This window comes from Martes martes (genome assembly GCF_963455335.1).
Source record: "Martes martes genome assembly, chromosome: 15".
NCBI lineage: Eukaryota > Metazoa > Chordata > Mammalia > Carnivora > Mustelidae > Martes > Martes martes.
Genome location: NC_137903.1, coordinates 9770322 through 9879215, shown reverse-complemented (window position 1 = coordinate 9879215; position 108894 = coordinate 9770322). Strand labels below are relative to the sequence as shown.

Genomic DNA, 108894 nt, shown 5'->3' with positions numbered 1-108894 from the left:
GACTCACTGCCTACCTGATGATGGTCTCTGAGAATGAGCTCACCGTCGTAGCAAGAGCTGTTTGACCCGAGGTTCTGTTGCAACCATCTTTGCATTAAGGGTACATTACAGAAAACTAGAAATGATACATTGTGACCATAAAAGGTAAGGAAATTTCCTTTTCAAAAAGTACAGCTTATTTCTCCCATACCTTGCCTCTGGTTTTCAAGGAAGACGGCAAAAAAGTTCAGAAGAGTGCAATACTATGAGAAAGAATGATTTAGGACTCTAAGGTTTGTAGGCTGCCCACGGTTCTTTTTGTTGATTACTGCTACTCCAAAATTAGTATTTGAATATTGGCACTTAGATTTAAAAACCAGTAAATATGGGAATCTGGGATTACATCATATTTAAAGTATTACTATACCTATTACTACATCTTGCTTTTTAAACAATGTTTAGGATTTAGATTAAATTATGAAAGGCTGGTAGTATTCACTACTTAGACTACACTTTCCCCTTCTCTGAAGTTCTCTGTCATGATACTATTGAAACCTAGACCATGACCTGTCACCGTTCTAATACTTAATGTACTAATGAATGCCCTAAAAATAAAAAGAAGCGAAAGCTTCACCGTGAAACTTTTTTTTTTTTTTACACTAAACTACCAGACGATAACACTTTGAAAAGATAGGGACCACTGAAAGAAGACAACTCTTTAAAATTCATGAGTAGTTCTTCAGGAAGATAATTCACAGGTGTCTTCCCATTTAATTTCAAGAATAGAGAAGACGAGAGAGGAACACCTCCATAGTTAACAGCAGAGGTTATTTTTACCATGTAAATAAAGTAAGACTTGAAACTACAAATCCAACTCCTGAGTAAGTTCAGTCTCTTCAAGACCCAAAATAATGATGAGGTTAATATAATTGCTAATGTTAGATAGTAATGAAATAGACGACATGGGCTAGCAAAGATAATCAAGTTGTAAAGGTAAATCAGACCCATTTTAATACCAAAGCTAGTCTTTTTTTACCTCTACATATTTTCGGTGTTTGTCCTGTATCTCCTGTTCCCAGGAGTCCGTACGGTGCAGAGCAGGTCCGGTGCTGCTCCCTTGAGCTGTGGACACCACCTCTCCACGCCTCCCAGGGCCCTGTGGCCGCAGCAGAGCCCAGGCGGCCTCCCTGTCCCAGCTGCTTCATGGGGCTTCTGCAGCTCCTCGTGTGTCTGGGCTTAGTTGCTAAAAATCATCTCATTGATGAAGCGGCAGTGTTTTGGCCCGAGAGCAGTTCTACTACAGTTCTTGTCCAGTAGCTGCTTTTTTTTATTGGACAGTAAGAAATAAGTTGTGGGAAGTACAGTATTCTGTGTCTACTGCTTCCAGATGATCACTTGTCACCCCATTCAGGTCTGAATTAAAGCTACGCTAATGACACAGCATTCCACTCAAGCTTCTGTAATACCGCGGAAAGGCACTGCAGTTCATACAAACCATGCTTATGTGAACGACAGCTGGTGCCTCTTCATATAAATTATCACTGACATACATGTCTTAACGCTCTATGAGAAAAGAGAAAGACCAACAGATCAGTTTTGCTACATTTTAATAGTAGGTACTTTAAGGAATTATTTTTTAGGTCTCGTCAGCAACATCAAACAGAAGGTACTGAGTACTCCACAGGGTACAGAGCGCTGCCAAGCACCTTAGAACATATACAGGACTTGGAGAAAATGTGGTTCTTGCCCCTTGAGGAGCTGACAACTAAGTCTAAGGGTTGAGTGAACAACAAGGTAATTTATTAAGGCAAATTCTTCATCCCCTTGAGCTATTGTGGACTGAATCATTTTTGGAATTAATCTAATTAATACAAGAGACAAGACTTAAATTTGGTTGAGAATTCTTTCAGGCTCCAAGTTTTTAACATCTTAAACAGAACTGACAGACAACCGGAAGTAAAGACCAGCTTCCTTGAAGTGCAAGGGCTAGGACACGTCACCGCGGCTGTTTTAAAAAGCGCACATTGAACTGTAGGACTCGGGTTATTACACTAGTTTAAAAACAGGCCAAGTACTGGCTCTGCGTTCCCCTCGTGCTAGTATCGGTCATTCAACATAGTGAATGTTAAACGTGAGGGTCTGTGTCTAACCCACAGAGAGCCCGCCCCCAATGTTAATGTCCTGTGTGTCAAACAGCCACCTCGGGTGTCCTCTGAAAGTTTTATTTATGGCCCATTAAGTCAAAAGTACTGTAAATAGTCAAAGGATAATAAGCTAATGACCTGCATATTTCCATATGGATGAAAGTCAATATATCTACATAGGAAATAAATGGCAATCCTGTCTACCTATATAAAAACAACTAGAGTAGCTCCAGATTTTGCATACTCACCACTCTAAGAAGAGGTATGCAGGCTTTAAGGGTTCACAATCAGTTGTCAGAAAAACAGCAGTTAGCCTGCAGCATCTCGTTAGCATCTGACTCAGTTTAGCTTACATGATTTAGAAGACGTTACAAAGCCATCTAGAAGTCTGTAATTATTCTGACATGGTCCCATCATTAACCCTAGAATCACTATCAGAAAGAATAATAATGTGACGTAGAAGAAAAGCTAATCAACGGACTACAAATGTGCTCTTTCAGAAAAACAATCTGGTCATCTGGAAAAATCACAGCTACAACCTGGGAACTCTCCCATCTGGGATACTGATCTGGCCAAGGCACACGATTTCTAACCAGGAAAACTATGAGATCAGGGTGAATTTAGGCCACCTCGGAGGAGCAGCCTGTCCTTTTCCAGACTGACCTCCCTGGGCAGAATAAGCGGTCCAATTCCTCCTCTCAGAACAGTTTCATACTCTCCTACTCCCATCAGCCCAAAGTTTGGCATTAACTCAAAAAACCAAAAAAGCATACTGGAGCAAAAGTGTACGGATGTGTAGACTCTAGCACATTCTTATTGCTGTATTAATTTTTGAAGACGAGCAGATCCTACCCACAGCAGTGTTGTTCCAGGAAGCAGGGCAGGAATAGTGGTAAGTTAGAAAAGAGACTATGAATTGCACAAATACTATAAAGGTAAAAACATGTTTCGAAACTACAATAAGCCCGTATCCAAAGGAGTTGTCTAGGTCAGTGGAGTGCTGGGCTGTGAATGCCACGGGCTCGCTCTGGCCTGCCGGCGCCCGTGCGGCCCGCCTCCTGCCCGGTGGAGGGGGATGCGCTACGCGGAGCTGGGCTGGTTGCTACTGCGTGGGAGAATTCACAGACGTTCCAGGTGACTCATGTCAGGATCATTCCTTGTGCAAAGTCTGATGTAGATGAAGATAAAGTGGTTTCTTGGTCAGTAACTGCAATTTCTTTCTTTTAAAGTCAGTGGGTTTCTTGTATCTGCAACCACAGTAGAAAAGCCACGGTTTAACATACTGGGATAACTGGCCTGCTCTACAGTCCCACACTACGAGAACGAGTCCGCATTAGACCGGTATGAAGCCGGCGTGCGCGTCACTTACAGTTCTATTACAATTGGCCCGGCTTTAATTTCATCCATCTCCATGAAAGCAAAGCACTTGGTGCTGGTGAACCTTTTTTTCGGCTTGTAGTGTTTGAATTCAAAGAAGATAGCCGCACCTATGGAATGAACACAAACCACATCAGCCCAGATGGCGTGTTTTCATTGTGCCCCTCACTTTCTCCCGTCAGTGGAAGCCTCCGAGCAAGCAGTCAGCACAATCTGACACAGTCACCCTTGTCAGCCTCTCTGATGAGACCACGGGAGCTGTCGCCTAAAACTCTCCTTCATCTGAACGCAGTGACACAACAAACACAGAGGATGCTTGCGAAGCACGAACGTTACCCACAGACGCTCGGCAAGCAGCAGAGCCCAGTAAGGGCTCGTCAGAACATCCGAGCTTAAAGCACTGCTTCTCCCTGAAACAAAAGCTCAAAAAGTCAACTTTCTGCGGGGTTTTGGAGTTCAAACATAAATCATATGCTGGTTCACTTTTTAACTAGTACCTGTTTCCCAAGACTTTTTATAGTATTCAAAGCACGGTTTTGTTTTTCCCAGAATTATAAATGTCCTGGGAGACAAAGGGCTGAAGAAGGGCCAGCTGGTTCCCATTCCACCCCTCCCCCAACGAGCGAGTGGCAAGGGGAAATTTAGATGTTTTTATCACCCCAAAGCCCAACAGAGATGCTCTCCCCACAGAAAGAAGCTTAGAACAGAACAAGCTGCCTCATCAACGTAGCCAAGAACAATTTCTTTTTTACAAGATTTTATTTGAGAGAAGGAGCGCACGTGTGCGTGTGAGCAGGGGGAAAGGCAAAGGGAGAGAGAGAATCTCAGTAGATTCCACGCTGAGCACGGGGCCACGCGGGGCTCAATCTCACGACCCTGAGATCATGACCTTGGCTGAAATCAAGAGTCAGACGCTGAATCGACGGAGCCACCCAGGTGCCCCAAAGCCATTCGTTTCTAAAGGCTGCACAGAAACTAGTTGGAAGGAAGTCAGGTCTCACTCTTTGCTGGCTACTTATTAGTTCTGCCTGAACCCGAGTGGGGCTGGATCTTGCTTGCATTTTAAGGACAACACACATCCAGTACTTTTTAAACCAATGACAAAACTCACAAGTGACAAGAGGTTTAACAACGTTCAGAACTGTGTGCGCTGTCCTGGCACTGGATCCAAATGGTGCACCACCTCCTGTCACAGGAGGAAAGAGACACCAACTGCTCAAGAGCGTGGGACGTGGCTGAGGGACAGACAGGCACACCTGGCCATCTACTCCCTGCCCCCACACGAGGGTTACAATTCTTAGTTACTGACAACTTTCAGTGCCCAAGGTATGACCCTCCATATCTGCCAAAGGGCAGCTTCTCCTCTCTCTCCCACAGAAATAACAGAAGCGGCTGGTTATTGAAAACCATCACAGATTCCTCAGAGAAGCCGATCCCATCTCTTCGCCTCCGCAGCTATGATGCCCACCTCCTTGGCATCGCAACCATGTCTCAGGTCTGAATAAATGTGGAATAAAGTCACATTTGAAAACAATACTAACGGTCAAACATAATACCATCATGTTAAGGAAAAAAAGTGTTTCATGATTCATCTGCATCATCAGTAGATCATCTATCTCGTGCGTCCCGGGTGCGCGCAGCTTTTCCTCCGTGGTATTTAGAAGAAACAACGGAATGTACAAGGAGACGAGTGTACGGAGATGAACAGAAACGCTTGTACACATTAACACAGCATCTTCATCGGCGTGTATCCGTGGAAACTACGGTAATACTGCACACCGTAAAGTCAAAGCTTGAGGAAACGAACAGATTCTAAATCTGGTTCTACTTCCGGCATCTCGTGAAGCCGCCAGAACACGGTGCGCTGCGACAGAGGAGTCAGCCCACAAAACGTCCTCCCACCGCCACACCTCCCCCGCCACAGCCTCCGCCCATATCAGAAACCTCTCCCAAAGCAGTGGACTTAAAACAAAAAACAACAAAAACCCAGTTTCGTTCACATTTTTATGCAGACAGCCTAATACTTCATACTGAAATTTCTTCAACATTATTTCTTAAGCTTATCCTCTCCGTATTCTAATAGCGATTCTCCAGCTTTGGTGTGTACGAGAACAGGTGTAAGCTCCCCCAGAGACTGCTGAGCCGAGCCAGTGGGTTTCCGAGTCAGGAGGTCTGCCGGGAGGTGGGGGCCCCGAGCACTGGCATCTAACGTGGTTCCAGGCGCTGCTGCTGCTCACACTCGCGGCCCCCACACCCACGGCAGCCCCACGAGACAAGTCCTCCAGGGGCGGAGCCGAGGCGGCAGCAGCACCAGATCTGAGAAGTAAAATGTCGCATATTTTAGAGAATGTGGCAATGGCTTCAAAGGCACTTGTAGATCTCGTACAAGCTTCCTGCAAAGCGTGAAAATGTCAAAAACCGCAAGAGAATCTCCGGTAACAGAGGGATCCTGAAGTCTTGTCCTAGAGCGCAGACACTCCCGCAGCGCACGCGGCACCGAAAAGCGTTTAGTCTCAGGAACCGGCGCACTTGGAAATGTAACTTCACCTTTTTAAAAATGTGTTTTGTCCTTTCCCAACCTCCTGCCAACTACATACAACTTATGGTATCTTTCTGCCCAATAAAATCAGCTGGAAAAACAACTACTTGTTCTTTCACCTGTCAGAGACTTAACCATCAGAGCCTCTGTCTCCCTCTACTCTTCGGTAAGAGGAAAACTTAGACATTCTGTTTTGTTGTCCAAGATGATGAAATTTTATAATCAAAGAACATTTTATTATATAACTGCTATTTATTATACAACTAGATCATACAATGCCTAATTCCCACATTTAAAAAAACCAATACTTCAATCACTAAACACTATGTGACACATACTTCTGCCCACCACGCTAGCTTGCGGGCACACAAACCCACGTTGAGAACTCCGGCCATCAGAAGCCAATGTTTATTTTACCACCACGAACCAACCTTTGGTTAATTTTTCAACATGCTTCTGGAGCTCAATGTCCACATTAAAATGAACGTATGTATCTTCTTTTCTTGAAGCCACAGGAGTATCTTGCACAGGAGTTAAATCTATGCCATTCAGATCTAGAGAGGGAAAAAAAAGAGTTTCAAACATACAGACTCAGAAACTGCAAACAAACCACAGAGGGTTATGTTTCCTTTTTTTTTTTTTTTTTTTAATTTTTTTATTTTAATAAACATATAATGTATTTTTATCCCCAGGGGTACAGGTCTGTGAATCGTCTGGTTTACACATTTCACAGCACTCATCATAGCACATACCCTCCCCAATGTCCATTTCCCCACCACCCTCTCCCGTCCCCCTTCCCCCCCGCAACCCTCAGTCTGTTTCTTGAGATTGAGTCTTTTATGGTTTGTCGAGGGTTATGTTTCCTAAAGAGGCCCGGCAAAAGCTGCAAGGAGAGTCTCAGATACAGACACCCGCTCTGGTGGGAGTAGGGACGTAGGGAGCTGCTGGTTTCTGGAGGTGTATGGAGGGAGCGGAGGACCGAGCCTGGAAGAGGCCTCAGGGCCAGGGGAGGAAGCCTTGCCGGGTACAGGTGCTAAAGAAAGCTTGAAGACAACAAAGTTTGATCCCTATTGTTAAGAAGGGAAAATAACTTTTGTCTTCCTTACACTGCTGTACTGCGGTATGCAACAAAAATCTGGAACACGAATGATACCCACAGTGGGGCCCCTACCCCTATTTTCCAACTTCGATCAAGCACACGACGTGTTAAGGCCTTTCATCAAACATGACAGAATCCTCCTGCTGTATTTCAGGGCGAGTCAGAACAGTGGCCATGAAAGCTGCCAGTGAAACCTTTCTCTAAATGAGTCATTCTTTAGACATGTTCCCTAAATTCTGACTGTCCCTGCTATAAAGTAACAGGATTTACAACAACCACGGGGTACACTAGGTATGGTGTACGGTTTTAATTTCCTGGAGCCAGGAATCTTCCAGTTTTAACAAATTCAATATGGACTCAGTTAATGACTAGCGTTTATGAATTACTCAACAGACTCCTACCTGTGAGAACTTACAACAATTTAGTATGTTTGATTATTTTAGTTCAGTGTTTGCAACGGTAACAGAGCACCTAGAACATCATCCTGCAGTACATTTTTACAGTGTATTGTACCACGTGAGATACGTAGTTTTACAAATGGTCTATCACATAGTGTAGGGTATCAAGACTTTCCAGGAGACCATGGACTTGGGAACCGATAACATCAGAGGTTCAAGCATTTCAGCATTAGTGCTGTGGGTCACGTGGTCTCCATGTTAAAATTCTTCTCTGTGTCTGAATTCATTTTTCTGTTATTTAGTACTAATGAACCCAGGGGTCTGAATTTACTTCTGCGATTGGTAAGTTTAATTTCAGCCCCTGTTTCTTTGGTTCGCCTCAAGGTGCAGATTAACTGTAGATGAAAACTGATGGTGCAGGATTTCTGAGTAATAGTACGGCAACCTTATCCTCAATTGCCCAGTATTTATTTTTAAAAGACCACTGAGTGCTTTACAAATAAAGTGCCATATAAAGGCTTGACACCAACAAAAGGATCCATCAGTGCGGATTCCGTCCTAAACCAAAGACTCGGAAAGTTATTTTCAAGGAATAAATGGTATGCCACACTGGGCAGGAGCAAACAAACAAATCCTGAAGACAACCATGCTTAGTAAGAAATACACCGCTTCTTTCACGCCCCCAGCATTAGGCTCAGGGTACGGCTGTTCATGGATGTGTCCTACTTCCCTGTCTCCACGGATGGTTCGCTGGAGGCCCGAGGCACGCGCACGCACCCCTGCAAGGCTCCCCTGGGGGCCTAAGACGCCGTGGCAGGAAGCAGAGGGCCCGAAGGGGAGGTGTGGGGGAACAGGAGAGCGTGGAGCTTGGCAAAGAAAACCACACACCCTGAGAAGGTGGAAGGAAGCATCTGCCGTTGAAGACAGTGTGTATGTCTAGTCCGCACCCTGGATCGGATTTTAAGGATATGGAAATTTACAAAAAAAACCCTCAAAAGCAAATGCGCATGTCAGTTATAAATAAGGAAGTATTTTTAGAAACACTCTCAGAAATACTCAGTGAAGGAACGAGGATGGCTGCCCGGGATTTTCCCTCACTGTAGGGCGAATGCAAATGAACGGTCACAGGTGCCAGGACCCACCCCCACACATGCCCCTGTCCCAAGTGCGAATCAACATTACACGGTTTGCCGGAAGGGGAAAGGCAGACAGAGTTATTTACCCTTTACGCTAACTGTGATATAGGGATCTATGCACTGTCCCGCATCCTTCAGACCGATTTTCTCAATTCGGATGGTGAGTGATGTCATTCCTGGCTCTGACGGCAGCCTGGGTAGTAAAGTGCCTGACAAGAGAACAGCAAAAAGTGAGCAAATCCCGGAACCACACAGAGAAGATATAGCCCTGCCCTTAAGGGACTTAGCAAGTCGCCAGACATTGTTTTAGTTTCCAAAACTCCCATTCAATGTGATCCTTTTGGACAAATATTTAATGAGATACAAAATACATCTGTACTTCCTAATTCATATTCAACACTAAAGCGTAAGTTGGTCAAATCTGTTGAAGATTCAGCTCACTCTGGGAAGCCCAGATACAAATTACCGCAAACTTAATTATACTCACGTCACACACATATTTCACACTTACTCATACTACATAAGATATATTTCCTATCTTTACATGAAGTGGTAGAAAAAGACAAAGAGCTTTTTAAACTTTTCTTATATTTTCCCAAAGTTTGAGAAGCTTAATAACAGAATCAATCAACAAATCCTTTTTCTTTTTAAGATTTTATTTGAGAGAGAGAGAGCGTGCACAAGCAGGGGGAGCAGCAGGCAGAGGGCAGGGAGCCTAACGTGGGGCTCGATCACAGGACCCTGGGATCATGACCTGAGCCAAAGGCAGACGCTTAAGCAACTGAGCCACCCAGGCGCCCCAATCTTTTAATTATTAATGGAAGAAATAACTACAATTTAATATCTGTATTTAATTAAATAATTTTATAATCTAATTTCCTACCCCTTTCTGCATCCTATTCTGTCTGATCTTTTCTCTCGGAAATTAATCCTGCTGACAATGGCATACAGATTTGTATTTGAAACCTCTCTTGCATATCAACCAAATTTTTTAAAAGTGAAAAATCACCCAGAAGAGCATTCCCTACCAAAAAAGATGACATCAAGAAATCATATTATCTACTGAGAACAGATGTGAACCAAAGCTGACTTTAATCTAATACACACACTGTATCTCAAATTAAAGTATCTAACATTTTTAAAGGACTTTGACATTTTTCATGTTTCTGTCCAACAATGTGTGACTCTACTTTTAATGATGAATTATTTGAAATACGTGAATCAACTTACTACCTTCAAAATAGAACATCTTGAATAGCTACAAACAGGTTTGAGGGGATTTTAGAGTGTGATAGAAATGTCCTCAAATTGGATCTGTCAGGACGCCTGGGTGGCTCAGTGGGTTAAGCAGCTGCCTTTGGCTCAGGTCATGATCCCGGCGTCCTGGGATCGAGTCCCACATCGGGCTCCTTTCTCGGCGGGGAGCCTGCTTCACCCTCTGCCTCTGCTTGCCACTCTGTCTGCCTGTGTGCTCGCTCACGCTCTCTCTCTCTCTCTCTAATAAATAAATAAAATCTTTAAAAAAAAAAATTGGATCTGTCAAACCGGCTGGATGTACAACAAACACTACAGATCAAAAGTCACTGAACTGTACACTTACAATGAGTGAATTTTATGATGGGAAAATTACTATAGAAATTCAAGAGTCTTGGGGCGCCTGGGTGGCTTAGTTGGTTAAGCATCTGCTTCTGGCTCAGGTCATGATCTCAGGGTCCTGAGATCCAGCCCCACATGGCTTCAGGGCTCCCTGCTCAGAGGGGAGCCTGCTTCTCCCTCTCCTCCCCATTGGTGGTCTCTTTCATTATCTCTGTCGCTCTCTCTCTCTCAAATAAATAAATAAAATCTTTAAAGAAAAAAAATTCAAGAGTCTTAACTGGTGATATTTGTTAAAGAAAACTTTTGGCTTATGAAAAGTTAGGAATTAGAAAATCAAAACGAAACACTCAAAGCAGTATTCAATACCATTTCGAAAGGATAATTATAACATTATTTTTTCACATGAAATTAGTCTTTGACATTTTGCCATATTTCAACACATTTTCAATATTCAATGGTTTTCTTAAAAATAAAAGGTCTCTTACTGCATCCACTGTCTCTTAAAAGATTTCAATTGTGAAATCTAACAAATATTTAGAAAGGCAAATAAAACAAGTGCACGGCCTAATGAAAACTGGAAAACCAGCATCCATGTAACCATCACTTAGGTCAAAAGATAAACATTACCCCAAGGGCTCCCCTCTATCACCATGCAGTTCTTCTTAATCCCGCTCCACTATCCTGGCTTCCAGAGTGATTGCTAAAAAGCACTGTATTAATAATGTTTTGCCTGCTTTTGAACTTGAGATTGATCTGACTTGTTGCTAGTAACTGTTAACTTGTCCATCCGTAGGACTGTGGTACTGGTGCACAGCACACGGGTTTCTCAACATGGCACAGGTGATGCATCCGTTCTTCCGCGGACAGGCATTGGGAGTTGTGTGAACCATGCTGCTGTAACATTCTGGTGCACATGTTCTCATGCATGTGTGCACACATTTGCAAAAGAGAGGGATCACCAAGTCCCATGGGGCACCACCCTCCTGCTTACCACGTGAAGACAATCTGTGTCCAAAGTGTCCACGCAGATACCCCCCTCAAGCACTGCTCCCCCTGTGCCCTGCCCCCCCGCACCCCCCATGATGCTTGGAGGGGTCAGACGCTTTTTAGCCAGTTTAGGTGCGGAGAAACATCGGTCCAGTTTTCATGTGTGTTTCTCCAATGACTGACTGAGGTTGAGCTTCTTTTCATTTTAGAATGAGCATTTGGATTTCCTCTTTTCTGAAGTATCTGTTCAATTATTTTGCATATCTTTTCTCGGAATGCTCATCTTTTTCTTATTTGTAGGAATTCTCTAATATTTTGATACAAGCTTTCATTGGATATGTGTCTGTAATTAGATTCTCAGGTGGCTTACCTTTAAAAAGAAACTTTATATTGAAGGATAACATATTAAAAAGTACAGAAATTATGTTCAAATTCTACATACAGCCTAATGAATTTTCTCAAAGTGAACACGTCTGTGTAACCACCAACAGATCCAGGAAAGACACTGCCAGCGTACTGGGAGCCCTCCCGTGTCTCCAGCAGACCCAAGTCATTTTCTTCCCGAAGAGATAACCTTTCAGAATTTCTACCACCGCAGATTAGTTTTACATGTTAAGCCCTTCTCTGTTGATGGTGTCTTCTGATTATGATAAATTCTCAGTGTTAATATTTCATATTTCTTAATCTCTAAATTCCTTTACAGTCACCACTTTCTGTGTACTATTCAAGTATCTTTTCCTACTCCAAGATCACGAAGGTGTTTTCTTATCTTATAGGAGACTTATCATTTTTCCATTTGCATTTAATTCTACAATTAATTTTTGTCTTTGGTGTGCAGTATGAGCCCAATCTCATTCTATCCAACATGGATACCCAACTGTCCCAGCACTACTTATTTATTTTTTTAAAAAAGATCGTTTTATTTATTTGAGAGAGAGAGAGAGAGAGAGCACAAGTGGGAAGGGCAGAAGGAGAGGAGAGAGAGAACCCCGTTGGGCAGGGAGCACAACACAGGGCTCGATCTCACGGCCCTGAGATGGGGGCCTGAGCTGAAACCAAGATTCAGATGCTTAATGGACTGTGCCAGCCAGGTGCCCCAGCACCATATATATAAAAGGCCATCATTTCTCCCACTGATATGCAGTGCACCCTGATCACAAATCAAGCATAGACTGTTAAGGGCTTCCCATTCCACCTCACAGGACTATTTCCTATCCTCGCACCACTACCACAGTGTCTTAATCACTACAGTTTTCTAAAAAGTCTTGACATTTGGTGAAACAAATTCTCCCCTCTTAACATTATTTTCCAAGAGTCAACTACTTTTGGCCGCTTACATTTCCATGTAAATTATAAAAACAGCTGTCAAGTTCTTTTAAAAAAAAATCTATTGGAATTGCAGTGAAGTTCAGATCAACTTTAGAAATAGTCACATCTTTACAAATTGCTTCTTCCAATCCATGAACTGAAATATACCTTTCCATTTATTAAAGACTTCTTAATTTCTGTTGATAGTTTTATTATTTTATTCACAAAGGTCTTAATACTTCTTTTGTTGAGATTTATTGCTAGGTATTTGATATTCTATGATACCATAATAAATGTTATAATATTTATTTTCTAAGCAACTGTTGCTTGTTTATAGATAAAAAAAATCTGTACTTAAGAATTGATTCTTTCAAGGAACCATGTATGCTAAACTCTTATTAATCCTAATTACTCATCTGTTGATTCTTTTATATGGACTATATATATATTCGTAACACCTGCAGATAAAGGGAGGGATTTTCTTCTCCTAATGTTTATCTTTTATTTTTCTTGTCCTAGTGTACTGGCTAGCACTTCCAGACAATGTTAATAAAAAGAGGTAATAGTAGGCACTCTTATTCTTGCCTTGTTCTTGATCTGAAAAGGAAAGCTTCAATTTTTACCAGTAAGTATGATTTTGTCTCTAAGTGTCCCTAGAGAACACCTGGAGACGTGTTCTATTCTCAGTCTGCTAGACTTTTTTTTTTTTTTTTTTTTTAAGATTTATTTATTTTTTACTTTAGGAGTAGGGGAGGGGCAGAGGGAGAGGATCTCCAGCAAACTCCCGACTGAGCATGAAGCTTGATGTGGGACTCCATCTCACAACCCTGAGATCAGGACCTGAGCTGAAATCAAGAGTCAGATGCTTACCTGACTGAGCCACCCAGGTGCCCCAGTCTGCTAGAATTTTTTTTTTAAATTTAAGAATAGATTTAGAATTTAGTTTAAAAAAATTTTTTTTAATTTATATGAGAGCGAGCAAGCATGAGCAGTGGGGAGGGGCAGAGGGATAGGGAGACAGGGAGCCCCATGTGGGGCTCGATCCCAGGACCCTGAGATCATGCCCTAAAGGCAGATGCTTAACCAACTGAGCCACCCAGGTGCCCCTAGAGTTTAATTTAAAACATTTTCTGCATCTATTGAGAGGACTGAGATTTTTCTCAATCTCTTAAGGTGAATCACCTTGATGTACTTTGTTTATTTAACAATATATTCCAAAAATCACTCATTAGTTCATGAAGATTTTCCTAATTGTGATCTGTAGTATTCTATGTATCATAGTTTTTAGGCTGTTTCTAATATTTTACTATTACAAATAATACCATAATAAATAACCTGATATATGCCAGTCTTTTTTTTTTTTTTTCCATTTTATTGGAGGTGTATCCTTAGAATAAATTCCTGGAAGTGAGATGGATTTCTGGGCCTAAGAATAAAATGCCTAATTTTGTTGTTAGATATTGAATTCCCTTCCAAAGGGAATGTACCTGTTTGTACTCCTGCCAGCAAGGAACGAGCATGTTCCCCGCAGCCTCAGCAACAGCTGTTTCAGTCTGTATGTCTCTCCTTATACACATCTTTTCATGTTTAAGGGCTATGTGTACATATTTGCCCGTGTGAGTTAACTGTCTATGTCCTTTGCCCAATTTTCTAATATGCCTGTGGCCTTTGTTGTCAGAGCTTAAAGATTTCTTATGTATTAAGGATGCTAGCTCCTTATTTGTCTTTTTCACTCTGATTACGGCTTTTTTTTGACAGTCAAAGGGGACTGCTGGGGCACCTGGGTGGCTCAGTTGGTTTAACATCTGACTTGATTTCGCCTCAGGTCACAATCTCAGCATCGTGAGATTAAGCCCCTTGTTGGACTCTGCACTGAGCGAGGACCCTGCTTAAGAGCCTCCCCCAACCCGGCAACCCCACCATGCAAGTGCGCTCTCCCAAAAAAAAAAGGCGGGGGGACTGCATATCTAACTTTCAAAGCCAATGGTAATTCTCCTTTTATGAAATATGTCTTTCCCAAGGGAATATGGAAACTGTTTCCACATTAAAGAGATAAATCACATTTTTTATTTCTAGTTTCAAAAATAAACATGTGTACACATATTTAAGCCTCTATAGAGATAAATCAACACACTCGTGTAATAATTTTGAAATGGCTAAACCTATATTTTTTTTTCAGAGATTATTTATTTATTTATTTGACAGAGAGAGAGAGAGAGATCACAAGCAGGCAGAGACCATGACCCGAGCTGAAGTCAGACACTTAACTGACTGAGTCACCCAGGTGCCCCCGCCAAGCCTACCTCTAGACAAATTAAATGTCATTTTGACTTAAGCCAATTATTAAACAAATTTGTTTGCCTTATGAGTTTTTAAATTTTTGAAAAGAAGAAAGTAGTTATTAAGAAAGCTAAGATTTTTTAAATCTTTTTTTCTTCAAGAAAGGTTGGATGAAAGTCATTTTAAATTTTAAATCGGAAAAAACCACTGAGTCACACATATCATATACAATACTGCATTCTTCATCAGCCTTACAGTGGTAGTGTTTACATAACTGTATGCATTTGTCAAAACGTATAAACTACACACTAAAAATCACTCATTTTATACATGTAAATGATATTTTCAGTTTAAAGAAGTCACAACAAACTTACAACTCAATAAATTATATAAGAACAAAGGTGACCCCTGTCTGGGGGGCTCAGTTGCTTAAGTATCTGCCTTTGGCTCTGGTCATGATCCCAGGGTCCTGGGATCAAGCCCGGTGTTGGGCTCCCTGCTCAGCGGCGGAGCCTGCTTCTCCCTCTCCCTCTGCTTGTGCTCTATCACTTGCTCTCTCTCTCTTGCTCTCAAATAAATAAAACCTTAAAAAAAAAAAAAAGAACAAAGGTGACAAATAAAAAGTCACAATTCTTAGAACCTTTTTGCCACCAAAATGCAGACACTGCCCAGGCATCACTGAAATTTTGAATTCCCTCAGGGTAGTAAGAAAAAGAAATGTTTTCCTGCTTTACAATTAAATGTCAAATGTCACCTTCCTATTTCGATGATGATTTCAGTTAAGTATAACTTTACAAGTTACTTTTTAAAAAAAGATTTTATTTATTTGAGAGACATCGAGAAAGAGTGAGAGAGCATGAGCTGAGGGGGATGGGTAGAGAGACAGGGAGAGGCAGACTCCCCGCTGAGCAGGGAGCCAGAGGAGAAGCTCGATCCCAGGACCCTGGAATCATGACCTGAGCTGAAGACAGACGCTTAACTGACTGGGCCACCCAGGCACCTCTACAAATTACTTAATAACACTCATATCCCAAACTAAATACAGTTACTTAAACTATATGTGCTCTTTCTTAATTTTGGAAAAAAGAAATTCAGTGAACACAAGGGTCCAGTAACCTTTCTGTATCTCTGAAATGAGACATCACAATGCTGTATCAGAATACAAAAATCTATTTCATTTGGGCTTAATCCTATATAGCAAATAGACTTATTGACGGTACAAGTTTCCCTTCAACTCATCAACCCAAACCCCACAAAGACCTTAATCTGTATCACAGTTTATATCATCTACTTTAAGGATCTTATCTGCTATCAAAGTACAGCAGTGAGCAAACCACCAAGTCAGACTGGAATTTATAGCACTGGAAGCTACATCAATTACAATACGCGGTTCGGAAAGGGAATGACAATTATTCAGTCAGTAAAAAAGCCAAGTAATTTCTCTCACCAGCTCAACCAACTTGAAATTTCCTACCTATATGACAAAAGTAAGAAAAATACATCACTCTTCAGAAAGCAAAGCAAATTGGAAATAATGCCCTTGCACCAAAGAAACATAGCCTGTAATTTCTCCAGTAACCCCAGAGCGGAAGTCCTGCTACCCCCACTGAAGGGAAGGGATGGTCAGAACAACAGGTGTCACGGAATGTTAAGCACGTGACCCCGACGGCGCTCGCAGCTTTAGCCGTAGAACTGTGTTTCATCTTCACGGGAACCTGACAAGTTAGGCACTGCTATTATCCCATGTTATAAAGAAAGAAACTGAGCTTCAGACTGGTTTACGAAATCAGAACAAAGCCCTTCAACAAGTCACTGTCAGAGCCTAGACTTCAGCCCAAGCACCTGTTGGTTCAAGTCTACACTGTTCCTGCTCCATAATGCCTCCTCCCCAGGGAGTATTAAAAATACCAGAATATTACTATACTTTTATTACCAACAAAGTTAACTGGATGACACACAATTTGTGTTTAGCTCTACTGTAAAGCTTCTAGGGTCTATTTCAAAATGCGTTATAATCTCGTAGCATATTGCTCTCAAACCTAAAGTGAATCAGTTTGCCAGAAATGAAAACTATGCATGTGTAAGAGTGACCCAGTGACTGGGAGAGGCAAGTGACTTATCCAGGGTGCCTGCCTAAGTCATCTGCAGAAAGGGAAGATCCTCATGGAGATCGTCTGCAAATAAAAATGACTTGCCATTTCTTTTCCTAAAACAAGATGGGAAAAAAGAGCATTTGCTCAGTACCCACTCCCCTTGGATCCAGTCTTAATGACCACATTTGATTAATTAAAGAAGTGCTTAGAAGAGTCTACAGAAAAGAGTTACTATAGCAGGCATGAGACTGTTATTTTCAGGTGGCAAGGCCACCCCTGGGCTAGAGTCTGGGAACTTGGATTTCTGGCATGTCCCCCACCATCCTCCAATAAGGATGGTCACTATCGGTAAACTGTGCAAACAATATGGTTTATGCTGGGTATGCACTTTCCTTCCGGGAGTCTGGAACTCTGGCCAGTGCTAAGCAGAGGGTGCGTATGTGATCAGCCCCTAAGAATGGTGCTGGGATGGAATTTCATTCTTTTTTTTTTTTTTTTTTCTGCAGATGGGATTAACAGACAGACAGACAGATACGTAGTTTCAGTCTGAGGCCTCAGAACCAGGAGAGTCCATGGCGTATGTTCCAGACAGAAGGCCAGGAGGCCTGAGACCCAGAAAGAGCTGATGTTTCAGTTTGAGTCCAACAGCAGAAGACGACCAGTATCCCAGCTCAAAGAGGGGAGGGGAGGCCTCTTTGCCCCGTCTAGGCCTTCTGCCGACTGGACGAAGCCCGTTACGTTAAGGACGGCAATCCGCTTCATTCAGTCTTCAATTCAAATGTGAAGTCTCTGGAAACACTTTCACAGACACACCCAGAGTGACATCTGGCCAGATGTCTGGGCACCCTGGGCCCTTGTCAAGCTGACATACACAATTAAACATCACCATGTCACCCCTTGTCTACTCAGCACGCATACACATCTCCTTGAACCACACTTAAGCTCTATATGAAGGCAATAAGGAGGCCATACTTGACGTGATACTACTGTCCTGTACACAACCCAGACCTCACTAACCCCTTTCCCAGAGGAGGAGGTTATGTTTTGTGAGCGATGTTTGTGCTTCTCCTTGACATCCTGTAACACAAGTACTAAAAGCCGTCATGGGTCGTGCAGGGACTAGATGGGTGCACTCTGCCATCGACCTTAATCACATGTCTGTTGTGATACAACAGACATCCAAACGGGTCCCCTCTAGTCACTGCGGAGTAGCTGTCTGCCTTCCCCAGGTGTACTCGGGATCAGCCACCTCGGCCAGCACGGTAACTCCCTTCTTCGCCTGTCCATTCAGAGGCAGGAGGAGTCCAAAGTGGCCATTTGAACCTCCAGTTCGGTGTCATCATGGCTGTGGGCACGGGGTCTCTAACAGCTTCCCTCAGACCCATTTTACATGTAGTACAACCTGCGTTGATTCCACTGGGAGAGACTCTCAGAAGCCTGCACCTCGCCGGGACAATGGGGAGATGGGCATTAAGGAGGGCACTTGTAAAGAGAAGTGGGTGTTATATGCAAATGATGAATCACTAAATCCTACCCCTGAAACTAACAATACACTCTTTGTTAAAAAACTCGAATTTAAATAAAATCTAAAAAAAGAAAAAAAAGAAAAGAAGCCCGCACCTGGTTTCCTCCAGACTCCGTTCACTTGCGCACCTTTTCCCTTTGTTGACTTTGTTCTTGTCTTTGCCCAGTGCAATAAATCATAGCTGTGAAATCATGGCTGTGAATACAACTATATGCTGAGTCCGTGAGTCCTCCTAGCAGATCACTGAACTTCGGGTGGCCTTGTGCACCCAACACAGACAGTAAGATGCCTTCAGACTATACATATAAAATAGTTCCAGCCAGTAACATGGCAATGAAAATTTGCTTAAGATTGGCAAGTACCAAAATAAGTTCTAAACCCCCTAAACTTGGATTAAGTTATGCCTGTTTTGCAATCAGTGATACTCACCGGGAACTCTAGCAGGAAAGGAATCAGGAGACCCTGCTCCGGCACCACCCTCTTCTTCATCATCTTCGAATTCCAAATTCTCCTCTTCACCAGGTGCTAAAATTTTTCTGTATGCAAAACAGCAGACAAAAGAGTGAGCTACAAAACTAACTACCGTAGAGAGGCATTATAGCTCTATTATAGATGAAGATTACATCCCAGGTAAGATATAGACACAAAATATGTTGACACAAAAATGTTGACCTATTGATATTAAAGATACCAATACTGATTTTAAAAATGCAGAAATATCTGAAAAATAGTTATAAAATAAGACAATAAAATAAGAAGACAAATATTGGTGCTTCTTTATTTTACCTTAAGGGGACAGGCTGAACATCAAATGGGAATTCCTTATTATACGTAAGAATATTCTTTAGGACTAGAATAAAAACAGAAAGACACATAAACTCTTCCATGAATCAAAATAAAAATTCTATTAGAAATGACTGATTTTTAGTCAATTTTACTATGCATGTTAATACTTAAAAAAATTCCCACTCTGATCATCATTCAGAACCATGATGCATTTGTCCACAGAAGGTCTTAGCAAAATGAAAATATCCATAGTATATTCCAGGCACCAGTACTTTGTCAGATCTCCAAGGAAAGTAAGTTCCAGAGTCTCAGAGCCCTCACAGAAAACAAACTCTAAAACAGTTGTATGTACAAGGTCCTAGGTGAGACACAGGGCAGCAGAAAAAGAGATCTCCTTCCTGGAATACCTCAATTACAAGACTGGTTCGAAGATAACCAATGTTGGTCAGGACATTTTGGTCTATGTCCTGATTAGATTTCCCTTCAACTCCATTAAACTGGCAAAACTGAACAAAACTGGTTACAATTTCCATATGCCATTTACGACAGTTTATTACAGACATACATATATCTACACACATACGTAGACAAATACACAAAGAGGGATTTACTCTCAGGAGAAGTCTTCAGATAACATGGAACCCATCACCTTCTGCATCACAGTATGGTCCATGATTACATGCTGGTAGGTAAACTTAAAGAGAGATGTTCTATAACTCTGCCTGTGTTTAGAGAGCTACAATGAATATGGATACCTCACAGAGTTACTAAAAGTATTAATTTATTTTATTTTTAAAAATTATTTATTTGACAAAGAGACAGTGAGAGAGGGAACACAAACAGGCGGAGAGGGGAGAAAGGAGGGAGAGGGAGAAGCAGGCTTCCTGCTGGCAGGGAGCCCGACACGGGGCTCAACCCCAGGACCCTGGGATCATGATCTGAGCCAAAGGCAGACTCTTAACGACTAAGCCACCCAGGTGCCCCTAAAAGCATGTAATTTAGTGCTTCATATGTGGGGTTACGGGTCTTCAGCAACTACGTGCAGTTACATGGAGGTGAAGTAATGGCATTAACTGAGCAATCCAGAAAGTTCCTATGATTTTGGACTCAACTTACTTAGACTCATTTTGGAGTGCTGTAGTTTAGAGATAAAATAGCTGTGGCATATATGTTACCCTCCCAAAGTAGGAAATCCCAGAGCACGTGCCATTTCGTGGTTTATCCCAACAAGAGTCAGAGGGGCACTCTTACTGAGTCCTTCAGTGAGAGAGAGGTCTGGGACTTGGGTCTAGCTTCTTGTTCATTCTTACTCCTTCTCTCCCTCCAGCTCTTATCCTCATCTTTCCTTTCTCGTTCTTCCGCTCAACAGATGTGCACCGAGTGCCCACACGGTTCCATGCACTGTTTTAGGTGCTAAAGATACGGCAGCGATTGGGACAGAGGGTTCTTGCTCTCATCTATGGATCTTAAGACCGCAGTCAGGAAAAGCAGACAGTAAATAAAGCAACAGATCAACAAGGCACTGTTAGACTGTGGTTGGCATCATGAAGGACAGGATCGGCGAGTGCGTAAGCGGAGCAGAGGGACTTCGGCTAAGGTGGCAGGGCAGGCCTTTCAAAATAACTGTTGGAACACTAGTGAGCCATAATCTGGAACGAGAGGAACTGTCCCTAAGTAGCCCTGGCGCAGGGCTTTCCAAGTAGTAAAAAACAGGCTAGAGGGAGCGCGCCCGAGTGCTCAGTGGGTCTAGTGTCTGCCTTCAGCTTGGGTCATGACTCCAGGGTCCTGGGGTTGAGCCCCTCATCAGGCTCTCTGCTCAGCAGGAAGCCCACTTCTTCCTCTCCATCTGCTGCTTTGCCTACTTGTGCTCTTTCTCAAATAAATAAAATTTTAAAAAAACAAAAAACAGGCTAAAGGGGCAGGCCCCTGGCTGGCTTAGTCAGTGGAGCACGCGACTCTTGCTCTCAGGGCTGTGACTTTGAGCCCCAGGTTACATGGAGGGATCACTTAAAAATAACATCTTTGGGGGCACCTGGGTGGCTCAGTGGGTTAAGCCTCTGCCTTCGGCTGGGGTCACGATCCAAGGGTCCTGGGATCAAGCCCCACATCAGGTTCTCTGCTCAGCAGGGAGCCTGCTTCCTCCTCTCTCTCTCCGCCCGCCTTTCTGCCTACCTGTGATCTCTGTCTGTCAAATAAATAAATAAAATCTTAAAAAAAAAAAAAAACAGAACATCTTTGTAACAACAACAAAGACTGAGGCAGGTACTAGTTTGGCTTGTTCAACGAATAAAACAGACTATATAACTCAAGTTTGATAAGCAAGAGAGAAGTCCCATAATCATGTCAGTTGTCATTATGTCATTTATATAACTACTCTGAATCTGTTTCCCCAGTTCTAAAACGGGAACACCACTTCCCCACTGTGGAAAGAAGTAAATTAATATATATGAAATTGCATGGGAAATTTAAAGTCCCATATAAGTATAAGCTCACATTATTATACGGTAATTTATTCTCTCCACAGCTTTCCCTAATCAGCTAACTAGAATCCTAGTATTTCAGGTCTAAGAAGTATTATTTTTAAAATTATAAAAACATCCTTTTTAAACCTGTGCATGATTGCTCAGTGTAAATAAACTATTAATTCAACTCAAATATCAATTAATCGCTTACACAGTATTGTGCTAGATCCTAAGAGTAGGGGAGTGGGTGACAAAGAGGCCTTGTAGCATTCATATCAGAAACGAAAGCATTGCAATGCTATTTTAATAATAAAAGGGGGAAAAGTCAAACTTTACAATAAGTATAAACAAATGAATTAAAAAAGTCAAACACTCTATCAGTTAATAAGAATACCTCATGTTTCTACTGTAATATGAGAATGGGACAGTATTTCTTTTCTTAGGTACCAATGCTATGATAGGAAAGGCTTGACCTCGAACAACAGCCTGTCATTAGTTTCTATTTACAATAATAGAGCATATCAGGTATTTAATTCATATCCTTTTGGAAGAAAATAACAGGTCCTTTCTCATTTTTTTCAATTATAGATTTCTATTCTCACCAACTATGGAATAACAGAGACTCTAACGTGCTTTTACGATAGGGTTCTACTTAAAACTTTATATAGCATTTTTCTTCCACCGATGCTAGTGCTGATATTTTAGGAAGATCTGGAGAAGAGAAACAGTTTATAATTTCCCGGAAGGTATTATATGAGCACAGAGTCCATCACGGTTTGGGGACCAAGGGGCTCACCCCGTGGCTGACTTCTGATGGTGCACCTCTGCAAGGAAAAACCCAGTACTCCCAACCCACTCTCACAGAGCATTACCTCCCACCCTCCTGAAGGCCACACTCTAAGAACAACACACAGTCAACAACGTGTGTTCTGCTTTTGTGGCTGATTTGTTTCATTTTTCTGGTGGACAAAATTAGTAAGTGCTTCCTAGCTGAAAGGTTGTTTTTTTAATCATGGGAGAAGATTCCCTGAAGACATTCAACACTGTTCAACATAAAAATTTGCCAAGATCATACGATATGCAAAGCACTGAGTTGGGCTCCGTGGGGAAAATACAAAGGTTACTGACAGTCTCATTTAGGAGCAAAATGAATTTAAGTGAGCATCACAACAGGGCACACTATGATAATGGACATAAAAAGTGCTCCTAAAAAGGCCAGGACGTAGAATTTAATTAGGGCTGGGAGAGCAGGGAAAGCTTCAGAGAAAGGTGGGATTTCTCTGGGGCCTTTAAGGATCAGTCAATGGAAGGAACTTTACAGAGTGGTGGTGGGGGAGGTATGTTTCAGTAAGAAGTAGTACATTACCAAGGATCAACATCAGAAAATGAAATAAATAGTACTTTCAAATTCTTAGTGGTAGTACTAGTTTCAGAAAGGATTATCAAGAGACTTTTTTTTAACCTTAAAGGAAAAGTACATTAACAGAATAAACCAAATCCCACATATTAATTTTCCTTTCCTTATAGTCTTAAAAGAGGCAGAAAGTAGTTTGACTTAACCTGAAATATACTCAAATACTGATTTGTAGAAAATGTTCAATTCTGATGAAATAACTCATACCAAGTGCCTCGCTTTGATAAATGCAAAATTACAGAGCATATCCTGAGATATAAGATACACATTTACATTTCTTTAAAAGGCAAGAGCAAATTAAAATCACCTAAAAAGATAACTAAGTACGAAGAAGGGACAGGTCCAAATTAAAGGCACTATATAAATTCAAAATATGACAAAATAAATCCCAGTATTATCTTTCCTTTCCATTCCCATCCTTAATTTTAAAAAAAACAGAAACAAGCAAACAAACAAAAAAGCAAGAAATATAAGACAAATGCAGATTTTAGTCCAATCTGCCACTCATACATGAGTCAGTAATCTCCCAAGAGCCTGAGCTGGAAATCCACGGTGTTTAGGACTGATGTCAATATTGCACCTATAGGTAGTACAACAGAAGATAGTGGCAGGAACACGGACTTTGGGGTGGCTTAGAACCCTGGTTAAAACCCAGTTCTGGCATTTACAAGCAGTAAGACCATGAATTTAGCAAACGACAGCTGGTGGACTTATTTGAGTGTTTGGTTCTGTTAATGGGTATGGTAACCAGTAATACAACGAAAGATCCTATAAGGCAATAGGAGAAATCTGTAACACTCTAAAGTTTTATTTGGAAACATCAAACAACAACAACAACAACAACAAAATAGAAAACAATGACTAAATAGAAAGCCAAAATTCTAGTTATTCTTATCATTCAAAAAAAATTGAACATTATAATCTTTAAAACCATTACACAACAGATATCGTCACTGCGGCTGATCTTTTTAAAAAGCCATCAATGTGCTTTTCTTAAAATAATCTTATATATAATGAGTCACAAAAGACCATATGTGATAGGATTCCATTTATACAAAATTTATACAAAAATATGAATTCCATTTATACAAGACAGAAAGTGGATTCACGGTTTCCTAGGGCTGGGAATTGAGGAGTGGGGGAAGCAGGTGTGTGCTAAAAACAGGGCCAGGGTTTCTTCTGGGGTGATGAAAATGTGGTGGAACACGGTGATATTCAGTACTTTTGCCTCTGCCCACTTTGCAAAGAAAACATTCATATGAATGATAAGAAAACATTCCTCTGAGAGAATATTCACGTGAACCAATAAGAAAATCTTATTTGGCACATCCTAACCACCAAAACATCTGAAGCAACTGTTTACTTCAAAAAAGCTTTCAAAAAGGGACAGGAAAATGGGGACAACAAGGAAATCCTTTGTAGAGCACCGCAAACAGCTGGACGGTAGTCTTCCAGGACATATAGTATAAATGGGCATCAGTACCTGTAACTTTACACTCTCCAGTGAACGCTACTGCAACTGTTTACCAAAGTAATTATAGTCTTTATTAAAGTGATTAAAACAAAGGCTAAAATATATGAATGAGGTAGAACCTGGGATCAATTTTTCATATTCTAGAATGGTAAACAGAATAATAATTACAATAAATATTATAGGGATTTTAAAAGCACAAAATATCACATAGGACTAGGTAGGAACAGAAATGAATAAACATCTATGCTAAATAATCTTAATATCTATAACGGATAAGTAGTTTTCTAAAGGAGTACCACAAAAACGATAAAACTTACTTGGTTCTAGCTTCTTCAGGTCCTCCAGTTTAAATTCTTCTTGAGACTGTGTGGACTGAATTTGAAATATGCATATTACATCTTTTTATTACAAAGATTTCATGATACCCTATGTCTTTTAAGTGGCAAGAACTAAATATTCAAAAAGTGCACAAAATGAAGGAATCCATTTCATGCTCTCAAAGTAGAAAATGGAAAGTCCCGGGATGCCTGGGTGGCTCAGTTGGGTAAGCTTTTGCCTTCGGCACAGGTCGTGATCCCAGGGACCTGGGATTGAGCCCCACATTGGGCTTCCTGCTCAGCAGGGGGCCTGCTTCTCCCTCTGCCTGCTATTCCCCCTGCTTGTGCTCTCTCTGACAAATAAATAAAATCTTCATAAAAAAAAAAAAAAAAAAGAAAATGAAAAGTCCCAAACTGGTTTTTGTTTTTATATTTTAGAACATTTGAGCTAAAAGTAACAAAAAATTGAAGTTATATCTTTTCTGCCTACAGTTTATTAAATATGAACTAAATTTTTTAACAGGAGTTTAACCCATGAATTCTTATTGCTAAACATCTCTTCTGAGACAATACTTTGTGTCAAAGTATTGAGACATTTTAACATTAATGCTTAAGGTTTATTAGAATAGTTCATAATGTATTTTTCTTACATTAGAAAGCAGGAAAAAAACCGTGTTTACCTGTAAAGCTGCACTTCGTAATTCCAAGCATGTTGCAATTTTGCCTATGGTTTTCTGTAGGAAAAAGAAAAACCATAAATACCGAATATACTGCAACTGTTAATTGTTAAAACCACGGAGTTAGTTTTTATTAGTAAGGGAGCTATAATTTTTTTCAAGTTAAATTTTATTTCTGTGTAGCATCTTGCAGATTTTAGAGAAGAGAAGCAGGAAGCAAAGGGCTAGGATAAGGGAGAGAACGTGAGTCTATATTCTCTCCTGACCTAAATGTACCATGACCAATTTTCAATCAAGTTTGCTTAGATTTATTTAAAGGGCAATGAAAAGGACTTCCAACATCTTCCCTCCCAAGCTTTGTCTTCTCTTCATCTCCATTAGGTCTGAAATTCATTAAAAGATTTAAAATTAAAAATATCTGAAAGCTAGCGAAATGGTATCATTTAATTTTGATATAAGTCCAATCTTGACTTGTCTACTTAATTATGTAGGTAATACTCAGCAAAATCAATACTTGTGATGAATGGTGGCAAGCTTTATAGTCAGATGTGTCTTAGATGAGCTGTAAGAGTATAAATGATAGCATATAGTCCTTGCTTTTAACAAGCTCAAGTTCTATTATGTGACATGAGACTCTACAAAATCACGGTCATATAAAGAAGAGATACTTGATTCTTTTTTTTTTTTTTTAAGATTTTATGTATTTATTTGACAGAGATCACAAGTAGGCAGAGGCAGGCAGAGAGAGAGGAGGAAGCAGGGCCCCCACTGAGCCGAGAGCCCGATATGGGGCTCGATCCCAGGAGTCTGGGATCATGACCCGAGCTGAAGGCAGGGGCTTTAGCCCACTGAGCCGCCCAGGTGCCCCGAAGAGATACTTGATTCTTATAAGCTTTAGCAAAGTGAACCATTACATATGTAATGGTTGATGAACCATTACATCTGAAGAAACAGTGCAAGACTCTGTGTTAGAACTCAAGCCCCGGTGACTGGGAGGATTTATAAAACGGAAGAGTTTGGAAAACTGTCACGGTTCAGTTACCTTAAGTCTCAAAGTGAAAGTAGAGGGATATAGGTTTGAAAAGTGAAGAGTGACTGAGGGAGTGATTGTGTGTGTGTGTGTGTGAGAGAGAGAGAGAGCGAGCACGCGCACGCTGGGGACAGCAGGGGTCTGAAGGGGACCTTCCATGACTAGCTGAGGAATCTGTTATTACTTTAGCAATAAATTGCACAGGAGTTTTTGAATAGAAGAATGACGATCAGATTTGACCATTCGGAAGACTATTAGGGCAACGATCTCCACAGGCCGGGGGAGAAAAGGGAAAAGACTACGGGCGAGAGCGGTCAGGCTACTGCAGCTGTCCAGGCACCCACGAATCAGAACAAGAACATGAATGACTAGAGTGGAAGTAAAGAGGAGGAGACCCACAGAAGACACATCTACAAGAGCAGGCAGCTGAATCGGGCCCATCGACATTTTTAAGTCCTTCCAGAAAAGGGCATTTCTTATGTTTTTATTAAGAATAAATCCAGACCATAAAAGTGAAGTATTTATGTACAATATTTTGCAATGCCTTCACCACAGAAACATTCTTGGGAAAAAATGACAAGTTTTTTTCTACATGGACTGATCACTTGCAAAAGTTTAGTAAATTGGATTTCCACTTGCTTTATCGGATAAATGAGGAGCGCAGAGGTGTAACAGGTACTGCCCTGGCCCCTGGTACTCAGGAGAGTGGGCACGATGCAATCATCTTATCGACAGTCAACAGCTGGTATAGCCGAATCCAACCTTTCCTGAGCAATACAGGACCCTTGGCCAAGGAACAAGTAACACTCTCCCAACTATTTCCACAATCTTTAAAAATTTTCTTTTAAGCCCAATATCACCATTTAGAAAATACCCAATTTTATTCTGAAATCTTACATTTAAAGATTACATTTAAATTTCGTAACTTCAAAAGGACTCACGATATCTCGTATTTATTTTCTCTCTCAAACAGCTAATGCACAGGAACCAGCAACAGTCTTTTCTACATCAAATCTAATATCTCACTGTTGTTTAAACACATCACTCAACTCTGACAAAACTAGGTGATTTAAATATGTATAAATAAAATTTGTTTTATTTGTATATATGTATAAAAACATAGATATACATATAATAATAGAGTAATGGCTAACAGCTATTGAGTACTCAAGTTCTCCTAAGTGATTTATAAGCATTAATTCATGTAATCCTCATTATAACCCTGAGTTAGAGACTATCATTTTATTGATGTGAAAACTGAAGAGAGGTTAAGCAACTTGCCCTAGACATCCCTGTCTTCTAGACATATAATAGTCATATGTACAATAAAGTGATATACTTGTGTTAATACCATTTGGCCATACTTTTTAGGTTCTTTTAAAAGTGCTTTTTAGGAAAGATTCTGTATTAAGTGAGATGTATCAATGAGTAGGTCTTTAGAAATATTAACTCCCTTTCTTCCATTTACTTTAAAATCCATTTGATTTGAGGCTGTTAACATTTAAGGTAAAATGCAGTTGAACAATTACGATTCCGCTAATAACCTATTTTGAATTTAAACATTTCTGCAAGTTAAGCAGCTCTTTTTTTTTTTTATATTTTTTTTTTTTAAAGATTTTATTTATTTATTTGACAGACAGAGATCACAAGTAGGCAGAGAGGCAGGCAGAGAGAGAGGAGAAAGCAGGCTCCCCGCTGAGCAGAGAGCCCGATGCGGGGCTCGATCCCAGGACCCTGGGATCATGACCTGAGCCGAAGGCAGTGGCTTTAACCCACTGAGCCACCCAGATGCCCCAGTTAAGCAGCTCTTTACACAGAATCTACTGAACCATGGCAAAATACCAACAGGCATTATTCATAACTACTTTAAGGGACCACACCCAACATCAGTATTAAAAAGGGAGCAAAGCACTATCATTTTCAGCTGCAGCAATGACTTTTAAAACATGCAGCATTTATTGATGTCAAAATCAAGTGCTTGCTACTGTAACCGTGTCACCTTTCTCAGAAACAAACGGTCAGGAAAAACGATTAAGCAGCACAAGATCACTTGTGTCCCCATAATAATAAGTACTATTAACTAATGTACATTAAGGCTAAGCACTGAAGGTAAATGAAGCTTAGTTTTAAAAGATTTAAATTATTAGCACTTCATTCAAATTAACTGCTCATGCCTAATATGGTATAGGAATGGAAAATGTCCTCGTTTTCAGAATATTGGCTATTTTGTCAATGGTGGGGAAATTAGTAAAAAGAGCAGCTAAGGAGAACATGGCATAAAAAACAGACAAAGAGCCATGTTAATTTTGCTTAAACATATTCAATTTACATATGGAAAAAGAAGTCTAAAAAATACACATAAAGTAGTGCAGTCTCAATCCAGAATTGATTTTTTTATTTAAACAGCCAGTCGTCTACCCTCCAGCCAGAGGGAGGCTGGGGTGGGAGGAAAAGGGGAAGGCGGGGGAGACGGTGGAAAGGGGGACCCTATAAAATAGGAAACAAGCCCTTAGTGCTGGAACTCTCATTACTACAAATTTGATTCAAAACAGGGAAAAACTTTCTAAGCATCATGAGACAGGATGTTCTATTCTGCCCAGAAACTTACATGAGAAAATCTACGACACCAAAGGAGGGAATTTAATGGAATGAAAGCTTTTGGCAGCTATTCTTTGGCCACTAAACTCAGTTGTTATAATGACAAAACTATTGAGGGTTGAAATGGAAGCTAAGTCAACGAATCAGGAGGGAGAATCAAACAAGAATCCTAAACTTTCTCATTTTCCACCAGAAATCTTTGAGAATATTATGAATAGCGAATCCACATGAAGATTTTTTAAAATCACTAATTAATAAAGTTTAGAGAGATCAGTAGTTCTGCTCTAGAGCTTAGATTTAAAATAAATACTAAGAGGGGCGCCTGGGTGGCTCAGTGGGTTAAAGCCTCTGCCTTCAGCTCGGGTCATGATCCCAGGGTCTTGGGATCGAGCCCCACGTCAGGCTCTCTGCTCAGCAGGGAGCCTGCTTCCTCCTCTCTCTCTCTCTGCCTGCTTCTCTGCCTACTTGTGATTTCTGACTGTCAAATAAATAAATAAAATCTTAAAAAAAAAAAAAAATAAAATAAAATAAATACTAAGATACATATACTATTTTCTCAAAAATTAATATTTCTTTGATCTTAATTTATATGGATACATATCAATAACCTAAGACCCAACAAAGCATTTATTCATCAACTATTTTTTAAAGCTTATTGTGAGCCAGACAGTAAAAAGTCTCATAAAGAAATATTGGCTGTTTTTTATTTTTTATTTTTTTTTTTCTTTATTTTTTTTTTTTATTTATTTGTCAGAGAGAGAGAGGAGCGAGAGTGAGCACAAGTAGACAGAGTGGCAGGCAGAGGCAGAGGGAGAAGCAGGCTCCCTGCCGAGCAAGGAGCCCGATGTGGGACTCGATCCCAGGACGCTGGGATCATGACCTGAGCCGAAGGCAGCTGCTTAACCAACTGAGCCACCCAGGCGTCCCTATTGGCTGTTTTTTAAAAAAATTTTTTGTAGTCCCACAAACTATGAATGGTTAGCCTAATTCTAAGATTTGTCACTGCTACAAAAACACTGAGAACAGCAAAAAGCATAAAAAATATAATTCAAAATAGAAAGCATAAAGAACAATTTTGCTTTGAATAATATAACGTATATTCTGCATTTTCCCCATTTTTGAGGAAAACGCAATCGAGTTTCTTCTTCTTTGGCCTTTGGCTGATGTGCCAGGTCTGGCATTCAATTAATTTTGCAGACCTAACAGTTGGTTTTGAAATCTCCTATAACATGTTCTTCAGAACATTGGACCCAATGAAGTGTTCTATAAGGGGAGGGGGGAGCCTCCAAAAGCAAACAAATTTAAGAAACACTCCATTACCAAAGTCTTTAAAAAAAAAAATTCAACATATACATTAGCATATTAAAAGCCCTGACAAGTCACAGACTCTCTGATCAAATAACATCTATTCATTTTTCAGAGGCAGTGTTCCCCCAAATCATATCTGGGAAATCTTTGTTTCCTAATCATTAACTTGGAGCCTCTAACTTTTTCCCTGTGTGACATTCAAAAATAAGGTCTATAGGTCAGTATGAGTTTTTTGGTCCATTGTGAATGTTTCATCTGCATTTTTAAAGAAAATTAAATTTGTAAATGCCTATAACTTGCCTTATGTTCCTAATGTAGTACAGAATGATTTGGGGGTCCTTCTCCAAGCTCAAGGAATAGGCAGGCACAAGCTCTTTCTATAGTCACAAGCAGGAGCCACAAATGCCCCCTAGGCAGGTATTATAAATAACAAATACCTCCAAAATCAGGCCTCCAGGAAAGGAAGAGGTACAGAAAACTTCAAAGGTATAAGTCATTAGAAGATATAGTGAAGATCAGGTAGGGTTATCTAATCCCTCATTTCATACGTAAGGAAATTAGGGCCAGGGGACAGAGCCCAGATTCACGACCAAGTCGTCCGACTCCAGATCTCAGGCTCTTCCCCTAGGTCATGCTGCCTCCCAGGCCTTATGGGATATAAGACCCGTGGGTCTGTGTAAACTGAAAACAAGGCAGCATCAGTTGCTGCTGAGGAAGTTATAAATTAAAGAATAAAGAGCATTATCGGACATCAGGTTGCTTCAGCCTTAGAAAGTTAAAGAAAATTAAGAAAAAGTTTATTTTTTCTTGTTAGTTTAATCATCGTATGACAAAGCTCATTTCTTGACAGCATTTAAAAAATTTTGCTTTGTTTCAGGTGAACTCACCTACTATTTGAGGTCACGTTGCTCAGAGGTCCTAGGGTGCTGGTGATAAAGCATGGAAGTAACACCAGGCAAACAGGTGATTCAAGTACTGGGTGGGGGGTCATGAAACTTAAAAAATTCCCTAAGCTTTCATCTGTTTCCATATTCATAATAGTTTGTCAGCTATTAATTTGCATACTCAAATATTTGAGATTGTTTCAAATTAATTTTGTGATATCAGCTGATCACTTTCTAATCAATTCCTAGAGTTCACATTTTTTTTTTAAAAGATTTTATTTATTTATTTGTCAGAGAGAGTGAGCACAGGCAGACAGAGAGGCAGGCAGAGGCAGAGGGAGAAGCAGGCTCCCTGCTGAGCAAGGAGCCTGATGTGGGACTCGATCCCAGGACCCTGGGATCATGACCCAAGCCGAAGGCAGCCACTTAACCAACTGAGCCACCCAGGCATCCCAAGAGTTCACATATTTTATAGAGGAGATAAAGCATATAGTCTTTGTTCCTTTCCTCGAGCAAACCAATCATTTCCTCTGTAACAATTAAACCTAAATTTCCTAAATCTACTGCATACATTAACAACTGTAAAGGAAAAAAGAAAAATGCACCTGTAAATTGGAATAATGTGTTTTCTAAATACAAAAAAAAAGTATAGATGATGTAAGATACTAAGTATTTTTAAGATGCAAATATACTGACTTGTGTAAGAAATATCCTAACCCTAATCTTTGGTGTTTATATTTGTTCAAACCCCTATACATAAGAGGCAAATGAATATAGGCAAAAGGACTAAAGTAAATTTTAGACTTTCTTAAAAAGCATGCAGAAAACCACTCCCACCCCTTGTACAGAAAAAGGATTAATAAAAACAAATTAAGTCACTACAGTTTTCAGTGTCTTAAGAGATGGAAAAACTGACAACAGTAATTTTTTTCATTATCTACAAGATTAAAATTTGACTTAACACTAGATACTCTGAGCCAGGAAAAAATGGGACTTGCTTCTTCCTGTTTCTTCTCACCCTTTGAAAGCAAAGCTTCTTAAAGTATCCCACTTTTTATAATCTCTAAACGTCCAGGGCATTGACTCCAACATGTTAAAATCTTAATTCAAGGGCACCACTGAGACATTTTGCAACTTTATGCATTTATTTTGCTGATGGATTCTTATGCCAAATTCTTGAACTATTTTTAAAAAATTATTATTTTATTATTAATTTTTTTTCAGTGATGGCTTTTGGGGGATTTTGTTTGTTTGGTTGTTTTTTTTTTTTTCTTTTTTTTTTTTAGCTTCGTGCTTGTTTTGAGAGGAGGAAGAAGGGGTTAAGAAAATTCAGAGTTAAAAAAGTACTGAAGTTGGACAGAATTACTCACAGTCAAACTTCAGCCTCTGGAATCTACCCCTCTCCCAAAGAGTGTAGACAGCCTCCAATGAAGTTTAAGTCTGAACGGCTGAGTTGAGAAATTCATCAAGTGAGAAAGTCACTAACTGGTAAATCATGTGTTACCTCAGTGATCACTCTATGTTCCCCAAAGCATAATAATGTCATTTTTTGTACTTAAGTATAAGTTTCTGTTGTTTTTGCTTAATGGCTTGAAAGACAGAATTTTTTCATTTGGAATCTGATAATATGTAGAGATTATTTTATAGTACCTTCTGTTCTTCTGTGAATTCGGAATTATTGTGTTGAGCTTGGGCCTCCTTTTGTAGATGTCTTGCTAATCTGTAAGAAGAAAACAATACATTCTTCAGAACTGAAGGAAAGCAAACTATCTCAAGTGCAATAATGAAATAATTTAAATCTTTTAAAAGAGACAATGAAGTACAATAATATGTTGCTGTGCTTTCAAAGTCTAAATCTACATCTAAATCTTTAGAATCACACTCTATACAACAAAAATGAAAATAAGATATAGTACTTTAGGGGTGCCTGGGTGGCTCAGCCCCGCATCAAGCTCCCTGCTTGGTGGGAAGTCGGTTTCTCCCTCTCACACTCCCCCTGCCTCTTTCTCTTTGTCAAATAAATAAATAAGATCTTAAAAAAAAAAAAGATATAATACTTTTTATACCATTGCACTGGGACAAATTTCAGCTCTAGGCAGTAAAAACAGAATCTTAGAGCTGGAAAGAATCTCAAGTGGCAACTAATCCAACTTTTTTTAGTATGCATGAATTTCTTCTTTAACAAGCCAATAAGCAGTTGTCCAGATTTTGCTTAGACACTTCCAGTGAGCACCAGTCATAGTACCAGCCAGAGACACTTTATCAGTCTATCATTAATTTGCTGATAAGATTAGTCCAAATAACAGCCATGACAAAATGATAAGTCTATTAAATTATGCTTTTCAAAATATTTTTCATGAAAAATAAAGAAAATCTTCCACCAATCAGACATGAAAATCATTCTTTGTCCAATTATCATTCTTAAAAATAGCAGCTAGGCCTTGGATGAGTTTTCAAGGATGGATCTGTGTTACCAGTCCAAACTCAACAGTAAGGATCCAAAGCTCGCTCTCTCTCTTTTTTTAAGATTTTATTTATTTATTTTGACATAAAGAGAGAGAGAGAGAGAGCGCGAGCATGCATGCACAAGCAAGGGGAGGGGCAGAGGCAGAGGGAGAAGTAGGTTCCCAAACAGGCAAAGAGCCCAATGCTGGGACTCCATCCCAGGACCCTGGTTTCATGACCTGAGCTGAAGGCAGAACTTAAGTGACTGACCCATGCAGGCATCCCCAAAGCTCTTCCTGAGACAATAAAAACCAAAAGACTGACTCTTATAATGAAACAAAAAAAGGACATATAATTTAAAAATGGAAAAACAATTTGAACTAAAAAAAAAAAAAAAAAGATTTATTTATTTATTTAGAGAGAATAAGAGTGAGCAAGCGTGAGATGCAGAGGGACACAGAGAGAGAGAAGGGGAGAAGCAGACTCTTCTCTGAGCGTGGAGCCTGACTCAGTGCTCGATCTCATGACCCTGAGATCATGCCCTAAGACAAACCAAGAGTCAGACACTTAACCGACTGAACTACACGGGTGCCCCTTAAACATTTTTCCAAAGATATAAAAATGGTCAATAAGCACATGAATATCATATTATTAGTCATTAGGGAAATACAAATCAAAACCACAATGAGATACTACCTCGTACCCACTAGGATGGGTACAATTTCTAAAAAGAGAAAAAAAAATGGTGTTGGCAAGGATATGGAAAATTTGGAACCTTCACACAGTGCTGGTAGGAATGTAAAATGATGCAGTCGCTGTGGAAGACAGTTTGGCAGTTCCTCAAAAGTTAAACATAGAGTTACCATACATATAACCCAGCAATTTCAAAATTCTAGGTATAGTCCAAGAATTGAAAACATGCTCACACATAAAAACCTGTACACGGATGCTCAAACTGGAAACACCCGTAATGTCTATCAACTTGCAGAATGCATCAACAAAATGTAGTGCATCCACTCAACGAAATACAATCTGGCGGCAAGAGGAATGAAGATTGAAACATGCTACAACACAGATGAACCTCAAACACATTATGCTAAATGAAAGAAGCCAGATGCAAAAAAAAAAAAAAATCACATATGATTCCATTTACACAAAATGTCCAGAATGGATAAGTCCACAGAGACAGCAGATTTGCGGTTGCCAGGGGCTGGGATAAGGAAGGAATTGAGAGCAACTGATAGCAGGAATGGGGTTTGAGGGTGATGGAAATGTTCTGAAATGAGATGGTGACGGCTGCGTAACCATGCAGAGCCACCAAATGGTACAACTTTACAATGAGAGATCTTATGTGATATTTATCTCAATTTTTAGAAATTTGTGGGGGGGAAAGACCCCAAAGAACCGAGAGATTCTTCGGTGAAACATTTTGTAACTGGCAAAAGAAGTTAAAATCGTAATTCTCAAGCATACTATACCATTCTGGGTGGGGAATAAAACCGAGAGTGCAAAGGGTAGCAAGTATTAGATTTCCTACCAAGCCCACTGCAAGACAGTTCACTGAGTTTCCAAAAAAAAGTCTTAGATGAGAGTTCTATTCTATGCAATCATGTCTTCAAAGATCAGGTGTAAAGTTCATTATATTTGATGGCGTCCATCCAATCTAACTCCTACCAAAAATTATTGACATTTGCCAGGAATGACTCCACTATGTTACTTAAACTGCTTCTATCCATTTATTTATTGTACCTCAAAGGTAGAACTCCCATAATATTATCCTATGATGTCATGTAGAGACCCACTCTTCGTGGATTCTACACAGAAGAAAACACAAAAACAGATACAGCCATTATCCTTGTCCTGGCTCTGCACTCGGTTTCTAACTCTTGCTGGCCTACCACTTATATGAAGTTCTCTTTTAGGAATTAGTCTCTATTTAATGATGTCAACTATACATCCCCAATATCAGCGAAGTTATAATGTGGCACAGTTTCTTTACTGGAATAGTTCTACATACAGTATGCTAATAGTGACTGTTAAGCAGGGTCACTCTTGGAAGAAAGAGGGTAGCTCCAAACTGCTCAAATGCTAATAGTCAGCAGGCAAGGATGTTAAATTCAAACAGAATCCTGCTTTTAAAAATTAGGCAGCAGACTGGGAGGAAATATTTGCAAATCATGTATCTGAAAAGAACCTGTAGCCAGAATACATAAGGAACCCTTATAAACTCAAGAGGTAAAAGAGAAACAACTCAATTAAAACATGGGTAAAAAATTTGAATAGACCTTTCCCAAACCAGATTTACAGAGGGAAAATAAGCCTAAGAAAGGATACTGGGCATCATCAGTCATAAGAGGAAGGCAAATTAAAACTACAGTCAAGTACATTATACACCTACTAGAATGGCTAGAAAAGACAGACAGTGACAAATGCCATCAAGATGGAGAACAGTAACTCTGATGTGCTGCTGGTAGAAATGTAAAACTGTATAGTCAATCTGGACAATATGGCAGTTTCCTTCAAAAAGTACACATAAATTTACATTAACCAGAAATTCCACTCTTTGGTATCTACCCAAAAAGAATGAAAATATATGTGCTCACAAAGACCTGTGAATGTTCACAACAACATTACTGATAATAGTAAAAAAGGAGAAACAACTTCAAAGTCCTTTAGCTAGGGAAAGGACACACAGATGTGGTATATCCATACAACGTAACGCTATGCAGAGGTAAAAAGGAACAAAGTACTGATATACGTTCAACATGGATGAACCTCAAACACATTAGGCTAAATCAAAGAAGCCACATACCAAAGACCACAATTTACATAATGCAGCTTACATGAAATATCCAGAAGAGACAAGATCTTAAGAGACAGAATATAGATTAGTGGTTGCCTGGGACTGGAGCAGGAATATGGAGTGACTGCAAATGGGCACAAAGGAGCTTTTGTGGGGTGATGGAAATGTCATAAAATTTGATTATAGTGATGGTTGTACAACCTGGTAAAGCTACTAAAAATTAACTGGACTGTACATATAAAATGGGTGAATTCCACGGTATATAAGTTATACTATTTTTAAAAACTTTTTTAAAGACCCGTGTAAAAAATTTTTCTAAATCCATAAATGATTGTACCATTTTAAGACAAAGTGAGACATGATTTTGGCCATTGAGGGAAAATGCACATGCTCTGGATATTAGATGAGCAGCTCAAAGAGTTGACATTCTACTGCGAAAGGCGAGAAACCTCTCAAATATTCTCTAGAGAAGAGTCTCCTCTCACAAGGATGCCTCCAGGTCAAACAGCACTACTCTCAAGAGGGAGTTGAAAATATACTTGGAACACATAAACAAGTGACTGAAGGAAACCCCACAACAATCCACAACAGAAATTAGTGCTTCTCAAACTACCTATAGTGAAGGACTAGTTTCTTTCCACAATCTGTTCCAAGCTAATACTTCTCTAAAATATAAAAACTCTTAAGAAGATGTCCAATTGCTATTAAGTTTCTAAATCTTCAATCTCAATTCCTTTACCTCACTGCAGACGAGCACCCCTCTGTAGGCCCACTCTGAATAGCACTGTTGAAGGCATTAATAAAGATGATTAAAGCAAGGATTATTCAGTCTTCAAACTCATTCAACAAGTATTGATTGAGCATCCGTGTGCCAGATTAATACCTCAGCACCGATCCTGCAAAACACCTGATTCTGAGCAACACAGTCTATGCCATTCTAATGGAAGTTTGGGGTCATGCATCACCAGGCTGCTGAAAGAGCTGGCCTGCTTCATGGAATTGTTTTTAAGTGACCAGGTATATCTTGGCTAGTGATTCTAATTCTGACATAATTTGTTTAAACCTTCCAACAGCACTTTAATATCAACTCAATGCTCCCACCACATACTTCTGAATCCATATTCATTCAAAAGAATACAACATATAGTATCTAAGTAAACAATTATTTAATAACAGCCTAGCTTCGCTAGGACACGAAGTATATAGTAAGAACCATACAACACCTCCAACTCCGCCCTCTCAGAGTTTACATTCAAGAAGAATGTAAACTCTGGGAATGGGAGACAATGGGAAGAGAGACAATAAACCAAATGAATAAGTAAAATATATTGTATTTTAGATGGTGATAAATACTATGAAAAAAAATTAAGCAGGAATGGGGGGGCGGGGGTGGGGGGGATCGGTTAGGATGTGGAAGACTGAGGGAGAGGGAGTTGGGGTGGATAACAGGTTTCACAATTTTAAATAAGGTAGCCAGAGAGGACCTCACTAAGATAATATCTGAACAAAGACCTGAAGGAGGTGACCGAGGACCCAAGCAGATAATGCGAGAATGTTCCAGAAAAAGTACAAAAGCCCTAAGGCAGAAGCATCCTCCTGGAAACAGCAAACAATGTGGTAGCACATACTCTTTTTCTACTTCCATAATAGCAAAACCCATTTACTTTAAAATCCTCCATCAGACTCTCAGGGCTTTGAAGGTGGGAATCAAATCTTATACATCTTTACATCTCCTGCTCTTGTCACTGAAAGAAAAGACTGTTTAAGCTATAGTATTCTTACATCATGACGGTACAAACATGTTTCTTTCCTCCCCAACATCTCCACTCCCACAAATTCCCTCTGTGTTGCAAGACCATAAAGTCCCTGCTGCCCAACCAGAAATGCCAATTATCCTAGACTCTTCCTCCTTCATTCTCGACATCCAGTCACTAAACGCTGTCCATTTTTTTTGGTTTTTTTTTTTTTTTTAATTTTATTTATTTGACAGAGAGAAATCAGAGCTAGGCAGAGAGGCAGACAGAGAGAGGGGGAAGCAGGCTCCTGCTGAGCAGAGAGCCCGATGCGGGGCTCGATCCCAGGAAATCAGAGCTAGGCAGAGAGGCAGACAGAGAGAGGGGGAAGCAGGCTCCTGCTGAGCAGAGAGCCCGATGCGGGGCTCGATCCCAGGACCCTGAGATCATGACCTGAGCCGAAGGCAGAGGCTTAAACCACTGAGCCACCCAGGCGCCCCTAAACGCTGTCCGTTTTTTACAGTATTTAGCGGCCCCCAAATGGTCTCCTTTTCTGCAACATTTCCTCCCAGAAAACTGAAATAAAAAAGACAATTTGTCTTCATTTTTTTAACATATTAATTTTAAATTCAACCTCATTTGATATGTAGCCTATGTATTTACAAAATTTTAGCCAATCATTACTCCTCGGACACTGGCAGTTCTTATAATTTGAGAACTTCTCTGAATCATGAAGTTCAAAGGTTAGTACTATGGCCCAACAATGGATTTGTATGTGGCTATTACTCTCATTGAGACGTTTCTAGAAATTCCAGCTGAACAGCTTGCATACTCAATTTTCCTTTGTAATTTCAATTGGACATGGTATTCTTCACTTTCCATTGTGAAGTCCGCTGCTGAGTGCCAACAGCTGCTAAGTCCCACCGCATGACAAGTGAAGGCAGCTTTACATTTCAGGGGATGTGATTCTAGTGAAGCCGCAGAATGAGTATACACAGGTGCTCACTAGCTACGGTAAGGATAAGACATGTTCCCTGGTAACGAAGGAAACCTCATTTGTCCAATTCACATACACCAGGCATGTTAAATAAAGCGTGTTAAGCACTGTGTAGTACAGCAGTCAGGATTTGGGAGTTAGAAAAAAAAAATCCCAGATTTCAGCAGTAGCTTTATGACCCCCTGTTAATTTGTTTAACCTGAGCTTCAGCTTCCTCATTTTATAAAATGAGAGTAATGTTCTCACTAAGTAGTTGCAGGAGTGCGTGAAATCAAGCGAAGATGCAAGACAGAGCTAGTACTTGTTATACTTGGCAACAGGGCCCAGAGCACGGTTGTTTTCAGGGCTCTTTGAAACAAGTCAGTACCTTGGGGGTCTAAAACATCTGCACATTTGAATTATCTTAATGGTCAGATAAAAACAAGAAACTATTGTACGGAAAGGAAATAGAATTTAAAGTTTCCAACACTCAACGACACGTCGGGGGGGGGGATGGGGAGGGGTGGTAGATTTTACTCACAGGGTTTCATACTCAGTAACACCTCAAACAATAACTTGCTTTTAACCAAGAAGTAATTCATGGCAACAGTTTGCAAACAATAGCATTTTAGCAGACAGTTCTTATTTTTCAGTAAAAGGTGCAAGAAATTAAGCAAGGTTTTATTTTTTTTTAAGATTTTATTTATTTATTTGACAGATCACAAGTAGGCAGAGAGGCAAGCAGAGGGGAAGGGGGAAGCAGGCCCCCTGCTGAGCAGAGAGCCTGATGTGGGGCTCAATCCCAGGACCCCGAGATCATGACCTGAGCCACCCCGGTGCCCCAGCAAGGTTTTATATAGGCGTAAATCTTGTCTTTTAATTTAAAAAGCACCCCTTAAGTTTTTTGGGGGGGGTTGTCAGAAAGGCTATAAGAAATTGGACTTCGGGTCAAAGATCAAAGAAACGGGTACTCACAAAGTACCCTGCGGCTATACATGAGACACAGGACAAGGAGGAGGGACCCAGAGAGGGAGTGGTGGCTCCCGTGCGTGGTCCATTAATTCAGTTCGCTCTCTTCTGTTCACATCCTGCGCGGACTCCACCCAAAGCAACCGAGCGAGGGGGTGGGTGGGACTCACACAGCCAAGCAAATAACAGTCCCAGAAACCGAAACGGAATCGAGGTGAATTGGGAAAACACGGCTCATCCGAAAGAGGGGTGGAGAAGGGGCGCCAGAGGGGACCCTTCCCTTGGCGGGTGAGGAGCCCCTGTCCCCGCTGCTTCCCGGGGGCGCCCCCTCCCCTCAAGCGCCACCAGTTCCCTCCTGTCCCACGCATGGGAGGAGGAAGGCACCGCAGAGAGCAAGGCCACTCATCCCTGGAACGTGGGCGGGGAACACAAGTATCCCTCAGAGATTCTAGAAGAGAAACTGAGCGGCAGCAACCTGAGAGAGGCGAGGGAAAGGAGGGAAGGAACCCGGCTGCAGAGCGGGGGACAGGAACTACAGAGGCAGCCTGCTAGGGCGGGCGCCCCAGGAGAGGGGGGCTACCTGTTGAATGGAACTGACCCCGTGGCGGCGGAGGGAGAGAGGGGCGCGAAAGCCCAGCGAGCGGGCTGCAGTCTCCAGCGCAGCCCGTCCGGGGCCAGCGCGATCCCAGCCCCAGTGCCTTCGGGGGCCCCGCCCTGGGATACGATAAGAGACACCGACAGAAGAAAGGGGGAGGCGGCCGACCGGAGCCCGGCTGGCCCGCTCCCGCGGTTAGTCACTCACATCTGATACTCGTCTATCGCCTCCACCAGCTGGCCCCAAGAGTCGAAGTCGGCGCCTCTCCTAAAACTGGCGCCCCAGCGCTGCAGCAGACTCCGGGTCACCTCCGACATGGCCGGTGCCCACCCCGTCCCCTCCCGCCCCTACCCCAGCGAGGCCGGGCTCTAGCGCGCCATCCTCCCCGGGCCTGGCCCCGACATTAACAGGGCCAGGAGGAACCGCTACGGCCACCACCGCCACCCGCCGAGGAGCCGCCCAAGCCCATTTGCCGCCACAGCCAAACTTTGCGGCTCTGAAGCGGCCGCCCTGCCGAGGCTCCGCCCCTGAGGCCCCGCCCCGCGTTAGGTTGAGGCCGCCCCGCTCCCGCGAGGGCCGCCATTGCTATTGCGGCCTTTTTCCTCGGCTTGGGAGTCCCGGACGCGTTCTCTCTTCCTCTCAGGAAAAGAGAGTGCAGCTCACGATTAAAGACTGGGGAAAAGCAACTAGGACAGGGCTGAGGAACGGAGCGTTCCGACGGGGCCGCAACACGCGGAGCCTCCGCCCCGAAGCGGCGCGTACTGCCGCCTCGGTAGCTGTCATGGCGGCCCGGGCCACGTGACCCCGCCTCGGCGCAGGCCTGGTTGCCCGTCGCTCTGGTTCTTCTGGCTCTCCGCCTCCCTCCCTTTCTTGTTTGCGGACTTGGACAGTCCCTTTCTTCCCCGACGGGACTGCTACACAGATTTCCGACAAATCCGGTAAGTTTGTCATGAGAATGGGCGTTTCCCAGTAACACCCCTACCCCTGGCGTTATCCTGGAGTCCCAAGCGATAGGGTCCCCCCCACCCGGCTTTTACACGCGTTTTCAGTCTCCACAGACTCCCGGATAGTGACCAAAAAAGTCTCCTTCTAAGGTCTTGAAACAAACGAAAGAAAGAAAATGCATGTTGGCCCCGCGAACCGATCATATTAACAGCCGGACTCGACCGAATACCCTTGCCGGCGTCTCCACTAGCCGCCGGGGATCTTACAAGCTAAATGGGGGCTTGTTCGGCCTCCTCCCTCGGGTGGAAAGCATCGGCTTTCCAAGAAAATGCCTGTTCGGATGTGGGGCTGCCGGGATTGGCGCCTGCGCAGGGTCGCCGCGCGCCGCCTCCAGCTTTGGGGCTCGGGAGGAAGAGGCTGGGCGGTAAACAGGAAGTGGGCGCTCCGAGCTTGGGGGGGTGGCTTGCAGGTAGGTGTCTGGGGGGCCCAGGGCCTCGCGGGGGGGGACCCCTTTCAGTAATCGGAGGCAGGGGAGGTGGCAGCTAAGATCCGACCGTTGTGCTGGTGACTCCAAGGGCACCTTGCACCTGCGGCTGGGTGTGTCGCTGTTCTCTCCACTCTCCGAATTCCTGAAAACAGGAATGGCAGGTCTCAGAAAGGGGCAAGGTGGGGCCGGGGTACTTACCCTCTTCGTTCCCGAAGTCCGGATATACAGGACTGCGGACGTGTTCATCCGGGAAGTGGAAATCCACCTGAAAAGGGTATTATTGGTAGAAAATTTGCTGCCCCAAAGTCAAGTGTACGGTGTGCCATAATCTCGAGAAGGCTTGATGTATATGCACGTACAAGCAGTATTAATTTACTTATGTTATAAAGTTGGTTTACATGGATGTTTGGAAGATTATATATGTTCTTAAAAGAACGTAAATGTTTTGAGCCATAAGTGAACTCAATTTTTCATTGAGTGTACAATGCATTGAGTGGTGCTCGCTTCGGCAGCACATATACAATGCATTGAGTATCTGGTGCTCTCCCAAATCGGTTTTGTCAGGAATAGGTGAATATTTTAAAGGAGGTGCTCCAGGAGGTATTTCACGGTGCAGCCCATGGTTTTTGTGTAAGGCCTTTAAGTTAATTAAACCTTATCAGGTTTTCTTGATGATGAATTCCCGGAATCTAGTTGCCACACTGAAGTGTTCCGCTGGGCCTTTCTGTATTTGCATTATCTCTTAAGGACTATTAGGCAAATGACATGCTTTTTTTTTTTTTAAACCAAAAAGGGGTAGGGCTTAATTTTTTTTTTTTAATGGTTGATTTATTTATTTGAGAGAGACTATGTGCAGGGGAGGGAGAGAGGATCCGAAGCAGGCTCCACGTTCAGTGCAGAGTCCAACTCAGGGCTGGATCTCAGGATCCTGAGATCATGATCTGAGTGGAAACCAAGAGTTGTACATTTAACCAGCTGAGCCACCCAGAAGCCCTTGGGACTACTTTTAAAGTTGGCATTTCACTTAGGTAGTTTTTCAAATATTTGGGGTATATAGGATAGAAATTATTGGTCAAGTACCGTGTTTTTTTTATTCATGAAAATTCTGCTTCTTAATACTGTTTTGTGGAAAGTGTATTTATTATAAAAGCACATGCTGTAACCAATAAATTGGCATCAGCAACACCGTGTTGGAAATATAGTTACTTTAAAACCTGTTTATTTAAAGTACCTTAGAAGTCTAATTAAGGGTCATTTGTACCTATGTATGTCTTATTCATATATATATATATGTATATATACTTTAAATTGTATACATGTATCCTTAGTAAACTTTTAATTGTTTTTATACTGTTTATGTTAGTAAATGTTTTATTTTTATTTTTTAAACATCTCCTTTTATATTTATAGAAAACAGCTGGAGAAAATGACACATTGGTTTCATAGGAACCCATTAAAAGCCACAGCTCCTGTCACTTTTAACTACTATGGTGTAGCCGCTGGCCCTGCTGCTTCAAAAATTTGCAGGTTAGTTTTAGTCAATCTCAGCGAGTACTGTTTGAGCCACTTTTGGATACAAGGTACTAATTTAGATTTCATGGGCAATACAGAAGTATGTAGCACATTGCCCTACCCTTAGACTCCTTATAAACTTACAAATGACCTGTGAAGAGTGAAATAATAGATTATTTAAAGTTTGGCAGCCATCTAGACTGCAGTCCTTAATTTTAGATTAGTGAGTCCCAGAGAGACTAAAACAAACACAATAAAAGAGTTAAGCTATATATTAAAACAGTACAAGAGACTTCACAAAACTGTGTATGGATGTTGTTAATTAACCGGATCGTAAGTTCATGGAGTCTGAGCAGGGAGAGAGTCCAGTAAGCTGAAATAGGCTTTGGAGTGTTCATATAGGAGAAGGGACTTGAGTTGGAGTTTATGGCTCAGTTTGGGAGTTGGCAAACTGTCCTGCAGATTTTTCCCACTGCCTATTTTTATAAATAAAGTTTTATTAGAACATAGCCGTGTCATCTCACACCATTTATATATTGTTTCGGGCTGCCTTTGGCTGCTATCCTCTACAACAGCAGAGCAGAGTAGTATGAGCAGAGACTTTATAAACCACAGCGCCTCAAATATTTACTTTTAGCCTTTTTATGGAAAAGGTTTGCTAATACTTGATATAGATTGTAAGAAGTGATAGAAGAAAATAATTTCTTTCAGAAAAATGTTATTCTGGGGTAGTGAGTAGATCAGTTCAGAACAAAAGAGATATTTCAAAGGAGGAGTCAACTGTTCAGAGTGTCTAATTTGCTCTGGGAAGTTGAAAAGGATTCAATCTGTATGAAATACAGAACCTAGATGATCAAGACCTTGATGGTACCAGTAATGGAAAATTGAGAGTGTTGGTACTTTTTATGGAAAGAAGGAGTAGAGCAAAAGATAGGAAAACTGGCTTATTTATCTAGATCAGAGGTCATCAAACTTCTGTGAAGAACTGAGTAGTAAACATTTTAGGCTTTGTGGAGCTATATACAGCTGCCGTTGGCATATTCTTATTTGTTCATTTTTATAAAAACAAGCTGAGAGGCGTTCAGAATAAGTTACAGATTGTCGTTTGCTAACCCCTAATCTTAAACTCACAGAGGTTGGTCCCAGCTTAATTGTTTTATCTGTAATACTGGGCAAGTCACTTAACTTCTCTGGATCTCATTATTCATCTATAAAATGAACAGCCTAAAATAGACGTTTCTAAGGTACTTTTTTTCTAAAATTCTTTAATTTTAAGGTGAGTATAATTTTATACAGTTGGGTTACAGATGATTGAGTGCCCCCCCGGAAATAGCAAACTATTTGTGCCTAGAATAGGCCTTAAGAATTTAGCTTTTTTTCTGGTCCAGGAATTACTCTTTCCTAGCTTCTAGTTAAAAAACTCAACAATGACAAATTCATAACATAGCCCATCCCATTTCTGGTAATCTGTATGTAATTGTTGGTATGTACTTTCTTGGAGTAAGCCTTCATGGAACTTGTACCAGTGAGTAAACATTCCACTCAGACCATTTAAAGTGAAGTCTGCACTTTCTTCTAAACATCACTGCTACATTATAGGCCTTATAAATCTTAAAATATTTGAAATGTTAGTATTCTTTCATTCAACAGAGAACTTTCAGTGTGTCCTTTATCCTTGGGACCTACTAAGTTCTGGATGTACAGTCCCAAGTCTGTTGGTGCTAACAGTCGAAGTGTAGTCTTTTGTTAATCATTTACATGCAGGTATCTTCAGTCATTGTCCTGCAGTATAATTTCTGAGCCCTCAATAAGCAAGTTGCCTTCTGAAATTAGATGTGGAACTGGAACCCGACCAAGTTGACGCTGATGATGTAGCTCTCAGATTGGATATAAAGATGTTAAGACCTCAAAAGGAAGAAAGGCGGAAAGCCAAAGACTAAACACTTTAAGGAACTTGTAGCGATAAGAGGAGATCCTGGGAAATTTAATGTTAGTGGAATAAAGGGAGAAGAGAATTTCAAGAAGGAAATGGTGGCTCTGCAACATTTATTGCTGTGAAGAAGTAAAGGAGAATGGAGACCAGGGAGCCTTTTTAAAATGAGTAGTGGCCACGTGTTCTCACACACTCTGGATGTGTATGTTAAATTATAGGATGCAATTTAAAAATAGGGTTCCCTACTTAATAAAGTATATTGATACAATGTCAAGTTTTGAAATTTTAAGGAGATGCTAAAACTGCATTAGTGTGTTAAATTATCATTTTTCAGAAATCTTTTGTTGTGAATTGCTCCGTTTAATTTACTCATCCTTAATTCCTTTCTCCCATCTTACATGCTTGTGTTTATTTGTTTTATTTAAATTGAAGCCTGCTGCATATTGTTATTACATAATTATATCCATGATTTGCCCCTTAGATTAGACTGAGTTTATTTTAGTACCACTTGTAAAACAGTTGTTACCAGAATTTCACTTATCCTAGTGTTAGTCTTAAGTAAGTTTATCCTGTGTATACCTTAGTAAAACCTTCAAGGAGGTGTATGTGTGTGTGTTATCTGACAGCTTTTTACAGTGGACACTTTTAAGCCACTTTTACATGGATTCATTACAATGCAGCTTACTTAAATTTCTTGACTATTTCTGTCTCCTGTAAGTGACTTGAGATCATCCAGAGCACGACTGCTTGAACTCTTCACTGATCTGAGCTGTAATCCAGACATGATGAAGAATGCATCAGATTCCTATTTTTCACTTTTACAAGGTTAGTTATTTATGGGAACTCAACAGCTTTGCAGAAATTCACATTTAATTCTTAGGCTTGTCAGATTTGAATAGTTTAGTCTTCTGGTCTGTATTCTTTGATCTCAGTACTTGAGTTTCAGAAACGTGAGAAATGTTAGGGTGATTTTGGTCCTTTTAACATTTTGAAAATTAAGTGTGTACATACTTCATATTATGTTACCTTAGAAGAAGATGTGGTAAAGAAGGGGATAGAGGGGCCCAGAGTTTTCTTCAGGTATCTGGATAAGTCATTATCTGAAAAAATTTCTAAACAGAATACTTGATATTTGTTCTAAAACTGAAATGCTGTACCTTTTTACAGGTTTCATAAATTCATTGGATGAATCTACCCAAGAAAGCAAGTTACGGTATATTCAAAATTTCAAGTGGACTGATACATTACAGGGGCAGGTTCCAAGGTAAGCAAGCCAGCGGTACAAGACAGAAGCCATTTTTGTAACTGTTTAGCCAGTGTTTAACCCGTAGCCTCTGTATTTGAAGAAATAGAACTAGATCTGATCAGCATCTTCTCTTATCAGGCAATTAGTTAAAAACATTTGACCTAAACTAATACATTTTGTTAAGTAAAAATATAATTAATTTCTCCTAGGCCAAATCTGCTTTTGAGATAATCAATACAAATATTAACTAGACTTAAACACTCTTGGCTTTATTAATAACACACAAAGAACAGTTTGGGAAATTGGAATCCTACTCTGTCTTTTAGTCTTTGCCTTCCTTCAAGGAGATCAAAATTTTGCTTTTCACCTAGTATTTTTTCTGATGGATAGTTCAGATGTCTTTGGTCAGTCTCTTTCTTTCTCTTTGTCCCTGGTTCCACCCCAGCTCAATACTCTTTTGAGTCATAGTCTTATTTTCTTCATAATTTCTCTTCACTGTTTCTGCTCTTTTAAAAATTTTTGCCTCAGAACTTTCTTATCACTCACTTGAAACTAATCAGAAGGGGTCTGGTTATAACAGGAAACATCATAATGGTGCTAAATTTTTACTGGGCTATAAACACCATTGTATCATTTAAATGATCATGTATCCTGATGTCAATTTGCTGTAGAAAGTTGTGTAAAGTCAGGAGGGAAGGAAGTGGAGCTTGCTGAGAGACCCAGGACCGGCATTGCAGTGGAAGGAGTGTGGACCTTGGATTGCTCCATACTCAGTCTCAGGTCTCTGTGTGCACACCTGCTTCAGCTCTGGGTTGGAGTTACAGATACAGGGTTTTCATGAGGAATGAAGTAGGCAAATTTACAGTAAGTGACTCAAATAATGCCAGGTATATAAAAGATATGCGCTAAATTGCTGGTTTCCTTCCTTCCTTGGCAATATTGTATGTAGAATTCATAAATTTGATAGGAAGGTGGGGACTATGGATTCTTCCCAGATTTTAATATTCTGGGATATTAAGGTTTTCCAAGTCCTCGTTTTATGTGTTTCTTTACGTGATCCCTTTGTACTTTATCTAAAATAAAGAGATGTTTTTCTTCAAAAAGACGTTTTTGAGAGTCAAACCTCTATCGTTATGACATCGCAAAACTTTGGCAGATTGTAAAGTGTTTTGCAGTACATACATTTGACACTTTTCCCCACCATGCCAAATCTTGATTCCTCGTGACAGCTTTTTTTTTTAGCGAGTTTTATGAGGCGATGAAAAATTAGGTGATGAAGTCCTTAAGGAATGATATCCAACATTCTCTACAGCTAAGATTTTTAAGTTGCTTTATCTTTGATTGTTGTTTATTCAGTAAAAAGTGTGCTATGAATATATCTGTTCTGAAAATGTTTTTTCAACAATGTGTATTCTGACTACTAAGACATGGTACAATAGAAATGCAGTGTTTGGGAGCAAGTGAGACTGAAATAAATGAGGGATAAAAAGGAAGACAGTGATTCATGAGACTTTATATAAATTAGCAAAACTGTCTTATTTAAAGGTAAACTTAGAAATTAGATATGCCTACCAAATTACCAGATGTAATTCATTTGAAAGTTCTCAGTGCTGAAAAGAATGAACATTTTTTTTTAAAGATTTTATTTATTTATGTGTCAGAGAGAGAGGATGCAAAAGCAAGGGGAGAAGCAGGCTCCCTGCTGAGCAAGGAGCCCGATGTGGGTCTCAATCCCAGGACCCTGGGATCATGACCTGAACTAAAGGCAGACACTTAACTTACTGAGCCACCAGGCATCCCAAGAATAAACTAGGAAACTGTGGCTTCCAGTTTTCTTCAGTGGGTAATGCTGTTTTAAGAAGTGTGTTTAGTGCTTGCTTTGGCAGCACATCACTAAAACTGGAACAGCATAGAAACTGGCATGGCCCCTTTGGTAGGATGACACACAAATTTGTGAAGTATTCCATTAAAAAATACATAACTCATGTTTTTGTGTATTATATTAAACTGGATAGTACGTAAGTTATTTTTGAACTACGAATGTTTTATAATATCACTCCTTTTTTTTTTAATCTAAAAAGTTTCCCTGTCTCTATTCCTTTTATGAGGCAGCAGTTAAATAAAAAATACAGAGTTGGGGGGGCGCTTGCGTGGTTCAGACAGTTAAGCACCCAGCTCTTGATTTTGGCTCAGGTTGTGGTCTCAGGCTCATGAGATCCAGCCCTGTGCTAGGCTCCGTGCTTAGCAGGGAGTCTGCTTGAGATTCTCTCTCTGTCTCCCCTGCCCCTACCCCCCGCAAATGCGTGTGCATGCATGTACCCTCTCCCTCAAATACATAAATAAGCATTTAAAAAATACAAAGTGGGACCATGATTTTAGTGTCTTCCCTTTGGGTAAATTTTCTGCATCTTAGTATAATGTATATAAAAGAAGGCTGTTACTTCTGTTTTCTTCATCATTTGAGATAAATGAGATAATATATAAAAAATTCTCAGGTTCTTTTCAAAACAGGAATGATTAAAAATTAGTATTACCTTATTTGCTAAATAAGTTCTTGCCATCCTCTTGGTGTCATATCTAGTATTAGAATCTGAAGGAAACAAATAAGATGTTTGTAAGACCTTTTCCTTGTGGTACCCATACTGATTGGCTTGGCATTCAAAGTCTACCAGTTTCACTTCAGCTTGGCTTTTTGACCTCGATTTCTTTTTACAAACCGTGTGCTCCATCACACTAGTTGGGTCACTCCTCTCAGGAAAAATGTTTATGCTTTTCTTGGGCTTTAACAGCATCATTCCCTTACCTGGAGTATCCTTCTGCCTCCCTTCTGGCCATCTTTCAAGGCACAATTCAGAGACTGTCTCTACCATGAAACCTTCTTTAGTCATTCTAGCCTGAAACAGTCTCCCTTCTGAATTCCATTGCTTTTAAATTGGTGTTAAGAACCACCCACTTGAGAATCAACTGGGTACTTACTAAACATGTAGATTCTGGGCCCCTCCCAGACTTTCGGATTCTTTGGAGTTGAGTCCCTCTAATTTGTATTTTTAAAACTAGTCTGTGCACAGTAACCTTTGAGAACCTGCTATTCTCATGTTTACTATTACGGGCCATTATTTTTACTCATTAAACACAGGACTGGTTTCTTCATTTTCCAGTTAGTATATAGTTCTTGTATAATTTTGAGTTGGATGTACGGGGGCTTCATACAGCAAAGTCTCAATAATTGGTAGAACTTAATGATACCCATGTTTTTAATTCTAGTGCCCAGCAGGATGCTGTTTTTGAATTAATTTCCATGGGATTTAATGTAGCTTTATGGTATACCAAATATGCTTCAAGACTGGCTGGAAAAGAAAAGTAAGTCTAAAGGGGAGGGTTGTATATGTATGTGTTATTTTTCAAATAAATGGTGATTCATTATTAAAAAGCCTGGGCTATTGATTAAAAATACTCCTTCTGTAAAGTGAAAGGTTGCCTCATAGCGTTTTAAGCCTCAATTATGGAGCCCAGTGTTAAAAGGGAAAAAAATTAATCTTGTCATGAGGAAGGTCTTTCTAAATAAAACCCCAAACCAAGAAAAGGAAAAAAATAGAGTATTTGACTGCATAAAAGTGCCGTAAGCGAAATTAAAAGACAAATGACAGATGGTCAGAAAAATTGCAATGCACGTGACAAATTGTTTTTATAATGGAAAAGGAAAGGAAAAGACCAACAAGTCATTTGAAAATAAGGAAGGGACTTAAACAGGCAACTCACAGAAAAAGAGATCGAAAGATGTGAAAGCTGTTTTGAAGGATTCAAGAATTGTGAAATGAAATAAGATGCGATTTTTATAATAGTGAAAATGGGCGTTAGCGGTGCGAAACTGGCAACTACCAACTGTGGTGCATCTGATATGCAGCCATTTAAACATAAGGTTGGGGCGCCCGGCTGCTCCGTCGGTGGAGCACATGACTCTTGATCTCAGGGTTGTGAGTTCGAGCCCCACGTTGGGCGTAGAGATTACTCAAAAATAAAATCTTAAAAAAAAAAATAAGTAAAATAAAGTTGAATTGTATGTCCTGATGTAAAATCACCTGTAAAGTAATTAGATGATCAAGCACGAATGGAATAGTGAATACTGTGTGTGTTTTTACATGTGTGCATGTATTAGGTGTAGAATATTTTGCATTTGCTTAATGCACAGAAGATTCCTTGGAAGGAACAAGAAGGCTTTGTCTCAACGTCTAGACAGGGTCTCCCTTCTTATCATTCGTAGTGTCTTCTGTTGATATTTTCCATGTGCATTTGTTTTTTTAAGTGCCAAATTAAATATTTTTAAAAGGGAGAAAACTAGTGGTAAGAAATACAAATGACTAATTTGGTTTTATGATAATGCATTAGTTGTTGGTTTTAGTACAAGAAACAAGATTCATCCTCTAACTAATGTAACCACTATCTTGAAGCATAACAGAAGATGAAGCGAAAGAAGTCCATCGAAGCCTAAAAATTGCTGCGGGGATTTTTAAACATTTAAAGGTAAAATAATAATAACAATAAAATATATAGACTAATACTTTAATTCTTGAATACTTTTTCTTTCTTGGGGTGGGGGGATTAGGAATTATTTCACGTTGTAAAAAGAACCTAGTATAGGTTGTTTCTCTTAGGTTGAATACTTTATTGGTGATTGCAGCCAATTACAGAATATCAGATGTCTTCATTTTAGAAAGTCATCAGTGAATTTTTTTTTTTTTAAAGATTTTATTTATTTATTTGTCAGAGAGGGTGAGCACAGGCAGACAGAGTGGCAGGCAGAGGCAGAGGGAGAAGCATGCTCTTTGCTGAGCAAGGAGCCCAGTGCGGGACTCGATCCCAGGATGCTGGGATCATGACCTGAGCCGAAGGCAGCCGCTTAACCAACTGAGCTACCCAGGCGTCCCTCATCAGTGAATTTTACAATTACAAAATTCAAGTTGTGATTCGCTGGTTAGTTTTGTATCCCTTTGGTAAAAATAAAAAAAAAAAAAAACACGGAAATTTGACGGTTCTTACCATTTCCCATTGCAGTCTGTGGCAGTTGCCAGGATAAATCATGATTCTGCAAAGCTGAACTTGAGTGTATTCTCTCTATCTCCATGAAAAGCCGAGGGGGCAATCAGTTTGCACTAATTATATGAAATCTCTAGCAAAAGAAATTAGAAGAAAGACTGATGTATTTCGCAGTCAGGATTACCCACACCTTATCCTAGTTAAACTGCTAATTACTAGACACCTTCCAGAGGCCAATGATAGGTTTTCTTATGATAAAGTAAGATGCTTTTAGTGATTAAAAACCTGTGATTCTGAGTTAACAGAATTGTAGACCTCTTTCTACTCTACAGTTGTTAATATGAATGAGTAATTCCAGCAGTCATGCACAAGAGAGCTTTGGTTACTGTTGCAGTTAAACGTTTCCAAAGATGAAAATGTAGCTTGCATATCTGTGCTATCTATTTTGACCCAAGTTTTGCAGAGGCGTATGAGAAGCTTTAAAAATTTTAGTATACAGGATCTTTTGTTCTCTAGAAGCTAAATACCGCTCCTTTTTTACACAGTTTTGGTGCCCTGAATTTATTCTGTTTAGGATTTTTTTTCTTAAAGACCTTTTAAAAAAGATTTTATTAGTATTAATTTTATTTACTTATTTTAAGATTTATTTATTTTAGGGGGGGTGGGAAGAGGAGGGGAAAGGAGGGGTAGAGGGAGAGAGAAACCCAAGCAGACTCTATGCTGAGCCATGGAGCTTGACAGAGGGCTTGATCTCAGGACTCTGAGATCACAGCCAGAGCTGAAACCAAGGTTCATACACTTAACTGACTGCACCACCCAGGCACCCCAGGATTTTATTTTCAAGGCATCTCTACCCTCAAGGTGGGGCTTGAACTCAAAACCGTGAGATCAAGAAGCACATGCTCTACTGGCCAAGCCTGCTAGGCACCCCCTGAGTTTCTGATAAATCTTCAAATTGAATGTCTTCCATTTTGTTCATCTCTAACAACTGGGTTAAAATAAAAAGTGGCTTCTTTGTTGTTTTTCTTTCTCTCTCAGGAAAGTCATATCCCAAAGCTTATTACACCTGCAGAAAAGGGGAGGGATTTAGAGGCACGACTACTAGAAGCTTATGTTGTCCAGTGTCAGGCTGAAGCTCAAGAAGGTATCCTACATATTGTAAGATTTTTTTTTTTTTTAAAGAAATTTCTATTGGCATCTGATTCATTCTTTCTTTTTTTTTTTTTTTTCTTAAATCAGAATTAGCTGGATTTGAGTCTCACATTTGAGAAATTTATTGTGAGGAACAACTTCACCTTCAGCATTTGCCTTCATGGATAGTTAGCAGGGAAAGGCCTTGCAGTTTAATGGCTCTTTTATTTTCATTTATTTACTTATTTATTTTAAAGTAGGGTTTTTTTTTTTCTTCCTGTAACAGAGAGACAGTGAGAGAGGGAACACAAGCAGGGGGAGTGGGAAAGGGAGAAGCAGGCTTCCTGCCCGGCAAGGAGCCCAGTGTGGGGCTTGAACCCAGGACCCTGGGATCATGACCTGAGCCGAAGGCAGATGCTTAATAACTGAGCCACCCAGGCGCCCTTACTGGCTCTTTTAAAAAGGATTTTGATGTCATGCCGTTTCTGACAACATCAGATTAATTCCGTAACTCCTTTTTCCCTCTCTACCTTGCTGGCTCTTTTTCCTCTTGCACCGCTTGCCTTTGCCTTTAAATCTTCACCTTTCAGTGGCAGGAAATAAATGAAGACTCCAGTGAAACCAGTAAAGAAACTTTATAGGCTTTTTGTTTTTCTCTGTTCTAAATTCGAGTGTCCTGGAAGTGTTTGTTTTTGTAGTAGTAATTTTTTTTTGATGAGCTAGTAATTGGCTAGTGATTTAAAGAAACAGTATCAAAATCAGCAAGCTCAGTGTTTTTGGTTGATGTTTGCATTTTCTGTCACTTAAACTTTTCATGTTAAAATTCTTAACAGACTGTTAAAATTCCAAATAGATCGTTGGGCTGCCTTTTGCTATTATAATGAATTTAATGCAAGTAAACTTAACTACAATTCACTTTATTGTGCTTTGGTTACAGTAACAATCGCTCGAGCAATTGACCTGAAGCACGCTCCTGGACTGATTGCTGCACTGGCATATGAAACTGCCAACTTCTATCAAAAAGCTGGTGAGTTTATAATCCTTTTGTTGTATTTTTAGTCTTCAGATGTTCAGATTAAACTCCTGGCTTCATAGGGAACAAGCAAAACTACAGGATTCTCAGATTGTTTGACCATTTGCAAAACTGGAATAATGCCGCGTTACTTTATTACGTTGTTTCAAAGAATGAGGACTGTTCAGTGAATATGCTACGTAACTTTTAACGGAAAGGACAGTGCAGTCCTTTTTAACAAGTTATATGTAATAATTATACAGATGGTTTAATTTTGAAGTTTTTTTTTTACCTTAATATTAACCTTACATTTGCTGTCATTAAAGAAACTGGACTCCAGAGAATTAACTAACCTGTAATTTAACGGTTACTAGGCATGAAGTTGGGACTAGAACTCTGGTCTTCTCATTAGCCCATTATTCTTTTCATTCACTTATTTAGGAAACAAGCATTTGTTTCTATGTATGGGGTGATTACTATTTTAGTTGCTAGCTATACAAAGATCAGTAGAAGAGATTCACAGTCTGGGGAAGGAAGCAAACACATAGCCCCATTATCACAGCATAAAATAAGATGTTATTACAGCAGTGTAATGAAAACCAAAAGGATCTAGGCATGCTAGAGGAGATTGTCTAGGGGAAGGTGGCGTTTGAGCCTGACTTTGAAACATAAATAGAAGTTCTAAGTTTGCTAGGAAGCTTTGCCATATGGAAGAGTAGAACATTCTATAGTACGTCAGAGATAAGAAAAAATTCAGCACCTTCTGGGACCTTTAAACAGATGTCTTACCTGAAACACAGGGTGACAGGAGAAAAGGTTAAGAAAGTATGCATGTGTGAGATCCTGCATTGGTGTGTAAGCCTATCTAAGAAATTTGGGTTTTATTCAGTAGATAATTGGGACCCATTAATAGATATGAAGCAAATCTGATTGGATTTGAATTTAAGAAAGGTCCCTCTAATTGTAAGTGAGAAATGGGCTTGCTTGGTGAAGGACTACTAGGCTGACTTCACTTACGTTGAGAAGCGATTATAGTGTGTGGAGGAAGTGATGGAAGCGTTGACAAAGACGGGGAAGCAGGGAGTGGAGAGAAAAGGGTAAGAGAGAAGTTGGCAGGATGTGCATGTGTGTGTTAGGCAAGGCTCAGTGCTGCATTGATGGACCAGTAAGGAGAGTGTCCGTGTCTCTGACTTGGGTGACCACGCTACACATTGCTGTTATATAATTTTAAGAAAACAGTAAAACAGTATATAATATGTATTTATCTTGAATTTCTGTTGTTACCATTATCTTAAACTTGTTATATTACCATCAAAAGATGTGCCGTGGTATTTAAACAACCTTATTATGTAGTTAAAATACAGTTATGGGGGGGCGCCTGGGTGGCTCAGTGGGTTAAGGCCTCTGCCTTCGGCTCAGGTCATGATCCCAAGGTCCTGTGATCGAGCCCCACATCGGGCTCTCTGCTCGGTGGAGAGCCTGCTTCCCCTCCTTCTCTCTCTGCCTGCCTCTCTGTGTGGTTGTGATCTCTGTCTGTCAAATAAATAAATAAAAATTAAAAAAAAAAATAAAATACAGTTATGGGAAAATTAAAGCAAAGTTTTTTTGGAAAATATGTAAATGCTTGAGTTTTAGAATTGAATGGCATTCTGCTGTTAGCATCTGAACACATGATCTAAAAGTCTTCTAGTGAATCAGGGTGAAATTATATTTTGCTTTTTAAAATGTAACTTTAGATCATACTTTATCCAGTTTGGAGCCTGCATATTCTGCTAAATGGAGAAAATATCTTCACTTGAAAATGTGTTTCTACACAGCTTATGTAAGTATTTATAACCTGAAAAACAATGTGAATTATTGTCTTTCCAGCCCCTTGAGTGCTAGGTCTGTCATCTTGTCAGACTCTTAATCAGCATTTTATGAATAACAGACAGCTCTCAGTAAATGGTGACGGACAGTGCAGCCATTGTGAGCTGAAGTGGGTGGGAAGAGATGATGTAGAATTGTAGAACCGGGTTGTAGCAGTGAAATTACTGTTTGAGTGAAACTCACGTTTAAGCCAGAACCTTCGGCCTACTTAACGAGAATTCTCTCCTTTCATCTTGGACACTGAAGAAGGTATTTACTGATTCTAATCATAAGGCATACCATCCAGTATGTCCTCTAGATCTGTGCAGAACCATTAATAAGCCCTCTTTGAGGAGTTACTTATCAGTCTCTTACACCCATTAAACAAACTTACTTTTTGTTGGTTAGAATATCATGTGAGAGATAATCAAACACCTTTTTTGGATCCAGGTTGATATTTTTTATACCTTAAAAATCTGTCTTCAAGCATACAGCTTTGGACCATTTGCAGTCCTTGCCTTTGATACAGACATTTAAAGAGAGAGCAAGGCGTACTACAGGCTGATAACATTTCTCTTGAAAACTGTTTAGTCATTAACCTTAGAATCCTCCCTTCCTCTCCCTTCTGCATTAGCACCACAATTTCCCTCCTTTATCTGCTGTGCCTAGATTGTAAAAACAGATTTCATTATTCAGAAATACTTTTTGCTCTCAGCCTGTGGTTAGAAAGTTCGTTTGGCTCAAAGCTTGACATAATCCCACTTTTTATACTAACAGTGATTGGGGGAGGCTTATTCAAGTAAAGAAGTGTAAGGGGTTGCATTGATACTTCCAACAGTGGACAAAGGCGCTCCTTCATCTGATACGTATGTAAAACAATGATAGCAGAAGGCATCATTTGCGGTGAGAATGAATAAAAATTTGTTTCTCTATCAGGCTTACTGTTACCATGGTCAGACTTTGTTGGCTAGTGATAAATGTGGTGAAGCAATCAGGTCCCTCCAAGAAGCAGAAAAATGTAAGTATTCCTGCCAGAATATTAACTCCCTTTTTAAAAACAAATGTTTTATCCTAAAGGAAATAACCAGTTAGAAGAGATTTTGGCTGATTTCATGAAAGAGAATGGGACCAAGTGAGGGAACTGGAGAGAGAGAGAAACAAAGTTTCAAAAGCCAAAAAATCTGTAGAAAACACTTACTTCCCCTTAAACTAGTACTGGTATTGCTGTCAGACTAGGTCAGGTGCAGGAAAGTTCGTATCGTGTGATTCAGAGCCTTCTTAGTACGGTCAATAACTAATTATAATCAAATGATTTTCCCTTTCGCATGTAGTTTATGCCAAGGCAGAAGCATTGTGCAAAGAATATGGAGAAACCAAAGGACCCGGACCAACGGTCAAACCTTCAGGACACTTATTCTTCAGGAAACTTGGAAATCTTGTGAAGAACACCCTAGAGAAATGTCAGAGAGAAAATGGATTCATGTGGGTACAGCTCAGTATGATTTTCGTAATATTAATACGGTATATACTTGTATTCATAATGTTTAAGTATTTATATTGTGTTAGTAATCACACAGTTTCTGTTAGTCTCTGCCCCCAAAGATTTTATGTCAGATTGCATTTAACTTTAACTCTGATTTTCTCTTTAAATTGGTAGTAAAGTTCCCATGTGTTGGACCTGACTTTATTCTCCTTCTGATGATGATATATAAAAGTAGATTCTAAAAATTAAACATCAGTTATTAACATGTAGCTCACTACAGTCAGTGTCTTAATTTTCTCTTCATTTTGCCTCCCTGCTCTCTCTTCCCCACGTTACAGACGGCTTCTCCGCTCCCTTCGCGTACTCACCTCACTCTGGCTGCAGCTGTCTGTAAAGCAGGGAAATGGGTTTTCTGTCAGTCCTGCCTAGTCCTATCAAACAATTTTACATTGTTAAGTCCGCGTTGTTCAATCTGTAGACAACCACCTGTGTGGACTGGGAGAAGCAGTTTTGTCCCCGTTTGGATCTCTTTACGTTCTTGCGCTCACATCCTGCATTTGGTCACACAGAGCTCTTTTACTTGCTTAAACATACCTAGTATAACTTCTGTCCCTTCTTTTGGAAAGCTTTCCTGAAGCACCCCTGCCCCCTAACATGGGGCTTCATTGCCCCTCTTTCCTGTTCTCACAGTGTACAGCATCTGTCACAGCTCCAGTTATGGTGCATTGTTGTTGACAAGTTTTCCTGACTGTTTCGTCTGCTCATGCAAGCTGCACGAGGCAGGAAAATCTTGTCTGTCTTACCCGTCATTACTGTCTTTCTCTCACACAGGGCCTTGAACATAGTAGACGCTCAAGTAGGTGATGAATGAATGAATTGCTTTTTAAATTGCTTTTTGCAGTTACTTTCAAAAAATTCCAACCGAAGCTCCACAACTGGAACTCAAAGCGAATTACGGTCTCGTAGAGCCTGTACCTTTCGAATTTCCTCCTACAAGTGCACACTGGACACCAGACACGCTGGCCGCATTTGATCTCACCAAAAGACCCAAGGATGACAGTGTATGAGATTGGCTTGCTTCCATTTGTTCCCAGAAGTTCGAGAAGAGAGTTCAGAATTAGCATTTTAGATACATACGTTTGTCTAAACGTTAAATGAGCTACCTGCAGTGTTTGGTGTAACATGTTGTTGAACTCTCTCAGAGATAATAAGATCTGTAGACCTTAATTATCTTCTGATTTTCTGCATAATTGAAGTTGTTTCCAAATACCTTATCTTGCCTCTCTGTAGTTTCTAAGAGCCTCCTTTAAGAAGAGTGTGGGAGGAAAGGTCTGACACAGATGGCCGTGTCCGTGTTTGTACTGCTGTAGCAATACCGTGTTTTGGATTTAGCATGCCTCAGGGTATTTGAAGATTTGATCTAATTTCAACATTCCATAAAATCATCCAGCGGTAAAATAAGACTGCTTTTATTCATTTATATCCAAGTACATCTAGGTGTGCTAAGTCAAATAGTAGATTAAGTGGAAAATTTGAGGTTTGACTGCCAAAAGAGGAGGCGTCTGAAAAAAAGGGATGGGAATTAATTTGCAGCCATAGCTCCTTCCTGAAATGTTTTTAGGTAATTTTATAATATAATTTTTTAAAATATAATTTCCTCCCAATTCTGAAACTGTTATTAAAATGACTATCTTGGGGTGCCTGGGTGGCTCAGTGGGTTACAGCCTCTGCCTTCTGCTCACGTTATGATCCCAGGGTCCTGGGATTGAGCCCTGCATTGGGCTCTCTGCTCAGCGGGGAGCCTGCTCCCCCCTTCCTCTCTGCCTGCCTCTCTGCCTACTTGTGATCTCTATCAAATAAATAAATAAATAAAATCTTTAAAAAAAATAAAATAAAATGACTTTTTATCCTGCTCAGCCTCTAAAGTAATGCTGTACAGGGTAGCCTGTTACTGTCATGAGGTATTTTCAAATTAGAAGAGTTCCGCGTGCACAGATTCATCGCTCAGTTTCTCCCTCATCAGAAAGAGGAAGAGCACCGTTAGCTTGATGTTTGTCTACCCATGTGGGGTCTCATCTTCACTGAAATGTTGCTTCCTGATTACGTCTTGAATTGATACACGTAGCTTCTGAAACAGCTTTGTTAATCTCAGTATTGTGTAATTTAATACAGCATCTCTTAGAAGTCTAAGGTGGAAAAGATCTAGTGTTTGTTTTTCAAGTCTTAGTTTATGTACTTACGCTGTGGTTCTCTTTCTCCCTAGACCAAACCCAAACCAGAAGAAGTGGTGAAACCTGTGAAAGAACCAGATATCAAACCTCAGAAGGACACGGGGTGCCACATCTCCTAAAGTACATTGAGAAAATGGGCACTTTGAATTTCTTTGCTAGTAGATAAGAGAAACCATGGAACTTCATATTTCTTGAAATGTTTCCTCTGAAGCCTGTAGAATGATTTAGGACATTCAGAGGGAAATCTGCCTTCAGTTTATTTGTTCTTGATTTTTAATATAGTAGAGTTGTTTCATGCTTTGTTTCCAGACGCCTTTTTAATCAGGACAACATGTAAAAGATTTTATTATGCCTCTGAAGGGCCTATTTTGTTGTTGGTTTTTGTCTCGAACTCTGGGTAGTCATAAGTTTCTGGTTAATATAGGCCAGAATCATGTGGTTTCAGGTATCTTTTTCTGTCTTCACACAACAAGTTTATTTTCCTTTCTCTTATTTGATGCCAGAAGGATGAGAGGAGTTGGTGTTTAACGGAGAGGTTTTTCCGCTTCACCATTACGTTGTCACACAGACTTATGTTCTGAGTCTGTTATCTTTTCTGGTAGAAAAGTCCTTTACAGTTGAAGATCAGAAAATCTTCTACCAAATTCCTCACATATATAAGAAGCGATAATTTGTTCAAAAATCAGTGTTTATAGGTATTTTGAGACCATTTAAGAACTTACCCCAGGGGCGACTGGCTGGCTCAGTGGGGGGAGCATGTGACTCTTGCTTTCGGGGTTCTGAATTCAGGCCCCATGTTGGACATACAAATAACTCAAATAAATAAATAATCTTAGCAAAAAAAAAAAAATAGTACATACTCCTATTCTGGTAGCCTTGCACTTTATTTCAATCTCAATGAACCTACAATGAATTTTACAAGTACCTTTCCTAGTAGGTTTTTTTTTTACTTAGAGGACAGAACTTTGTGACAGCTCTTAATGAACAAAGAATGAAAATGTTTTTGCAGAAGTAAGGTAATGCATGATGTAAAGAAGAAATGTGAAACCTAAATGGAGGTAGGTTGTCCTGAATTACACTGATAACTACATTTTGGCAACAGAAGTTATGGTAAAATGCCTTTGTTACCTGACGTCAGTGTGCATTGTTTCTATGTGGTTTTCTAATACACATGTCCTATCCAAATTGTATTGCTTTAGGCCAGAGGCTGTAACAAAAACTTCAAGAGCAAACATACAGTATGATCTTAAAAATAGCTCGTAATATTGAAGTCATTAGTTTAGCATATACACAGACCTGGGAAATAGTGGATGCATAATACTTTTAACAAAAGTCACACATCTGTAGGTTTATCTTTGATTATTCTTCTGGGATGTTAGCTGATTTGCCTATCATAAATGACTGATTGGTTCACTTAATAGAAATAATAGTAGTGGACACCAGGAGCTTACTATTTGCCAGGCCCTCTGCTAAACACTGATCATCGATGAACCATTGAATCCACACAGCAGTCCTGTGACAAATAAGTAGAATCTGCATAAAGTGTTTAAATAGTAATAAACATTTCATTATGAAGAATAAATAGGGGCACCTGGCTGGCTTAGTGGAACATACAACTCGATCTCGGGGTTGTGAGTTCACGCCCCACGTTGGGTGTAGAGATTACTAAAAAAAAAAAAAAAACTTAAAAAGAAGAAATAGATTATGCCTATCTGAATCAGTATTGTGTTCAAATAAATGATTACTTTAAATCACAGTTTTCGCTCTTGAAAATACTTAGTATCAGTGAGGGTTTTTTTTTTTAAATATGTAGAGATGCTAATTACCCCTTGCTGTGTAACAGTTAATATTTGAAGCTGCAGAGTCTAATAAGTGGAATGATAACCAGGCATTTAATTTTATTTTGCTGTGTATAGAAAAAATATTTTAATTAAGTTTCACTATATTTTGTGTGCTACTACAAAATCACTGGTTTGCTGTATGCCATTTACTGACGGAACTTTAAATAGTACTTGATGCCAGCTTGTTGCTCTTGGCCTGTAGAACTATTTATCTTGGGTACTAGGGCATACTAACCTAGTTAACCGAATTTTCACATTGACATTTTTGTGAATCATACCACCATATGTGGCATGAAAACGCGTCAGTATGGTCAGTGCTTCTGTAAAATGCAGAAAATACTGGTATTACTTTAAATCAGTAATTGGCAGCTTCGACCTGAGCAAGTAATATCGTGTTGACTTCAGCATAAGTGACGCTCTGTGACTAGAATTCCCCATTTTTATCATATTTTTTAAAATGGTGTTGGAGATTTTTGGAAGTTAACAGATGTAAAGCAGTTGCATGAAAGCTGTAGAGGGATGTAACTTTGTGTTAACTATGCGTACATTTCATCCTTAGTTAAACTGGATAATGACAGTTAACATACTCCGCTAAAAGTGTTGTTTATATAATGAATTATCTTTTTATTTATGAAAATAAAAGTAATTTTACTTACAGATTCATTGGGTTTTTGTTTTTTGACAAGTATTTTTACATTTATCAAACCAGTAACCATTAATAGGACACAAAACCCCTAATTCTTCATAGTAACGTTTTCAGATGACAGACACACATGCATCAGGTGCTTTATGCCACATGAGTTCATTAACTATCCAACATTCCTCGACCTATCTGGTTTCTATTTATGTTTATGGGTACTTACCACCTCTGAATCTCAAAGTAGGAATTCAGTTGGCCTATATCTACCTTCCTTATTGCATTACCCAGTGCAACACAGTGGTGTGTCCTATGGGAACCTGGGCTAGAGAGCTAGTCCTTGTGGCCTAGCAGTGCTCTGCACTAAACTCTCTGTGCTTTGGAAACTTGAGCTATAAATGTACTGAGACATAAAACCCCATTCGGAAATCTTTATTTTCCAGAGTGTGCTTTAGGAAATACCACATTTTTTATCTCTTAATATGTGTATAAAAATAAATTTGGGGGGCGCCTGGGTAGCTCAGTTAGTTAAGCATCTGCCATCCACTCAGGTCGTGATCCCAGGGTCCTGGGATCCTGCTCAGGGAGGAGTCTTATTTTTCCCTCTCCCTCTGCCAGGCCCCCTCTGCCTCCCCCGCCCCCTTGTGCGCTCTCAAAATCTTAAAAAGAAAACTTGGAATGTCATCTGGCTTAGCATAATTTTGTGTCTAAAGACTTGATGTTTGAGTAATTTGCTTGGAATTTACATTTTAATTTTATTTTTAAAGATTTTATTTATTTGAGCACAAGTCGGGGAGAGGAGCAGAGGGAGAAGGAGAAGCAGACTCTCCATTGAGCACAGCCCCATGGGGAGCTCAGAGCTCGGATCCCAGGACCTTGAGATCATGACCCCAGCCGAAGGCAGGTGCTTAACTGACTGACCCACCCAGGTGCCGCCTACGTCTTCATCTTTAAAATGTTTTAGTAAACTGAAGGGACTAAATTAAGGGGAGCCTACTGTGAATTATAGAGTAAAAAACGCACTTATACAAAAGGCCAGAGCTATCACTTAAATGCAATTCAATATATCTAAAACCTTTGATATGCTCGAGGTAGGGGTGAGTTCATATTGTCATTCAGAGTGCTCCCTAGAGAGAATGTTTGTTCACCGGTAGCTTGAGTTTTATTCTCTAAAGAAAAATTTTTTTATAGTTTTGCGTATTTATGTAATCCCTACACCCGCTCAACATGGGGCTTGAACTCACCCGGCCAGGTGCCCCTTGGGTTTTGTTCTCTTGAGCTTCCCAAGTAGTTTGCCTCAAGCTACTGATCTCAGCCACCTCAGCTGGGCGGAGCATAAGGCGGCTGGAGCTCCCTGGCTGGTCACCTCCAGAATTTCAGAGAATTCCCTACATCATCTGCCCCAACATAGAAAAGGTTGAGAAATGCCCTAACAGCACCGGCCCGTCAGTCATGTCACTCGATCCACGGCTCAGTACTGAAAATAAAGATACAAAAACCCTGTCAGGGAACGTTCTGTCACAGTGTTCAGGGGAGCAGTGGTTGACTGGTCCGTGGGTTCATCTTTGCTCAGTCCACGGGATTCCTGGCGCAGCCCTGCCCGCTCCCCGCTCCAGGGTGAGTCACACACGACGGAGTGGGCCGTTGACACGGTGAAATGATGAAACGGTGGCGAGACACTGGTAGCCAATCCCACTCTGCCAAGTGGGGCTTTGGCTGTCCCAGGCCCGTGTCCACCAGAGGCTCGACCTTTAGACCCTCAGCCCGGGGAAGAGGGGAAGGTGGAAGCTGGGAGTCCCTGCCCTGGGCCCGGTAGCTCCTCCGGAACTAACGGCCCCGAGCACTTGAACCCGGTTCATTTGAAAACAGGTCTTGATGAGTGCAAAACGGAAGAGCCCCGGATGATCTTAGGTTTGATGTCTTCCGGAAGTTAAATGCCAAGTCTATATTTGTTATTTTGTTGGGACAGGTTACAGTGCTGCGTTTCAGTGAAGGACTTAATGAAATGATTCATGCGTAAATGTAATGAGAAAAATATTAAACAAAAGGCAGCCATTTTAGCTTCAGAAATAAAGCCAATTACAAGTCTGTTCTCCTCTTTTTTTTTCAACCTATTACATAATCCCTCCCCCCTCCCCCCGACCTGTTCAAATGATCCGAAGGTACGGTTCATTTATTAAATAAATACTGAGTTCCAGCCACGTCTCTGCAGGGCAGGAGACAGAGCAGGAAGCTCACAGGTAGAGCCCCTCCCACTCCCGGAGGACCCGCCGGGGGAAGGGGAGAGGGAGACCCGTGGAACACAGGGAATGTTCAGTGAGGATAAGGGCTAAGGAGACGCAACAGTGAGGTAGACTGTTGAGTAGTGGTGGCAGCGGGAAGGGAACGGGAAGGGGCCTCCAGAGATAGAGGAGCTCAGAGCAGACCATTTGCACTAAAACCGGGAAGGAAGTGAGGGAACAAAGTCCAAGGGAGGACCGACTAGTCCCGGGGAACTGCGGGCACAAGGTTCCAGCCTGGAGTCTGTGTCCAGTGTGTGGAAGTGGGATGAGTGAAGGGGAGAGCCCCACAAAATGAGATCAGACAAGTATCGGGGGCCAGATCTACAACCCTGCAGGCTGTTGTAAGGACTTGGGCTTTTCCCCCTAGGTGCTGAGGGGACCCCCTGGAGGCTTCCCCTCTGGAGGGTTTTAAGCCGAGGAATGACGGGAACTGATTTCGGATTCAACAACCCTGACTGCCTTTTGAGTATAGACTGTAGGGGGCCAGTTAGGAGTGACTGCAGCAATCCAGGTGAGAGATGATGGCCCAGACCAGCCTGGAGGGGGTGGTATGAGGATTCCAGAAATATCCAAGAGGATTTCTCGCTGGACTTAATGGGAAGTGTGATTAAATGAGAAGGATCAAGAACAACTCCAAAGTTTCTGGTCCGTACAACTGGAAGAATAGAATCGTCATTTTCTGAAATGGAAGGACTGCCGGAAGAGACAGGAGTGTGTGTCTAGGGGAGGGGTGTGCGGGAAGGAGAGCGCACTGGAGCGTGAGCAGAGATTTAGCTTTGTCGGGGCCGAGCAGTCTATCAGACGTCCAAGAAGCCGTGTGGCGTGGACAGGGGGATCTAAGTACCTGAGATCCAAGGAAAGTCTGACCTGGAGATAGCACCGCTGGTTATAAATCTGTGTGTGGATAGTTCTTACAGGCTTAGGGCCAGATAAGATCATCAGTGAAAAGATAAAAACAGAAGAGATCCAATCAAGGATGTACTCCAATACTGAAAGATTAGGGAGATTGTATGACCTGTTAATTATATCCTTAGGCACAATACTTGATAAACTGGATTTGGGGTTTTTAAGAAACAAAGAAGTAGAGGTGCTCATAAGAATGAAATGGAGGAAAAAGCATGCTGTAGGGGGTATTTGGCCTTCTGGAGGGTCACTCGCAAAACATCCATGTCTACATACGTGGTGTGAAGTTGGTGGTGCTCCCAAGGGTTTTGTAAATAAAAATAAGTAGATTCCAGGGGCGCCTGGGGGCTCAGTGGGTTAAGCGACTGCCTTCAGCTCAGGTCATGATCCCAGGGTCCCGGGATCAAGGCCCTCATTGGGCTCCCTGCTCCCCTCCCTGCTTGAAGTCTGCCTGTCCCTCTCCCTCTGCCCCTCCCCAGGATTGTGCGCTCTCTCTCTCAAATAAATAAATAGAATCTTAAAAAAAAAAATAAGTAGATTCCACATTCTTCAGTAATTTTGCATAGCACATCCTAAAAAGTCCATTAGGTGGCAGAAAAATATTCATTAAATCAACTGTAAGCTAAGTCTCTCACTTTCTTTTTTTTCTCTTTCTCCTCTCTCCGCCCTCCCTTTGAGCCCCCCTGAACTGAAATATATAAATGCCTATTTAACTCTCAACACTATTATCAGATAGAACCCAAGCCAGTATTTTCTTCAGAGAGCCAACAGGTGTCATGAATCTGTAATATAGGTAACACTAAGCCAGGAATATGGGTGATGGGATACTTCACTTGGTTTGGAAATGTATGAACTGGGAGATGGTCTTCAGAGGAGTGAAGTACAGTAAATGATGGTGGGACTGCTAGGCTTTATTCTTAAACTTTTTATATTTAAGCTTTTTAGTTAGAGCAAGGTTGGGGGAACTGCTCCGAAAGCAAAAAAACCAAAAAGCCCTCTTGAAAAAAAATACACAAGATGTCTTGGCACGAGCTCAATGTACACCAGATTGCTGAATCTCTTCCTGCTTCCTTGGGCACAGGTCTCCAAACTTGCCTGCAAAGTGGGATCGCCTGGGCAGCTTCAAACATAACCGATATCCGCGTCCCACCCACAGAGATTGTGGTTTAAGTGGTCTAGGGTGTGGTCTGTCCTTAGAATTTCTTAAAAGACCCTTAGATGCTTCTAATCCGGGCAAGTTAACCGCCGCTGGGTTTCTGTAATGCAGTGTGTGTCACGTAACTGACCTTCCCACAAATCAAACACGTTGCACCCTGTAAGACACACACTAGAGCAAGTCCACGTAGCAGAGGGCTTGGCGCGGCCTCAGCCGAGTTTCACTGACTCACAAGCTCCCGAACAATTTCCAGCACCAAATTCTGTACTACCTTGCAAGCCAAACATAACGAGTAAAAGCAATGAAAGAAAACGCAGAGGGATAAAGGCAGGTGAGTTGCTTTTGACTATTGTAGTAGGATGTGTTTTATTTCTCATGGCACTGACAATTGGGCCTTAAACACCTAATTAAAATGCTTACTTTTGCTACTCTTTGGCATTAGAAACTAAACAGTAACAACTTTTCCTATTTCTTGCTAAGGTTCTGTTGTGACACAGTCACTAAGTCAGGCAGGGAAAACCCTGTGCATCGTTCAAGTCTCCTTAGAAGCCCCTGTGCTGGGCGGGCATCCCATCACGGTGCTGCAGATGACAAATTTAACCCTTGACGGACCATGTGCAACCCTCACCTTCATCAAGGACATAAACTCAGCACCGTACCACTAAGATCTGGTGATCTTTTCGCCTATACTGAAGGGCATGAACAATTTTTTTTTCTATGCTCAAGGTCTTCCAGTTGGACAAAGAATTAAATTTACAGAAGACAGATTAACAGGAGAAAAGGAAAAAAAAACCCACTAAGTTTTATTACATGCACAGAGAGACCCAATAATGAAATTGAGACCCAAAGAAATGACCAAGGCAGGCCGATTTTGTACTTTTTAGACAGAGAGATGATAGATCTGTGAAGAATTCACAGGACAAACAAAACTTTCAGAGCTTCAATTAGTATGGACTTCTGAACAGACTCTGGGCTGGGATAGCGAATCAGTAAAAAGCAACGAGGGTTGTTTCTACAGTATTCTTGGGTCTAAATTTCCTACCTCTGGTACCCAGGGAGGGTCCCTTTCACATAGATTTCCTGCTTTCAGGCGAGGGTCTGAGTGTCCTTCTCGCACAGGCTGGCTCTTAAGTAACCTTTATTTAAAACAACCAATACGCCAAAGTGACCTATTTGGGGCAGCCTGCCCTTGGCCCTTTCAACACAAAAATATATGAATATTCATATATACATAAACATACATATTTCTGGTCTCAACTGTTGCTGATCTAATGTCAGTCACTAGTCTAACTGTTACACCGTTGTGAGTAATCTGCCTTGTTATTGTAAACTTTAAGATTTTCTGTAATTCCCATGATCTGGGTTTGATTTCATTATTATTTACCCCTCTTAGGATTCTTTTAGGTTTCCTGTATTTGAGGATTTATTTGCTCTTCAAATTTTGAAAATTCATAGCCGTTACCTCTTCAAACATTGTGTTCTCCGTTTTTTCTCTTCACTTCTTCTGAACTCCCAGTCGGTAAGTATCGGACTTTCTCACGCATCCTTCATCTCAACCTATCCTCATCCAACCTCTCCTATATTGACTATATATTTCATTTCTAGAATTTCTGTTCAGTTCTTCTTCAAATCAACCTATTCCTCTGGGATATTATGTTTTGTTTCCTTTATCCCTGTGGCTGTATGAAACATTCATTTTCAAGTTTTGTGTTGTTCTAGTATTTCTAACTTTTGGGTGAAGACTCTCCCCATTTTCTTATTGGCTTACCCTTCCTCAAGACGATTGGGTTCGTCCTGTGATTTGTGTTTTTGCAAGTGTCTCCTCAGCAAGGGTTGTTGTTAGCGGAGAGGCAGCGTACCCTGTCTTGCGGACTGTTCCCTTCAGGGTGGCTTTGTGCTTGCTTCCAACGGAGTTCTATGGGTTTCCCCGCCTTTGGTTCCTGCAGCTTCATTTTTCTTTTTCTTTTTCTTTTTTTTTTTTTAAAGATTTTATTTATTTATTTGGCAGACAGAGATCACAAGTAGGCAGAGAGGCAGGAAGAGGGTGGGGGAAGCAGGCTCCCTGCTGAGCGGAGAGCCCAATGTGGGGCTCGATCCCAGGACCCTGGGATCATGACCTGAGCCAAAGGCAGAGGCTTAACCCACTGAGCCACCCAGGCGCCCCTGCAGCTTCACTTTGGTCCTGAGACCACAGGAGGACTATGAACTTGGCCACACCCAGCATTTGGTACTGGCCTGGGATTCCAAGTAGTTTTCAGATGACTGTTTCTACCCATGCTGCCAGGAGATGACAAATTACTTTGCCACTTTTGTAAAGCGGTAGGCAGTTCTTCGAGTCCGTATTTTGTAGATAACATTGTACACGATTATCTTGGCTTCGTGCAGGGGTTTCACTTCGGCTCCTCGCGCTCACAGGATCTGTGATTTGGGCTCTCCTCTCCACACCCGTGTTAAAACTTTAGCGCCAATGCCTGTATCTATTTCTGAAATCCTCAGGAATCGTATCAGCTTCCGCTCACTCTTAGGATTTTGAGTTTTCCTTCTTTTGCAGACACCTAGGCTTCCTTCTTTCCGGTGTCTCTCTCTTCTCTCTTCCTGCCTTAGTACAGCTTGATTTAATATTTTTATTTGTTTAATTTTGTGTATTCGGAACCAGAAAGGAGTTGTTCACATCAGCTCAGTCTGCCATATTTGCTGATATAATCTTAAAATATATTAAGTACTAATTAAGACAATCATGTGGTTACCACATTAGGATAGTGTCTAATATATACACGTGATAGTTACGTGATAGTTACTTAAAAGCTAGCTTTTGCTAGACACTTGCTGTTTGCTAAATATTATTCTAATTCCATGATGTATCTTTATTCATTGAATTCTCATTTTATAAGGTTGGTGCTATATTCAAACATACACTCAAACTGTACTATTCTTATTTTACAGATAAGGAAACCAAGGTGCAGAAATACTAAGTAATAGGGTTTTTTTTTTTAAGATTTTATTTATTTATTTGAGAGAGAGAGTGAGTGAGTGAGAGAGAAATCACAAGCCAGGGAGGAGAGGCAGAGGGAGAGGGAGAAGCAGACACCCCGCTGAGCAGGGAGCCCGATGCTGGGCTCAATCCCAGGACCCGGGGATCATGACCCAAGATGAAGACAGATGCTTAACCAATGAGCCACCCAGGTGCTCCTCTCTGCTCATATTTCAGTTGAGATGTTTGTCTTTTACTTATTGAATTGTAATAGCTCTTTACATATTCTGAAAAGAAGTCCTTTACCAGGTATACCTGACAGTTTTTTTCTTCTTTGTGCAAAGCCTGCACTCTTAATCACTACATATATTGCCTTTCATTATTTATTGAAATAATTAGGAAATTTCCACAGGTTCATGGACTCTTCCTATTAGTATTTGTTGATTTTGTAATTAATAAGGGGTAAGGAAACCCTGTTGAAATTTTTGTTTGGAGACTCAAAGTTCACATTTTCACTACTAATAAAATTTTTTCCATTTTGATACAGAACTGGACCGTCCTCGTTGGATTTAAAGAATTGATGAGATCACAGCTATGATTACATCGGAAGTCTCTAGCTTTACTACCCAGTGAGAACAACCAAAAACCTCTCAGCTATAGAAACACTGCCCAGGAGACCTGCCCTAAGGTGTCTGGTTTTTAATTCACTAGTTGTTTTATTTTCTTATGGAAAAAGGCAATTTCCGGGAGTCTGAATTAGAGAAGAGTGGATCTCCCAAAGGAACTACTCCCAGAAGAATTATCCATTTCGCTGATGGAGACATCATGGAAGAGTATAGCACAGAGGAGGAGGAAGAGGAAGAAAAAAAGGGACAGGAAACAAATTCAACACATGATCCCGTAAGCTCACAGTATCAATATTAGTGAACATGTGGACTGAGTGCATGAGAGATTAAGCCAGACAAGGTTTGTAGAAAATATAGTTTTAAGCTAACTCCTTATTCCCCTTAGTTTGTTTTCTAGATCCATTTATAGTCAGCTCATAATTTTAGTAACTTTGTATTTCTCCTCTATGAGAAAGAAAATGGAATATACTAGAAAGCATTTGAAACCTCTCCATGAAACACTTTGTATCACCACTCCTATTAATAATTACTCTAACTTGACTTCTCTCTCTTTTTTCAGTCTACCCTTTCATGGGGGCCCTATCTATGGTTTTGGGCAGGCCACATAGCAAGCACCTCACTTTCTAGTAAGTACTGCCAATGCTATTTATTTGTTTGTCCTAAATACTCAAGGATGGACTGACAGACCCTCAGAGTTAGGGCTTCCAATAGTTTATTCCACTCCGTGGCATCCCGGAGAAGGAATGACTTGATTGGTTCTCAATCTACGCTTCAACATTTCGAAAGGCATAGAACCTCACATCTTTAGGCAGACCCTCCCATCTCTTTCCAATTCTTTTTAGTAAATTCTACCTCCTATTTTGTCTTCTTTCGAAGTTATTCCCATTGATTTTAGCGGTGTTTCTTAAGACCGTATAAAGCAAGTCTAGGTTCCTCTTTCACAGGACAGAGTTGCAAATATCTGAAGACAATAACCTCTCCCCATCCCCAGTTGACTCTTTTTCTGAATAAACCTCCAAGTTTTAAAAAACTATTGTTATATGACACTGTTCCAAGTTCCCTCATCATAACCACTCTGTTATGAATAAGAACTTTGTTGACCCTTCCCAGGGACACAGTGAATGGCCTAAGTGGCTATTTATAACAGATGAAATACTAAATCTTATTTTACTTTACATTCACCAATTTTCTTTAAAGCCCAATTGGCAATACCTAATTACTTACTTTCTCCTAACTTGCATACGCTTGTATGGACAACAGGGAGGAAACAACTTTGAAAATGTGAGAAAATATTAAATATAGCTATAGCTCTGAAGAATTGATCTTCATTCACTCATTAAACAAACATTTATTGAGTGACAGTATGTGTTTGGCACTGTGCGGGTCCCTGGGACATGAAAACAAATGACAGTCTTTACTTTCAAAGGACTCAATGTTCAATGGATATTATAGGCCAGTAAACATGCCTATAATTATAATATGTTGCCACAATTGCCGGAGTGGAAGGAGCATCGGGACTACCGATGGGGAGACTCAGTAATGCTGAGTATGGAGGCAGTGCCATCAGAGTGCTATGAAAGTATGGCTAAGGTCAGCGTGGGGACCATGAAAGTCACCGGGGGCAGGGGAGGGGAGGGAAGTGTTTAAATTAACAGTAAAAAGTAGGTATGGATGATTTAGTCAGATGGTATGAGCCTTAAAGGAGAAAGTCCTTTCACATCAGGGTAGAGGGTTTTGGATTTGGAAGTTACTTTGGGAACCTGGGTGAGATAACAGTCTTGCCTCAAGCATAACATACTGGCAGAATATATGCTGTCTTCTGGAGAGCTCTGTGCTTTAGTTGGGGAAAGACTGTTCAAAGAGGTGAAATGTTTTGGAGGGAGAAAACCTTAGGAGATTAGGTCAGGTGAAGAAGAAAAACCCAATACAGCGATATGAAAATGTGAAGGTGAACAGGGATGGCAGTGATTTCCATGCTGGGCTTTGACTTAAGATGGCAAGGACAGGACACAAGGGGAACCAAGCTGCCTTCCAGGTTCCAAGCAGAACTGTAGCGTTCAAGGGCATCTGCGTGAGGCTTCCAGGTGGTAGTGGAAGCATGAGTATGCAAAAACTTAGCATCCTGGTCTCCACACAGAAACTCTGGATAGAGCTGACACCCAGATGAACCTGTAATGAGTGTTTTCAATCTAAAATTCTAGTAGGTCATAAACAGGAAAACCTCCTAAGATTTATTCTAATATTTTAGAAACTTCTCTTATACACATATACCATACACAGTGGCAAGCAAACAGATTAAAGAGCTACAGTATTTTTAAGATTTTATCTATTTATTTGAGAGAGAGAGAGAGAGAGAGCATGAAAAGGGAGATCAGAGGGAGAAGCAGACTCCCCATGGAGCTGGGAGCCCAATGCAGGACTTGATCCTGGGACTCCGGGATCATGATCTGAGCTGAAGGCAGTTGCCCAACCAACTAAGCCACCCAGGCGCCCAAGAGCTACACTATTTTTGAAAAGATAAAACACATTAAAAAAATATAAAGCCCCATTCCCATGTGTTCTATGAGCAACATCCCAAGAAGAGGAATCAGTCATGGGGATCAGAAAATTGTGTCACTGGGGATGGGGGGAGGTGTCAGAAATCCTACAATTTTAAAGGGAAACATTTCTAGCAGACACCTTCAGGAAACCACTATTAATGCTAAACCTTTATCTCTACCTTTCACAACCAAAGCATCTACTGTGATTGCTTAGCACCAACGTTGGCCCTGGGTAGTAAGTATTTTGAAAAATCTCTCCCGACACACCCATCTGGAAAGGATAGTTTAGACGTAATCCCGTAGGAAGATAGAAGATTTAGCAAGTCCTTCTGAGTCCTAGAACTTCTTGAGAATCCAGAGCAATTAAAATCTCTCGTCAGCCTTCCAGTGAAGTGTAGTAATGGATCTCCTCCAGGCAAGTTTAAACTCTTACCCCTCAACTGACTCTAAGTTTTAGTTATTAATTCAACTTACCCAAGTGCTTGTTCTTTCTTTTAGCATGTGAATTCCTTGGTGAAAGATTTGCTACCTTCTTCGGTCTTAATCAACCCAAATATCAGTATGTGTTGAATGAGTACTATAGGACACAAAATAAGGTATGTGACCTCCTGATGGGGGAAGACTGGTTGCTTCCACTTCATATAAATTACTCTCCCACCTGGAAATCATGTACAATTTCCCTCCATGATACTTTGTAGCTGACTTTCTTGTGTGAAGTTCCAATGTCATGAGATGGGTTGTAGAAGTTGGCTGAACGTGAAGCCTGAGAGTCATTAAATAAAGAGCTTTGTATAGGGGTGTCTCTGCAAGAGTGGCAGTTCAGAGGTATTTAGTTTGCAGAGGTATTAAGTTTTCCATGTTCCTCTCCATACAGGAAAATGAAGGGAATGCGTCAAAGGCCCAGCCAGCCAAGGTTCCTAACGAAAAGTGTCACCTGGAGGCTGGGGGCAAAGAGTATGGAACCAGACGACAGGACATTGTCCAGGGTGTTCCTCAGCGGAGCGTCTCCTCCAGGGAAGCCGTGGCCACAGATTTCAGCTCATAATGGGCCCCGGAGCTGTAGTTCCTCTGAATGTCTGTTCCACCGCCATTGATGACCATGGCAACACAGGTTGTGCTTCTGAGCCAGATCTGATTTTAATCTCCTTGTGATTTATTCTCTAGCATCCATGATTATAAGCAATAATGAGAATTATGGATGTTTTCTCAATTTTATAAGCCTCCCAAGTCAACCCCCTTCCCCTGCCCAGCCATAATGGAAATCTTGCTGGTCATCTCTTATTATTGATGTTTGCCCAGAAATGCAAATGCCTTAAGGAACCTGAATCTGGTAATTTTGGACTAAAACTCTTTGTCGTGGGGCTGGGGTGCAGAAAAGAAGCTCTCTTCCTCAGAAGAAACTTTGGGCATTATGAAGTCTAAGTAAGTCCCCTTCTAGGGTCTGACCTAAGGTGTGTGCTTCCCAGAAGCCACTCTGGCTTCTTTGGGGCTTGCTTTACAAGAAGCAAACATTTTAAGTAACTTTGTTATGATATATCACAGTCTTTGAGAACTGGGTGCATTTCCCCCCGCACAATTAAAAACAATAATCCAAGCTCTAGAAAAAGTATCTAAAAAATATATTTTTTCATTTATTAGTCAGAAAAATTTAAAAACCTGGAAAGATCGAACCTGGAAATCATAGCTCGATATCACAGGTTGTGCTATGATATAACAGAAAGACATAGGACTTGCTGTAATAAGACGTGAGGTGAAGTCTCCAGTCTACCATTTACTAGTCGTGTGATTTTAGGAGTCCAGATTTCTGAGTGCTTGTCACCTTTTTGTAAATTAGGGGTGGCATATATTTATTCCTCAAGGGTTACTGTTAAACAAAAATGAGATAATAAAACCAAAAACACTTTTAAAACTGTTAATATTCAACAGTAATGCTTAATTAATGGCTGTTATAGACTGTTACCTTGAAAGTCCCTAAAGAACCATGGCTTCTGGAATTCACGCCCTGATACTGTCCCAACTACCTTGATGCTGGGCTTGGCCTGGCCACGTGACTTGTGTTGGCCAATGAGACAGTAGCAAATGTGACGCAAGTGGAGGCCTGTTGAGTACTTGTGAATAGGAGACTGTCCTCTTAGAAACTCCATTTCGTAAAGAAGCTTGGGCTAGACTTCTCACTAATGAAAGGCCATGTGGGAATAGATTTCCAAGGATGAAAGACTGTCTTGCACATTCCAGTCCCAGCCAAGCTCCTCATCAAATGGAGCCACAAAAATGACCTTCTGTTATCCCTCATGGAGTAGATGAACCCCACGGCTGAGTCCAGTCAACCTGCAGAATCACGAAAAATAACAAATCATTACTGATTTAAGTGTTGGAGGGGTTTATTATGCAGCATATGTAACTGAAGGAGTAGCTCTAGGAGAACGGGAAATTGGAATCGATTCAATAGGAAATTGAGAAGGTGGCCTTGGGGATAAGGTGTTGTTGGTTGGATATATGAGGATAAGACAGGTTTTGCTGCCTAATCGGACAATTTTAAAACTCAGTGGCTTGAAACAACAAAAGCTTATTTCTTTCTCATGAGAAGTCTGCTGTCAGTTCAGGTGGCTTCCCAGAGTGTTGGCTCAGTGTACATGCATCTTTGATCCTATGGTTCCTCCATACTGTGGTGTGCTCAGGGCTGCTGAAGCAGAGACGGAATGGACAATCAACGTCCCCACTAAGAATGAATCGTGTCGCTTCTGATTATGTTTCCTCCACCAAAGCAAGTCACATGGCCACAATCAGCTTTAAGGGATGTGAGCCTCCTAGGACAGCTGAGAAGGGGAAACACTTTCTCCTAGTGGCAGTATGGGATAAATGATGGGCTCAGGAGTTATGACATTGATTTAATCTCAGCTCTGCTGCCCCTTTGTACCTCAATGGCCCTGTGCAAGTGACTCAACTTCACAACATTCCTATGTGTAAACCAGATTTGATACAGGCAGCAAGTTCAATTTGAACTAGTTTATGCAACAAAAAAGAATTTTTTGGAGGGATATTGAGGTATCTCATGGACCCCAAGAACAGATAAACTTCAGTAGGTCTAGAACAAATTCAGCAAACATATACATAAGCAATACTCTTTTCATTTCTCATCTTTCTTACAGGAGGAAGAAAGGTCACTCCAGAGCTCTTTTATTTTGTAATCTTTATTTTTTACTGAGATATAACTGACCTATAATATTATATTGTTGGGTCCCCCCAAAATTGGGTACCCAATAATGGGTCCATGATTAAAGGAGCGAGACTGATACAAAGCAAAGGTCAAGCAAAGCTTTATTTCGCACCAAGCATCAGGAATCAAACCGACCGTCAAACAGACCGGTCGGGGCTGCCCCTACAGAGACGACGACCCCTCCCTGCTTTCCAGACTAACTTTTATAGAGCAAAGGCCATGTGGTTGGGCCTGGCCACACACAGGTGGCCAATGAGATTGTAACACACACAGGAAACTCCACAGTGATGCTAGGCGACCAACTGAATTACAATTTACCCTAGTAGACATTTGAACCAGCCTATCACCTAGTTCAGAATTGGCGCCCAAAAGGTGCCCAAAGGGCGGGGCCCATACTCCTTGGTAGCTAGGAGACAGTATGCGCTCTCACTGATTGAATACCTCCACCTGGCCTGACCCACCCTTGTATTTGGGCGGTTACCTGGAACTGGTTTCCCGGACTTGCTTTTAAATAAGTTCCCCCGGGGTGGGGTGGGGGGGTGGTTCAATTTAAGTTTTACAACAAAATGGCAGTTCAACTAGGGTGGGGCCGCTCTGGCTGAATAGGCCCTTGCAATATTAGTTTAAGGTGTACAACCTAATGATTAATGTTGGTATTGATTATGAAATGATCACTACAGTTAGTCTAGTTAACATCCACCACACAGTTACACATTTTTTTTCTTGTGATGAGAGCTTTAAAGATCTACTCTCTTAGTGACTTTCAAATATACAGTATATTCATCATGCTGTATGATTACATCATCATGACTTACTTATTTTTATAACTGTAAGTTTGTACCTTTTGATCACCTTCACTCATTTCACCCACCCATCATGCCCCATCTCTGGCAACCACCAATCTGTTCAGTGTATCTGTGAGTTTGGATTTTTGTTACTTGTTTTTGTTGGTTGCTTGGTTTTCAGATTTCACATATAAGTGTGATTAAGTGGTATTTATCTTTCTTCATCTGACTCATTTCATTTAGCATAATAATGCCTTCATGGTCCACCCATGTTGTGGCAAATAACAAGATTTCCTTCTTTTTCAAGGCTACATAATATTCCACTTGCTGTATATGTGTGTGTACCACATTTTCTTTATCCCTTCGTGCACTGATGGTTCCTTAGGCTGCTTCTGTGTTTTGGCTGTTGCAAATAGTGCTGCAGTAAACATGGTGCATATATCTTTTTGAGTTAGTGTTTTCCTTTTCTTTGGATAAATGCCCATAAATGGAATTGCTGAATTATGTGGTGGTTCTACTTTTAATTTCTTGAGAAATCTCCATACTGTTTTCCATAGTAGCTGCACCAATATATTTTGCCATCGGGAATGCACAAATATTTCCTTTTCTCTACATCTGCACCAACATTTGCTTTTTCTTTTTCTTCTTCTTTTTTTTAAGATTTTATTTATTTATTTGACTGAGAGAGAGAGAGAGAGATCACAATTAGGCAGAGAGGCAGCCAGAGAGAGGGGGCAAAGCAGGGTCCCTGCTGAGCAGAAAGCCCAATGCAGGGCTCAATCCCAGGACCCTGAGATCATGACCTGAGGCAAAGGCAGAGGCTTAAGCCCCTGAACCACCCAGGTGCCCCAACATTTGCTTTTGCTTGTCTTTTTGATATGAGCCACTCTAACAGGAATGAGGCAATATCTCATTGTGGTTTCAATTTGCATTTCCATGATGATTAGTGAATGTTAAGCAGCTTTTCATATAACTGTTGGCCGTTTGTATATCTTCTTTGGAAAAATATGTATTCAGATGCTCTTCCCATGGTTTTTTTTTGTTTGTTTATTTGTTTTGTTTTGTTTTTTAATTTTTATTTTTTTAATTTCTTTTCAGTGTTCCAGAATTCATTGTCTTCCCATGTTTTTAAATCAGATTCTTTTTTTTTTTTTTTTGCTATTGAGTTGTATGAATTCTTTATATATCTTGGGCATTAACCCTTATAAGATAGATGATTTGAAAATATTTTCTCCCATTTGTCTTTTCATTTTGTTGGCAGTTCTCTTTGCTAAGTAGAAGCTTTTTAGTTTGATGTGGTCCCACTTGTTTACTTTTGCTTTTGCTCTTTTTGCTTTTGGTGTCAAATCGATAGCCTTTTATAACTCACCTGTTCAAGTCTGCCTCTTAGTCCCAATTCCAGACATACAGGACACAGAATCTGATTAGCCCTTTTTGCTCAGGTGACCATCCATCATCTGATCAGTTGTGACCAGGGAAGGGGGCTCCTGTAGCAGCAACATGAACAGAGGACTTCCTTCTGGGTGAGCAAGAATCTCGGAGAAGAGGGTTAAAGTGAACGAGGCAGACATACCCCTGACCGTTCTAAGGATAAATGTGAAAATTGAGGAAAAACACATTAGGTACTTAAACCATAATATCAATTATAATTATTAATACTGATAAATGTGAGTTCAAGGAGTCTGAATGGTTTATCTCCACTAAGGGGTCAGTCTTAGCTCTATATCTGACAGGCCCTGCTAGTCCAATTTCAAGATAAAGTAAACCTGAGCGTCTGACATGCAGAAAAAGTGGCTAACCCTACCAGGTAAGTACTGGTTATTTGTACCTCAGGTGTCGGGGTACTGAAACCCGGTGCCTGCTTTATTTGCGAAGTTGCCTCAATACAGACCCCATGATGGACTCTTTTGAACTCTTCAACTTTCCCTAAAAAGTAACGGTACCCTAGAAGATATCCGCTTAGTGCTGATTCTAGAGAACCAGGCAAACCAAAGTGTAATATTTGCAGGACTGAATTTTATCTAACAAATAGTATACTCTCAATCTATTTTTCTTTTCCTCTGAAAGAATGGAGATCGCCTTCCCTATGGTCAGTGACCATGTCAAATCAAGCAAATCTTGAGCTAAAAATCCTAAGGAAAGCAAATGGGAACCAATGCCCAGATCTTACCAGGCTGTGGCTGCAAGATATGTTCACATTTCCCTTAATATTAACTCATTCTTTTAATATTAATTGGGCATCCTCTCTGGACCAGTTACTGTTTTAGGGCTATCAATCAAAGAGACAAAAATCTCTGCACTCCCCTTGGCCTTAAACTCCAGACAGCTGAATTCTCAGGCCACCCAGGCCTGTGTGGCCAGACTCTCAAAGGGTCCCAATAAATCTTCACCGTCTGGTACTCACATCCCTTGTAGCCTTTCCCACACTGAACCAGGGACATCTATGTGACCAAAAGAATATGTCAGAAGTAATGGTGTGACACTTCTGAGATAACTGTAAGAGAGACTATGGCTTCTATTTTGGTCTTTTTCTTAAACCACTTACTCTGGGGAGAGCCAGCTGCTATACTGCGAGTAACTCTGTGCAGCCTGTGGACGGGTCCATCTGGTAAAGAACTGAAGTCTCGAGCAAACGGCCAGCAAGGAACAGAGGCGTTCTGATGGCACGGTGTCTCCAAAGAGCTAACCACAGCATCCCCATTTCTCTGAATTCGGTCCTGGTGGCTACAGGCCACAGCCTGGCTGGTATATCCCCTTGCTCAGAGAGCTGCCAGGACCCACATGCACAGCTCCCCCTCCTGCACCAGGACTCCAGCAGCACAGGCCTTCGGGCAGCCACGGCTCCCAGGTGTCTCTGATAGACGGTAACCCTAACCCCAGCCCTGGAAAGATGTTCAAGTCTCCCACCAACCCAACCAGATCTGCCTTTAAGGACAAAAGGCACCATTGTATAGGTTAAGGCTTGGAGTTATTCAGATCCCTTGGGTCCCTCAAGAGCCTGAGCCGTTGATTCTCCTGCTTAGAGGAGACAAACACTGATTCAGATCTCCAGCAACCACTACCCAGCAGGCACACATAGAGCACAGACCCCTTCAGCAGACCCTGGGCAGCCGGGCCCTCCAAGCCTCTGAGGCCGTGGCTGCTCCAAACCACCTGGCTATTCTCCTGAGATGCCCCCACAACAGGATATAGACCCGAGGCTACAAAGGTGTGAAAGTCAATTCCCTTTTAAAAGTGCTGCTGATGGGGACCCAAGATTTTCCATAAGCAAGGGCTCCCAGGTTCTCATTCAAAGACAACGCAGTCCCTCTGAATAAGGCTTGGGGATTCTCTCCACATCTGGCTTCAGAGGGAACAGGAGCCTCCGTGCAGTGCGAGCTTCGACACTGGCAGATGCACACTTTCCCCCAAGAGTTCACAACTGTGACTCTGCTCTCCTGAACTGGGTCCCGGTCCAGTACCAGGGCACGGGATGGCCCTTACTACCCGCTGTTCCCAAGCCGTGCAGGAGCTTCAAGCACAAATCTCTCTCTTGCACCAGGCCCCAAGGAGCAGGGGCCTCTCCAGCCACCAGTGCTCCCAGCTCTGCTGTCAGCGGAAATAGGCACACTCGTGGAAGATAAGGCTTGGAATTAGGTAGACGCCAGGTACTCCAAATAGCCTGCTCCTTGGCCTGCCCTCTCCCTACATCTGACCTGTTGTATTGGGTATCTCCAAGCCCAAGGAGCTCTAAGAGGCCCCCAACAACCTGAACGGCTTCAGGGTGGAGGGAGCCCAGGACTGGAAAATATTTTCCTCCCATCTTCTCTCCTTCCCACCCTCCTTCCCTCTCTCCCTGCCTCCTTCCTTCCTTCCTTCCTTAAGATTTTATTTATTTACTTTGCTAGGGAGTGCAAATGCCCAGAGAAAGAGATTCTCAAGCAGAATCCACGATGAGTGTGGAACCCAAGTCGGGGCTCGATCCCGGGACCCTGAGATCACCACCTGAGCTGAAAGCATGAGTCCAACGCTCAACCGACGGAACCACCCAGGGGCCCTGATGGAAAGATATCTCTGAGGTGGCAGATTTACCATGGGGACAGTCAGCCCCCATTTGGATTGGCTGCCCAGTAGGTTCCTGGGGTTCTCCAGCAATCCAGACTCCCAGGTGCCTCTAACTGGAGGGTGTCCCAACCATCTCTTTTGCCTCACCTGGCAGGGCAGTCCTGACTCCTCCAGCTCGTCCCTCCAGGGGCAGTATGCACACTTGCGTGGGTAAAGCCCTGGGAATCAGGCTGATGACTTGCACCCCCAGCATCCCTGTCCGGTGACCCTGTTTGCCCAGACACTTGTCCTGTTCCAGGTCGCCTGCTATCAGGACTTCTCGGTTCGCGCATGCACACCGAGCACCTCTTCAGCTCCTGGCGGGGAAACCAGGGCCCTCCAGGCCTGTGAAGCTTCTGTTGGTCCCAAAACACCAGCATAGCCTCCAGGGTGGAGGGAACCCTCCCTCTCACCCCCATAAAAAATCTTCCTGAAGCAGTTCCTTTCAACTGGTGACAGTTAGTGCCCGCTTGGACTGACTGTCTGATGGCGTCCTGGACTTACCAGGAACCCAGGCTCCCAGGTGTTTCTTAGTGAGGGTAGGCAGCGCCAGGCCCAGACCTGGGAAGGCAGTCAGGACGCCTCCAGCTTTCCCGCCAGGGGGAATATGCGCACTTGTGTAGCTTAGAACTTGGAGTCAGGAAGATGCCTTCTATCCTGACAGCCGGCTGCTGCGACTCGCCTCTCCAGGAACTTGCCTCCTCCCAGGCCACCTGCTGCCCTGGGGTGCGCGGAGGGCCATTGCAGTATCTGCCCTGCGGGTCTACTCAGGGCCCCTGGCCTGGGCCACCTGTGCAGCCTCCTCCCAAGTGGAAAAGCTTTCTGAGAGGGCACCTCAAAACCCACAACTGTCAGTCCACTTTGGACTGCTTGCCTGATGGGGTCCAGGGCTTCTCCAGCGATCACAGCGATCACTCTCTTTCCTTAAAGATTTTTATTTAATTGAGAGAGAGTGAGCGAGTGAGAGAACATGAGTGCAGGAAGGGGCAGAGAGAGGGAGAAACAGACGCCCCACTGAGCAGGTAGCCCCACATGGGGCTCTATCTGGGGACTCCAGGATCATCAGGGCCTGAGCTGAAGGCAGGCACCTCACTGACTGAGCCCCCCAGGAACCCCCTCCCAGGCGTCTCTTATTGGAGGGTTTCCTCATGTAGTGCAGGCCAGTGCTGGCAAGGCAGTCCAGTGTCCTCCAGCTCTGGCTTCAGGGCAATACGGGCATCTGGATTGGGAAGAAGCCTTGTACCTCAGCAGCCCACCTCCCATGACCAGGCTTCTGGCGGTTTCCTATAACAGGTCCCTGGGTCTCCTGTGCTGCGTGCCACATGCATGAGCTAAAGGCACCTGTCACCCGGCACTGTGTCCCTACCAAGATTCTGGCTCTCGTTGATAAGAACAGAGTGGTGAAACAGCAAAAAGTAAAAACAGGTTGTAGGGGCCGTTGGGTGGCTCAGTCGGTTAAGCAACTGACTCTTCATTTCCACTCCAGGTGTGATCTGGGAGCTGAGGGGGAGGGGAACGGGGTGGGGGAGGGTAGCTGGATCAAGCCAGCATTGGGCTCTATGCTCGGCGGGGAGTCTGCTTGGGATTGTCTCCCCTGCGCTGCTCTCTCTCAGATAATAAATCTTTAAAAACAAAAAACAAAACAAAAACAAAACAAAATTTTCAAAAGCAAAACAAAACAAAATCTTTAAAAACAAAACAAATCTTTAAAAACAAAAAATGAATCGTTAAAAACAAATCTTTAAAAACAAAACAAAACAAAACAAAACAAATAAATCTTTAAAAACAAAACCAACCCTGAACATGCTCGTTTTATCATTTAAGGGTGGCTGCATTATCCTAGGTTCATTCATTCATTTAGTCAACAAATATTTATATTCACATATTCAAACATATTTAAATTTTATTTAAATGAATTTTTTTTTTTTAGGAGTTTAAGGTTCACATAAAAATTGAGGAGAAGGTACAGAGATTTCCTGCATACCTCCTGCCCCTACACCTGGGCAGCCTCCCCCATTATCACCACCCTCCACCAGAGTGAAATTTTTGTTACAATTAATGTACCTACTTCGACACATCATTATTCAAAGTCCACAGTTTATGTTAAGACTCGCTTTTGTTTTACATTCTGTGGGTCTGGATAAATTTATAAGGACTTGTACCCACCATTATAGTATCATACAGAATAATTTTATTGCCCTAGAAATCATCTGTGCTCCTCCTCTTCATCCCTTTTGCCTCATTAACCCCAACAACCACTGATCTTTTTATTGTTTCCACAGTTTTATCTTTTCTTGAAAGTCATGTAGTTAGAATCATACAGTAAGAAGATATTCAGATTAACTTCTTTCATTTACTAATATGCACTTAAGTTTCTTTCACGCATTGTCATGGCTTGATAGATCATTTATTTTTAGTGCCGAATAATATTCCATTGTCTACATTATTTATTATATATTTGTCATTCACTTCCTGAGGGCATTTTAATTGCTTTCAAGTTTTGGACTCTAATCAGGACTCCAAAGATCACGACTCTTGTAAAGGATCATCTTTATATAACAACACTGTCATTCCATGGGCACACTGAGATCATAATAAATGCTCATTAAATTAAAATATAGTTATTACAGATTTTGCTTATGAGCAAGCCTTTTTGTCCATTCAATACCTGAATTCCTTTGGTTAAAACTCAAGGTAGATTTTCTTACACCAAATTCTTTTTTAAGAAACAGGTTCCTCCAGTTATAGATATTCACATTTTATATAGTTTCTCCTAAATATATGTCTCCTAAATATGGATTAAAGTTTTTTTTTAGAGTATGTTTTTATCTACCCCATTAGATCAGAAGACTCCAAGGACTGTGATTTGGATGTTCTCTATTTTTAAACATCTTTAAAGAGCTTTAAAGCAGTAAACTTACCTGTACACAGAGCATTTATTTAATGAATATATCATCAATTTATTCTGAAATTAGTGATTTCCTCATGGCCGGTATCTTTTCACCGGTAGAGATCATGTTTGGCAAACAACCAGAGGTTTCAGTCCTACTTGAACAGCCGAGAAATGTAAGAAGATGACCTTCTAAATTGTTGATAAACTTGTATTCCTGAAACAGAAATGTCTGATTTTAAAAGTGTTTGAAAACACTATGAATCCTCTTTGGTAGAAGTCCCATGACACAATTATTGGTTAATCATGTTAAGTGGCACTGTATGATGCTTGCATAACAACAGGCCACGTATTTAATTGTGGCTGGCTCCGTTCTCATACTCTGTGTTTTCTCAATCGAAATGCACCCTGCACAGCAGGAAACTGACCCCAAACACCTTCCCTCAACTTCAAAATGTACTTCTTTACATATTTTATAAATGGAAATATCTTTTCTATCTAAAAACCATAAGCTCATTGAAAAATTAAAATGTTACAGAACTATATAAAGTGGAGAATAAAATCAAATTCTTGGTTAAAATCCACAAGTGTATGGTTTATAAAAATGGGATTATAATGTTACATCGTTTCTGTTTAACAATACATTATGAATCTCTTTCTTTGTCCCATTAATTCTTTGACTAGGCAATGGGTGTACATGGTAGAAATTTTAGAAGGTATAGAAAGTTATAAGGAAGAGACCTGCTTCTCCTCTCTGAAGACAACCACTGTTACTAATTTTTTGAGTAATGACAATTCATACCTAACTTTATGTGTTTTTTTTTGTTCTTTCACACATATTCTAAACACTGCTCGTTTGCTTTGTCCCTTACTTTCTTCTAGTTCCCAGGTGATGGGGTTGTACTACCCTAGGACTAATGTGGCCAACTTCCCAGAGAAGCTCAACTTGGGACTTAAAACTGGGTGACTGGAGCACCTGGGTGGCTCAGTTGGTTATGTGACTGCCTTGAGCTCGGGTCATGATCCTGGAGTCCTGGGATCGAGTCCCACATCAGGCTCCCTGCTCCAGGGGGAGTCTTCTCCCTCTGACCTTCTCCCCTCTCATGCTCTCTCTCACTGTCTCTCTCTCAAATAAATAAATAAAATTAAAAAAAAATTAAAACTGGGTGATTCATTAAAGCTTTGATGTTCACTTGTATCAGCTCAATAATTGCTCATAACTAAACACACTCGTATCACCAAAACTCAGATCAAGAAAAAATATTGCCATTACCCCACGTCCTTCCTTACCACCTACCTAAATAAATTATTACTTTGGTGGTTGGCAACTGATGACTTTTTCTAGTACCATTATTCCTTCTATATTTATACATAGGCTTTCTGTTGTAAGGGGAAAATGGTATTTTGATTTATTTAATTTTTTAATTAAAAAATTTTAACATTTTTATTTATTTGAGAGAGAGAGAGAGAGCAAGCACAAGTGGGACAGAGGCACAGAGGAAGAGGGAGAAACAGGCTCCCTGCTCAGCAGGGGCTCCATCCCAGGACCCTGACATCTGAAGCTGAGCTGAAGGTGGACGTTTAAGGGACTGAGTCACTCAGGAGCCCTGTAAATGGTAGTTTTAATATGTATTTTTTATTGTCTCATGACAATATAAAAATACAGTAAAATTTTTTTGAGTAACTTAAATTTTTGACCATAAATTCAGCAATCTTGCTAACATCACATATTATTTCTGTAGTTTGAATATTTCCTTGGAATTTCTATGGGTACAGTCACATTACCTGAGAATAGGAGTAATTTTTCTCCTTCCCTTCAAATATTTATGTCTTCCATTTCTTTTTATTGCCTTATTGAACTCACTAGAATCTTAAGGGCAATGTTGAATTGAAATGGGTTAGCGGACATTCTTGTGCTGTAAGGCAACCACTAGTAATGAGTTTAGTTGGTTGACTTCTAATTTATTTTACCTTATATATATCAGAAACTTAATAAGATGAAATTTTTGAACATATGACTAATGAACTATGATTAATCCATTTGAATTGTACTGTTTATCAGTAGGAACTGTTTAATTTTTGCCATACATTAAAAAAATTTTTTAAAGATTTAAAAAATAAAGATTTTATTTATTTATTTGAGAGAGAGAGTGAGAGCATGAGCAGGGGGAGAAGTGGGTAGAGAAGTAGGCAGACTTCCTTGCTGAGCAGGGAGCCCAATGCCGGGCTGGATCCCAGGACCCCGGGATCATGACATGAGCTGAAAGCAAACGCTTAACTGACTGAGCCACCCAGGTGCCCCGCTTTACATTTTTATATGATTTCAATATGGTAAAAGCTGCTCCATTTTTGTTTTTGTTTTCTTTTGCTTAATACATTATGGACGATTTTTTAAAAATTTCTTTTCAGTGTACCAGAATTCATTGTTTATGTACCACGCCCAGTGTTCCATGCAATACATGCCCTCATAATACCCACCACCAGACTCACCCAACCTCCCACCCCCCGCTCCTTCAAAACCCTCAGATTGTTTTTCAGAGTCCATAGTCTCTCATATGGACGATTATTTTAATCTTAATATTTTGGTCCACTTTGTTTTATTTATTTTATTTTATCTTATTCTATTGTATTTTTTTAGGTGATATGATAATAGGTTATCTTTTTTTTTCAAATTTTTATTTTAATTTTGGTTAGTTAACACATAGTGCAATATTGGTTTCTGGAGTAGAATTCAATGATTCCTCACTTACATACAACACCCAGTGCTCAACACATGTGTCCTCCTTAATACCCATCACCCATCTAGCCCCTTCCCCACCCACCTCCCTCCACCAACCCTCAGTTGTTCTCTGTTGTTGAGAATCTCTTATAATTTGTTTCCCTCTCTCTCACTTTTTTCCCCTCTTCCCCTCTGTTCATCTGTTTTGTTTCTTAAATCCTACATAGGAGTGAAATTATATGGTATTTGTCATTCTCTGACTGACTTATTTCACTTAACGTAATACACTCTGGCTCAATCCATGTCATTGCAAATGGCAAGATTTCATTCTTTTTGATGGCTGAGTAGTATTCCATTGTAGATAAAGACCACATCGTCTTTATCCATTCAACAGTAGATGGGACATTCAGGCTCTTTCCATAGTTTGGCTATTGCTATAAACATCAGGGTGCATGTACCCCTTTAAGTCAGCATTTTGGTATCCTTTGTGTAAATACCTAGTAGTGTGCAATTGCTGGGTTGTAGGGTAGTTCAATTTTTAACTTTTTGAGGTACCTTCATAGTGTTTTCCAGAGTGGCTGCACTGGTTTGTGTTCCCACCAATAGTGAAAGAGGGTTTTCCTATCTCTGTATCCTCTCCAACCACCGGTTCTTTCCTGTGATGTTAATTTCAGCCATTCTGACTGTTGTGAGGTGGTATCTCATTATGGTTTTGATATGTAGTTCCCTGATGATGACTGATGGGGAGCATTTGTTCATGCGTCTGTTAGTCATCTGGATGTCTTCTTTGGAAAAATGTCTATTCATGTCTTCTGCCCATTTCTTAACTAGATTACATGTTTTTTGGGTGTTGACTTTGCTAAGTTCTTTATGGATTTCAGATACTAACCCTTTATCAGATATGTCATTTGCAAATATCTCCTCCCATTCTGAAGGTTGCCTTTTAGTTTTGTTGACTGTTTCCTTCACTGGGCAGAAGCTTGTTATCCTGATGAAGTCCCAATAGTCCATTTTTGCTTTTGTTTCCCTTGCCGCTGGCAATGTGTCTAATAAGAAGTTGCTACAAGGGCCACTTTGTTTTAAGTGAGTTCCCTTCAAACAACCTGGTGTTGGATTTTGAACTTTAACCTCATGTAAGAGGGTTTTTTAAAAAGGTGGAGATTTAATTCATTTGCCTTAATTTACATAATTTCTGTTTCTTGTGTCATCTTGTTATGTTTCCTTTTTCCTGTGTTATAAAAGTTTTAAAAATTGTCTTCATTTTGCTTTATATGTCGTGGTTTTGGAGGGGGGTCAAGTAGTTGTTGATCTTCATTAGCAGCCACTTGAAATGTTTCTTAAATATTTTCAACGTGCATTTTTCTAGAGTTAAGAGTGGAATTGGACTTTGAAGTCCATCCTTCACTCTGTAACCTTTATACTGTCACTTACCTCACTGGCAGTTACCTCTCTCAGGGAAAGCCAGGACTTGGGAAGAAAGGAAAGGCCAAAAACAAGAGTGGAAACACTGCTTGGACAGTGAGCGCCATTTTGAGCCATTTTCGCCATTTTGAGCCACTTTGCTTTGCTTGTAGTTGTCACAGCAGCAGAATTTCTGGCCTCCTGCTGTATTGAGAGGAAAGCTTGAAATATATAGCCTTTACTTCATTGAAATCCTAACACCAGTATGATGTGGGTCTGTACTATTATCATAGACTCTATGTTCATCTTGTCTTTTGTGGGGGTATTTTGCTTTGAGAGGAAGGGAAAAGCAGCAATGGTCTAAAAATCAAGTCTAATCCACCAACATGACCTAGAGACATGCGTGATGCTGTAGAGACCTTACAGTTAGCAAAAAAAAAACTACAAATGAGGCATGTTTTTATGTTGCTGTGGACCCCTAAATATGGCTACAGATAGAAAAGTCCTGCTAAGGAAAATGAATCTTTTTTCTCAAATCATCCTCCTGTGATGGAATGTGGCTAGACTTCAAAGATCCCACAGATTTTGTGAGCTCTCTTAGAAAATGTTAAGGGGATTTTGTAATTTGACTCCTAATCCATCAACTTTTAATCATTTGGTAATAGACTGATGAATTTTTTGATCACATTTGCGCTGACCATCTCTTAGATGCTGCTTTTCTTTTCGATAGTTTTTATTAATTATTAAAGGTACATATTATTAATAGTGTTCAAGTAGACATTTAGTATGTCAGAGTTCTCACCAAGAGAAACCAGCATGCACAGATATCTGGAATAGTTTAATGAGACCTGCTAGGTGCTAGGAAAGAAACTTCCAGACACCTATGCTAATTCAGGGTTCCTCAATTTTGACTAGTTATTAAAAAAATGGAATCACAAGCTCATTTGCCTTAGATCATAAGCATCATGAGAGCAGAGGCCCTATCTTATTCATTTTTGTGCCCCAGGGCCAAGGATAGTGTTTGGAATATTGTAAACCCACAGTCACAAATATTGAGAAAATCCCATGCTCAAACTTTGAACACACCCTAGGATTTTATGATTGCCTTTTAATGCCAGCTTTTCTAAAATTACAAAAAGCTAGAAATAAGGCCACTGAGATTTAACTGACATTAATTACATTCAGCGGGTGTAAGCTCAAATTTATTTTGAGCTTATTTTTGAAAAGGCCCAGGAACTAATTATCTCTAATATTTATCTCTAGATTTAAGTCCTACCTTTGTAGTTAGCAAACTGTGCTACAGAAAGAAGTTCTATCGGTTCGTGAAATCTGTGTCTCTTAATTGCTTATTTGTCAGCTACCCCTTGAGCTATTAAATATTATGTTACTCTGTCAAAACTATCAGGCTGTCTTTGTGAAACTCATGGGATTATGATTGTATACATTTATAGACAGAAGATTTACCTCTGCAGGAGAAAGAAAATGACAAGGTACAAGATTAGGTTAACTTCATAGTGGAGAAATGTAAACAGTTCTCAGCAGTGAAAAGAAATATTCTTGTCGCTTTATAAAAATACCTAGATCATGGCCTTATTTCAAAGCAGCTGTGTAGCCTTCCTACCTATCAGGGAAGAGTCAATATTTGTTAATTTACATGACTGAGAGAGCATTTTAAAGGCTGTGTCCCAAATTTAACTTCACTCAGTGGGGTTCACCCTATTTTTATCTGCTTAGTGATCATCATCCTGCTTCTTCTAAAACCCTTATGGCTGGAATTTTTTTTTTTTCATTCACCAAGTAAATGTTAATTGAGTGCATGCTAGGTGCTGCTTACTTTTCCAGACGGTGGAAATAAAAAGAGGACAAGACGTGGTCTCTGCCCTTTAACAGATAGCGGGAAGCAGTCTCAAGAGATGCCCTGAGATACGGTACCAGGGTAATGTGGAGCCCGGGGCACCTGTTCTCAGTAGGGAGTTTGCCCACCTCCTTGCCTTATATAGAGTTAGTCACCGCTGCTTGGGCAGAACCGATCACTCATCACAATTCAAACTGGAAAATTTAGCAAGATATTCTGAAATTGCTGCCTGTATAAACATCATACAGCCCCCTTTTCTCGTTTTTAAGTTTCTTTAACCTGTAGTCATAGGCTTGAAGAGGATGCTTCCAATGTCATTTCCTCCGTGGGGCTTGCTCTCAACCCGAAATGAACAAGAATGAGGACGTGTGGGGATGAAGTTTTCGTGTCCCTTATTTGCAGCATCTTCAGTGTGTGTGGGTCCTTGAGTGAGGGATGTGCGCCTTACAGACAAGTGTGGCTCCAGGCTGACTCCTATCCCTCTGGCTCTGTCCCATACACATCTGTTGGCGCAGCGCCCTGCAGTCCCCCTACACCGTTACCTTCCAGCCTGAGTGGGGATGGGGCAGGGGTGGGGGGGCCCGATATCAGATATGGCTCTGCCCTTCTGAGCCAGCAGCGCCTCCAGAATTACCAGGTGTTGCGTCAGGCAGGTCCTGGGCAGGGAGACCATCCTCCAGTCCTAGTTCATCAGTCTCTAGCTCTTGACTTCACTTTGTTCTCGTTCTCATCTCTCTCTCTCCCATTCTCTCTCTCTCTCTCTCTCTCTCTCACACACACACACACGCAGTGGGACTAAGAAGAGCTGATACAAAATAACTGGCTTTCCTTGGAAATTATGTAACTTATGTATTTGTTTATAGAAAGTACATATAATCATCTTGTCTCCAGCAAGGATTTTACTGGAAGTACCCACGTGGCTATTTGCTTTGCCACCTCGTATCCCCGTAGCCCTGCTCTCGCGGCTTCTCTAGAGACCTGCCTTTGCGTTGAACTGAATACGATGGAAAAGGCAGTTCATAGTTCAGAGATTGGGTTTATAATGTTCCATCATCTCTGGAAATTCTAGATCGGCTCCGTCTTGTCCTAGTTTTTGTCCATAGATTTTGCCGTTCCTCGTCTGACCTAGATCTGTCTTGTGAGACTCACATTCGACAGCATTAGTAAGGCGCATTTCATAATCTTAATTTTGCAAATACAGCTACAAAAGTGACTTGGTTACCTCGTAAATCTGCTTCTGTGACTCACAATTCTGCCACCAGGTGGAAGTGGCGTGCCCGTTTTAGCAGTGAAAGCAAGTTTCCAGAAAGATTCCTACAATGCCTTTTCTCCCCACCTGCTGCTCCGTTTTTCTCTTTCCAACTCTCTTTCCGATTTGAAACAAAGTCTGCAGTTTCACATTTCCTAGACATCCCCACTCTGGGAAAAGAAGGGAGAAATCTTTTATACAAATTACTTGACTATGACCATTCATATTCAGCACACTTACAGAAATATTTATACTCTGATTTATATTATGGATACATTTGTTTTCAACTTTGTAAAGCTCTGTATGTTTAGTTGAACTTGGGCTGTCCTTACCTGAAAAGATACCAGATAGTTGTATTAATGAGGTTTTGATTTTTTTTTTTTTTTTTTGTTTGTTTGTTTGTTTTTTGGTGGTGGCAGAGGGTGGAGACTGAGCAAAATAAAACCTTCCTAGGGACCCCTGGGGGGCTCAGCTGCCTAAGCGTCTGCCTTTGGCTCAAGTCATGATCCCAGGATCCTGGAATCTAGCCTCCCCCTCCACCAGACTCCTTGTTCAGCGGGGAGCCTGCTTCTCCCTCTGCTTGTGTGCTCTCTCTCTCTCTCTCTCTTTCTGACAAACAGATAATTTTTTTTTTAAAGATTAAAACTTTGCTAGAAAGTAAGATCTAAAATAACTGGAAGGGAATTTTGAAGGTCACCCAAGCAAAAGAGCACATGAGGCAACCACAGAGATAGGCCAGGGGCTATAAATAAGGGCCAAGGAATAAGTATAGAAGTAAGGACTGATAAGTGGGGAACAATTGGGGGGTGGAGAGTTTTGGGTGACAATCCCGTGAATTGGCCCACTTAGAGATGAGCAGGAAGTTTCCTTCTTCCTTTACACTTTCTTTCAGTGGTGCAGCAGAGCCCGGGCTTTCTGAAAAGAAAGGATGCAGTAGGCAGGCTCCCATGACTCTTCCTTCAGCTCATACCCTCCCCATGGTACTGAGTAATAGTGCGGATTAGGTTCCTGTGGAAATTCAGTGCTTCTGGTGCCATGTGTCTAGTTCACCTTCTCAAGTTTTCAAGGCTAAGATTCAGAGGAGCAGGAAAGGGTGTGTCAGGGAGTGGATGGAACATTGGATCCACATGGAGACAGAGGGTAGAGAGGTAGAATGCCAAGGAGTCAGGAGGGTTCCAGGTGTGTTTTGTCTTCAAGGAGGGATTTGTCGGTTGAAGGAGGGGACCGGGCGATGTTTCCTGCGCAGATGTTCTTTCCTGGTTCCCAATGCTGAGAAAGTAGACCTGGAGTCACTTCTTGTGTGTTGGACTGGCTCCTAGGGTTTCCAGGTAATAATTGATTATGAAGGTGATGGCAGGGCTTACGGGTGTGAAGAAAGAGTAGGGGAACCCGCAGTTACTATAAAGGAATGTTCTAGATGAAGTACAGTAATTGGCTAGGAGCAAACTGGTCCACGTGACAATGATGTCTGGATGTACCATCAACATGTTCCCCAGCCTTTAGATTTTCTAGTTATCTAAAGTATTCCTTATCTACTGTCTCATGTATAATTATTTTTGATCAATTTTTTAAAATAAATTCCCATATGTTGAAACAAACTGAATTCCCCAAATTGTCAGGTTGTTGGAATAAATCATAGACATTTACAAGAAACTAGGTATGGTATATTCCAATTTATGCTGAAAAATTATTTGGGTATTTATGTGCATGGAGAAGAATGGACTACACCCTGAGTTGCTCACAGCAGTTGTCCTCTTCCCTCCTTCAGGTCTTGGCTGAAAGGTTCTCCCTTGAGAATCCTTCCTTGATCAAAGCAGCACCTCACCCCGCCCCCCCAAGATCACTTTCAATTCTTTTCCCTCCTTTATTTTCCTCCTGGTCTTCTCCCTCCTTGGCATGATGTTTGTCTATCTGTTTGTGTCTGTAACCCCCAGGCTATGTAGCTCCAGAGGACAGGAACTTTGGTTTTCTTGTTTCCTGGGCTATCTCTAATGCCTCGGACAGTGCCTGGATAAATGGGGGGATGAAGTTGCACAAATGGAGACGGTGCTTCTTGGGGTTCGGAGTAGGTTCATGCTTCAACTGGTTTTGTCTGCTAATTAAACAGAATGCCCAAGCCAACTGAGGGAAGGATTTTCCGAGAATATAAGAACCTATTCATGCTTTGGATTAGATCCAGCAGGGGTACTAAGCTCCGAGCTGCCCATTTAAATGCTAGTCGGCTGGTAAAGCTGGGGGGCCTGTGATGCCCTGGCGCCATTGCTTGAGTGGAAAGCTGCCTTGTGGCAGACGATGCAGGGCAGCTGGTGTCCCCAACCCCCTGGTGCCTCAGAGTTACCAATTTTCTAAGGACTTCTTTTAAGCCTTTGGAAACAGAGACAGGGCAGCTGTGATTCAAACCACGGGATCTACTTGGGGGTGTTCCTGGTTCTTAATCCCTCCTCACGGTGTTGCCTTAGGCCAGTCAACCACGTATATCTGTGTCATCACCTCAAACATGAAGGGATAATAAGGCTTCCTGGCATCTCAAAGACATTATATAGAGTCATTAGTTCATGTTTCAAATGGTTTCACGTGTACAAGTATCATTATTTTGAAATAAACTCCTTCGAAGATTTTGGGGAAACCACATGTCAAAAATACTAAGCTTATAACATGTCTTCCTACTCATTTACTCTCCTCAGGCACCGGCCTGCCCGGCGGGAAATACCTTGTCAGAAGTGTTTGTTGAGTTTCCGCTGGATACAGTTCCCTGTTGGGTGGTGTCTGAGAAAGCGAGGGTGGAGGCCATTTCATGCCCTGTGAAAGAACCCACTTATGATGAGGGGGTCCCCTTGGAGTGGACAGTCTTTCTCAGCAATGTGTACTTCTGACTGTGTCTACTTGTTTAGGGCTTTTGAATACAGTCTGATAGATTATTCATCCTGAAAAGACAGACCCCAGAGCCCATATCTAGCCCTGGATCTTCAAATGCCTTGGGTAAGCTCTTCACCCTAACAGGACCTAAAACATCTAGAGAACCAAGGGTAGCAGAATATTCCGTAGCCTGTCCCAGGACTCCCAAGCTACTACTGCCAGGCCCAAATGCCTTTGGAATGGAAAAGGTGTTTGTGGACTTTGATCCACATCCTCCTACATAATAAAAATTCTATTTGTTGTCAGTTCAAAAAAAAATTCTTTCCTAAAAGATTTTATTTATTTATTTGTTAGAGAGAGAGAGCGAGCGAGCGCGAGCACAGGCAGACAGAGCAGCAGGCAGAGGCAGAGGGAGAAGCAGACTCCCCGCCGAGCAAGGAGCCCGATGTGGGACTCGATCCCGGGACACTGGGATCATGACCTGAGCCGAAGGCAGCTGCTTAACCAACTGAGCCACCCAGGCATCCCAGAAAATTTTTGGTTTTTTTTGTTTTTTTTTTTAACTTTCATAGAACATCAGGGAAATTAACATCTTTAATGGGCATTTTCAGGGCGCTAGAGAACCGTAGTTATGAAGAGGCACTTGGTTTCAGAAAACTACGTGGTCCCTCCTCTAAGTGCAAGTTTGGTTAAAATGAACAGAAGTGAAAAGGAAAAGCAGAGGTTTTACTAGACAGGTTCAACAAAAAGCAAAAGAGGACTCTGTTGGAATATAGCGTGAGAATAAACGTAGTTGGGAGGAAGAAGGAGACAAGCAACAGGTCTAAGTCACAGCTATTCATTAGGATGCCAGGATACAGGTGAGGGTCCTGATTGCTACGGTCCAGCTTGGTGCAAATAGCCTTGTCATGCTTCACAAGGAATTGATCGTTGCATTCTGTCTCATCTTCATGTCTTGCCATTATTTTGAGAATATGGATGCCACTATCACAGCAAGGTTGAGACTCAGTGATCAAAATCACGTGGTCTTGCCCTGGACTCACAGATTTCTAATGGAAACATTCTAGCAAATAGGAAAAACATAGTTTCATGGACCCATGGACTTAATAAATGGAGTGTTTAGGAAGAGTCTTATTTTTGTTCTCACCTCAGAATCTTTAAGGGCAGTTGAGATATTATATGGAATTTAATTGGTAAACTGTACCTCTCCTATTACTAAGGATAGGATACTAGTAGAATTCCCAGAGAAACCACTTTAGGATCACGTTAGGATTTCATGTTTCTACGTGGGGATTCTCTAGATTCTCATTTAATAGTGAACAGTCTTCCATTTTTGTTCATGTTTCCTGAGACTATTAAGATGCTGTGGATTGGGGGTGGAAGCCAGGGAGAGGTTGTAGGACCTCACTTAGTGTTCCTATATGTTCTCATATAGATTCTCATTTCTTCTACCTTCTTTGGTATTGTAACAGTTGTCCTGGTTTCACATGTATTCATAGCCTCTCATCCCATCCCTGTTCTTCCATTTTCAAAATTTCTCACAATCGTGCTTGTGGTTTAGAGAGATCATTGCCCACAGCCTTTGTATCTCTACTGAATTCAGAAACAGTTTAAGATGAAGAAGCAGGAGTCAGGAATATGTCCAGGAAACACCAGTTTTATCGCTAATAAAGTCGATGAGAGACTGAGGCTCTGATGGGCAGCTGTAGGTGGGCTTTGTCCGAGGACGACCCACCAGAAGAGACGGGAGGTCTGCAGAGCAGGCACATTTACCCCAAGTGGCTGCCTCACACTTGCAGGAACCCAAGAATCACTGAAAGAAGAAAGAGACTTGATTCTGCTTGATGAAGAAAGGCTGGATATTCCAGTGGATTTTTCCTAAGAAGGAAAAAGATGAGCTTTGTCCATTTCCAAACAACCAGCACTCGATGTTTAAGTAAAAGATTAGAGTGAGAGCGTCATGGTAAAGCTATATATTTTTAAAACATGTAACATTGGATATTTATTTATTTATTTATTTAAGATTTTATTTATTTATTTGTGAGAAAGAGAGAGAGAGAGAGCACAAGCAGGGGGAGTGGCAGGCAGAGGGAGAAGCAGGCTCCCTGCTGAGCAGGGAGCGGGACCCTGAGACCAAGACCTGAGCTGAAGGTAGACACTTAACTGACTCAGCCACCCAGGTAGCCCTAAAATTGCATTTCCAGTCTGAAATAACTGAACACTTCACTCTCCTCCCCTCGCTTCTCCATATCTCCTCTCTGACCTTAGCCTTATATTTTATTTAAAAAATAGGTAACATGTTTTTCAAAATTTTGATCTTTGAGGGGACTAAATAGATAAATGACCCTGATAGCTGGTTGTTGCTAGGAAAAAAAAAAGTAAAAGTTAGCTATTCTAGGGGCACCTGAGTGGCTCGGTCGGCTCAGCATCCGACTCTTGATTTCGGTTCAGGTCATGATCTCAGGGTCATGAGACTGAGCCCTGAGTTGGGAGTCTTCTGCTCAGGGCAGAGTCTATTTGCGATTTTCTCCCCTCTCCTTCGACCCCTCCCCTCCACTTCTGCAGGCTCTAAATAAATAAATAACAAATAAAATAGTTATAAAGTTAGCTATTCTAATTTAAATCTATCATTTTTTGGTAAACGTTTCTCAGCTTTTAATTGTCTTATAAATTGTAATCCCTTATAATAAATTAGCTCATTTGGCGGTGCCTGGCTAGCTCAGTCTGTAGAGCATCTGACTCTTGATCTCGGGGTTGTGAATTTGAACCCCACGCTGGGTGCAGAGATCTCTTAAAAAAATAAAACTTAAAAAAACTAAATTAGCTCATTTGCATTGAAATATATTTCCCAGTTTACCTGAAAATATTCAACAGGAAGTTAAATGATGAATGTTCCTTAGAAATCTTCACAATTTTTTTTTTTTCAGATTATGGCTCTTTTGGCCACCCTGTATGGCGTAGAGCAATTAGTTCTCTTTCTCAATCAGCCCTTTGCCTCTGTGAAGCAGATTCAAAACCATGAACAATGAAGAATGTTGGCCTCGCAGCAAGCTGTCATTGGGCTTATATCTTAGATAAGACTGATGACCTACTTTAGAGACAGCTGCCCCATTCGGACTCTCAGGTCCGCCAAAAGATGTGAGTCCCATTCTTTCACTGTGATCAAAATGACCATCTTAAAGGCTGCTCACTTCCAGACGTTTCCAGAGACTACATTCTCAATATTTAGCAGAATCACTGTTGAGAGAAATAATATTTAGCAAAGGTTGCTCAGAAGACAGTGGGCCATTTATTCTACAACATATCAGGGTCATTAGCTTCACTAGTGAAAGATGAGGAACCAGATCGCAATGAATGGGTTCCGGCAGAACTGAGATTCTGTCACAGTTAAGCTAAAGATGCCACCAAGGACATTATTACAATGCAGTGTCCTCATTGGCAGGACACCCGCATAAAAACTCCTGCCTCATCTTCATACTGAGTATCATTATGTTCTCCTTACCAACTGGTCTGTCTGTATTTTGTAAGCCCTGTGATTTGCCTATCTACATTCTTCTTTTTGGTTTGATTAATAAAAGTTAAACTCAAATTTGTGGCCCAACTATGACACATAGATATATTGTTATAAAGAATATGATTTTCCCTAAATTTTTAAAAAAAATTCTCAAACTTAGAAAGAGCTGAAGGAATAGTATAGGGGACACATGTATACCTTTCACCTAGATTTACTAGTTGTTAATATTTTGTCCCTTTCGTTTTCTCTCTTACACGTGCACACGCACATACTTTTGGCTGTTTCTTTTGAAAACATTGTAGATATCATGATACGTTACTCTTACTCCTGCATAAATCTCCTAAAAATAAGAATATCTATATCTAAATTTATGCATACCAGTTACAGCATATAAACTTTATCGCCTAACAATTTTGTGAACACATTTCCATGTACATGAGGCTCTCAGAATATTTGTCAAATGAATTAATGAATTTTAATGGCTGCAGACATTTCCACTATATAATTTATTATTGCATATTTTAGATTTTTCCAGAGTTTCACTATTATAAATAAAGAAACATTTCTTAGTTTTTCAAAAGATATTTCCAACTATGAAGTTGTATTATTCCATTCCCTTTTCTGGCAATTGGATCTTCATCAATTAGTCCCATTACTGATGCTTATGAGTACACGGACTTCTCCCTGGTGCAGTGCCTGGGACATAGAACCTTCTCAGTAGGTAGTAGCCTATGTTTTAGTAAGTAGTCAGAAAATTCCATGTCTGTATTAAATTTCAATTCAACAAATACATTTTAAACTATCATAAGGTGGAGCCATCTGCTAAGTATAGGCATACAATAACAAATGAACAAAATAGAAGTGCAAGAAAGAAAGAAAAAATTCCAGAAGCTACAATGCCAGTGACTGAATAATTGCCTTATGGGGGAAATAATCGTAAAACCCAATGCTCCCAACGCTTCTGGTCCAGCAATTGTTCAAATTTTTTTAAAGATTTTTTTTTTTTATTTATTTGAGAGAGAAGGAAGGAGAGAGAGAGAGAGCATGGGTAGGAGTGGAGGGAAGGGCAGAGGGAGACGGAGAAACAGACTTCCCACTGAGCAGGGAGCCTGACACAGGGCCCCCCCAGGATCACGGCCTGAGCAGAATGCGGACATTTAGCCCATTGAACCACCCAGGTGCCCCATCCTTCATTTTTTATCTTCTTAATCTAGAAGTACAAATAAATGCTATTTCTCTTGCCAAGGAAAACATAGTGGGACTATCCGCCAAAGAGATCTTCCAGTGGGATAGTCCTTGGATAGAAGAAGGATAGAACTAGCAATTGTAACCAGTTTTGTTTTTTTTAAGATTTAACTTTTTTTTTTTTAAATTGAGGCATAATTGGCATACAACATTCTATTAGCTTCAGGTGTACAAAATAATGATTTGACAATTGTATATATTATGAAATGATCACCACCACAATAATCCGTTACCCCACATAGTTACAGGATTCTTTTTCTTGGGATGAAAACTTTTAAGATCTACTGTTTTAGCTACTTTCAAATATACAGTTCAGTATTGTTAGCTACAGTCACCATGCTGTACATTAAAACATTAAATAAATTAAATAAGGACCGACTTATTTCATTTCCCGGATATTTGTACCTTTTGACCCCCTTCACGCATTTTGCCCACCACCCCCCGACAACCACCAATCTACTCTCTTTTATCTATGAGCTCCTTTTTTGTTTTTCCTTTTTGTTTGTTTTTAGACGCCACATATGAGTGAGATCATGTGGTATTTGTCTTTCTCTGTCTGACTTATTTCACTGAACATAATGTTCTCAAGATCTGTTGTATTTAACTCTTCATAACATTTTAAAGCATGTCTGTCTTTGCATTCTGCAGTTGAAGACCCTCTACCATTGTCACCCATAGTGTGATGGGAGTCTCTTCAGGGACTCCTAAACAATTTTTCTCCCTGCTGATTTTCCCACTGACTGTTTTATTCCTTGGATGATAATATGCAATGTTTAAATTTACAAAGGTGCCAAGGCATCATATTAATTAAATATTTTTAAGATGATGGTAATATGAGGAGGAAAAAAGTTTTCAGAATTAAGGATGTAAAATAATTTCATGATTTGAATAGAGTTTGCCTACAAACTTATTTTATGGAAAAGAATTGATATTCTGTTTAAAAATCAAATCCATTTCTGCCCCTTTTGTACAAGGATCAGGGTTTTGCCCCTTAGAGATACTTGTCAAGAGCAAGAGTTTGGGTTCTTTGTGTTGAATTACTGTGTGTAAGTGAGTTGTATATAGTCCCCGGTGTATGAAAAGTTGAAACGGAAGCTATTTGGAAATCAGAGGAAAATTACCAGAGTGAGTGACTAGAGGGACAGTAGATGAAGTCATTATGAATTAAACTTGACGACCCAGGAACTTAACACTTAGAGGAAAGAGAAAATACAGGGTAACAGAGGAACAACACAAGACACAAAGAAAATCCCAAGACTGGAGTGCCCAGAAGTTGACCTAGCTGAGCCCACCCAGTGGAATCACCTCTTCTTGGCTTTGGCACTTGAAGGGTCCTAACGGGATCAGCTTATTCAGACAAACCCTTTTCTCTCTCAAAACTCACAGTAGCAAGTTACTCTTGATTCTTATTTTATAAGATTTTATTTATTTATTTGTCAGAGAGAGAGAGAGAGTGCACAAGCAGGCAGAGTGGCAGGCAGAGGCAGAGAGAGAAGCAGGCTCCCTGATGGACAAGGAGCTCGATGCAGGATTCAATCCCAGGACCCTGGGATCAAAACTTGAGCCAAAGGCAGCAGCTCAACCGACTGAGCCACCCAGGCTTCCCAACTTACTCTTGATTCTTGAGTAATTCTTTAATTGTTGCTCAATTATTGGTTAAGGTAGTACTTGTATCTCCTTCTGGATCATAAGTTATATGATATATCCGGGAAAGGCTTGAAGACCTGATATAATTACAGAGACACTTGGAAGTCGTATGAGGATAACATGCTCTGTAAAGGGGACCGGTGGTCATGCAAAGTCCTGAGTGTGACTCCAGTGAGGAAAAGACAACATGCAACTCAGGGGAAGGGTTGGAATTCACCGGGCCTGTCCACAGAAGAATGCTGGCCAACTCTTGGTAGCTAAGTTGAATGGCATTTCCACAAAGGTGTGCGTTTTGGTCTATTTTCTCAGTGAGTCCTACAAAAAGATGGAAGTGGAAGAAAAATGGAAACACAGTCAGGAGAGGTGGAAAGAATGTAACAGCTGCTCTGATAAGCATTTTCCCTGCATGTGCTTTTCCAAATGTGTGGGCACTGTGTGAAGAGCGAACTCTCACTGTCCCAAATGAGCAGCAGCACACTCATCCCACATCTGTGACCATGAGGCCAAGTTTGCCTGACTGCATCCCCCAAGTCCTTCTGCTCTCTCCACATTCATGTCTGCATATAGGTTTGCTCTCTCTATATTTTGTATTAATTCAGCTTTGCTCTGTGAATCTGTATTTTTGTGCTACTCAAGATCAAGAGTCTGTCAGCCTTGTCCACTTCTGTGTCCTCAGTGCCTGGCACAGAGCAGGTGGGATGGTTAGTTTTATGGCTGTGGTGTTCATGGGCAAGCACCAGTCTGGATGTTGCTGTGAAGGTATTTGTTTAGGTGTGATTAGAATTTAAACAAGCAGACTTTGAGTAACGAGATTGCTCTGCAGTATGTCTGTGGACCTCCTGGGGACCAGCTGAAGGCTTTAAGAGGAAAGACTGAGGTCCTCCAAGAACTGATGAATTCTGCCTCTGGACTGCCTTAGACTCAAGACTACAACATTCTCTCTTTCTTGGGTCTCCATTCTGCCTGCAAATTTCAGACTTGCTAGCTTCCATAATCACATGAGCTAATTCTTCACACCAGATTTCTCTGTCTCCATGTTTCTTTATATATAGATAGATACCTACCTATATCTATCTGTTTATCTATCTATTTACATCCTCTTGGTTCTGTTTCTCTGAAACAAGAATGCTGGCTAATACATACAGTGGACATTCAATAAATATTTGTGAGAGGAATAAATAGGAGGGAGAGTGGGGATGTAGCACCGTCCTGCTTGTTCCAAATAAACAAATTGTTCAGGAGTGTTGGGACAGGATAGTCAACATTAAGACACCATTTCATGATATTAATTACCTGAGGAACTCATGGATGTATACAATGTCTTTCACAGATCTTCAAACACTATGCAGTGGATTAAAAGATACATAATGGAGGGCACCCAGGTGGCTCAGTTAGTTTAGCACCTGCCTTTAGCTTGGGTCATGATTCCAGGGTCCTGGGATGGAGTCTTGCATTTGGCTCCCTGCTCAGTGGGGAGTCTCTTTCTCTCTCTACCCTGGGTCCCTGCTATCTCTACCCTCCATTTCCCCCACCCCCCACTCATAATCTCTCTCTCTCTCTTTCTCTCTCCCTCTCTCTCAGATAAATAAATAAAATCTTAAAAAAAACATGTAATGGATATGTGGGCTCTTTGTTTTGGTGACTTAGAAGTTCTAAAGGAACTGCTTTCTTCTAGAGCATGTAAGCTTACTTCAGCTCTAGTGGAGAATTCCCTTCAAACTAGGATAGAGCCCTTCAAGCCATTAAATGAGAGGAGCATTTATTGCAAATAGGTGAGTTATGATGTTTTCAGCTTGTAGTTTAAAAAGTTTAATCCAATACAAGAATAGTAGAGATAGAGAAAAATTGCATTTACCTAATTTAAGAAACATTTATAAAACATTTTGGTTTAATGAAATTATTAAGGTTTTATGTATGTTATAAATGTAAGCTATACAGAATTTCCAAAAACTTTTCATATGTTTAACCCAAATTCATTTCAGTATTATCTAACACTGTGCCCACAGTCTTGTGTTGTGTGGTTTAGTCAAACACCATTCTTTGAAAGGAAGCAAATTAGATACTGAATACTTTGTTTTGATAGAAAGAAAAATTATTATTTAACCCTCATTGATTATAAAGGAAGAATTATGATTTAGGGAATTAAATAAGCCTCTATCTTAAAGAGAGTATTGTGTAGCTTAAAAAGAAATTGAAAAAATGTGAGTTGTTCTACTCTGAGCTCATTTTCCCACTCATTAAAACATGAGGATTTTCTATCCACTTAGTGAAGGCTGACATTTCATTCCACTTTATTAAAAATATTATAATTGATTTATTTCTGTTTATATTCTGTGTCTTAGTATATCCTTCACTGCCTAATGTAGAGGTCAGTAAACTTTTTTTTTTTTTCTGTAAAGAGGCAGGTAAATAGTTTAAGCTTTGTGGGCCATATGGTTTCTATTGCAAACTACTCCACAGAAAACAGCCATGTGGCTGTGTTCCAGTAAAAACTTTATTAATAAAAACACACTGAACTGGGCTTGATTTGGCTTGTGAAACATGGTTTTCTGTCCCTTGGTCTAATCTTTTGAGTCATTTGTTTTCTTCTGTAGTTAGACTTTGTCTTATTCAACCAGTTTGAGAGTTTAACCCATTTACATTTATTTTCAAAAATCGTAAGTTGGACTTTATTTCCATCATTGTGTTTTATGGCTTCCGTTTTTAAAGGGATCCGTGTTTTTCCTTACTACGTGGGCAATGGTGCCTTTGCTTGTCCCTTCTCTGGTCTCTAGAAAGTTGTGTACATTGTATTTGGTTTTACTGGTGAAAGTTTTCAGAATATTCTTTAACCTAGTCCTGTGTCCAGGACATCTGGGCTGTTCAAACATGTTCCAGCTCTCAGACTTCCTGGGAAAATGTTCTATCTTAATGGTGATAGGATTTCACTTTTCATCTTGAAAGTCAGGTGTGGCCACATGACTGACTTTGGCCAGTAAGATGTGAGTGGTGGGGACACATTCCACTTTTAGGTGGTGTTTGAATAGTGAGCACACAATTCACCATGGTCCCTCTTTCACCTCTCAACAATTTTGGAAGCAGAGATGAGCAGAGATGGAGCTTCTTCCGCCAGCCTGGGTCCCTGATTGACTGTGTGTCGATCCCCCCTGCTGACCTCACCACAGTACACATTGAAATAAACATTTGTAATTCTGAGTGGATGAGGCTTGGCGGCTGTTTGAATGGCAGTAAAATCTGTCATCCTGAGTGATAAACTGATACCTTGAAATGTGATGCTGCCATGCCCAAAACCTAGGAAAGTGTTAAGGGTCCAATTTAGAGCCGAGACTTTTGGTTAAATGGCCACCTGTGAGGACCTGCAATGCTTATGATCAAGTAACTTCTAATTCTAAAGAAGGGTCTGCAAACTGTGGCCCGCAAACTGTGGCCCACAGGCCGAAACCGGGTCCACTCTCTGTTTTCATACAGCCCGAAGCCAAGAATGGTTTTTACATTTTCATATGATTGGAAAAAAAGTCCAAAGAAAAATACCATTTCACAATATGTGCAAATTATATGCAGTTCAGATTTCAGTGCCCATAAATAAAGTTTTCCTGGGACACAGCCATACTCATCCATGTCATTACTGTCTGTGGCTGCAAGAGCCGCCAGGCTGAGCAGCTGCAGCGGGACGGTGTCTCCGGCAGTTAAAGTAGCGACTACCTCAACCTCCATAGAAAGTTTACGGTCTTCTGCTTTAGACCCTGGAGAAAGAGGTTGGAAAACAATGTTAGGAATTGAGATATTGTGATTTGTAGAAATATATATTTGGTTTTCTTCCCTGGCACAGAGCAACTCAAATCCTTGGCATTTTCTAAGAGAGGAAAGCAGTAAAGTTGTCTTTTGTTATGTTAAGGAGGCGGCTTAGCTTGCACTTAAGGATGGGGCTCCTTGCCTGGAGAGCCAACATGAATGGAAGGTTGGGACTCTCATTTCCATCCCCTGATTTCCAGAGACGGTCTGGAGGTTGAATCAGCCACCAATTGGCCAATGACTTAATCAATCATGCCTTTGTAACAAAGCCTACAGAAAAATCCAAAGGATGGTGTTTGCCGAGCTTCCAGGTTTTGAACCAGAGCCCTCCCGCCTGCCACCTGTCTGTCCACAAGGACAGACACTCCTTTGTTCAGAAACTCGCCCTGTGTATCTCTTCATCTGGCTGTTGGAACTGCTTTCCGAGTTCTGTGAGCCACTCTAGCAAATTAATCAAACCCAAGGAGTGGGTCTTGGAACCTCTGATTTATAGGCAGTCAGACAACTGGCTTGTGATGGGGATCTGAAGTGGGGCGGTCTCGTAGGACAGAGCTCCTGGGAATCTGATGCTGTCTCTAAATAGATAGGGTGAGAATTGGCGTCGAATTGTAGGACACCCCACTGGTGTCAGCAAATTGCTTGGTGTTTGGGGGAATCCGCGCTTTGGAATTGGGGAGGGTGTAGAAATAGTGTGTGTTGATTGCTCTGGTTGATTCAGTACTCTAAGAAAGAAAGAAGCACAGGAAAGAGCTGGCCAGTTAGCGAGCAAGAGTAAAAGGAATAAAAAGAATTAAAAAATTAGGGGCTTGCAGGATTGGAAGAGGCAACTGCTGCTTAATCCAATAAATAAACTAGAAGACTGGGAAGGCCTTTGAGTGACAAAGTCTGATTAAAACCCAGTCTTGGGAAGGTGTCAGATTAAGGGTATAGCCATCCCACTCATTGTTAAAACCTCTGAGTGAATTAAAATGTCAAGGTCTAGCCTCGGCCTTGGTGCTCAGTAAAGCCTTTCGACTGAGCGGAAGAACTTGCAATGCACTCAAAATGGGGTGGGGAAGAGCGTGAAAGAGAAACAGAAGGCATAGGGTGTGGGTGGGGGTCAGAGGGGGGAGGCATAGGTGGGGGACGGCAAAGAAGTACGGCTAGCTTCCTATTGGTGCTTGCAGCTGGCAGGAACTGAAGAGATAAGCTCAGTTTTGAGAGTCATGCTGTCCAAAAACCATCTGCCTGAATGAAAACTGACCATGACAGTTGGAGATGAAACATGACCCTTGGAAGGAAGGCAGAGTCCCTACAGCCCATTTTGGGTGTGGCCCAGGAGAACAGAATCAGCAGAACTGACAAGGGGCAGAGCCAGGGGCACAGAATACAGCAAACTTCCAGAACGTGCCATTAGGGCTAAGGCAGGAACACTTTCACCCCCAGGGGTGTCCCAGAATCACCACAGTGCAGTCACAAGTGAAGGGTGCATTTGTGCGCTCCTTAGTAGGACTGGGAACTTAGAACAAACAGTCTCTCTTCATCTCCATTCCAACTTGTCTTAGCAAAATCTGACATTTTAGATCCAGGTTTCTGTGGCTGTTTTTTTTTTTTTTTAAGTTTATTTATTTATTTATTTTTAGATTTTATTTATTTGTTTGCAAGAAAGAGAGTGTGTGCGTGCAAGGGAAGAGAAGGGGCCGTTGGAGAGGGAGGGGCAAGCAGACCTCGCGTTGAGCAGAACCTGGCTTGGGGCTCAGTCTCACAACCCTGAGATCATGACCCAAGCCAGAAACTGACTTGGATGCTCAACTTACTAAGCCAATGAGATGCCCCTTAAATTTATTTATTTATTTAAGTAATTTTGATACCCCACATGGGGCTTGAACTCAGGACCCTGAGATCAAGAGTTGTGTGCTCTTCTGCCTGAGTCGGCCAGGCACCCCAACGTTGTAATTTTTTAAAACCACGTCATTATGCAGCATTTTCCCAGAAAACAACACTTTGTTTGTGTTAGGTACTGCACTCAGAATGGAAATAATTATGAGACATTTCTATGTTTAGATGGTTTCAGAGAATCATTCCAGTCTCATATCATGATTTCTCTATTTCTTTGCTTTTAGTTTTCTCCAATTCTTCTAGTAATTTCTGCAAGGGAACAGTGGGGAGCAGTGACTGGGCAACGGTGTTGTTTCAGGGGCAACGTGTAACTCTTAGAGTTCTTGAGTCTTTAATTTCCACACCCAACAGTGACTCAGTGTACGGCCTTAGGCCAGATAGCTGAACATATCTGTTTCATTTCTTGGGGATGAAAGGATATTAAAAACTTTCTGACCTCTGAGGGATTTTGTACAAAGTATTACCTGATGTCAAAAATTATAATATACATGCAATTACTGTTTCTTTGAAATAGACACCATCAAAGATCCTGGATAAGCATAGAGCAAGAAACACATTTCGAAAGTATTTCCGTTTGCATGGAACCCCTCCAGGGTATTTGGGTTCAGTGGAACTTGATCATTCAGGTGTAAGTATTTACTGTGAGCCTTGACTTGATGTGAGCTCTGAGGTAGGTGTTAGATGTGTAGAGGCCAATGGAGTAGGGGATTTTGTTCCCACTCATGGGCTCACGGGCAGGGCCAGCCTCAGACAGGATTTTCTGCTACCAAGAAGGATCCCTTGCTAGGTCTCCCAGAGGAAGGTTACACTAGAGAACACCTCTGTGGCTCACTTGGAGAGGGTGCTGTGCCGGTCCTCCCAGGGTCCCCGTGGGTCTGGCATCTCCCATTCTGTATCTGTCTGTGCATCTGCTCCAGGGTGAATAAGCAGAAGCTGTCATTTTTCTGAAAAGCCATACTTCGACATTCTTGCCAGAATTCACTTCCCATGAGCATATGAAATGATCTCAGAAGTAATCACGTGGTTATAACTGTTACAGGGCAGTAGTTCTCAAACTGTGGCCCCCAGACAGCAGCAGCAACGTTGCCTTGGGATTTGTTAGAAATGCCAGTTCTTGAGCGCCTGGGTGGCTCAGTGGGTTAAAGCCTCTGCCTTCAGCTCAGGTCATGATCCCAGGGTCCTGGGATCGAGCCCCACATCGGACTCTCTGCTCAGCGGGGAGCCTGCTTCCTCCTCTCTCTCTCTGCCTGCTTCTTTGCCTACTTGTGATCTGTGTCTGTTAAATAAATAAATAAAATCTTAAAAAAAAAATGCCAGTTCTTGGGCTCCACGCTAGATCTACCAAATTATAATCTCTGGGGACAGAGTGCAGCAGTTAGTGTTTTCACAAGCTCTCTAGAGGAATCGGACGCACACTGAATTTTGAGAACCATTGTTGAAAGGGATCGTTTGTCAGTAGGAGGCTAGACAAGAACTACCAAAAAATGAAAACAAATAAAAGAAAAAAAAAACCTTTTTCTATGCTTGAAATTGCTCTGTGTGTGTGCGTGTGTGTGTGTGTGTGTGTGTGTTTTAAAGATTTATTTATTTGAGAGTGAGAGAGTGAGCGCATGTGCACCAGTGGGTTGGGGAGAGGTGGAGGGGGAGGAAGACAGACATTCTCAAGCAGACTCCACCGTGAGCCGCAGGGCTGGCTCTCAGGACTCTGAGATCACGACTGAGATCATGACACGAGCCAAAACCAAGAGATAGACTCCTAACCAACTGAGCTACCCAGGTGCCCCTGAAATTACTCTTACGTGTTTATGTTTGTATGATGAATCTCAGAAGTGTGGTCAGGGGTCTGATGTGGGCACAACTGAAATATGTATCAGACGTAAATTTGAATTCCAGCATGGCATTTCTGGATTAATAAAGTGAAAAAAATTTTAATAAAAATGGAAAGTTTGGGGAGGCAGAAAAACAAAAGAAACAAAACAGAAAAAAAAATGAAAAATTTCACTTGACGTACAACCTATAAAAAGAAACTTTATATGCAAGCTAAGGAGTTGAGCTTGGCTCCATAGACGATAATGAGTGAAATCAGTTTTAAGCAGGGGAATGATGGGACTAGATCTGCCTTTTAGAAATTTGACTCTGGTGGCCCTTTACGAGATAGTATGATGAGGAATGGAAGCTGGATGCAGGGAGGTGGAGGGTAGGGATATGGGAAATTCTGGTTCTGGTCCAGATGAGCCAAGGGAGTGGGGATAGGTGTGGAGGGCAGAAGTCCTTTCATTTCTATCTCCAAAACACCCCTTCAGGCTTTTCTGTCACCCACTCTCACATACCCCACGCTAGGTTCATTTCCTGAATATTCTAGCATTCTAGGCTGTTATGCTCACTCATACATTGCATAATTGATGTCCTTCTTTTTTTCCAGAAATAAACTCTTTTGCATCTTTAGAGATCCAAGTCCATTTTCCTTGTCCATGATTCCTTCCTTGCTTCCCTTTCTCTGAGTTCTTTACTCTGTCTTCTGTATTCCAACAGCACTTGTTCCTATATTAGCTATAGACAGATGTGTCCATGGTCAGGTGTTATTTGTCTGTTCAGGTGGCTAGTTTGCCCTATTAGATTTTGAGCTCTTTGAGAATAAAGCGATAAATAAAGCAGGAGGAGGAGGATGGGAATTGCTATTGCATGTAGTCAAGAAAGATCTCACTTGAAAAAAAAAAAAAAAAGAACCAGGGGTGCTGGGGTGACTCAGTCGGTTAAGTGGCCGATCCTTGAGTTTGGCTCAGGTCATGATCTCAGGGTCCTGGGATCAATCCCCATGTTGGGCTCTGCCCTTAGTGGGGAGTTTGCTTGGGGTTCTCTCTCTCTCCCTTTGCCCCTCTCTCCAATTGCTGTCTCCCTCTCAAACAAATAAATGAATCTTTTAAAGAAAGAAAAAAAAAACCCTTGTAAACCCACAAACCAAAAAGATAACCAATATAATGTAAAGCTCAGAATTTTACCAAATGGGACATAA

At 41.1% G+C, this 108894-nt stretch overlaps 3 protein-coding genes across 8 annotated transcripts; 2 read left to right on the top strand and 1 right to left on the bottom strand.

Annotated features, from left to right (window-relative positions):
* Positions 1-1570: 1570 nt before the first annotated feature.
* Positions 1571-41469, bottom strand: AIDA (axin interactor, dorsalization associated). 2 transcript variants are annotated; one of them, XM_080824273.1, is made up of 10 exons: positions 41140-41469; positions 33062-33131; positions 25595-25648; positions 24915-24969; positions 19248-19311; positions 18891-18997; positions 8759-8881; positions 6471-6593; positions 3493-3610; positions 1571-3370 (listed from the first exon to the last, which is right to left on the bottom strand). In XM_080824273.1, exons 1-10 carry the CDS (start codon positions 41247-41249, stop codon positions 3274-3276), a joined length of 921 nt encoding a protein of 306 aa, XP_080680399.1. In that variant the 5' UTR covers positions 41250-41469; the 3' UTR covers positions 1571-3273. The 2 variants fall into 2 exon arrangements, with proteins under 2 accessions (XP_080680399.1, XP_080680400.1); XM_080824274.1 differs by lacking the exons at positions 1571-3370; positions 3493-3610 and adding an exon at positions 5494-5816.
* On the top strand, positions 41470-60644 carry BROX (BRO1 domain and CAAX motif containing). 2 transcript variants are annotated; one of them, XM_080824263.1, is made up of 13 exons: positions 41470-41870; positions 43775-43891; positions 46528-46634; positions 46977-47073; positions 50320-50415; positions 51504-51576; positions 53128-53233; positions 54158-54247; positions 55969-56054; positions 57017-57098; positions 57412-57562; positions 58465-58624; positions 59827-60644. In XM_080824263.1, the coding sequence occupies exons 2-13, from the start codon at positions 43791-43793 to the stop codon at positions 59911-59913; spliced, it is 1236 nt and encodes a 411-aa protein (XP_080680389.1). In that variant the 5' UTR covers positions 41470-41870; positions 43775-43790; the 3' UTR covers positions 59914-60644. The 2 variants fall into 2 exon arrangements, with proteins under 2 accessions (XP_080680389.1, XP_080680390.1); XM_080824264.1 differs by lacking the exon at positions 41470-41870 and adding an exon at positions 42276-42346.
* Positions 60645-64929: 4285 nt separating this feature from the next.
* On the top strand, positions 64930-74633 carry FAM177B (family with sequence similarity 177 member B). Of its 4 annotated transcripts, XM_080824640.1 has the most exons (7): positions 64930-65065; positions 68007-68132; positions 70132-70213; positions 70321-70484; positions 70770-70836; positions 73249-73346; positions 73625-74633. In XM_080824640.1, exons 4-7 carry the CDS (start codon positions 70410-70412, stop codon positions 73793-73795), a joined length of 411 nt encoding a protein of 136 aa, XP_080680766.1. In that variant the 5' UTR covers positions 64930-65065; positions 68007-68132; positions 70132-70213; positions 70321-70409; the 3' UTR covers positions 73796-74633. The 4 variants fall into 4 exon arrangements, with proteins under 4 accessions (XP_080680766.1, XP_080680764.1, XP_080680767.1 ...); XM_080824638.1 differs by having other exon boundaries at positions 70132-70484; XM_080824641.1 differs by lacking the exon at positions 68007-68132 and having other exon boundaries at positions 65048-65065.
* The last annotated feature ends 34261 nt before the right edge of the window (positions 74634-108894 follow it).

Excerpts from the sequence above, each read along its gene's own strand:
- AIDA (XM_080824273.1), bottom strand. The coding sequence starts at position 41,249 with ATGTCGGAGGTGACCCGGAGTCTGCTGCAGCGCTGGGGCGCCAGTTTT. Across the intron at positions 24,970-25,594 it reads TACGAAGTGCAGCTTTACAG|TCCACACAGTCTCAAGAAGA; the intron begins GTAAACACGGTT and ends TTTCAAATTCAG. Across the intron at positions 6,594-8,758 it reads TATCACAGTTAGCGTAAAGG|ATCTGAATGGCATAGATTTA; the intron begins GTAAATAACTCT and ends TTCCCTCTCTAG.
- BROX (XM_080824263.1), top strand. The coding sequence starts at position 43,791 with ATGACACATTGGTTTCATAGGAACCCATTAAAAGCCACAGCTCCTGTC. Across the intron at positions 47,074-50,319 it reads TTACAGGGGCAGGTTCCAAG|TGCCCAGCAGGATGCTGTTT; the intron begins GTAAGCAAGCCA and ends TTTTAATTCTAG. Across the intron at positions 58,625-59,826 it reads AAAGACCCAAGGATGACAGT|ACCAAACCCAAACCAGAAGA; the intron begins GTATGAGATTGG and ends CTTTCTCCCTAG.
- FAM177B (XM_080824638.1), top strand. The coding sequence starts at position 70,311 with ATGGAAAAAGGCAATTTCCGGGAGTCTGAATTAGAGAAGAGTGGATCT. Across the intron at positions 70,485-70,769 it reads CAAATTCAACACATGATCCC|TCTACCCTTTCATGGGGGCC; the intron begins GTAAGCTCACAG and ends CTCTTTTTTCAG. Across the intron at positions 70,837-73,248 it reads AGCAAGCACCTCACTTTCTA|CATGTGAATTCCTTGGTGAA; the intron begins GTAAGTACTGCC and ends TCTTTCTTTTAG.